The following is a 144,179-nucleotide window of genomic DNA, read 5'->3' on the forward strand; positions in this document are numbered from 1 at the left end:
TATTAAAGCAAGAATATAATGATGTCTTTACAGTAATACAAGTCCTAAAAAGCTCATTAAAGCAATGAAATGGTGAGTTGTTTGTTTTTCTTTTGATAGGATTCTTAGTCAAGGTTTCTCCTAGTCTTTTTCTTCATAAATAAGAAAATCTCATGTTTGCAACAATTTGGGGAATTGGAATGATTATGCAATATTTTTCAGGAGAAAAATTTTCCAAGGCATATTAAAAGGCTTAAACATTCTACTCCACTTGCAAGATTTTTTTCTTATGGAATGGATAGTGGAAACATATGTTTTGTTTTGTTTTCTTTTGTAAAAGATTTATTTATTTATTTATTTATTTATTTATTTGAAAGACTTAATTGCAGAGAGGCAGAGGCAAAGAGAGAGGTCTTTCATCTACTGGTTCACTCCCCAAATGGTCAATCTGAAACTAGGAGACAAAAGCTTCTTCTGGGTCTCCCATGCAGGTGCAGGCTACTGCTTTCCCAGGCCACAGCAGAGAGCTGAATTGGAAGTGGAACAGCCATAACTTGAACCATCACCCATATGGGATGCTGGTACTGCAGGAGGGGTCATTCATTATCTGCTACGCCAAAGCAACACCTCCAGAAACATGCTTTGGAAACTCTGATATAATGATCTTTATGATAGCATTTAATTAGATTAGTTATAAAAACAAGGATGCATTTTAGGATATTTGTCAATATTCCAGTTTTCGTCTTCTCAGGAACTTGATAAGATTGCATCTCTGGGCCGGCGCCGTGGCTCAATAGGCTAATCCTCCACCTAGCCGCACCGGCACACTGGGTTCTAGTCCTGGTCGGGGCGCCGGATTCTGTCCCAGTTGCCCCTCTTCCAGTCCCGCTCTCTGTTATGGCCCGGGAGTGCAGTGGAGGATGGCCCAAGTCCTTGGGCCCTGCACCCGAATGGGAGACCAGGAGAAGCACCTGGCTCCTGGCTTCGGATCAGCACAATGCGCCAGCCGCAGCGCGCCAGCCACGGGGGCCATTGGAGGGTGAACCAACGGCAAAAGGAAGACCTTTCTCTCTGTCTCTCTCTCTCTCTCTCACTGTCTACTCTGCCTGTCAAAAAATAAAAAATAAAAAATAAAAAATAAATAAATAAATAAAAAGGCCGGCGCGTGGCTCAATAGGCTAATCCTCCACCTTGCGGCACCGGCACACCGGGTTCTAGTCCCGGTCGGGGCGCCAGATTCTGTCCCAGTTGCCCCTCTTCCAGGCCAGCTCTCTGCTATGGCCCAGGAGTGCAGCGGAGGATGGCCCAAGTGCTTGGGCCCTGCACCCCATGGGAGACCAGGAAAAGCACCTGGCTCCTGGCTTCGGATCAGCACGATGCGCTGGCCACGGCGGCCATTGTTGGGTGAACCAACGGCAAAAAGGAAGACCTTTCTCTCTCTCTCTCTCTCTCACTGTCCACTCTGCCTGTCCAAAAAAAAAAAAAAAAATTGCATCTCTGACTCTCCCCAATTTTAGTGTGTCAGGGACCACCACATGGCCTGAATTCTTAAAGACCTAGATTTCTGAGACCACCATGTGGCCTGAATTCTGCTGGAGGCGTGCTTTGCCACGTTACAATGGTGAAGGGTCAAGTTACGTCGATGGCAAAGGTCATCTGACATGATGCTGAGGCATATAAGGAAATGCCATGGGCTCCAGTAAACAGCAAGTGGACTTTCTTCCCAGTTAATAATTAATCCCCTCAAGACCTCTACATGTGTGATCGTTCTCTTAATCCCAGGTTCCAAGCCAACAAGTCCTTCCTGTAAACACCCAAACTCCCCATTGTTCCCTGTTTCAGCACGTTAAACGCCTTCATTATGAAATCCTGTTTCCAAGAAACTGCAAATTTTTATGATTAATTGATCATGTCACCATTAATAATAAACACTTGGAGTAACCAGGCATCTGGTCCTCTGCTTCTGCCTCCACCATTGGCAATGGACAGAGTGTCCCCTGGCTTCCCCACAATTACAATCGTTAATCTGAGTCTGCTTCCTTAATCTATGTGACACCCTTCCTTTTTCAGGTTAACCTGGATGCAGCACTTGTTATGGTCATATGACTTTCAAGGCAGGTGTTAGGGACTGAATTGCATTCCCTCTAAACTTACATCATATTGAAGCACTAATCCCCAGGGTGACTGATTTTGGAGAATGGACTTTAAGGGAAGCAAATAAAATTGAAGGAGATCAAAAGGATGGGACCCCAATGTGACAGGATCAGTGTCAGTGAAAGAACAGAAAGTGACACAGGAGCTCTGTCTCCCTGTATGTGAGCAAAGGGAAGGACATGCCTGTGAGCAAACGGCATGGGGTCAGCCACATTCAAGCCCGAAAGCAGGACTTCACCAAAAACCAACCCTGAGGACACCTTCATTTTGGACTTCTAGACTTGAGAATTGGGGAAAGTAAATTTCTGTAATTTAAGCCACTGCTTACATGGTATTTTGTTAAAACAGATTAAGGCTGAACCCACAACAATTTTATGTGAGTGAGCAATAGAAACCTCTTGTTTGTTGTTTGAAGTCTCAAAAATCTGGGGGTGTTTTAGTTACTGTGGCACAACCTAACCTAAAACAATTAATAAACATCTATTTGTGCTTATCTGTATTTACATATATCTTCTGCAAAATCTTTACTATACAATAAGCCAAAATATATTTTGGAGACCAGCACAGTGGGTTAAGCAGCCGCCTGCAACGCTAGCATCACATAGAGGCATTGCTCCACTTTGGATCCAGCTCCCTTCAAATGAGCCTGGGAGAGCAATGGAGATGGTTCATGTTCTTGGGCCCCTGCCACCCATGTGGGAGACCCAGATGGAGTTCCAGGTTCTTGGGTTCTGCCTGCCTCAGCCCCAGCCATTGCACCCATTTAAGGAGTGAACTGGTGGATGGAAGATCTCTCACTCTCCATCTCTCCCTCACTCTCTGTAACTCTGCCTTTCAAATAAACAAATACATAAAGATTTTAAAAATAGTATATATATATGTAATAATAAAAATGAATCAATATAATTTTATTAATAATGAATAATTATTAGAAATATACCAGATTGTGATCCAATAAGGTATAAAATACAAATGATCTATATCAGAAAAACTTTCAAGTAAAACCATACTTTATTTTGTCTTCTATAGTACTTTATTTCTTACATGTGCCAATGTTTGATATACAAGCTGTGTGTTTCATATAAACTTCTGTTCACTTCTACTTCTACAGTTCCACTTCTACTAATTATTAATATTGTTTACTCTGAACAATTTTCTGTCTTATTTTTAACTTGATGATACTCAATTGTGTGTATTGGCATCCATGTTAGCATTGATTTGCTTTAATTATCCAGAAAACATATGATAATCTCCAATAAAGAAAAAAGAAACATATAAAATGTTAAGAAAATTGATTAATATTTGCATGGTCTTTTTCCATGTATTCCATTATTTTCTCTATTTAGTGCCTACTTGCCTTCAGTTATCTATAATACTTCTTAATTTTATGGTAGACAAAACACCTAATCTAAAATTTTGATTTAAAAAAAAATATATGTAAGCAATCTGCCATCTTTACATACGTCCAGAGGTATCTATATCTCTTTCCGATGCTGAAGTATGGTTTCCTATTATTTTTATAGTACATAATGCTCTATTCCATTTCATTTTAAAGGTAATTATAATTTGATATCATTAGGTAGTTGTTAGGGTCAAATAAACATAGCCAAGTCCACAGTGAATTTCAATAAATTCCAGTACTACTATTCTGTTTCCTCCTTTTCCCCTTTACCTTAAAATTACAAAAAATTACTAAGAAAAATATTTTTGCATTCAATAATTTTATCATCTGTTTAAATTAGTTAGGTTCTTTCTTTTATACACCTTATGTTTTGTCATAACCATATCTTTCAAACTGCTCTTGTCTTTTTCCTTCCCTTTCCCTTTTATTTTTAAAACAAACTCTCTCAGACACTGAACACCTCTCTCCTATATAAAGTTTGATTATATGTATTTGATAAAGTAAATAATTATCCATAGGAGTTCTGAATTCCCATTTCTGTGCACTGAATTTCTCTTTGGATATACCTAACCTAAGTATGGTGCTCTTTTAGAAAATTTTTAAAAGGTAGAGAATGGCTACTGAACAGATCTTTTAGGGTTGCTATTATGTCCTGAGTCACCATTGAAAGTGGAACTTTGCAGAGATCTGTTTAACAAGTTTATTTCATATTCCCATTACCACCACACAGATGATATTTTCTTGAATATGTTATCTCATCCATATTCAAATATAGCATCACAATGACTAGTAATTCCTGATAGAATTCATACTGAGTAGCAAAACATGAGCCATTAGCTGTATTCCAAATATATAAACACACATGCAGTAATTTTAATGATGTAAGTTATAGTAAGTGTGCATAGCAACAGAGGCCATACCCTGAACAGATGAATTTTCCTTAAAGGATGCTTATTAGTTCATTTTTCCTAATGAAGCTTTCACTTAAGCAGAAGTTCCTCCGCCGCCACCTCCTCACTTCCTTCCTGTTCTCTTTTCTAAAAGCTAAGGCTATTGTCCGCCTTTCTGAAAGGAGAGTAATTTGCTTAGATTAAAGAGAAATTCCAAATCTTTTCAATCTGTCCTGAGAGAAGACTCCATGAAGGTTTAGTGGACGTGAGAAAATGAAGTGATCCTTGAGCAATTACAGTTAATTCTAATGAATCATATAATGTTAAGGTGGAAAAGGAGTTAGAAATCATTTAGTAATTTTTATTTTATGCATAATGAAGATGAAACAATGAGAGCCTAAGAAACTTGTCAGAGATGCTTAAGCAGAAGTACTTAGGCTGGATTAAACAGTTTAGTCAGCGATTGTTTTACTTGTCCTATATTATCTAAGCAGAGGAAACTGTCCAAATGTTTTCTCGCCTCTACTTATATAGCTTTTGGAGAAGGACAGTAAGCTGTGTATAAACAGTAAGATTCAAAAATCATGTCAGGGAACATGAAGTTGGCAATATACATGACAAGAAAATGTTAGTAATTATTCAGAGATCTGGGCAGTGAAGGCTAAAAGTCAAGTGACGGGAGCTTTGTTTCAATCTAAAAAATAACTTTTGGTGTCTTTAATTAGCAGTCGTCTGGGAGACCTCTGTGAATTATGCCAAAATTTGGAGCATTTTTCTTCCTCTGTGAGGTATATCCTCTTTGGATAAATCAGCATGTTAAACCAGATAGCTTTGTTTAAGACCTACACCGAGATTTTTGTCAATTTTTAAAGCAATGTATGTAATTAATGTTCTCCTACCTCTGAAGTCATTTCTTGTTATTCGTAAATTGGAATTTAATCTTTCTAAAACACTATGTTCATTATGTCACTCCTTTACTTGTAAAAGTCAGAAGCTCCCATTGCACACAATAGAACCAGAATTTCCCCAGGCCACACCAGCCTATGGAAGCAAATGAGATCCCATTAACATTAATAACTTAAGTCTTACTGCCTTGTGCCCTCCCATGAATTTACACAGGACCTAAGCCTCTTGCAAAGCACTCACCCCACCCAAGTCTTTCTGATAGTTCCCAGAGGGAGTTTCACTCCTGCTCAAAACAAATTCAGCGTGCAGAGTATGGCTGCTTCCTAACACCAGGCCTCTCATTCTGCTACTCTTCTTTCCTCCGATCCAACAGGCAGGGTAGCTTCACACTTCCTCTTGGCACCAAGGAAAGGCAAATGCCCTCACTTCAAACCTGAGTCTACCTTCTAAGTACTAATCAAGTCTGACTCTGCTTAGCTTCCAAGATCAGAAGAGATTGGGCGCATTCAGGGTGGTATGGCTATAGACCAAACCAGAGTGTCATTCCTAAATTAGCCCCTGCCCTGGCACCTTATTCCCTGCTGGGGCCATTGCTGCTTTCAAAGACATGCCATGGCAGGGCAGGGGGCACAGCTGATGCTGATGCTCGGCGCCACCATAACTCCATTGGATGCTGCCTTTTCTGGGCAGCACCATCAATGTCCAACAGTTGCCACCTGCCCAAGGCTGTGCAGGGATCCACAGTAAAAGGAGGCACACACTGCTGACTTCTGTGGGCTGTCAACAAGACTGTCTCCTTCCCAAGGTTGTACAACGTTTTCTTTCCTTTTCAAGTATTTTGGTTGTTGCTGCTGTTGTCATTGTTTTGGATGTTAGAGCAAGGAAGGATGAGAAAAGTTTTGTTTCATAGCAGTGAAGTTCTGAGACCTGAGCCAGAAGTGGTATCCCATGGGAGCTGTATGAGAAGCAAAGCAGCCGGGACTTGAACCATGACTTGAATGCTGACATCACAATGGGTGGCTTAACCTGCTGTGCTACAACACTGGCCCCCTCCACATTAATATTTGTCTGTGTCCTCTCGAAGCTCATTCTTTTTATATATACCAAACAATTCATCTCCCTCTTTACCTTTTCCTACAAAGGTTTACATCTGCTTCTCACCATATTATCAGCATTATTATCTCACCATATTGTGAGCATTAGCTGACTCTAGAACTTACACTCCTTAAAGGGCCATGGCCTTCAGCCTTTGTGTAAATGTAGAGAAATGAGGGGCTGGTGCTGTGGTGTAGCTAATAAAACCACTCCCTGCAGTGCTGACATCCCAATGGGCACCAGTTCAAGTCCTGGCTGCTTCACTTCTGATCCAGCTCTCTGCTATGCCCCAGGAAAGCAGTAGAAGATGGGCTAAGATGGGCCTCTGCACCAACAGAAGAGACCTGGAAGAAGCTCCTGGCTCCTGGCTTTGGATCAGCTCACTTGGAGACTGAACCAGCAGATAGAAGGCCTCTCTCTTTCTCTGCCTATGCCTCTCTCTAACGCTGCCTTTCAAATAAAAATTTAAACCTTTAAAAAAAAAAAGAAATGTAGAGAAATGAAATGAAATGAACCTATCTGAGGCACCTGACCTTGCTAATGTCACGAATCCATCTATCTCCTTTTCTCCTAATGGGTTTAGGGAAAGTCTGATTAAAGTCATTTTTGGCACCCTGCTATATTAGTTTTCTTAAGTTACCATGTCACAAAGTACAATGGACTCTGTGCCTTAAGCAGCAGAAATTGATTTTCCTCCACTTTTGAAGGCTAGAATCCCAAGATCAGTGTAGTGTATCAGTTTCTTTTTTTTTTTTTTTTTTTTTTTTTTTTTGACAGGCAGAGTAGACAGTGAGACAGAGAGACAGAGAGAAAGGTCTTCCTTTTCTGTTGGTTCACCCCCCAAATGGCCGTTGCGGCCGGCGCACTATGCTAATCCAAAGCCAGGAGCCAGGTGCTTCTCCTGGTCTCCCATGTGGGTGCAGGGCCCAAGCACTTGAGCCATCCTCCACTGCACTCCCAGGCCAGAGCAGAGAGCTGGACTGGAAAAGGAGCAACCGGGACAGAATCCGGCGCCCAGACCGGGACTAGAACCCTGTGTGCTGGTGCCGCAGACAGAGGATTAGCCTATTGAGCCACGGCGCAGGCCGAGTTAGTTTCTTCTAAGACCTCTCTCCTGGCTTTTAAATGGTCATCCTCTACCTGTATCTACATACAGTCTTCTCACTGTGTCTTTGCCCGAATCTCCTTTTCTTACAAAGACACTAGTCTTATTTGATTACAGCCCACCTAATCACCTAATTTTTTTAAAGGATTTATTTTATTTATTTGAAAGAGAGAGTTACGAGAGAGGTAGAGACAGAGAGACAGAGAGGACTTCCATATGCTGGTTCACTCCCCAGATGGCTGCAATGGTCGGACTGCACTGATACGAAACCAGGAGCCAGAAGCTTCTTCCGGGTCTCCCATATGGGCACAGGTGCCCATGGACTTGGGCCATCTTCTACTGTTTTTCCAGGCCATAGCAGGGAGCTGGATCAGAAGAGAAGCTGCTGGACTAGAACCGGCAAACATATGGGATGCCAGCGCTTCAGGTTAGAGCTTTAACCTGCCACAGTGCCGGCCCCCTAATCACCTTATTTTGACCTAATAATGTTAATTTTATAGAATGTATTTGGAAATATTTTCCTCCTCTATGTTTTGCAAGAACTTGAGAATTAGTGTCAATTCTTCTTAAATTTTTTTTAGAAGTCTCCATTGTAGTTATCTGATCTTAGAATTTCTTTGTTAGTAGGTTTTTAATTACTGCTTCTATCCTTTTATTTGCTATATGTCTGTTGAGGTTTTCTATTTCTTTATGAGTCAATTTGGTTATATCTATGACTTTAAGAATTTTTCTGCTTTATCCAAATTATTAAATTTTGATATAAAATTAATATCCTTTTAATTTTATAGATCAGTAATACAATTTTACTTGGATTTTATTATTTTAGTTATTGGCATCCCTCTTGTTTTTCCTATTTTAATTTTTCTGTTTTCATCAATTTTGTTGATCTTTCAAAGAGCCAATTTTTTGTTTCATTAATTATATCAAAATCAGCTTTGAATGCTGGTATTGACATTAATGTATTTCCATCAGAAAGATAAGAACAACTCAGAAGAAACTCTTGGACATCTGTTACATAAATTAACATTTAACATTTGAAGAATATCAATTTTGCAGCAATAGAGACTTAGCCAATTACTTCAATAACTGGTCCAACCTCTGCTAGCATTTGTAAGTAGTGATTTTCTTCTCCCATTTAAGTACCCATCGTCCTCTTTACAACCATGTCAGTAGGGTAGAGGATACTTAAAAATGTTAATGAGGCTGAGATATTATAATTAGATGTAGATTGTTATTAAGGAGAGGCCTTAGACTCTTATAATATCAGGGAAATAAAAATGGTTGAATTTGGAATCTCTAGTAATTCAGCAGAAATGTTGTTGCTGTCTTGGATTCCACTCCTTTGCCAGAGGTGGATAAAACTATTACAAGTATTTACAAAACTTATAAAACACAAAGAAAAAAGAACCTAAAACATTTAAACAACGACATAAACAAGAAAACAAGCCAGCTGGTAAAGCAAAATGGAAATTGTACTAACACAGATTCTTTGGTTTCCTTCCAATAACAGTTCTAGTTTGCTGCCTTAGGTCTGTGGTTGTTGAATGCTTTCCAGCAGTCAATCTGAAATGAAGATGGACAGACAATCCAGTAAACTCACTCCCAAATTACCCCAAAAGTAAATCAAATTTGAATCAAACCACTGGAAACTGAGAGGAAAGTGAAGAGTGATGTTAAAATATGTAGTTTTCATTTCCATAACTCTATTTTCCTGATTTGCATTAGTGTAGATGTGTTGAAATTCTGAAAGAATGTGAGTTTAAATGATACATTATCCACAGAACTGTACAAGCCAAAATGCAACTGTGGAAGATGACAAAATTTTAAGTGCTCATGAAATAATCCCATTCTCCAACTTTCATTATAAAAATGCAACTAGTTTTAAGTATTGCTTATTATTGGTTACCATTTTTCAAACTTACAGAAGTTAATATTTCTAATTTGTATATATTAGGGGTGATAATCATATTATTTTCTGAAAGAAAAGCAGAGAAATATATTTTTTCTTTTGTGGTTTCTCCACAAATTTTTGCCTCCCTAATCCCTTATTATAATAGGAAAAGAAGACAAACAAAACCAAAAATTAATGTCATAGCTAAAATATAAAGACTTCAGAACTATCCCATAACAGGGGTTTTGGAGGTGAAGGAAGTTCACTGATTAAAAGTTGAAATCTATTAGCTTTATAGGAAAAATTAAGGAAGCAAAAAGTCGAAATTTGCTCAAGACCAGCTAAATTGACAGTAATATTCGGGGTAAGAATTGAATTTCAGGTCTTCCAGTGCAGAGGAGTTTCTTCTACCACCCTTACTTAATATGAACTGTCATTTATTCCCTATCCAACCTACAGCATCAATAATTAATGCTTCATTTTATTATTTTTATATATAGGTTTCTTAAGGATGTATTTTATTTGTTTGAAAGAGTTACAGAGAGACAAGGAGAGACAAGGAAAGAGAGAGAGAGAGAGGGAAAGAGAGAGAGGGAGGGAGGGAGGGAGGGAGAGAGAAAGAGAGAGAATCTTGAATCTGCTAGCTCACTTTCCAGAAGGCTACAACGTCCAAGGCTGTGCCTGGTCATAGCCAAGGTTCAGGAGACTCCTCTGGGTCTCCCAAGTAGGTGCAGGGGCCCAAACTCTTGGGCTAGCTTCCCCTGCTTTTCCCAGGAGCATTAGCAGGGAGCTGAATTGGAAGTGGAGCAGCCGGTTCTCAAACAGGTGCTATATGGTATAGCAGCATCACAGGCAGCAGCCTTACCACTATGCCACAATGCTGGCGGTATAGATTATTTTAATGGTGGTATAAATTCTATTAATAAAGTTGACTTCAACAGTCATGGTGTTTAGATCAAATTAATTAATGACAAATTAATTTTTCAAGTTTATTTCACATATTCCTTAGGATGTTTAATTATTAACCTTTCTTGTGATTTTATACTGATATAATTGATTATTTATCATTTATGTTTTACCAACTTCCAAAAATATAAAATAATATTGACATCCTGGGAAACAGATATTTGACATAGTGTTAAATAGTGACTTGGGACACACACATCCTGGTGCCTGGTCCAAGTCTCAACCCTGCTTTGGATTCCACTTTCCTGTTAATGTGCACCCTAGAAGGCAGCAAATGATGGCTGAAATTCTTTGGCTCTTCACACTCATGTAGGAGACCCAAATGGAGTTCTAGGATGCTTATTTCAGCCAGGCCAGCCCAGGCTGTTGTGGCCATTTGGGGAATGAAGCAGCAGATCTAGAATTTCTTTCAATTTCTCCCTCACTATGTCTCTGCCTTTCAAGTAAAATGAATTTAAAAAATTAAACAATATTAACAAAATTAAAAACATATATTAGAGAATGGCAAATCAATAAATTATAGGAAGCCATTAAAAATCCAAGTGGCAAAGACAAAAAGCATCTGGGAGCAATTATGCAAGAAGAAACTAATTTATCAGAGGCTAATTCAAACAAAATTTCCATTTGAGCTTTCCTAATCCAAGAGGAAATTAGAAACACGGTATTTTATAGAGCTCTCATTTGACAAAAAGATGGTGAATCTCTTTTTATTTTGTCTTGGGAAACTCAATTCTAAAACACAAACATTTGCCAAAACCAATGAAGGATACAACAACAACAAAGCAAGCTATAGACCAACATGTCTGATGAACACAGATATAAATCTTCTCAGCAAAATATTAGGCAATAGAATCTAATAGCATATCAAAAAAATTATTCAGAATGACCAAGTGAGATTCAGCCCAGGGATGTGAGGATGTTTCAACATACACAAACCTATAATCAGCATACTCTACATCAACAAAATAAAGGCTAAAACCTTTCATTTCTATAGATGCAAAAAAGGCATTTGTTAATAATCAACATTGCCTCATGGTAAAAACCTTTGAACTTATGTATAGAAGGAACAGGTATCAACAGGATAAAGGTCGTGTATAACAAGCAACAGCTAGCATCATATTGAATTAGGAGAAGCTGAAGGCTTTCTCGCTAAGATCTGGAATAAGACAATGATGCCCACTTTTATTCAACATAGTATAGAAAGCCCTATCCAGAGCCAGTAGGCCAGAGAAAGTAAGAACATTCACACTGAAGAGGAAGTGAAATTGTCACTGTTAGCAGATGACATGATCTTAGATATAGAAAATTCCAGTGTTTCCAATAAAAACTGTTAGAATTAATAAATGAATTCATAAAACTTTCAATATCAATATGCAAAACTTAGCAGCTTATCTGTGCACCAATAATGAATTATTTGAAAAAGAATTCACAAACCAATCCTGTTCACAGTAGCTACAAAAATGTAGAAAATCTAGGAATAAACTTAATTGAAGAGATGAAAGATCACTACAATGAAAATTAAAAATAAGTTTATGAACAAAATAAAAGAAGATACACAAAAATATGGAAAGACACCTGTGTTCATGGACTAGAAGAATAAATATTGCTAGAATTTTCATAATACCTAAAGTGATCTACAAATTCCATGCAATCCCTATCAAAATACAAATGACATTATTCACAGAACTAGAAAAAACTATCCTAAAATTTACATGGAAGTATAAATGACTCCACTACCCAAGCAATCTTGGACAAGAAGAACAAAACTAGAAACATTACAATACTCAATTTAAGACATATTATGATGATAATGTAATCAAAATAGCATAGTACTCGCTTAAAACAGATACATAGACCAATGTAAAAGAATATATATCCTAGAAATAAATACTTACATCTACATTCTACTGATTCTTGACAAATTAGCCATAAACATTCACTGGGAAAAGAACAATTTCTTTGACAAATGGTGCCACGAAAATGGAATATCCAATGCTGAAGATCGAAACTCAAACTCCTACCTCTCTTCTTATGTAAAAATCAACTCTAAATGATTGAAAGATCAAAATCTAGCATCTAAAACTATGAAACTACTAGAAGAAAACATAAGGGCACATTCCAAGACATTGGCATATGCCATGATTTTTTGAGTATCAGAAACATAGGCAACAAAAGCAAAACTAGATATCTGAGATTACATTAAATGAGAAAACTTCTGGACATCAAAAGTAAGATCAGCACAGTTTAGAGATAATTAGTGGAATGGGAGAAATATTTACAAACTATGTATACAACAAAAGACACATTCAGAATATATAAAGAGCTCAAAAAACCTTTACAACAAACAAATGACACAGTTACAATATGAGCAATGGCTATGAATAGACATTTCTCAAATGATGCAGTATAAATGGCCAATGAATACATGAAAAACAAGAAAGCTAGCACTAACTCTCAGAAAAATGCAAATCAAAAGCACAATGAGGTATCATCTCACTCCAGTTACAATGGTAATTACCAAAAATAAAAAGAAATCCTGTTCACTGTTAGTGAGAATGCAAGACAGTATAGTGACACTACGGGATTTCCCGCTGTAAGTCCTAAAAGTTATTGAGCCTTGCTCTCTGTCCTCTCTTTGAACGTTTTCTTCTTGGGAAAATGGTGGACATGTCATGAAGACATTCCAGCAGTCTTCTGTGGTGAGGGGCCGGGTCTACCTGCCAGTAGGCAAAAAAACCTTTTTCATTAAAAGCTGAATACTGGCAACTTTCTGTGTCTTTACAAATTTAGGTCCATTTTTATAAAACAGAGAAAATAGGTTTTTTTATAATCTTTGTATAACTCAAAATGCTCACACGATTCTTTAAAGACTTTGAAGCAATTACCATAATAAAAAAAAATAAAGTGTTTTAAAGATACCATTTTAAACCAAAAGTTTGTGTTTCCAGAATCTGCATTCTTCCAAACCTGCCATGATAAGATGAGAACACTCCCATTGTCCTGAAATTCTGGGTCAACCTCTCATGTGCATTGAGGTCAGTTCTTCATTGGGACAGACCAGGACATTTTCTCTCTCACTACTTCTAGGAAGCATTCCCTGTTCTCTCTCTCTTCCTGTCGCCCATGTTGTAGAACGCAAGCTCTTCAGCACCCTGGCTCTAGTATGGCTGCTTTCCTCCAGGTTGCTAGAGCCTTCTTAGCCTTTCCTGATGACCAGCTGATGATTGACTGCCTTTGACTCTGTGCTTGCTTTCAGCAGTTTACAAGACAAATACACACAAAGATAGTTCATTGTCAATGCATCCCTCAAGAAAGTTTCTTTTCTCTTCCAGACCAATTCTGGAGGAGACGGTTAGGCTAGCAGTTAAGACACTTCTGTCCCACACAAGAATGCCTGGGTTCCAGTCACACCGCTCTGTCCTAGACTTCCGTATCCTGACAATGCAGACAATGCAGACACATGGGTGGCAGTAACTGGGTCCCTGCCACCCATGGGAGAAACTTTTATCCAATTCCTGACTTCAGGTTTCTGCCTCAGCTCCGCCCAACCCCAGACCTGTAGGTATTGTGGAGTGAGTCAGTAGAAAAGAGAGCTGTTTCTCTCAAATAAATTTAAAGCAACCACTCCTTTCATACAGCGTCATTGCATTGTAAGGACTCAGCACCATCCATCTCTTAAACCGAAAAGCCCAGACATGTTTTTCCTTCCTCTCTAATTTAAAACTCAATTTAATATTGTCATCTATTCCTCCCAAATGTAGCAGAAATAAGAACATCCTCATAAACTAATTTAAACCAGATCATTGCTGTTGGGTACAAAAATTACCTTTCCAACTTACCTGGCCTTTTATTTCACTTTGTGAGAATTCTACTCACAACGCCTTTCAAATTATTCAGAATATTTTTTCTCCAAACAATCTCATAATCTTTCTATCCTAATTTTCAATGGATTGCACTACTCTACACAGATTAAAACATGCAAACTCGAAATCAATAAATTACCTTGACTCTCTCCAGCACCCCATCAAGATTGACTATTCAAAGAGTGGACTTTTGAATGAGACTAAGTTAAATTCAGGTACTACAGCCACAGGTAGTATAGCACAGTAGGTGCATGCCCTCACAATCTCTGTTTAATGTTTTCTGGACATGTAAATGTGCCCCAAAGCAGAGGCTGTGGGGTAGTCCTCTTTTCTGTCTATGCAGAGCAGAGCACTGTGCTCCACACACACAGAGTGGGACCCACATGGTTTGGGCAATCAGGTTCAGGCAAACTCAAATCTGAAATCAGAAATTATCAATATCTTATGGTATAATACTAAGCAAGGGAATTTTATCTCCTCTGTTGTAAAAAACTAAAGAAATCACTCATAAGGCAAATATGAGAACTCAATTTAACAAAATGCGTGGAACATGGTATGCAACTAATCTACATTATTTTCCTTAATAAATGCCTGATTTTAGTTGTCAGCAAAAAGTATTTATATAGGCCTTCTATATGATTTGATATGTAGAACGTGTCTTTTTAAGATCCAGAGACCCAAAGCTTTAAAAACCAATTCCTGAAGGTTTATCATATGAGAGAAGAAAAAGATAAGCCCTTTGTTTTCCTTAAGAATAAAATGCATTTCAGGGGCCAGCGTTGTGGTGTATTGGGTAAATCTGCAGCTTGTGATGCCAGCATCCCCTGTGGCACCAGTTCCTGTCCCGGCTGCTCCACTTCCAATCCAACTCCCTACTAATGGCCTTGGAAAAGCAGCAGAAGACGGCCAAGAGTTTGGGCCCCTGCACTCATGTAGAGACTTGGAAAGAGCTCTTTGCTCCTGGATTTGGCCTGGCCCAGCCCTGATAGTTGTGGCCATCTGGGGAGTGAATCAATGGATGGAAGATCTTTCTGTCTGTCTCTCCTTCTGTCTGTAACTCTGACTTTCAAATAAATAAATAAATAAATCTTATAAAAATGTATTTCAACTTCATTTAGTATTTTGTTCAAGGCTGTCAGTTACATATATTTATTATCTTCATTTTTACACAGACTTAAGTAATCATAGCACATCAATTTTTATTTTGCTACAGTAAGCTCAAAGACCCTATCTAGAAGCTGTGTTTGCCCCAGCATACAATATTTTACTCACTGTGCTTATTTGTGGAAGAATGATGAAAATTAAGCTGTGGAGCTATATCGAAATCAGTTCTCTAAGTTCCTTCTTAGGGTTATCTTCACTTTATATCTTTACATATTTTTATTAGCTTCACCTTTTCCATTAAGATTTATTTTTTTGAGAATTGCTAGAAGATGGTTAGAGTGATTCAAATATATGTAAATGTTGTTGTGGAAAATTTAGTAAAGGGGCTTAAAAAGACTCTTTCAAAAAGTTTTTAAATTTTAAATAAAATACTAACAGCTGCTATTTAAATAGCATTCTTGAGGTCTACATTGTAGTGCAGCCGATTAAGTCACTGCTTGATACACAAAAGGCCCATATCAGAGCTCCTAGTTCAAGGCTGGCTGCTTTGTGTCTAGTCTGGCCTCCTGATAATGTCCACCAACACATGGTGGACCACGTTTTTGGTCCCTTGTTACCCAGTTGAGAGATCTGGATGGAATTTTAGGCTCCTGGCTTCTGTCTGATCTAACCCTGATCACTGTAGCCATTTGGAGAGTGAACCAGCAAATGAAATATCTACTTCTCCTTCTCTCTGTAACTCTGCCTTTCAAATAAATAATGATAATAAATTCTTATATGATAAAGAATTAAGGAAATAAGGTTTTTAAAAGATGTATTTATTTGAATGGCAGAGTTACAGAGAGTGAGGAAGAAAGGGAGAAACAGAGAGAGAGAGAGAGAGAGATCTCCCATCTGCTGGTTCACAGCCCAGATGACCACAATGGTCAGGACTGAGCCAATCCAAAGTCAGGAGCCAGGAGCCAGATCTCTCACATGGGTGGCAGGAGTACAAGCACTTGGGCCATCTTCTGCTGCTTTCCGGAAGCCATTAATAGGGAACTGGATAGGAAGTGCAGTATGTGGAACTCCACCCAGTGCCCACATGGGATACCAGCACTGCAGGCGGCAGCTTTGCCCACTCTGCCACATGGCCATTGCAGCTGAATTTTTAAAAGTTTGATTTTAGGGTTATTCATATATGTATCAAGGAAGATAAAATATTATTATTACCCTGATGTTTTCATTATCCAGTATCAAAAACTTAACAGATAGTAAATCTGCTAGATATGGTTATAGTTATCTATTTCCAGAAAGAAAGCAAGCAAGCAAGCAAGAAAGAAAGAAAGAAAGAAACAGGGTAAGAAAAAAAGAAAGAAAGGAAGAAAGAAGAGAGACAGAGAAGATGAAGATGAAGGAGGAGGAGGAGAAGGAGAACAATTATTAGAATTGGAAGAGAATAATGAAAAACAAAAAACATAACTGAGCAGCCTAAAACAATCAACATTTCCTATCTGGGTCTCTGTTAGGAACCTAAGAGCAGCTTAGCTGGGGCCTTGGCTCCCAGTGCTTCTTGAAGTTGCAGTCAAGATGTGGGCTAGGGCTGAATGAAGTACATCCAAGGTTGGACGACGCATTTCCAAGGTATCTGTTGTGTATGGCAGTTGGCGGGCGGCCTCATTCCTCAGAGCCTGCTGGCAGGTAGGCCAGGCCCCTCACCACCGAAGACTGCTGGAATGTCTTCACGATGTGCCCACTGTTTTCCCACGGAGAAAACGTTCAAAGAGAGGACAAAGAGGAAGGTTCAATAACTTTTAGGACTTACAGCGGGAAATCCCGTAGTGTCACTTAGGCCACACTCTAGTCACTAGTTAGGAAACACAACCAGCACTCAAGGAGAGGGGATACAACCTACTTTGCTTGAATATAGGAATATCAAAGAATTTTTAAATGTGTTTTAAAATCACCTCAATACTTCATCCAATTTCTATTCAATATTCTAAATCAGTGTTCGAATTTCTCTGTTTTATTCCCCAATTTTGATTTTTACAGTTGTTTTGGTTTGTCTGAACAGAACAACCAAAAAGTACTTAACATTTTTTGAAGCAGTGTCAAATTTTCCTTTGGTCACCAAATTTGAAATATGCTGACAACCAAATATATGAGATATAAAATGGGGTTCTTTCCAAGCAGTCTCATGATGATAGTCATCCACTGCTTTGTTTCTACAAGGCTTATTGTTTTTTTCATAAGTAACACTTCCAAAGTAATACAGTAGCTTTTCCTAGGCAACCTTTGAACCTAGAATCTGTGTTACCACTTCGGTCATATTGCTAATACGCCACAGGTGTACACTCCAGGAGCAAGTGAAAAAAGAGACAGGGATATGATGATAGTTAATTGTCCATAATCTATTTATCCCAAGGAGCACTTATACATCTGTTACATATTTAGGTATGTGCTACTAGTGGTTTTTTCATGATTTTTGAGCAGGGAAACCTCTATACCTAAAGAACCATGAAAAAAGAAAATGCTATCAAGGGCCTTGAACGCAATAAGACAAAGGAAACACAGCTTTTTGTGTCTCGGAAATGAATGGCTCCATTCATTTCAACAGGGATTTTGCTTTAAATGTAGTATATTAGGTGTGGGCATAAAACACTTGACTCCCATTTCAGAATGAATTACTTTGGCAAATGCAGGTACTTAAATAGATACTTTAACAATTAATTTCTTAAATAAGCTTTAGTATTGTAACAATTTCATAATGAGTATTTTTATCTTGCAGTAAACATTTTAAAATGTTACCCTGTTCTTGCGTTAACATGTACATATACATAGATGTGTATGTACACTGAGAAAATTTTGAAGTAGCTCCTAAAATTTATCCTGTATGCTTGCTATTTTTAACTCCTATTTTGAGTAAAAATTTTTGTTGTATTTCAAAATCAATTAATTAATGATTTTGAAATATTTTGTAGGTATAATTAATCTTGCATAAATGATATTCTGAATGTTCAAAACAAAAAATTGGAAAGTTCATAGTTGACTATATCATAATCACATATGAGATATGGAAATGAAATCACATACTGAAAAATCAATGTTCAAATTAACTACCTAGAAAACAGTTTGAAATATTCTTAGTAGATAGTTGATTGTTTCTTTAGCCAGAAACATTCCCATTTTATAAATAAAATACTCAATGTTTTTTGATAATATATTTTCACTATCTACATTTTAATGCCTGACAAATAAACTGCCTCATTATTAATAACTATATGATTTTACAAGCATTTACTCTGATTTTTCCTAGCTATTCAAAGAAATGTCAGGAATATAATTAGCAGGAAATTTCAAATACTGTTCAACTTTATTTCACAGGCACAAGCACTCATACCAAGAAACGAACACAAACAAGACTCCTGTTTGCAGCTGGCCTTAAACCTTGAGAGTAGTTGACTTGGTTGTCTCGATCCAATTTCTAATGCTTACTTACTGTTAAGTTTTCTTCCTTGCTTGCTTGCTTCTCTAAATTTCCAAGCCACCAGAGGATGATTTCCTTAAGAATGTTCTCTCAGGTATGTTCAGAATATTAATTAGGCCCATCTATTCCTGTCGGTTAATAACAATGTCCATGGGTTGAATGGATGCCGTGACCTGTGAAAGAGCTATTCATACGCTTTAGTCTGTCCTAGCACATTCTTTAACAAGTGAACATAGACCTTTTGCACAGTCATCTTCAATGTTTCAACTGTGTTTCATGTTTGGTTCTTGAAACTCCAGCCATATAGCTTTTCTTCCTCTTTTGGGGAAGACTTTCTTGCACTACTCATTTAATTGCTTCTGCCTTTATGACTGTTTTACTGCCATACCTATGGGGCTTCTTACTGTATTTGCTAGTAACTGAAGGGGATTTTAAAGGAATTAAATTTATTCTGACTAAATCTTCTGGGGGATGCAAAGTCATCTCAAACAATTAGCAATAATTAAAAAGCATCTATTCAGAACGGATAAAAGGTAAATAGATTTCATTTAAATATAGTAGTTAGTTGGTATAGTTTTCCCAATTGCATGGATTTTTTTTAATCTCCTGTTGGCAAATAACTTTGAAAAGAAAGCATTGGCTTTTGTCATTTTGATTACCTTTTTACCTATAAGTGCTAGTAACAACTTGTTTTAATAACCAAATTATTTATTTGAGCTTTATGTTACAACTAATATTGGATATAATGCCTGAATAAAAGATAGGTCATTTTTTGATTTTTAATGTTAATGTGGACTGGCTGCAAGATCTGTGGTTGTTTCATTTTTGCTATTTTTTATACATTTTATTCCAATATTTATCTGCCTCAGTTAACTATTCTTTGGTACATTGAAAGTGTTAAATGTTTAACTATTTTCAAAGTCTCTTTAAATTGTTTTAAATTAAGACTTATAAATAATCAGGAAATATATTTTTTCATAAATGCAGGTACCTCCATATATATTATATATGCTATCTATGAATATGTATGTGATGCATAGCTTTTTGTTTATTTGCACATGCACATATGAGTGCCTACACACATGGATTTATACAAAAACAAACACATGTAAGTTCTTTTTATCAAGAAATGCATAGTTTAGTAGATAGGGAAACCACATATATGAGGTTGTTTGAGAAAGACACAAGGGAAGAGCCGGCGCCGTGGCTCAATAGGCTAATCCTCCACCTTGCGGCGCCGGCACACCGGGTTCTAGTCCCGGTCGGGGCGCCGGATTCTGTCCCGGTTGCCCCTCTTCCAGGCCAGCTCTCTGCTATGGCCAGGGAGTGCAGTGGAGGATGGCCCAGGTGCTTGGGCTCTGCACCCCATGGGAGACCAGGAAAAGCACATGGATCCTGGCTCCTGCCATCGGATCAGCGCGGTGCGCCGGCTGCAGCGGCGGCCATTGGAGGGTGAACCAGCGGCAAAGGAAGACCTTTCTCTCTCTCTGTCTCTCTCTCACTGTCCACTCTGCCTGTCAAAAAAAAAAAAAAAAGACACAAGGGAAGACATCTAAAATCTGAACTTGATATTTAGTGTTGTAACACCATTCTTCAGAATTTTTAATAAAAGTCCCACTTTATTTTACATATGATTAAATAACATATTTAAAAAATGCTACCCAGACTGTGAAAAAAATATGACATGGAATGAAATAGACTGGAAGAAAGAAAGAAAGAAAGAAAGAAAGAAAGAAAGAAAGATGAATAAGTGTTCAAAAATGAAAAAATATGGCATTTATTTTCACAGGCTACCCAAACTCAACCATTCCATGGTAGTCAGAAATATATATAATGATTTTTGAAACAAAAATATCACCATTAAGATCACAGTCTGGTGTAATTGGGGTTAAGCTTACAAATTTGATCTGTGTGACTTAATTTCATTCTTGTGTAACTGCCTACTTAGCCATTTTGCAAATGCATCATAAGAAACAAGAAACTAGAAACAAAACAGAAGGAATTTGTAACCATCAATAGAGCTAAAAGACAAAAACAAAACTGAAGATGGACTCACATTCTAGCGATGGTGGGTTGGTTATAGAGTCTTCATGTACTGAGAGGACTCATTGCTTGCAAGTGCAAGCATTCTCATCTTTTTGGAAACGGAGTAGATCTTACATCATGATGGACTGCTAAAAGAATAGGAAGGTGTGGATTTGGAAAGTGGTTCTGCTAACTAATGAAGGCATTTCAGCTCACCATCTGTGAATCCTTCTTTTTAGTAATGCTTACTTATTTGAGAAGCAGAGATAGACACACAGACATGAAAAGAGCTCCTATTGGCTAGTTAACACCTCAAACACTCGCAATGCAAATTATCTTCCCCTGCCCCACCCCCACCCCCACCCAACTAGCTGGGAATAAGAAACTCAATCCAGGTTCAGTAATTGCAGAAACACAATTACGTGTTGAGTCATCACCACTGCCTCCTAGGGTTCTCATTATCAGGAAGTTGGAGTCAAGAACCAGAACCGGGACTCCAACCCAGACACCACAAGTGGTTTGCAAGTATCCTAACTGGTAGCCTAACCCGTGTGATAGCTGCTAGGCCAAGCACTTGCCCTCCAAATATGAGTTTTTACAAGCAGGATAATAAAATATTCCTTCAGGAGCAGCTGTGAGGATTAAGAGATAACCTAAATGTAATAACATAATAAAATAACATTTCTAGGAAATGAAACAATAAAATTTTCTTATAATTTGTCACATGTAATACTGCTAGATAACTAAATTGTTAACTTCTAAAAACAGAATGGTGCCCTTAGCAAGACACAATGAAGCCATAATAAATAACTTTAATGAACATAAACTGCTAAATAGCATAAAAATCAAATACACAGCATTTGGACTGTATTTCAAAAGGAGATTTCTAGGGCTACCTCAACATGTAAAGTCCCTGGAATTTTTACCCTCATCCCTGAAGGCTTACATTCCTTTCCTAGTGGCATGGAAGAGGGTGGCATACCTCTAAGGGATCCCTTTCTTGTGAAGATTCCCATCCCTTACTTGACCCATTCCAGAGCTGGTCCCTGGATCCCCTAACCTTGCCAGAACTTTCCAGCTCAGCACCGTTTTATCATTCATGACAACTAGTACCCGTATTTAGTAGTTTTTTCATTCCCCCCCCCAAAAAAAAAGAAAAAGAAAGAAAGAAAAAAAAAGGAAAGAAAAACCCTTATTGTTTAGAATCAACATGTTATTATCAAATAAATAAACCTAATAGCTTAATTTTCCATGTTTTCTAAAGATATATTTATTTTATTCATTTGAAAGGCAGAGTGACAGAAACAGAGACATCTTCCATGTATTGGTTTACTCTCCTAATGGCAATAAAAGCCAGTGTGAGCCAGGCTGAAGCCAGGAGCCATAAACTCCGTCCTGGTCTCCCACCTGGGTGGCAGAGACCCACGTACCTGGCTGGTCTTCCACTGCCTTCCCAGGTACATTAGCAGGAAGATGGACCAGAAGCAGAGTAGCCAAGACTCAAATGGGCACTCTGCTACAGATGCCAGTGCGACAAAGAGCAGCTCAACTGGCTGCACAACAATCCTGGCTCCTGTTTTTATCATCTTAACAGAACAATCGTGTTTGACCGTTTGCACTAAGAGGGAAAGCATGTATCTCCCAGTGCACACTGACATTGCATAATTTTACCCGCAGATTTTGAACAGATTTAATATAGATATCTATCCAATAGACAGCCGTATGATGCCATAATTTAAAAGGAAACATTTTAATGTACTGTCACAATATATTAGAATGGGGAAAAAAGAAATTCTAAAATTGAATTATTTATTGTTTGATCATGGTAAAGAAGCATCTCACTTAGCAACACTTTAGAAAATTTTGCATATGTAATTTCATGGAGGAAACTGAAAAAAATCAAGTCATTATGCTCACAATTTTATCAGGCAGAAATTTCAAAGCATTGGGTTACAAATGAGATCCCAAATATATAAGATGACACAGAGTTATGACATTATTGCTTAACAAATTTTACCTTAACATAAATGAGGAAAAATAATTTGAAATTAAAATCAAACCTAACTATTGGACAGGTGACTTTTGAAGAATGTTTGGAAGTTAGGTATGGAGAAAGTACATTTGAGGGTATCAAATTCTATGAGTTCTGCTAGAATTTGCTTTTTGGGAATCCCTATTTTTAAAGATTCTCTCTGCTCAAAACACATATTGTCCGTAGAACCTTATCAACAGGAAAAATATGTCTCAGCATTTTTTATATGACAACTTACTGAGTTCCTTCTTTTGTTCAGATGCCTCATTTTGTTGCATTTTCTTAACAATTCTTCAAGAAACCATTATAATTCCACACTTCTTAAATGATTTGCCTATTTTCTTAAGTGACAAAAATATGAGTAATACGGATCCCACTTTAGAGGAGAAAATAGGTGTAAAGGTTTAAAGAAGGTTCCTCAGTTCATAGAATCAATATGGCAAGCTAGGTTTTCCGCTTTGATGTAAGTCTTTATTCTGTCATCTTATATCTTTATATTTGGAGACAGCCTGTTCTCATGAGATTCAAAAGCAAAAGTTATGACAAAAAATAGGCTTTCTCTGTTAATTATGAAAGAATAATAAAAATTGAAATCCACCTTGCTGTTTGTTCAATTTGTCACCTCATCTTCAGAATTATGATCTGTATTGGGCTACATCTACCTTACTGCTGTGGGATATGGGATTTCTGGCTAGGCTTCCTACAGGTTCTTCCCTCTTTGCATGAAAGAATTCAAAAGTGGAGGTATAAAGGCATACAGGAGAGCAGGATTTATTCACCAAAGTGCAAGCTCAAGAACCAAATCATGCATGAACAAACTGCCCCAAAGCCAAAAGGCCCAATATAACAACCCCTCTTCATGGAAAAATTTCCAACAGTGAAAGAAAACCTTCTGCAAAGGAAAAAGGCTCCAACTAATGAAAAACTCCTCTTCAACCCAGATCATGCCCCTGAAAAGTCTACCTATATGGCCAGAGTTTTAAGATCTTCAGAACCAACCAGGTCTTTTGACAACCACAATTAATTCTTTTGTATATTACCAAGCAACCCTGAATTTTAATTTTAAAATATAATTTACTATGGAAAAATTTTGTAAATGAACTTATTCTTCACTTAACTGATAATTCATACAGAAAAAGACCAGACTATTGAACATGAAAGCTGTATCAATCTAATGTAAACTGTCCTTGAGGTCAGGATATAGAGCCTGTGAATAATCAAGTAGAAACAGCTTGATATTTTCTTATGAAAAACAGAACCTTAATGCAGCTTATAAAAACTAATATGTGCGTACATGTACCTAACACAGACAATCCCTGACTTACAATGGTTCCAGTTATGGTTTTTTGACTTTACAATAGTGTGAATATGATATGTATTCAAAAGAAACCACACTTTGAATTTTGATCTTTTCTCAGGCTAGTGATCTGAAATTCAAAACCCTTGTAATACTGGGCAGCAGTAGTGAGCCACTGCTCCCAGTCAACCATGTAATAATTAGGGAAAGAAGGATCCCAGGCTGATGAGCATTGTGTTGGTGGAGATAGCACTTTTGTACTAGAAGCATCTGTTTATAGGCTAAGAAATTAATAACCTGATCAATATTTTATTTTTAAAGACTTATTTATTTATTCGTAAGTCAGAGTTACACAGAGAGAGAAGGAGACACACACACACAGAGAGAGCGAGAGAGAGAGAGAGAGAGAGAGAGAGAAAGGTCTTCCATCCACTGGTTCACTCCCTAGATGGCCACGATGGTTGGAGCTATGCTGAGCCAAAGTCAGGAACTAGAAGCTTCCTCTGGGTCTCCCATGCAGGTGCAGGGGCCCAAGGACTTGAGCCATCTTCTACTAATGTCCCAAGACATAGCAGAGAGCTGGATTGGAAGTGGAGCAGCTGGGACTCGAACCGGTGCTCATATGAGATGCTGGAACTGCAGGTGGCGGCTTTACCCACTACACCACAGCGCTGGCCCCAATGATCAATACTTTTAAGAGCTTCCAAACTATGAGAATCAACACTGGATTCCGATGTCTGCTAAGAGAAACTATTTTGGTAAACCCCATAAGTACATTGTAAAATTAGACTCATAAGACTCTGAAAGGCTACTATCTAGGAATAAAAGGATACTAAAGGTAGACTCTACCTTAGGAAGTATGAATACTCAGCCTCCAAACATTGAAAACCCTGAATGCAGTCAAGTTATCTAAGATTGCAAATGCCCTAATGACATTTGGAAGTAAAATTATTTATTACTATAATGTTTCACAAAATTATTGACCCTGAATAAACATTAACTGCATATTCATTGAGAAAACAAATGATTGAACCCAAGAGAAACAAGAGCAGTAGAAACACATTCATACTATAATGTCACAATAGCAGAGTAGACTGACCCAACCTATTAACATATCTATGGTATACATTTAAAAAGATAAGCAGTTACAAATGTTGAAATGCAAGGGAATCTAAAACCATAAAAAGAAGACAGATATTCTAGACATGAAAATTATAGTGAATTATATAAGAAACTTGCTGGAAATTTTACTAGTAGCTAAAACATAACTGAAGAGAGAGCTCATAAACTGGAAGAGAAATCAAAAGAGAAATCTAGAATGAAGCAATAACAGAAAGACCCACTTGGGAGACATATAATGTAGCTATAAATAAGAGTACATGCTGATACAGACACAAATAGAGAAACAGAGAGATCTAAATATAGGTAGAGAAAGAGAAGAAGAAGAAAGAGGAGTAAAGGGAGGATGAGAGAGAGAGAGAGAGACCATTAGAGGGAAGAAAGGATAGATAGAAGCAGTGTTTTAAAAGATCATTACTGTGAGGTTGAGCATTTAGCCTAGAAGTTACGATTTTGTTTGGGACATCTGCTTCCATATCCGAGTGCCCGAGTTAAAGTCCCAGCTCCACTTTCAATTCCAGTTTCTTGCTGATGTGCATACTGTGAGAAAGCAGTGATAGAACCAAGTTAGGTCCCTGTTACCTACATGAGAGACCCAGATTGTGTTCCTGGCTCCTGGCTGTGGTGCAACCCAGCCCTGGCTATTGTAGACATTTGGGGAGTGAACTGGTAGATGAAAAATCTTTCCCTGTCAGCCTCTCTGTCTGTCTGTCTCTCTGCCTCCCAAATAATAAAATGACTTTAAAATATTGTTTATTTACTTGAAAGAGCTACAGTGGGTAGGTGTTGGGAGACAAAGACATCTTCCGTCTGCTGGTTCACTCCCTAAATGGGCACAATAGCAAGGGTTGAACCAGGCCCAAATGAGGAGCCAGGGGCTTCATCCTGGTGTCCTACATTGGTGCAGGTTCCCAAATACGTGGGCCATCTTCAAAGTATTTTCACAGGCCATTAGCAGGGAGCTGAACTGGAAGTAGAGTGGCCAGGATGTTAACTGGCTCCCACAGCAGGGTTGCATTATCCATTCCACCACAAAGCCAGCCCCTAAAATGAACATTTTAAAATAGGTAATCATTGGTAATTTTCTAAATATTGACAAAACATCAAGCTATAGATACAAAAAGCCTCACAAACTACAAATGAGATCACACAGAAACATACACAAGCACTCACACACATGTATGCATACACATCTAGTCATATTAAGTATGTACTTTAAATTTTTGTTTGTTTATTTGAAAGGCACAGAGACAGAGAGATACACAGAGATTTCTCATCTGATGTCCACACCCCAAAGGCTCACAACAGCTGAAGCTGAGTTAGGGCAAAGCCAGGAGCCAGGAAATCCATCTGGGTCCTGAATTCTAAATAATATTCCACTGTATGGATTCACCACTTTTATTTCTTCATTAACTGATGGGAGATTGGATTACAGTTCATTGTTTAAAAATAAAAAAGGAAACAATGTAAAAGGACATAGGTTCAACGTGAACAAGTTTCCAATGGTCAAAAGCGGAACAATTCAAGTAGCAAAATAACTATTGGATTATAACCACAAGAATTATAAGTATTCATGAGCCTATACTGATGAAATAAGTGGTTAGATAATTACAGAGAGAAGATCAGGGGAATCTCACAGAAAATAATTCAAACAATTTTAGACACTCTCCTTTCCAGAATTTGTACCACAATTCCTACATACATCACACACACACACACACACACACACACACACATACCACAGAGAGTATTAAAGGAAGACTCTAAGAAAAAATGTTGCAAACTTTCTTTTTCAGACTGTCTATAGATATTATCCACTGTCACCATTTCTACTCAACAATTGTACCTGTAGGTCTAGCCAGTACAATAATGAAGAAAAGAAAAAAAAAAAAAAGAAGGTATTCTAACTGAAAATAAGAAATAAAACTATCATTTTTGAACACCTCAAAAATCCAACTGAATCTACAGGCAAGTTAAGAAAATTGAAAAATGGCTTAAGTCCCTTATTTAACACAAAATAAATGTAAAAATTCATTGTTTATAGAAAATCATCAACTAGAAGACTAGTTACAGCAGTGTGATTGTCAGTCATATCAAAATTATAAAATATCTCTGAATAGTCTTTGTCAAATATGTATCTGACTTCTAAGAAATAAACTATAAAGTGACTAAATTAAAGAAGATGCAAATTAGTAAACTCTTACATTTTCTTGATTTGGAGAGCTTAATATTTTAGATATGCTTGCTCTTCACAGGTTGATTAATTTATTCATTGAAATGACAATAGATTTCAATTTTTAGATGTACTTATGAACTCTTTCTACAATGTGTATGTAATTCAAAAGACCAAAAGTAAGCAATATTCTGAAAGAAAAATAAGATGGGAAGATTTGTTCTACTGGATGTCCATAATTACTGTGGAGGTACACAGTTAAGACAGTATGGAATTGATTCAAATTTGAAAAAATTGAACAACAGAGAATCCAAAATCCAGAAACAGTCTCTGGTGCATATGCACACAAATTTTACAACAAAAATTGTACTGCAATTACTAGAGAAATATGTATATTTTCTAGAATTAATGCTGGATGAATTAGATACCCATAAGCAAAAAACTAAGTTCAACCCTTGTTACACATTACATATATAATATCCATATATATTGATATTGTAGATATAAAATCTAAAGAAAAAGGGAAGAAGAATATTTCAGGAATTTATGGTAAAGAAAAATTATCAGGGCCGATGCTGTAGCGCAGCAGGTTAATGCCCAGGCCTGAAGCGCCAGCATCCCATGTGGGTGCCAGTTCGAGACCTGACTGCTCCACTTTCGATCCAGCTCTCTGCTATGGCCTGGGAAAGCAGTAGAAGACGGCCTAAGTCCTTGGGCCCCTGCACCCGCGTGGGAGACCAGGAAGAAGCTCCTGGCTCCTGGCTTCAGACTGGCGCAGTTCTCACCATTGTGGCCAACTGGGGAGTGAACCATCAGATGAAAGACCTCTGTCTCTGCCTCTCCTCTCTCTGTATAACTCTAATTTTCAAATAAATAAATAAATCTTTTAAAAATTCTGAAAAGAGGCCATAGAAAGAACTGAGTGTAAAATAATAACATTTTCAAAAGTATTCAAACAACTTTATAGTGCGTACATTTGTCAAAACTCATTGGAGCTGCACTTAAACATGTACATCTTCTTGTATGCAAATCTGATGGAATAAACTTAATTTAACAATGACCTATAACCCAATTGTCCATCAGCTAAAGGAATGAAGAAATAAAAGTGGTGTATCCACACAGTGGAATGTTATTTAGCATTCAGAAGTAGTGGCATACAGATACTTGCTACAACATGCATAAACCTTGGGTTTCTAACAGGTACTCTCTTCTATCATTCCATTGCTAAAGTGAAATAGAGCCAGTCACAAAAAAAATCAAATATTTGGTAATTTCATTTACATGAAGTGCCCAAAATAGAAAAGCCAACAGAGAGAAGTAGATTGGAGCTGCCCAGGGTTTGAGATATTGAATGAAAATGGCTGGAGTCTAATAAATGATGAGAAATTTCTTTTTATGATGTTATAAATATTCTAAAATGGATCAAGGTAACAATTGCACAAGTCTTGATATACTGAAAATATTGAATATACACTTTCAGTGGATGAAGGAAGCTATGATGGAAAATCTACAGAGAACAAAACTAGAAAGCAAATAAAATAGAAATATAAATGTTTAGAATATTTTTAAATGTTAATATTTATAAACATTACCTTTGGGTGGAAAGAATGAGAAATGCTTACAGTAATAAATTATAATAACATGACACTAATAGAGAAGTTTCCCTGTGAAACCAGTGGTTGGGAAAGTATACAAGAGTTGCTTCAAGGGGCCAGTGCCGTGGCTCAGTAGGTTAATCCTCCGTCTGCAGGGCCAGCATTTCAAATGGGCGCCAGTTCTAGTCCCGGCTGCTCCTCTTCCAATCCAGCTCTCTGCTATGGCCTGGGAAAGCAGTAGAAGATGGCCCAAGTCCTTGGGCCCCTGTACCCACATGGGAGACCTGGAAGAAGCTCCTGGCTCCCGGCTTCAGACTGGCGCAGCTCCAGCTGTTGCAGCCTTCTGGGGAGTGAACCAATGGAAGGAAGAACTTTCTCTCTGCCTCTCCCTCTCACTGTCTATAACTCTACCTCTCAAATAAATAAATAAAATCTTTAAAACAAAAAAAAAAAGAAAAAGAGTTGCTTCAAGAAAACTAGCAATGTTTTACTTCATGGTATTTACAAGGGCATTAGATTTTGAGAGCAATGCACTGATATTCTTAACACTTTTTTAATGAATATTTGTTTATTGATTGATTGGTTGATTAACATATTTTATTTATTTGAAAGACAGAGTAACTGAGAAAGAGAAAAAGATCTCATGCCCCATAAGGATGCTGGAGTTGTAGGAAGCAGCTTAACTCACTGTACCACAATTTTGGCCCTTACAGTTTGTTTTAGCATACATTTCTAAAGACATAATCCGTGAGAAATTAATAAGCTCAGAAATATCCAATATATTATTTGTTCTTTAACATAACCCTGGAAGGTAGTTATTGCTATCCTCACTTTTCTACTAATGAAACAGGCTCTGTGAAGTCAAATCACTGCCCAAGGTCAAAATTTGCTAACAGCTGGGGCCATGTTGTGGTACACCAGGTACAGTTGCTGCCTGCAACACTGGCATCCCATATGAGGGCTGGTTCATTTCCTGACTGCTCCACTTCCGATATAACTCTATACTAACATCCCTGGGAAAGCAGCAGAAGATGGCCCAAGTGCTTTGGCTGCTGCCATCCATGTGGGACACCTGGATAGATTTCCAGGCTCATGGCTTTGGCCTGGCCTATCCCTAGCTGTTGAGACCATTTCTGAAGTGAACCAGTGGATGGAAGATCTTTTTCTCTCTCTGTTTCTCCCTTTCTCACTGTAACTCCACCTTCAAAGGAATGAATAAATATTTTAAAAAAATAGGTTAATACAACAAAAGAAATTATTAGGAAATTGTTACTTTCTGGAATCTGCCTTTTTGCATGTGTGAAATTAAGCTAAAATCTGTATACAAACTAAAGGTCATGCATTAGGAATGGTGTGATGTTATTCAGGATCTAATATACATCCATAAACACAACACATGCATATGTAAATACTACATTTGCGAATAAGCTTATGTGTGCTTAGGATCCTGATGGATACACGTACATACACACATGTTTGTATTAGTTACATGTGTACATATAAATACTGTCCTTATGCCTAGGTGTACTTTGTGACCAAATAGACAAACATGCACATATATTCACACATATTTTCTTCACACATGCATATATAAATAACACCTGTGCATGTATATATATGTATATACACACATATACACTCTTTGGATTCAAAAAGGCATACATGCCACAATTTCTGTTTTCAAGAATAAATTACTATTACAAAACTGTGTGGAATATTTTGTACAGGGTAAAATTAATCTGAAAATATATCATTCGATGAGTTGTTCTCTTTTGTCTTGTTTGTTTGATTTTAAATCTGTTACTGCGACTACTTGCCATCAAATAATCACCATTTGACCTCTAAATAGAGGGGTAATTAGTAAACTGTTCATTCACACATGTGATACCATTTTGGTCTCTTTCTTTCATGTAACATGTCAAATGAAGGAGGAGAAATTTTACACTTCAATTGATCCGTGTCCCAAACACACACAAGAAAAACAAAAAGCCACAATCAATAACAGACACCAATTCCTTTCTTTCTAATTTTTATTGATTTATTTTTATGAAAAAGAGAAGAGAGAGAGAGAGATTTCATTTGCTGGATCAAATTCCTACAATAGCCAGGGCTAAGCCAGACCAAAGCCAGAAGCCAGGAACTCCGTCTGGGTCTCCTATTTGAGTTGCTGACCACAAAATGCTTGAATCATCATCTGGTAGCTCCCAAGGTGCGCATGCTGGCTGCTGGAAATGGAAACAGAGTAACCAGATCTAAACCAGGCACTCCAGTATGGGATATGGGTGTTCTAAGTAGTGATTAACCACTGCACCAAATGCCTGCCTCTGACTCAACATAAACTGTGTAAGGAAATCATACTTATTGTAAATAATAGAACAAGCTGAAATTTCAGCATGCCATATAGAAGTAGAAATAGTTAAAATTAAGATATTAACTTAATTAACACCTGGTTAAATATTAAACAGAATTATAGGGACTTTTTGAGTCACACCTAAACTTACCAACGCTTATGCCTATGAAATTCTGCTATTTTGTTGTACCTCAATTTACTGTTGGGGCTGAGAAGCATGGTTACAAGTATATTCTTATTCATGGTAATTGAGATTCCTTTTAAGTATTCCTTTAACACACCCTCCCCATTCCAAATCCCAGCAGAAGGTTTTCTAATGGATTTTAAGCTTAAGCATGATTGTCCTAATATTTGATTTTATTCATGATATTAAACTCAAAGGATTGTTTTATAATCATATGGGATATTCTCCCTAATAAATCATAATCCATGAATATGGTTGAGCTCTACTATCCTCTGATGACCTTCTAAGAAACTGTTCTGGTTTCTATTGCTACATAACAACCCACCCTAAAATTAATTCTATGAACTTGATTGGGATTTCTTATGTGGTTACAGCTGGAAGGCAGTTGGAGATGGAGTCTCAGACCGGGCTCATTATCCATGAGTGGTGTCTTCTCTCACATATCTGGAGACTCAGCTGAGAAATCTAGAATGGTAGTAGACAACCTGGCTTCTGCCACTCTACGTGTCATTTCTCCATGAGACTTGCTTCCCATACGACAGTCTTGGGATAACCAGTCTTTCTATATAGTGGCTGGCTTCCTCATATGTGCTCCTTCTATGGGAGAAAAGAAGAGGCAGTTGGGCTTCTTATGACCTGCCCTTGAATGGTCACAGTCCCTGCTACGTTCTGTTGGGTGTATTGGGCCTGTCCAGATTCACTGTAGGAGCAGACTACACAAAGTTACTAATACTGGAAGGCATGGCTTATGGGGGCAATCTTGGAGGAGGTTAAGTAGTTTTTCAGTTTCTCTCAAGTCAAGAAAACAAACACAGACCATGTATAAGACATACATACATACCTTTCTGGGGCTGGGGTTGTGGTGTAGTGGGTAAAGCTGCTACTAACTGTGACACCAGCAACCCGTATGGGCTCTGGTTCAAGTCCCAGCTATTCCACTTCTTATTCAGCTCCCTGCTAATGTGCCTGGGAGAGCAGCGGAGGATGACCCAAGTGCTTGGGCCCCTACACACATGTGGGAGACTTGGAAGAAGATCCTGACTCCTGACTTTGACCTGGCACAGCCCTGACTGTTGTGGCCATTTGGAAAGTGAACCAGTGGATGGAGGATCTCTCTCTCTCTCTTGCTTTGTCTCTCCCTCTCTCTGTGTAACTCTGCCTTTTAAATAAAATAATTTTTTAAAAAGACATACATTTTTTGCTTTGTCTCTGAATATTTGCTTAGCACTCTTCATATTTTTTAAAGATTTATTTATTTATTTGCAAGTCAGAGTTACACAGAGAGAGGAGAGGCAGAGAGAGAGAGGTCTTCCATCCAATGGTTCACTCCCCAGTTGGCCGCAATGGCCAGAGCTGTGCCGATCCGAAGCCAGGACCAGGAGCTTCCTCTGGATCCCCCACATGGGTGCAGGGGCCCAAGGACTTGGGCCATCTTCTGCTGCTTTCCCAGGCCATAGCAGAGAGCTGGATTGGAAATGGAGCAGCCGGGTCTTGAACTGGCACCCATATGGGATGCCAGCACATAAGGCTAGGGCATTAACCCACTGCACCACAACGCCGGCCCCAGACTCTTCATTTTTGAAACCTAGCTTCAACAATATCTATTCTGTACCACAAAAAAATAACTTCCACACTAGGTCCAAATAGGAGTGGTATTCAGGAGAGACCCTCATTTTTTTTGAAAGATTCATGATATCTTAATTAAAAAGTCATATGGCACTTGAGCATTTTAACATATATTTACCAAATACTACGTGCTTGAAACCACAGTAAGTGTTACAGATACACCGGTTAACAAGACTCTGCCCTCTCATCAGAGAGCTGAGGCTGAGGACAGGCAAACCAAGTAGCACTCACATTTCCATTTCCCCTTGTACAGATTCTCATATACTTATCCAGAACTCTTTTTCTCAGACCCTAATATTTTATCTGAAATCTCCTTCATTCTGAAAAGAAACTATCATTCAGGTTCCAAGAAGAGTTTAGCAAATGAAACAGTACAAATGATAAATGTTAACTGTTATTCCTTCTTCCCTTCCACTACATGATTTCAGGTGGGATTTATTAAGAGAAGATGTATTTCTTCTTCTGGGTCATGAAGAACATTTTTTTCTTTATCTGTATCCTCTAAGGAAGCCCATGGTGCAAACATATAAAATGTCAGAAATAATTAAGAAAAATGCAGGGGTGTCCAACAACCTAAAATTACACCTTTTGGTGATGTCTACTTTTCATGTCTTGGTCCCCTGACAGATATAAACTCCAACTTATCACATCCTTTAGATGGTGTCGTGTTAAATCAATGTGGATGAGCACACGGTACAGTAAAAGGGGAGGATGAAAAGAAATTCTCTTAGAAAGCAGAGGTCACGTCTTCCAGGAGGTCAATGTGTATTATGCAATCAATCCACAATGTGGAAACCTTCAGAATGGTTGCATAATAGCCTCCTAAATTTGTTTCATCATTTTTGCTAGTTTCAATCATACTTTTATCTTATTACTTTCTAACTTGCTGTTTTCTTTAAACCCCAAATTTTTTTTTAGCATCTTCCTTGGTTTTTCTCCTATCTTTCAATAGTATGTGTTTAGAATGGTATGGTAGTAAAATCATACTGAGAAAGTGGCCACCTCACAGTATGAAATGTGATAACTCACCATCCTGGCTCTCTCATTTATGAGGACCTTGTATACTTTTCTACCTCAGCTGAAATCCTTATTCTACTTGTACAAACTAATTTTAATGAAGTACACTTAAAATCAGAATTTTTAAAATTCTCCCTTCAGTCATACTAAATAGAAATGGATTATTATCACTACTCTACTCTTTATTTGAAGCACATCTACTAAAATCTTTGAACAAGAGGATAAATATCTGTAATTTCATGCTTTTACTTATTTATTAGTAGTGGTACCTACAATAAAACAAATGCATCAGTGTTAAGGAAGGCTAAATACTTTTGTTAATTACTTGCTAACAAAATTTGGAAATGTTCTTTTATTTAACATAGATGTGAAAATGAGGCACTGGTAGGGCATAAAATTTTCCCAAGTGCACCCACCAGGAAGTAGAGAAATTGGTTTTAAACCCAAGCTCGTGACATCCTATTATGGGATGTAAGGGAGAATAAGCACCATTGTCCCCACTCTTGTTTTTCTCATATATGTGGAGAAGGGTCCACCAGTATAACAGCATGGGCCCATCTCTCCTACTTTCTATCACTTACTTTCCATTATTGGAGAAGGAATGACTTACTTAGTTGACAAGTTTGCAAAGTTGAAGAAATTGAGCATAGACTTAGCTGTGTTTTTCCAAGCCTTAAATTTTAGACAGGTCAGCGCCATCCTTGGACCAACCTCAGTCCTAGATGAGTAAATATATTTAATTCCAGGGTACAATTTGCTTATATTTCATTTGCTTATAGATATAAATCACATTCTCCAGTATTACCTAAATAAAAATCAAGGACTTAAATGGCCTTGGCTTCCCATTTCTGAAAAGCTTGAACAGGAAAGAAGTTCTGATTTTCAGGTTGCTAAAGATGTCAACAACACTGAGACCTTATCTGGTCACTAACAATTCCAGTGAATGGAATCCTATTTGATTATATTTAACTCACATCGAAGATGCAGTACTGTTTGCAAATATATGTTTCTGCAAGTTCTATAACATCTTGGATATTTCAAACACACACACAAAAATCCCCTAAGTGAGAAAGTAAAAGCTATACTCTTGTGCTTAGAGGTATGTGGAGTTTTTATTAAGTTTGTAGGAAAATGAGTATTATGAAAAAAACTGTGTGTGGACTTCAAAGAATGTTTGCACCAAAATAAACGTATTTTTAGCTATACTTTTTCCTGAACGTTTTCAAGCACCCTTGTATTTCTTCTAAAAAAAGATTTATCTATTTATTTGAGAGGCAGAGTTACAGATAGAGGGAGAGAGAGAGAGAAAGAGAGAGAGAGAGATCTATACGCTGGTTCACTCCCCAAATGACCCCAACGGTTGGAACCGGGTCGATCTGAAGCCAGGAGCCAGGAGTATTTTCCAGGTCTCCCACGTGGGTGCAGGGGCCCAAGCATTTGGGCAATTTTCCATTGTTTTTCCAGGCCATCAGCAGGGAACTGGATTGGAGTGAAGCTGCCAGGAGTCACCTGCAGTGCCCATATGGGATGCTGGCGCTGCAGGCAGAAGCTTAACCTACTATGCCACAGACCCTCATCCTTTTATTTTTGCATACATAGCTAAGATGATTTACCATTCCAAAATGCTCTTAGAGGCAATGCAGAGCACAGGGTATGCTTAGTGCATGCACTTCCAAATTTCCAAAACATCTTACATTCAACTTTTCATTTGGTGATCATAAGACAATTATTTGGAATAATTATTATTTGGAATTATTTATTCCAAATAATTTAATAATTAGTTTAAACTAATAATTAGTTTAAGCTAATGCATGCTTTAAACTAGTGCATAATTAGTTTAAACTAATGCATACTTAAAATAATTTTGGGAATTTAAAATATATGTGTTTTAAATGATTTAATTGTAAAAATATTTTTGAAGGCCGATTTTCCATATTCACATATATGTGTAGAAATATTAACATTTCTATTTTATATGCATAAAATCAGTATTTTCCATATTTATTGCTTTTACTTTGTTCTTTCCTCTAAGGGGGTATCAGGAGCCCTGGAACTCTGGACATCCTAAAAGGCAGATCTAAATAAACCTCTATCTGAGTGTATAGTGAAAGGAAATGGTTGTCTTGCCAACTGGGACAAAACTAATGCTCTCAAACACCAACTTCTACTCAGGTAACCTTTTAGTTCAGCAGTTTTCAGATATACTTGGATACAAAAAGTCAGTTATCTTACTGTCAGTAGAAATTTATCAGCTGAATGACCTTTTTATCTTTTGTTCAAAAGTTGGGTTTCTCAATTTGTAATTTTACTTAGGGTACGTGGACCATATAACAAGACTTTCAATTATCACAGTTGAGCAAGTTTCAATGCCATTAAACACTTAAATCTGCAAGTCAAAGTTTGCAATATAAATTTTTTTAATGTTATCTCCTGTGTTTTACTCCAGCATGTTTATTAAATCTAGTATTGAAAACATTTCCTTGATTTCACAAATATTTGTAAATTATTTGTTAGAAGCTTATAAATTATAGAAAAATTAAAAATGAATAAAAAGTATCTAGAAATCCATCACTGATTTACCCTTTTTGCTCTTTATTCCTTTTTTCAAAAATCTGTTACTTAATAGTTAATCACTATCACAACTTGTTAGAGCAGTGTAATGTCATGTCATAATATTTTTACTCATAATATATTTGACCTATTACATTATTGTAGTATTTTTAACTAAAACTATTGTCTATATTCTTTTCATGTGTGTCTTTAATGGTATGGCATGTTGAATCAACCAGTATGTCATTTTGTATGTTGTCAAATTATTCCCTAAATTCTAGAATTTCTAGAATATAGAACAATTTCAGCAATTTGTGTTCTTTCATAGAAGAAAGATCCCTAGCATCATACTATCCTACACTGGGATTTTCCAATAGAATAATTCTCACTGGGAGCTTTTTGATATTTATCTAACTAGTGAAGTTGAATTCTTTTGTACTTATTGAATATTCATGATTTTAAAGTGAATTGTATGTACCCAGCCCTTATGTCCTTCTTTGTTGTATATGTTTGCCGTTTTCGTTTCCTTTTTTTGATTTTTTACATCAAAAGTACATTTTAATTTGGCTGAAATCAAATTAAACCTTCCCCTTGATAACTTCAACTTTGCCCTTAGAAAATCTTTCTCAAACCCAAGATTAGAAAAAATAAATTTATATTATATTTATAATTTCTTCTGAGTACTTGATTTTGCTACATTGAATTCACTATGGCATAAATGTTAGCATCCAGTTAGGGAAAAAGGCCTCCATTTGACCAATGCATTTTCAAGATTTCATTTGATACCATACCAACTTCATGAAGAACACATTACTATTCTTAGCAGAATATCAGGGACATAGAGCTACTATTCTTGCACACGCTTAAATATTTGAACAGTTGTGTGTTGAAAAGTTATAATCCATGTTCACATGTATAGACTCCAGAGCAGTTTTAATGATGTAAATTAACTTTTGACAAACATTTCTTAAAGTGTTGCTTAATCGTGCTTGATTTTAAAATCCCCCTTCAGTCAATTCCAGTATTTGTGTTATGCCACCAAGAAGCTTCCTTTTCTCTGTGTTTCAATCTCATGAAGGACTTTCCTAGTAGACACTTCTCACTGGAGACTTGAATGGACATCTCCTCTCTACTATCATCACTGATATCTTCTTTTCCTCTTCTACCAAGCATCGATCAGGTCTTTAATTTCACACAGGCTCTGGTGAGAAAAGATCTGGAGATAACTTAAAACGAATCTTTCTGAAAGTTTGGAAATAATGAAAGGGACATTCAAAATCAAGAATAATAGAACAATAATGTACAGTTCCAATCATCAAGGCACTCACATTGAATTCCAAGGAGGTAGAGGAAGCTCACCCCAACCAATAATGGGCAACTCATTCAAAAACTACCTCCACCAAAGGGCTCCAGCATTTTTGTGCTTCAGAATGAACCAAAGCAAAAATTTTAAATTTTGCCTTAATGAAATTTTTTAAAACATATGAAATTATATTTGCATTGTAAAATATAATACCATGATAGTTTTAAAGATCAGATATATATTCAATGATATGAAATGTGTTAAATATATTTAAAGTTTCAAAATCTTAAGTTTGAAATTAAGTTTGGCATTGACAATTCTATTGCCTGTGGTGCACTGGCTTTTTTTCCTCTTCTAATCCCAGGCACTTTGAACACTGTTGGAAATAATGTGTTGCAGACATGCAAAGTCCAGGAATGACACCATAAAAAACCAGTGATGAAAATGATACAGAAATGGCGTCAAGAAATCCAATCACAAAGATAAGGATCTCTTAAGGAGGTAGACCTCCATTCCAAAGAAACATATGTTTTGCCAAGAAGCATAATAAGAAGGGCTTGGAAAATGTTGTAGGACAGCTGTAAGTACACATGCAGAGGTCGCCAGGCCCTTGTGATGTCCAGGTGTCAAGCCCAAGATCCCAAAGGGTGTCCACTTCTTGCTCATTTGACTTGCCTACTCACCAAGCTTATGTTGGGGAAGGTGCTCATGCCTGCATTGCCAAGTGACTCAGGGTCTGCAAGCCAATGGCCAAGGCTCCAACCAGGCTGTGTGTATAGCTCTAATTCATGCTACAGCTTCAATTCCCACACAGCCCCAGGCTCCCAAATGTTCTCAGATGCCCTTGAACTCTCCACAGTAATGATGTCTGTCTATCAGCATGGAGCCTGAAGGACAGGTGTGATCTCTGGGCTGCTGTGTTCATGGAACTGGTAGATTCCTGTCCAGGTTGTACAAACAAAACCAAGGAGGGAAGAAAAAAAGCGTAAGTATGGAGTAAGCCCATACAAGTAAAAATGTATACACATGTACATGAAATAAATATATACAACACGTTAGCAAATATGTGTAAAGCTCAAACTCTAAGGAAGAGACATTAGAATTGGACTGCTTTTTTATAGTTTATTAACTTAATGTTTAGGATGTATACAATAAGCATGCATGTGTGGATTAATTTTATAATTAAAATACTAGAGACTTGTGCTTTTTAATTTGTTAAAAGGTCATGTAAGGAATCTATCAAGCAAGGAAATAATATTGATAATTTATTAATCAGATAAAGGTTAACAATCAGACAGATGAATGTAACATGCAAAATAGCCTCAAAAATTTGTGGAAAAATGGAACTAAAAGATACTTATTTTATTGCAAAAGAACTTTGAAGTACATCCATAACTTTTTCATTGTATATATTTTCCACAAACATTTTTATGAGAAAACAGAGCATGGATTTCAAATTTTTACACTAAAATAAACAACTTATAGTTTAATTTTTGTACACTCATTAAAATGATTTCATAAACCACTGCATAAATTATGAATAAAACATAAATTAAACACCGCTTATAATTCTCAATATGTGCTTTGAAAATGAATAGACTATAAAGGAAAATCAAGTGACTTTGATGGCCCTGGCGTTTTCCTTTTTGTTTTTACTTTCTCTTCTCCTGGAACTTACAGAAAGATGAAGAATAAATGAGGGGCCGGCGCCATGGCTCACTTGATTAAGCCTCTGCCTGCAGCGCCAGCATCCTATATGGGTGCCGGGTTCTAGTCCCGGTTGCTCCCCTTCCAGTCCAGCTCTCTGCTGTGGCCCGGGAGGGCAGTGGAGGATGGCCCAAGTGCCTGGGACCCTGCACCCACATGGGAGACCAGGGGAAGGCACCTGGCTTCTGGCTTTGGATCGGTGCAGCGCCAGCCGTAGCGGCCATTTGGGGAGTGAACCAACGGAAGGAAGACCTTTCTCTCTGTCTCTCTCACTGTCTAACCTAACTCTGCCTGTCAAATTAAAAAAAAAATGAATAAATGAAACCAAAATATTTTGAGTAGTATACTATAAACTATTTGAGACATTTGAAGACTGTAAAGTTCTGGGTAAATTCATTTTTAAACAATTGAAAATTCACTAGAAAAATTATCAACAGTTTAAAATTTAACTAATTCGGGTAAAATTTTTCTAAAATAGAAAGTTTCTGGACTTCTCAAATACAGTCTTTTGTTTTAAAGGTTTATTTATTTATTTGAAAGGATGAGCTACAGTGAAATAAAGAGGCAGAGAGGTCCTCCATCTGTGGGTTCACTCCCCAAATGGCTACAACAGCCAGGGTCAGGCCATATGAAACTAGGAGCCAGGAGCTTCTTCAGGATCCCCCAATGGTGCAGGGGGCTAAATACTTGTATCATGTTCCATTGCTTTCCAAGATGCATTAGCAGGGAACTGGATTGGAAGTAGAGCAGCCGGGACTTGAACCAGAATCCAGATAGGATGGAGACACAGCAGGCAGAGGCTATGCCACAGTGCCAGCCTCTAAAATATGGTCTTTAAAAAAAAAAAAGAATTATTTATTTGAAAGGCAGAGCTACAGAGAAGCAAAGGCAGAGAGAGAGAGAGAGAGAGAGAGAGAGAGAGACTTCCATCCATTTGGCCACAATGACGGGAGCTGTTCCCATTCAAAGCCTGGAGCCACGAGCTTCCTCCGGGTCTCCCATGCGCTACAGGGGCCCAATGACTTGGGTCATCTTCTACTGCTTCCCCAGGCCATAGCAGAGAGCTAGATAGGAAGTGGAGCAGCCAGGATGCAAACCAGTACCCATATGGGATGCTGGCACTGCAGGCGGCAGCTTTACCCGCTACACCACAGCACTGGCCCCTAAAATACAGTCTTGATAAATTAGCCTTATTATCTTTACTATACTCAAGGTAAATGAAAAAATATTTTTATATAAGGTAGTAATAAGCTGAGAATCTGAAAATATGATATTTAGATTTGTCTTTTACCTATGTCTGTAAGACAGTGATTACTATAGTAACTAAATAGTTAGGTAAACTGAGGGACAAACAGACTGATAACCTAAATACAGATCTGAAAAAAGTTATAAGTAAACTTGCGTAACAATTCCAACTCTGTGTTAACACATTAACATAGAAGAAAAAGTCAAACAACTATGGTAACCAAGATTATTCTACTGTCTCCCTTCCTGGAATCTACTAATGGCAAAAGAAATCCTGAAATTGAAAGGCTGCTATGGTTTTGAAATGTTGAAAACTATTACTCTCTACTAATACACACACTTGGTATTGGCAACTCCTGTTATAATTTCCTGTTTCTGAATTTGACTTAAAAGCTGGAGAACAAGGTTCTGGGCACTGTGAATTAAGTGAAATGAAATTATTTCAAAAGGCAAATAATCTCTGAGCAAAAGCTCCAGAGGCTTATTGTAAATAGTAGTCGAAATGAACTTTGCCTGATTGGTTTTCTTTGCAAGGGTCTTTTTAGTCTGAGTCACATTTTGTACCATGTTTCAAACAGGTGTTACTGTGGAGCTGGAGTCTGTGATATGTGGATACGTTATTACATTTTGGGGGAAAAATATTTGTGGCAGAGTTTTTAAAGAGTAGTGACCCTATAAAACAAATCTACATTTATCCTTTGAAATTTAGTAACACACATAACACAAGGTTTAGTAACACAAAGTTTGGTTCTGGAAGGAAATTAAAGCCTGTGTTTCGTTTTTGAAGTTTCCAAATTCTCTTTTGATAATCCACCATCCCAATCACACACTGCAGAGTAATAATCAGAACATCATATTGCAAAGGTACATTGCTCAGCCCTTCAATGCCCACTGTATGTCTTCAAGACTGGTTTCAATAGGATACCAAAGGAGAAAAGCAGCAAACCTACATGATCCTTGGAATTTTTAAAAACAACAATGGAAAAGACAGTAATTTATGTACTGAATACCCCTCTGTCCTATTCAGCACATTTTGTAGAGTATCTCATTTTCAAAAGCACTTTGACAGGTCACCTTTAATAAAATCAAAGCTTTTAAGGGGAAAGGACTGATGATATTGTAGCCCTGATAATCTCTTGCTACCAGATGGGCATGATGTTAGCTGCTTAACTTAGCACAGTGTTAGCTGCAAGATGCATGAGTTCCAAAATGATTCTAAGTGTTCATTTAACATGAGGCTTCCTTTGAGAAAAGGCTGCCAGTGGTGCATAATTGTGCCAAATGTGCAGTAGTTTCATAATGTGAGCTGTAATCCACTAGGAACTAAATCCTGCTATTACTCTCTTTAGGGAGACTTCTAAAATTCTACTCTTATTGTGAATAGCAACCTGGAGTAGTTAGAGGTTACTGGAAATCTCCTTAAAAAATTGCCGCACATGTGTCGAAGCTTTCTTAATGCAAGGCACATAATGTATTTATCAATTGGACCATTCCTAGGGACACAAGATGATGCTTCCAACATATCATTTCTTCTCCGATAAATGACTCCTTTATTTTATGTATTATGGCTTTAATTATAATTAAATCTAAAAATATTAAACAATTATTGCCTTCTTCAGGAATTGGAACACTGTATACTGACAAAAAATAACCTATTTCCATGGCGTTGATATACAATAAGATGTAGTTTTATTGAACTAATAGACATGTGCAGAGGCAAGACTTTCATATGACTATTTCGGTTTACCACTCACGTGTGTGTGTGTGTGTGTGTGTGTATTGCTGTAATGATGGTCACTCATCTAAAGAACAAATCCAGCAACTATTTCCCAGAGCACAGTCATATTCTGTAACTGTTCAGGCAGGAAGTGGAGAGCCTTTAAATGAAACAGAATGCTTTTACCCAAATTGAAATTTGGCCAGGACACTGGAGCTAGCGCCTCTACTCTTCCAGAAAGCGCCAGGACTCTGGCTTTACGTCCTATCTGAAAACTGACGCCTGTGGTCAATAAGTACCTTTCATTCATTTGCTGTCAGGTAACCCTGAGCTCAAGCTGCAATTTTGGGGGGGTGAAGAAAACAGTAATCTGTACAAACAGAAGATTGGTGATACCAGTATTCATTGGGGCCATTGCTTTATTATGCTGGTTTTTTTTTTAAGATTTATTTATTTATTTGAAAGTAGTCAGAGTTACAGAAAAAGGGAGAAATGGGGAGAAAGTTATCTTCCATCTACCGTATCATTCCCTAGATGGTTTCCATGGCCAGCGCTGGGCCAGGCCAGAGTCAGGAGTCAGGAGTTTCTTCCAGGTCTCCCATATGGGTAGTGGGAGCCCAAACACTTGACTCATCTTCCAGTTCTTCTCCCAGGCCATTAGCCTTGAGCTAGATTGAAAATGGAGCAGCCAGGACACAAACCAGTGCCCATATGGGATGCTGGAAACACAGGTGGCAGATTTATTCACTATTCCACAATGCCAGTCCCAGTTTTATTTTTTAAAGAGGAAAATATAGATTTTTTTTCTCAGACAAGTTATCAGTTCCCTCCCTTGTTTCAAAGACCAATAAATACATTGGCTCTAAATGACTAGGTTTGGTTCTGCATTGTGGCACACTGGGTTAAGTCTCTGTGATGCTGGTGTGCAGCCTGGCTACTCTGGTTTGGATCCAGCTTACTGCTACTGTTCCTAGGAAGGCAACAGATGATGGTCCAAGTCTTTCTCTTGTTAAAAGATACATTTATTATCTATTTATTCAGTCTTTTTGAAGCACACTAAAATTATACTGTATTTGAAAGTTTCAAAATACTGTTTTATTACATTATATATATTATAACTGGGTATTCTATCATATGTCCTTGGGTCACTGTCACCCATGCTAAAAACCAGGATTGCTTACTTGCCTCCTATCTTTGGCCTGGCCCAGACCTAGTTGTTGTAGCCATTTGGGGAGAGAACCAGTGGATGGAAGATCTCACCTACTCTCTCTCTTTGTCCCTACCCCCAGCTGTCATCACTATGCCTTTAAAACAAATAAAGAAATATTCTAAATAAATAAGTGCTCGTAATTTATCATGGAAATTAATTAACTTTCCTGTTATCTAGCTAAAATGTTTTGCATTCAGTATTTTTTCAAATATTTTTTCTAGGGATAACACATTTTCAATTTCTGCTCTTAATACAGCTTATGTAATGGCTCTAGTCCTTGGGCCCCTGCACCCACATGGGAGACTCTGGAAGAAACTACTGGCTCCTGGCTTCAGATCGGCCCATCTCCAGGTGTTGCAGCCATTTGGGGAGTGAACCAGAGAATAGAAGACCTTTCTCTCTGCCTCTCCCTCTCTCTGTCTGTAACCCTGCCTCTCAAAAAAATAAAATGAATTTTTAAAAAAGTAGAGCTTGTGTACATCATGAAATGATTAAAATATTAACAAATTTATCTTGAGGTGAGGATTGGCATAGTGGTTAAGAACTGGTTGGGATGTTTGCATCCCATGTCAGACTGTTTGAGTTCAAGTTCTTGCTCCACTCTCTGTTTCAACTTCCTACTAATGGACAGCTTGTGAGGCAGCAGATAACAGCTGAAATAGTTAGGTCCTTACTTTCACTGAGTTCTGCCTCCCTGCTTCAGGCTGGCCCAGCCCCGACTCTTGGGAGGCATTTGGGGAATGACCCAGTAAACTGGAGATCTCTGTCTCTTTCTTTCTCTCTCTCTGCCTTTCAAATAAATAAAATATATTAAAACTAAAATTTAAAAATTCTCATGAAAACACTGTAGTAATATAGATTCCAGACAATCATCTGGATTTATCAGTATTAATTGAGATAAGCTGCATGGTGGGTATCTAGTTGCAGATGGAAGAGGGTCTTCTTGCTGACAGATAGAAAAGAATTCTTTGTGAATACCCAGTTATAATATACATAATGTAATAAAACAGTATTTTGAAATTTCAAATACAGTATAATTTTAGTGTGCTTCAAAAAGACTGAATAAATAGATAATAAATGGATCTTTTAACATGAGAAAGGCTTAAAGTATTTTTAGTAGCTTTAATTATTATAATAAGATTTGGCTTTTATTAACTAAGGAAACATTAAAGGAAAAGGTAATTCTGATGTTAGTTAAAAGGAATGATAATGTAATTCAATTTACCAGTGTAATAGTTTTCAGCTTAGGTTTTATGTTTAGATATCACACAATTATCTAAGTCTCACTACTTGTGAGTAGAATTTATTTTCTCATTTATCTTTATACTCATAGAACTAATCCCAAAGTTACTCTTAAATGTACTGCTCAAGCTTTTCTATTTTCATTTGGGTCAGGAGGTCAGAACACTATTCTCATGAGGTCAGGGTCATCCTCATTAGCGTTGCTCTGTTCTGAGGCCGCCGATTACGCCTTTCGTCCAAAGAAGCCTGGGGTGCCAGGAAGGAAAGGCAGATGGATCCAGAAGAATCTATCATAGCCGTAAGTGCCCCTACTAATGGCAGGTCAGGACTGTCATTTTCATATACAAAGAATAGCATATTTTTACTCTTTAGTTTCTATATTCTTGAACTCCCTCATTGGGGAAAAAAAGTGCTTATGTCAAGAAAAAGCCAAAGTGAAGTCAGTAATTTTAATTTAAAAGGACTGCTGCCCCAATAATAAAGGAAGAGTTTTAGAGTATTTAAAGCATTGAGTTTATAAAATAATGTGTAAAATGAATTGAACTAAAGATTTTCCACAGAATGCTTAGTAACATGAAGAAATTCTCATAATTTTAACTAATTAACATTCCTAGTATGATGTTAAATTGGGTGAAACTTTTTATACATAATTCCAAAATAATATTGCATATTATATCTTTGAAGGAAACAACCCCCACAAGGCCAACATGCAAAAGGCAGCAGAACGAGGAGTAGGATGAATGGGGAAGGGGAAGAGAGAAGACAGGAGAAATCAAGAGTGACTAGGCCGGCGCCACGGCTCAATAGGCTAATCCTCCGCCTGCAGCATTGGCACACTGGGTTCTAGTCCCGGTCAGGGCGCCGGATTCTGTCCTGGTTGCCCCTCTTCCAGGCCAGCTCTCTGCTGTGGCCAGGGAGTGCAGTGGAGGATGGCCCAAGTGCTTGGGCCCTGCACCCCATGGGAGACCAGGAGAAGCACCTGGTTCCTAGCTTCTGATCAGCGCGGTGGGCTGGCCACAGCACACCGGCCGTGGTGGCCATTGGAAGGTAAACCAATGGAAAAAGGAAGACCTTCCTCTCTGTCTCTCTCTCTCACTGTCTACTCTGCCTGTAAAAAAAAAAAAAAAAAAAGTGACTGTGAATGACGTAATTTGGCACCCTGGATTCACCTATGTCAGAAGTAGGCCTCATTTACTGCTAGCATTTTAATTGCATGAGATTATAAATCTATTCTTTTGTTTTCTTAAATTGATACAAGGAACCCAAAATCTACTTACTCATACAATTGCCATTGCTTCAACACATAGGTACTTAGCTAAAAAACTAAACTATACAATACTGCAAAATTTGAAACTCATATTTTCATGCTGGAATGTTTTGAGATCACTGTTTGTCTACATTTTATAGGGAGCAAAAAAACAACTTTTTCTCTAACAAAAAGGAAAAAAGAGACTCCAATTTTTTAGGATCCTACTAGTAAACAAACTGATCAAGGATTACTCAAAAAATATCATAGAAGCATTTTATATGGTACATATCAAAAGGAGTTTAAAACTTATCTATTTACTTAGTATTGTGCTGAATATTTACTGTGTTGACAGATAAGTGCACAGTGGAGTTTCAAAGATAAATTGGGAGACCATAGGCAACACAGAGAGGAGCAAATCTATGTGCGACCAACTGGGAAAAGAGAGTCAGGGAGTGAGAAGTCTCACCGGAAGGCTGGGCTGTGACTCTCATATGCAAATGAATGATGATAGATAAGCAAATAGATAAGTAGGTAGATAGAGATGGATAGCTAGGTAGGTAAGTAAAGATAGACAGGGATATATAGGTAGATGAAAGATAGATAGTAGAGATTCATGCTCATTTCATATATAAATTTTCAAATATATCATTGTTTGCCTCCCTTGATGTTCCAGTCATGGTTATTTCTTTCCATTGCAGAAGTATTAAAAAAAAATTCTAGGAGTCTTCAATTGCTTTCACAGGCTGTTACATTCCAACATGAAGTGCCTATAAAAGCGCTTGTTTATTTCTCCTTAACTGGATATGCTAACGATGAAGAAATGCCTTAGATGAATAAGGAACAGAGAAAGGAGTTTTTGAGAGGTGAGTAGATTCTGGAGGTTTCTTGGGTCGTTCCTGGCGGATGCCTTGCAGGTTTCTTCCTTTTGCAATTGTAAATGGTACCTGGAGACAGAAGCAGCAATCCTCTGCCATGTCTGATGTGTCTGGAAATAAATATCTCTTATGTAAAGGACGGAAGAACTTGCCAACGTTACTCTGCAGATGGCCGAGCTCAGTGCTCAGAGTATCTAAATTTACCAACAAAACAGTGTGTCAATAATAGAGCCGATCTCTCTGCTGCTGTTTCACTTTGACGACATCAGGCAGCATTTTGAATCAGGCATACCGGTTCCTCCACCCTGCCTGATGAGCCCATCCAGTCTTCTCTCTCGTTCCATCCCTCCTGCTGCGTAGGTAACAGCAAATCATGATGGTATATGGGTGCCTTGCTTCTGAAACTACTGAACTGGGGCCCCAGATCTTTAAGTTACAAAGCTCTGGCTGAGCTTACACAATTGTCATTGTATGTTAAAGAAAACTTGCAGGAAAAGTGTTCTCTGGAGGATTCCTATAAAATACTGTACTTAGTTCTACTGAAAGGAAAGGTAACCCAAGCAAAAATAACAGACTATTAGAATGAGAAAAGTGGATTCTAGAAATCACAGGAGAATAAACTCATTTGGATTGTAAACTCTGCTATTTTAGTAAGTTTCATGGAAAAGTATGATAGGATTAATTTTTAAAAATTGAAATGTTAAAAGGGATGGATCTAGCGTACATGATGTTAACCAAATGAGGTGAGTGTCTTGTTAGGAACAGCTACATAACATTGCAAACACAAAATTGAGAATTAATATATATTTCCCTATTATGAAAAAGAATCATAAAATTTTAAAAATGTTTAAAATCCAGCATATATCATAAATAAAAGGGCCCACACAAGCTTCAGTAGCATCTCAGTAATTTATGTCTGATTCCAGACAATTTTCCAGGAGCATTCTCACCCACTGCACCACAGCGCTGGCCCCCAAATCTTGTGTGTGTGTGTGTGTGTGTGTGTATGTTTAACTTTTATTTAATGAATATAAATTTCCAAAGTACAGCTTATGGATTACAATGGCTTCCCCCCATAACGTCCTCCCAACTGCAACCCTCCCCTTTCCTACTCCCTCTCCCCTTCCATTCACATCAAAATTCATTTTTGATTCTCTTTATATACAGAATATCAGTTTAGCATACATTAAGTAAAGATTTCAACAGTTTGCTCCCACACAGAAACATAAAGTGAAAAATACTGTTTGAGTACTAGTTATAGCATTAAATCTCAATGTACAGCACACTAAGGGCAAAGATCCTACATGAGGAGTAAGTGCACAGTGACTCTTGTTGTTGACTTAACAAATTGACACTCTTGTTTATGGCATCAGTAATCACCCTAGGCTCTTGTCATGAGCTGCCAAGGCTATGGAAGCCCCCTGAGTTCACCAACTCTGATCATATTTAGACAAGGCCATGGTCAAAGTGGAAGTTCTTTCCTCCCTTCAGAGAAAGGTACCTCCTTCTTTGATGACCCGTTCTTTCTACTGGGATCTCACTCATGGAGATCTTTCATTTAGTTTTTTTTTTTTTTCCCCAGAGTGTCTTGGCTTTCCATGCCTGAAATACTCTCATGGGCTTTTCAGCCGGATCTGCATGCCTTAAGGGCTGATTCTGAGGGCAGAGTGCTATTTAGGACATCTGCCATTCTATGGGTCTGCTGTGTATCTCACTTCCCATGTTGGATCATTCTCTCCCTTTTTGATTCTATCAGCTAGTATTTGCAGACACTAGTCTTGTTTATGTGATCCCTTTGGTTCTTAGTCCTATCATTATGATCAATTGTGAACAGAAATTGATCACTGGGACTAGTGAGATGGCATTGGTACATGCCACCTCGATGGGATTGAATTGGAATCCCCTGGTATGTTTCTAACTCTACCGTTGAGGTAAGTCAGCTTGAGCATGTCCCAAATTGCACATCTCTTCCCTCTCTTATTCCCACTCTTATATTTAACAGCGATCACTTTTCAGTTAAGTTACAGCACTTAAGAAGAACTGTGTATTGATTACAGTGTTCAACCAAAAGTATTAAGTAGAACAAACAAAAAAAAAATACAAGAGGGATAACATATTAAGTTGCTCATCAACAGTCAGGTTGAGGACTGATCAAGTCACCGTTTCTCATAGTGTTCATTTCACTTTAACAGGTTTCCTTTTTGGTGCTCAGTTAGTTGTCACCTATCAAGGAGAACAAGTGGTATTTATCCCTTTGGGATTGGCTTATTTCATTCAGCATAATGTTTTCAAAATTCCTAAAGATATTTATTTATTTATTTGAGAGATAGAGTTACGGACAGTGAGAGGGAGAAATAGAGAGAGAGGTCTTCCATCTGTTGATTCACTCCCTAAATGGCCACAATAGCAAGAGCTGCACTGATCCGAAGCCAGGAGCCAGGAGCTTCTTCTAGATCTCCCATATGGGTGCAGGGGCCTAAGCACTTAGGCCATCTTCTACTGTCTTCCCAGGCTATAGCAGAGAGTTGGATCGGAAGTGGAGCAGCCAGGACTCAAACTGGCACCCATATGGTCTGCCGGCCCTGCAGGCAGAGGATTAACCTACTGCGCCACAGAGCTGGCCCCAAATCTCAATCTTAAATTATCATTTCTTGTAATTCCATGTCTCTCTAAGAATCTCATCAATTTATGTCTAAAGAGAGAAAATTGACATGGATAGCTCCAGGCCAGATCTGCCTTTAGGAGACCTCCACACAGGTATCTAATACCTCAGACTGCTAGGATCTTCCCCATCAGATCTAACCAGCAGTGGCTCCAGTATCCAATGTGAGGAGCCCGGGAGAGTGTTGCCTATAGCACCTTCCTCTCTCTCACACCTAAGCTGATGTCCCAGCTCAGGTAGGGAGTGAACTGCCCTTAATTCGGCCTGTGATTCTATTCAGATTTTCATTGGGTGGACTGAGGGCCACCCACATTTGGGAGAGCAATCTGCTTCACTCAGGCTACGGATCCCAGGGTGAATGGCATTCAGAAACACCCTGACAGACACATCCAGAGTAACGTTTAACCAAGGATCTGGTTCAGCGGCCTAGTCCAGGTAAGTCACAATTAACCATCATACCATCTGCAATCTAGTCATCATAAATGTCAAAGGAGTGATTTTAAAGTGCAAATCTAATCACTGACCATCTGCTAAAGTAATTTCCATGATTTGTCTGTTAAGTTTAGGAAACAGAACCAGATCCTGCTGATGGCTTGGAAGACCCTACGTTGCCCTGGCCTCTGGTTACTTTGCTGCTTCACAAATCAGCTTTCCTGGATCGCCACGTTTCAGCCTTACTGGCCATCTTTCAGGATTGAGCACTTCCGCATTCCTCTCACCTAGTCTCTGTGCCCTTGAATTCCCATTGCTTGGAATATTGCTTATGCCCAGACATCCATGGCATCTTGGGAAAGCAAATACAAAACTCAGTCACTTCCTTAAGCAAGTCTCTCCGATTTCTGCCTCCCCACTATCACCATCATCCCACAGTGTACGTAGAATATTATTTGCTAATAATAGAATTTTATTTTCATGATGAGAAGTTAACTTAGTTAATTAATTAATGCCTTTTAGTTGTTACCCATGTGTCGCTCCCCCTCTTCGTGGAGGAGTGACACTGAATCCTGCCTAGGCTTCATATCCGAGTCACGGCACCATTATGTCGCTCCCCCTCTTCGCGGAGGAACGACACAGGACCCTGCGCTGTTCTTTTGTCTGCTCGGCCCTCCCCGGGTTTGCTGCTGGTTCTTCCCGGGTTGGCTACCGTCCCTTCCACCTCCGTGGAGGGGCGGGGCCCCTGCCACTTTCCCCACTTCCGCAGGGGAGCGGCACACCGCTGGCCGGCTCTCTCGGGGGCTGCACAGGTGTTCCTTCAGATAGATGTTCCCTCGTGCATGTTGTCTCTCTCCTCGTTTATAGTCCTCTTCCACCAATCCCAACTCTGCTACCCACACGCCGAGTACGCTGCTCTCCTCCAATCAGGAGCAAGTCCTGCTGTTTATTGGTTGAACTGGAGGCAGCTGTGTAGAAGCTGTTACTCCCTTCTCAGCGCCATATTGTGGGAGAGCAGATGCATAGAATAAGTCTTAATTCCAGTAACTTAGTCTAGTCTGAGTTGCTCCCAGTTGCTCCCCACACCCATGGCACTGCCTAGTTATGTCCCCACCCCCACCCTAATACTGTTTCTCTTTGAGAACAGTGTGGTTTAAGGACAAGCTTCTTCCCAGCCACCTGATTTAACGGATGAAATCCAAGATGACCGCAAGCAAATCTCATGCTTCATTATAGTCTCATTTCATGTGAAAAAATCATTCCTACCTGAGCCATCACAGTTGACAATCAAAACGTCAACCAGCAAAAAGACCATAAAAGAACAAAAATAAAGCAACTTACAGATTCTGAGAATTACTTTGGCCCTTTCCCATATAATGCATAAATATTCTTCCACTTACTAGCATATTCCTTTCCCCTATTTCTGTTGCCTGATATCTATGACTCCTCAGGCCCCAGAAAATTGAAAAGATTTTTTTAAAGAATTATTTATTTATTTGAGAGGCAGAGTTGCAGAGAGAAACAGAGAGCTCTTCCATCTGCTGGTTTATTCCACAAATGGCCATAACAGCTGGAGCTCGGCCCACCCAAAGCTAAGACCCGAGGCCTTCTTCCAGGTCTCCTACATGGATACAGGGGCCCAAGCACTTGGGCCATCTTCTATTGCTTTCCCAGGTGCGTTAGCAGGGAGCTTAAAAGGAAGTGGAGCAGATGGGCATAGAACTCATGCATAGATGGGATCCTGGCAGTGCAAGCAGTGGCTTTACCCACTAAGCCACAATGCCAGCCCTGAAGATTGAAAGGTTGACATGTAAGTTGGATCTGGATTCTCTTTGGCTATTGAATGAAACTTGGGCCGTTGATGCTCAGCTTTGGTTTCATTATAGCCTTTTTGATATAGAATAGACAAAGGATCATATTTTTGGATCCCTCTCTACATAATGGCATCCTCCCAACAATGGAGTTATATGCTCACACAGAAGCTGTGGTTGATTGTGAACATACTTACCATTATATCATCAGCTCCTATGAAATTGCCTGGCAGATACTAACCTGTTCAATAAGCATTTGTTGAGCATTGAGTGAAGTAGGCCCTTATCTGATAGTTCCACCAAGAAGTGAGACTCTGCATTAAAAAGCAAAGTAAATAACCCAACGCCTGGGAGAACTGCTCTAGGTTCCCATTGCAGTCCTCCTCTACACCAGGTGTCTTGGATTCTGAAGCTCTTGATATCTCTGCTTGGCCTTGTTTTCTCTGTTAGATTTTAGAAGTAGTCTCTTCATATTATTTATCTTTCTCTTCACCTAAAATACCATGCCATATACTGTGTCTGCCTTCCTCTAGAATCTCTACAGCTTGAGGCTCCGGAAGATACACCACTGCCCAACTCGGATCTTAGCAGGGAGTAGGACATCTCCAGACACCCTTCCATGCCTACGAGACACATCAGAGAGATCTAACTGGAAGCAAGAGTTTCGAACTTACCCTGCTGGCTTGAATTACTATGTTTTGTGTTTCCCAGGCTGTAAATCATGCTCTAAATGCATCCTGGCTTGATTTACTATGTCTTGTGTTTCCTGGACTGTATATCATGCTCTAAATGTATCCATCTTCCCATTTGTTTCATTGTCATCAATCTAAACGAGGAGATATTGTACTCTCTACATACACTTAAAAATTAATTTAAATTTAGTTCTTGGGGCCAGCCCTGTGACATAATAAGCTAAGCTTCTGTCTGTGTTGCCAGCATTCCACATGGGAAACAGTTCATGTTCCAGCTGCTCCTCTTCCAATCCAGCTCTCTGCTCTGGCCTGGGAATGCAGTGGAAGATTCCCCAAGTCCTCGGGCCCCTGCACTTGCATGGGAGACCTGGAAGAAGCTCCAAGCTCCTGGCTTTGGATCTGTCCAGCTCCAGCCATTGCAGCCATTTGGGGAGTGAACCAACATTTGGAAGACCTTTCTCTCTGTCTCTTCCTCTCTCTGTCTGTAACTCTACCTCTCAAATGAATAAATAAATCTTTAAAAAATTTTAAACACATCACTGGAAGCTGTTATTTAGAAGTGAGAAGATCTTTCAGCATCCTTCTTTTCATATATTCTTTCATTACTTGTGTTGAGACTTGTTTTTTCTTTAGCTACTTCAGATAACTCAAATAATAAATCAGTGCTTTCCAAGAGTTAACATTAAGTTTAAAAAATTTTCCTAGGAAATTGTATACTATCAGAATTGGGCTTATTGAAAATATAATGGTCAGTGTGGTGAATAGAAAATCAGCAGGACATGGCATTTGCTCCAGAGAACTTGTACCTGTCTATAGGGAAACCTATTTAACTATGGGGAAATAGGCAGTGACTTCTTATTCTTCCAGAAATTCAGGAAAATATTTTAATGACAACTCTGCAGATTAAATTTAAGCAGCCTAGTTATTAGCCTACAGGCCATAATAAATCTTGAGCAAAAAATTTTAAACTCTGTGGGCTTAAATGGGACTAAATCAACAAAATATTTTAAGATTTCCAGGAAAACAACTACCTTTGTTTAACTCGTCATTCTAAGCAGCTATATTTGAAATTACCATGCAAATATTTATTTTGATTCCTACTTAACTATCTATAATCAATAATGAAATAAACATTTTCATTCATTTGAGTGCTTATTATGATGATGTTTCACATGAGGCTTGAACAGTATTAAGTCATTTATCTCCTTAATTATTTGAATTAGTAAAACTATCATGTCGATTTTACAGCTGAGGATACTGAGGTTCAGAATAGTTTATTATCCTCATCAAGATCACTTAGCTACTAGTGGTATCTGAAATTTGAAACAAAGTATTTGATCAGTGATTCTCAATTGGAGACAAATTGACTACATCTGAAAATATTTTTAGTGTTCACTATTTATGGAATATTTATAGTTCACTACTTAAACACTACTTGTGGAATTCATTGTTTACTATTTATGGAATACAGGTAGATGTTTCAGATTAAGTTGACCTTGAAAGTCTGGATTATAATATGAGAAGTGAAACAAAAGAGGAAAGTAGTGCCTTGTTTTACTTCAGCTGAAAACTTTCATGATCAAGAGTGTTAATTTTGGGGTTACAAAAAATTTAAGCAAGTAGGCAAATGCACAAATACAAAATCATTTAAAAATGTGGTACAACCATACTGATATCCTTATAGACCATAATAGGTTTTTATGCTCAAAGAAGCATGAATTCAGGGTCTCAAGAAATAATTCAATTTATTTTTCCTATATATTTCACAGACCTGGGAATTTGCTTAAAGATATTAGACAACAATAGTATAGTATCACTTACCATAATTTCAGTAATTACTTACCTTGTTTATTTAGCCAAAATCTGATTTTCTTAATTTGGATCTATACAAGTTAAACTTACCCATAGAGTTGTATGAAAATACAGATGTCTAGATCTCATGTCTTATTGAATCTATTTACTTCATATTTTAGGTATATTCTTTCTATATTATGTATATAATATCTAATAATTATTTTTATAAAACCATGCTCATTCATTTTTAAAATATTTAATTACTTACTTTTTAGTTTATTTGAAAAGTTGAGAAAGAGATTGAGACCACACAGACACACATAAACATACATACATGAGAAGGAGAGAGAAAGTGAGAGGGTGACAGAGACAGAGAGATCTTCCATTTGCTGGTTAATTCTGCAAATGCCTGCAACAACTGAGAATGTGTCAGGCTAAAGCCAGGAGCTCAGAGTTCTATCTGGGTCTCCCACATATATCACAAGTATCCTAGTACTTGGGCCACCATCTTCTTCCTTCCAAAGTGCATATTAGCTGGCAATGGGATTAGAAGTAGAGTAGCAAGGTCTAGAACCAGACATTCCAATATGGATTGTAGGTTTCCCAAGTTTTCACTTAACTGCACAGCCAAATGTCCACCCCTCTCATCCTTTTTTATAAATTATGTGTGATATTTACTGAATTTTTTAAAAGGAGCTTAACATTGTGCAGAGAGATAGTTTATCCTTATTTACTTTTGGAATTACTTTATCATCATATTGTTCATATTGCAGAAGCAACCAGCATTGTTGTCACTCACAGAGTTTTATTGTGAGCTATTATTAGTTTTTTCACATTTGAAAATCTTCAGTAATAAGTTAATAAGAGCTATTAAGTCTCTATCATCTATAAATAGTTTGTTTTACTCTAATGCTTATATAATGACTCTTCTATAAGCTATCAGTGTTTTTTGTTTGCTTGTTTTTGGCAAAGAAAGACTAGCATGGACATGGAAAGTCAAAACACCTTGGAAAAGGATTATACCAGATACATCACACTATTGACAACTGAAAAAACACACTAAGGTAAAGCCTTTTGATGACATCATGAAGACAAATCTAAGTCTGGGTTAAAAATAAAATAGCTTCAGAACAGTTCTAACCTAAAATCTAATGAAGTATGAAAATTTAACAGCTTATGCTTTCATTATCTGAAATGAAACATTTGAAAATAATATCTGATTTTCCATGGCCCCTTTAGAAATTCTTTAGTCTTCTAATATTTCATGGTAATTCAATAATTTTCCTAGGTTCATTAAGAATCTATTGCCATTCTACCAAAATATAATTGGAAAAAAAGTTGATTCTGCAATCAAGGCCTCACTTGGAGTATCACTGTTAAGAAGAATGCTTATTTAATCAAATATGACAAGCCAAATTTACAGAATCATGTTATCTATAAACTAATGCCTACAAAGTACTTCAAGAAAACAGCCCTGGCAAGTGGCTGTAAAATTACAGAGATGAGAAGAAAACTCATTTCTTTGTCCCAAGATGACTATGTTCTGGGGACTTGAAGAGAAGAACAAGTTCATTGAAATGTACATGTACTACAGATGAAATATAGAAGCTTTTTTAATCTTGATTTTCTATTCTTAGGACAGCAAATCAGAGATGCCTTTAAAATTAAAACCCAATAAGATTTCTCATGGGAACTTCTAGAAAGAAGTTACTCTTGTGATTGTTCAATACTGCTTGGCCCTGGGTCTTACCCTGGCTTCATATATAACAGTAGTTGGGCCAAATCTTGAGACCTTCCTTATTTTGTGATCAAGAATAATCTTTATCTGAATTTGTTAAATCACAATGGAGAGAGAAATTATAGAAAAGTTCCACATGGGGAATAAGGACTATCACATATCTTTCTAATGGAACGCCATAGCTTCTGGTGAATTAGCTGATTCTATAGGAGTGTGCACCTGTTTTGACACTGAGTAGGCTAGTTTACATCTCTGTAGAAATGGACATTAACTTCCTAAAAATTAGTAGTGTTAGAAATGAAACAATTTCTGTCTATAAATATACGACCTGTGTCTGGTAGAATGCATTTAACCAATGGCTGGCTATTGGTCAGTTTAGCAAGTTTTGCATTGATTTGTAAATTTATTTCAGTAGTACTTACTTGGCTACAAATCTGAGGTATTTTGAGTTTTCTTTGAACTGGTGTTGCTCCCCCATGAATTAATGAATTAAAATATTTGATTGCATTAGTTTTATGGCAGGCATGATTTCTCCTTTCCATTAGAAAATTATCTTGTAACACTTCCTGCTCTAGAAAGAGTAATATTTAGTCATCATTTGGAAACTGGAAACAGAAAATATATTGCTGGAGCAACATAACAACAAAGTATTTCAGTTAAGAAACTAGCTCCACAATATTCTTGTGATTATGAAATTATTACTTTTACTATTTATATAAATGTGCCAGTTTCTTATAATTTGAGTATTCATCATCACTTCTCTACAGAGAAAGCTAATAAATTTTGTTTAATACTAAGAATGTAGATATTAAAACACCATTAATAAGACTCTAGAATCTGATTATAGAGAATATTTCTTGAGTGGTTAATGAAAAAATAGTGTTAAACATGATTAATGGATAGAGAATGTAAATTAGAAAAAATAAAAGATACATGTTTAAAATGAAGGCAGGAAGGTACAAGGCCAATTGTAAATATTTGTGACAGCATAGATGTGTCCATAAATCTGAATTATATCCTGTTCTAGGAGAAAAAAAGAAAAAGTATAATAGTCCAAGAGATTTTCAATGATTTCAAGGACAGCATGTGCAATGGCATGCCAGCAATAAAGTGCTTGATATGGAGCTTGGGGCCATTTAGTGGGAAGTCCTTTGACACTGGACAATTGAACACAAGGTCTCAATTTCTAAGGTCCTTTGCCTATGTTATAAGGATGTTGAGATACTGTGTTTTCTCATGGTCATTCTTGCTGTAGTTCTGTTCTGTATTGTCATTTATGATCATACTGGTAATAGAAATTTGCATATATGCAATTCTATTTACTAAGAAATATATGGTTGAACTTCCAACATTTTAGTCCTAGGATGTATACCTGGCATAAATAAATGTCTTTAATATTTATTAATGTGTGGCATAAATAAACTAGATATATGTGCCACATTTAATTTTGTTATTATTTATTTATTTGAAAGGCAGAGTGACAGAAAGAGAGAGATCTCCATCTATTGGTTCATTCCTCAAATTCCTGCAACAGCTGAGGCTGGAACCAGAAATTCCATCGAGTTCTCTCACATGGGTGGCAGAAACTCAAGTACTTGGGCCATCATAGATTGCCTGCCTGGGTGTAGATTAGCAGCAAACTGGATTGAAAGTACAGGAGGGGTTTGATCTCAAGCATCCCAGTAAGTGATGTAGCCACCTGAACCAGTGGCTTAACCAGCTGAGCCATAATGTTCACACCTGGACCACTTTGTTCTTAACCACAGTCTTCTCTGTCTGCTCCCTTAACACTGAGTGTCTTCGTTATGAGTAAGCATAAGGGTTGGAGTTGTGGGTACAGTGAGGATGGAGGCCTGATTTCCTGCAGAAGGAAAAGACTGATTCTGTCAAGGATGAAAGTATAAAGACTAGAGGAACCCACAAGTAAGAACTTGCTACTCTACTGTTGCAGGATAAAGCTAACTACAGTGGAGTGAAAGTAAGTACTTAAATGCTCACAAAAAGGAAAAATGTGTGTTATGGAGTTGGATTCCTAACTATTTTCCTTTAGAGGGCATAGATAAAAAATATCAGCTGTCAAAATTAAATTATGTAGATTAAATTATTAAAGTTGAACAAACACAAAAGTCTAATTAACATAGAGGACAAAATATACTGTAAATATTTCTTCAGGTCATTTGCCAAGTTTCCCAGGGGGAAAAGAATCACTGTTAACAAGACATGTTGTGTGTTTTCAATTTCCCCAGGACCAAAAGGCATTGCCTTAAAAGTACTTCCAACACTATGGATGTGACTAATGAGCCACAGGAATTTTAAATTAGGTTCCTGTCTTTTAGTTAATTTTAGCACAATTTACATTTAAGGATAGATAAGAAAGTAGTCAGCTAGAGTAAGAGGACACATCATTTTGATGGCTGAGGATCTGTTTTAGAACAGTGGTAGAAAGTTTTAAACATGCTTCAGGGATTGTTTTCTAGAGATGAAGGTATGGAAAAGAAGGAAGGTGGAAAATTTAGATTCACTTGCTGTCTCTGAACCTAAGAGAATAAATTACGCATAATTCCAATTGGAAAAACAATTATTGGAAGGCCCAAACCAGGCCTATACTATGAAGTCACATGGTCATTTTGATAGGATTCCTTCTATATCAGATACACCACAGCATAAACTCTAAAGATAGCATTAAAAGAGTTATCTTGTTCTACATACATCTTTTTTTAGAGATTTTATTTATTTTATTTGACAGGTAGAGTTACAGACAGTGAGAGGGAGAGACAGAGAGAAAGGTCTTACCTCTGTTGGTTCACTCCCTAAATGGCTGCAACAGCCAGAGCTGCACAGATCTGAAGCCAGGAGCCAAGCACGTCTTCCTGGTCTCCCAGGTGGGTGCAGGGGCCCAAGGACTTGGGCCATCTTCCACTGCTTTCCCAGGCCATAGCAGAGAGCTGGACTGGAAGAGGGCAGCTGGGACTAGAACTGGCACCCATATGGGATGCTGGTACCATTAGGGGAGGATTAACCAACTGCTGCATGGCACCAGCCCGTCTACATACATCTTAAGTGAATGTGTCAAATATTGGAAGCTAAAATATGACAGACATGTTTTATATAGCAGGGATACAACGTAGAATAAGACAAAGTCCTTTCCTCTCAAGAGCTCAAAATACATTGTGTTGCAATATTATTTTATTGATGTTCTTAAAATTGGGAGCTATATAATAGTGTCATGTTTTATCAAGGTTAGAACATTCAAGATAAAAGTACTTCGTATCATAGCAATTATTTCATTTGTACATAAATTTATGCATACATTGGAGTCTGCAAGCTGAATCAATTTGGCTTTATAAAAATCCACTGCAGGGTCTCTATTTTTCCCATTTTTCACAGACAAAAAATTATCAAGAACCTCACTGACTTGTAAGTCACCAATTTTGACACAGAGTGTGTAGTATTAAGTGTCTTATTCTTTCTAAAGGAAGAATGTGATACATCACTGTGCAGACGGGGGCAGGGCGACCTAATACAGAAACACAGACATGCTAACATATCATCTATCAACAGCAGAAATTAGGATAATAAAGTCCAGTTTTAAAATGCAGTATTCATCCTGGGGATTTCCCATGTACTGACATCTACATGTGAATTTTTAATCAAATGCTCCTGTAACATTTTGATAAGATCTGAGTATTCATCCTTGTGGAATTTACATTTTCATTAGGGGAACAGGTAAAGATTATTTCGTGTTGCTTGGGACATGACTGTTGGACGGCTGACTTGGAGTTGTGCTTAAGGGTCTGAGGATAGCATGCGGTTGCAGACTACGGAAGACAGGCCATAATGAGAATTGGAAGATCAAGAAAATATTTTCAGGGAGCCAAAGATAAACTCAAGAATTCCGACTGCTTTTGTTTTTTCTTCTAAAGAGTATGTTCCCACTTTCTGAAAAATAACTAACCCTCCTTGGTGACAGGTCCTTAAGTAGACGAATTACATGGCTGAAAATGAAGTGGCCACAAAGAAATGGAAATAAAGACCTCGTGCCCTAACTAGGGAGTTGTGTCCTCAGTCAGCAAAGTTGCCTATATTGAAAACCAATGATTTTGACAGCAAAACAAAGACTGCAACAAGCTGAAACTCAGAGAACTGATATAACTGAACTTATCAAATGTAAAGAGCTATTTGTGTTCCATAAGCATTTAGTTTTCCAAATGTTTACCCTTATCCTGATTTACATTCTTCAAGGTTAACACATTAATTTGAAGACTGGCAGAGGAATAAGAGAGGCAAGTTCAGGGCAACAGTGAACTGAGCATACACATTTCTCTAGCACAGAATTTTAGCAGACTTTACTAAGTTCTTTTAAAAGTTAGTTGTGGCATAGCGGGTCAAGCTGCTGTCTGACAGCAGCATCCTATATCGGTACTGGGTCAAGTCCCAGCTGCTCCACTTCAGATCCAGCTCTCTGCTAATGGCCTAGGAGAAGAACTGGAGGATAGCCCAGGTGTTTAGAAAACTGTTGCCCTTTGACTCTTAAGCCTATCATTACGATCATATGGGAGCCGCTGATGGAGCTCCTGGCTCTCAGCTTTGGTGTGGCTCAGCACTGGCCATTGTGGCCTCCTGAGGAGTGAACCATCTGATGGAAGAACTCTTTCTCTTTCTTCGTCTCCATCTCCCTCTCTCTCTCTGACTCTGAATACAAATAAACAAATAAATCTTAAAACGAATACGTAAATAAAGATATATGAGGGTGGACATTTACAGCAGTGGAATGCCAGGCTCAAGCCCGCCCTGACTTCTTGGCTTCTCATTCTACTTCCTGCCAAGGGGCACCTTGCGAGGTGTACTTGGGCCCCTGGCACCCACGTGAAAGAACCTGTCTGCTGTGAGCATTTGGGGAATGAGACAGCAGATGGAACATCTTTATCTCTGTCTCTGCCTTTCAAATAAAATGAAAAGCAAAAACAAAAACTACCAAAAACGCTGACACACGGGAATTGACATTTTAGCCTAGCAGGTTCAAGGTTTAACACCTAGTTTAACTCCTGACTCCAACTTCCCACCACTGCAGTCCCTGGGAGACAGTGGTGGTGTAACTGTGATCCTACTATGCATAGAGGAGACCTGGATTGTGTTCCTAGCTCATGGCTTTGGCCCCAGCCCAGCTGTAGCCCAACCCCACCTCAACTCTGTCATGGTGGCATTCTGGGGGTGAAGAACATGGGAACTTTCTCTGCCTACTTCTAAAAGACAAATAAGTAAATAATTACTTAATTAAAATAGATACATTACCCTTAATGGGAGAAGATTAGAACTTTTGAGAAAAAAATCCTAAAGAAAAGCAGACGAATCCATAGCTAGAAATATCCACGTAGGAGGTCCAGGGAGGCTTCAGAATCCCCTACTGAACAAATGATCAGAAATCAAGGCAAGCAGAGTCTCAGATAATTACTTGGAAATAATCAGATGTAATTCAGCATAGCCAACCTACTTGACTCTAACTACCAATTTATAGGGCTGTTCCATAATAACTGTTAAAGAAAGGATGAGTGGGGACCGGCTCTGTGGCATAGTAGACTAACCTCCACCTGCGATGGCAACATTCCATATGGGCCCTGGTTCTTGTCCTGGCTGCTCCACTTCCAATCCAGCCTCCTGCTAATGGCTTGGGAAAATAGTAGATGGCCCAAGTGCTTATATCCCTGCACCCACATGAGAGACCCGGAAGAAACTCCTAGCACTTGGCTTCAAATCAGCTCAACTCTGGCTATTGCAGCCAATTAGGGAGTGAATCAACTGATGGAAGACCTTTCTCTCTGTCTCTCCATCCCTGTCTGTAATTCTGCTTCCCAAATAAATAAATAAAATCTTTAAAAAAGGGTGTGTGTGTGTGTGTGTGTGGGAAATAATAATTTTTAAAAGGGCATCTCTTCTTTCCAAAGAAATTTATCATGTTTGTAATGCTCCACATACTAAATATATTTTTAAATGATTTTAAAATATTGATTGGATGGTTTTCCCCAAAACTACAAAGCCAAAACTTCCCTGCTATTGTGAGACAAAATACAGACATCTACAATAAAAAAAAAAAAAAAAACTGTAAACCTTCCTACTCCAATACTATTGTCTGAATTACTTGCCTTAACTTGATGTTTATTCTTCTGTAAACTATCCTTCTAAGAACTCCTTGAGGGGTGAACCTTTGTCCTAGTAACATGGGAAGCCTGCATCTGAAAAGCTTGGCTGGGCTTGAGTCCTGGCTCCATTTCTTCTTCTTCTTCTTTTTATATATATATATATATATATATATATATATATATATATATTTGACAGATAGAGTTAGACAGTGAAAGAGAGAGACAGAGAGAAAGGTCTTCTTTCCGTTGGTTCACTCCCCAAATGGCCACTATGGCCAGCATGCTGCGCCAATCCGAGGCCAGGAGCCAGGTGCTTCCTCCTGGTCTCCCATGCGGGTGCAGGGGCCCCAGCACTTGGGCCATCCTCCACTGCCCTCCCGGGCCCCAGCAGAGAGCTGGACTGGAAGAGGAGCAACTGGGACTAGAACCTGGAGCCCATACGGGATGCCGGTGCCGCAGGTAGAGGATAACCAGGTGAGCCACGGCACTGGCCCCTCGCTGGCTCCACTTCTATTCCAGCTTCCTGCTAATGGAGACCTGGCAGACAGCAGTGATGACTCAAGTGATTAGCTTCAGCTTGTCTCCCCATAGTCATTGAGTGCGTCTGGGGAGTGAACCAGAGGATGAGAGTTCTCTCTCTCTCTCTCCCCCTCCCCACCCTGCTTCTCAAATAAATTAAATACATACATATATACATTTTTTGAATTCTAAAAAAAAAAGCCTCCACAGGACTCTTGGAGAACTATTTTCCTATACAAACAAAATCCTATACATTTTTCTGTAAATTCCATCTTTAGTGTAATCTGAGTATCCCTCTGGACACATACATAGGGCTGTAAGGAAAATGTTCATTCTGCCTAAAATATGCTCTTGCATTATCTTTGCAAGACTTTCTCAGTTCCTTCAGGTCCCAGTTTATCTCCCCATCTGTTATTTTCTAGCAAATCTCCCTGTTTTATTTTATTCTTAGTAATAGTCATTCCCTGAAATTATCTTGTTTTATTTATTTGTTTACTTATTTATTTCCCACTCCTACTGGAAAATAAATAGCAAAAGATAGACTTTTATTCAGTATTTGCTTTTATGTCAACACGCAGAATAGGGCATGAACATTGTAGGTATATGTTAAATGTTTGTTAAATGAATAATGAATAAGCTCATTCCTTTTTTATATTTGCATAGCATTTCACAGCATGAATGTACCTTAATTTATTCAACCTGTCTCCAATTAATTGACAATACAGTTAGCTGATTTATTTTTGCCACTTATATAATGCTACAATAAACAATCTTATACACATCTCCTTACATATTTGTGGTTTATTTCTTCTTGATGCATTCCCCAAACACTGAGATTACTTGGCTAACTGATGTGTCTATGTATGTACTTACAGGCCTGTGTGTGTGTGTATGTGCATATTTGTAGATAGATAAACAGACATAATTTTATAGATACTACCAAATCTGTTCCAAAGGGGTGACAGCATTTCAGACTCCTGCCAGCAGGTATGAGTTCCTAGTTCCCTATATCCTCATCAGCACTGGGCATTACACATAAAACACTCACAGACATGAATGAACACATACATTTTTTGCCAGTCTACTCAATTAAAAAATATTCTTTCACTATTTTTTTTAATTTTTATTGACTGCTACTGAAATTAAAAATATTTTTTTATATCATTCTATTTTCTCTTACCAGTGCTTCCTCTGTGATTTGCTGCCATACATCACTGCCAAATTTCATTTTGCTGCTGATGTATTTCTCAGCAACTTACCTGTCATTGCTGAATAGACTTCAAATATTGTTTCTCAATCTCAGATTCAATTGTGGTATATTTTTCCTGGCAGAAAGCTCAAATGCCTTTGTAACCAGAACTTTTTTTTTTTTTTTGACAGGCAGAGTTAGACAGTGAGAGAGAGAGAGAGAGAGAGAGAGAGAGAGAGAGAGAGAAAGGTCTTCCTTTTCCTTTGGTTCACCCCCCATACGGCGCTGCGCTGATCCAAAGCCAGGAGCCAGGTGCTTCCTCCTGGTCTCCCAAGTGGGTGCAGGGGCCCAAGCACTTGAGCCATCCTCCACTGTCCTCCCGAGCCATAGCAGAGAGCTGGACTGGAAGAGGAGCAACCGGGAAAGAATCCGGCACCCCAACTGGGACTAGAACCTGGGGTGCCGGCGCTGCTAGCAGAGGATTAGCCTAGTGAGCCACGGCGCCGGCAGCTTGTAACCAGAATTCTTAATTTTTCTTTGCAATGTTTCTTGAATTGATTCTGAAAGGTCTTCCTATGATACAGTTACACAAATATTCTTGTATTACTGATATTATGTGTATTTTATATCTTTAAACCTTCTAGACTTTATTTTTGTGAATAATGTAACAAAATGATCTTATTACTTTTCCTACAGATGGGTAGCCAAATATGCCAAATGTACTTCTGAGATGCACAATAAAATGAAAGGCCATCTTTTTTACATATTAAGTTCTAATTTATATATTTTAGATCTCTATGCAGTCCCACTAATGTATTCTTCTATTATTACTTCAATAGGTTTTGTAGGTGCCATAGGCTGGGTATTTTTGTCTCCCAAAATTCACATGTGGAAACTGATTGCCAATGTAATGCTGCTACTTGGAGGTGGGCATTTTCGGAAGGTAATTCAGACATGAGGGATAAATCTTCATCAATAAAATTGGGGTTCTTCTATAAGAGACAGGAGAGTTATGACCTCTCTCTGCCTGTGCAGCAAGAAGAACACATCTGTAAATCAGCAAGAAGGCCCCTTTAAGGAACCAGATTATCCAACACCTTCACCTTGGACTTTCAAGCCTCCAGAACTCTGAGTAATAACATTCTGTTGTTTAAACCATGCAATGCATGCTATTTTTATTTTATCAGCCAAATTAAGTAGACAGCTTTGATCACTCTAGATGTACAGTAAGGTGTTTTGTTTTGTTTTGTTTTGCTTTTTTTACAGGCAGAGTGGACAATGAGAGAGAGAGAGACAGAGAGAAAGGTCTTCCTTTGCCGTTGGTTCACCCTCCAATGGCCGCCACAGCAGGCGCACTGCGGTGGGTGCACAGCGCTGATCCGAAGGCAGGAGCCAGGTGCTTCTCCTGGTCTCCCATGTGGGTGCAGACCCAAGCACTTGGGCCATCCTCCACTGCACTCCCTGGCCACAGCAGAGAGCTGGCCTGGAAGAGGGGCAACCGGGACAGAATCCGGCACCCCGACCGGGACTAGAACCTGGTGTGCCGGTGCCGCTAGGCGGAGGATTAGCCTATTGAGCCGCGGCGCCTGCCTACAGTAACTTTTAAATCACCTTGAGTTCTTCAAAAGTCACCTTTGTTTTAAAAAATCATCAGTTTTCCACTGATGCTTTTTTTTAAAAGATTTATTTTATTTATTTGAAAGACAGAGTTACAGAGAGAGGTAGGGACAGAGAGAGAGGTCTTCCATCCACTGGTTCACTCCCCAGATGGCTGAAACAGCTGGAGCTGCGCCGATCCAAGGCAGGAGCTAGGAGCTTCTTCTGGGTCTCCCACACAGGTGCAGGCACCCAAGGACTTGGGCCATCTTGTACTGCTTTCCCGGGCCTCAGCAGAAAGCTGGATTGAAATAGGAGCAGCCGGGATGCCAGCGCCTCGGGCCAGGGCTTTAACCCACAGCACCACAGCGCTGGCCCCTCCACTGATGCTTTTAATAGAGTTAATCTTTGTTAGCAGGGATTCCGATGGACTTTAAAAAAAATATTATTTATTTATTTATTTGAGAGGTAGAGTTACTGACAGAGAGGGAGAGGCAGAAAGAGAAATCTTCCATCTGCTGTTCACTCCCCAAACTGCCACAACAACTGGAGCTGTGCCAATCTAAATCCAGGAGCCAGGAGCTTCTTCCAGGTCTCTCACACAGGTACAGGGTCCCAAGGACTTGGGCCATCTTCCATTGCTTTCCTAGGCCATCAGTAGAGAGTTGGATCGCAAGAGGATCAGTTAGGATATGAACCGGAGCCCATATGTGATGCTGGTGCTGCAGGCGGATGCTTAGCCCACTATGCCACACATGAGCTCCCCTGATAGACTTTCAAAATTAATGTATTTAGCCATTTGGGAAGATGGATATTCTCCTAATATTGAGTTGACACTGATTCATTTCCCATCATGTATGACTCCTCCTCATGGTATGAACTCTACTTCTAATTTATGCATTGATGTATCCCATACATTCCAACCAGCTGTATCTCTAGGGTAGAGGCATGTGGCACCCAGTAATCAGCATTATCTCATCACCTGCTAATGGTTAGACAGTCCTGTGACCCAAGCTGGGCAATGAACCCAAAGAGAAGGTGCTCTGTGGGTTTTTGAGACCAATTACCTACCTCCATAAAGGAGCTCCATATGTAACCCATTCTCTCTTTCTACCTTGAGCCGGTTAGGAAGTCTAGAGGCCTGATGTCTCTGGCAGTCCCTAGGAGATCCTCAATGGAAGCAGCAGAAAAGCAAAAAGCAAAATAGAGCACCAAATATAATTCAAAACTGCTTTGTAAGCCACTGGTGCTTCTTACCCTTCAACCTAAGTCAGAGTCTCCTCAAGGCTTGTTCAAACACAGATTCTGGTGGGCCTTTGGCTTAGTGTTTGAGACAACCGATAGGATGCCTGTATCCCATTTCACAGTGCCCATGTTTGATGATCTCTGTTGACTTGAAGTCCCCCCTAGCACACACCCTGGACAGCAGTGGTGACAAGTAAATTAATTTGCATTCTGCCATCAATGTGGGACCCCTGGACTGAGTTCTTAGCTCCAGGCTTCAGCCCAGTCCTATCTCAGTGCGCGCTCTCTCTCTCTCTCCCCCTCTCCTCTCTCTCAAATACATAAATAAAAATGTTCAAAATTCACACAGATTCTTGGCTGCCCCTCCAGAGAGCCTGACTCGGTAGTTCTGGGTGAATCCCGATACATATATCTCTAACAAGATCCCCGGAGGTGCTAATACTGTGCATTCACTGAGCACATTTTGAGAGGCAATACCCTGCATTGTCTCGGTGAATTTCAATCCATTTCCTCCTACTTGACTCCTTTTCCATCAATAATATTTATTTTATTCATTTTATGGAATTCTATGCTTTGTCTTTCTTAATTTATTCCTTTAGTGAATTAGAGGTTTTGTTACCCACCATGAGAATAATTGTAAGTTGCTGTTGTTGTTATTGCCTATTTCCAAAGCATATGAATATGTATTTTATACATATTTGTATATATACAGTTTTGTGACATTAGTATTCAGGCAATTTACTGAAATTAAAATGAGTAATGACTTACATTGTAATTTCTTTAGTTTTCAATATATAAAATCTGCTGCATCCAGGATTTTAGCAGAAAACAGTCAACAAACTGAATTTTTCATTGAAGGGAGTTTAATGGGCTATTTACAGAGGAGTTAACACGTTTGAAGGAATATGACTGAGATGGGAAAGCATTCAAGTGAGAGATAAGCATAATATTTTTCCTACATGCAAGCACTCTTAAAGTTTATTTCCACTAATACACTCTGAAAATTTATTTCTATAAACACACTCTGTACATTAGCAAAACAAGCAATGACTCCCAAAGAGAAAATGTAGATAATAAGATAGACTAAAAAACATAACATAAATAACTGAATATAATAATCGATAATGCTTTTAATAATGAATATTCTTATAACATGGCTAATGATATTCCACTTTATTTAAAACACAGAAGTTGTAACAGGTGAGGGAGCTGAAGAGAATGGGATAATGTTCTCATCCTATGGTAGGGAATAAATCAATATAGCTAAAATTCAAGAACAGAAGAAATTGAGTTGAAATATGTATGTTAAGATCTTAAGGAGATATAATAGGCAAAAGGAAATGGGATATAAAACTTTAACGAATCAATTTTAAAAAGTAATAAGTAATCATGATGGATCAAATAAAAAGCAGATAAGGAAAACACAGGAAACACAGGACCAGAGCAGAAGAGTGTGGGTGACATAAGCAACATAATCAGGCAAGGAAAAACTCAGGCATATTAAAATTCACAAAACAATAAATGGATTAAATTTCCCAATTCAAAGGTTTGAGAAATACTGTTATAATCTTCTATTTAAAGATAATATCTAAAAAGTAATGCTATAGTAAGTTTGAAAATGAGTTGAGGGTAAATGAGGTACCAAGAATATGCTAACCCAAAGAAAGCAGTTATATTAAGATTAGAAAAAAGAAAATTCAAAGTAAAGTACACTGAAAGTGAAAAGAGCTACAGTGGATATTGATAAGCCAGTAAGAAGATAGAGAGTCATGAAATTTTGTCTCATAGTTTTGAATCTTTTCAAACTAAAAGTTGCTGTAAATACCAGGTAAGTTCTCAATTCACTGAAAATGTCACAGGCATAGTGGGAAACTTTTACACACCCATGCCACTGAAGCAATGATTAGGTGACTAAAAATTAAGAAAGTTACAGGTCAAGTGTAACAAACCTTTCTTGCAAAGTCAGATAAGAAACATTTTAGATTTGCAGGCCGTGTTATCTCTGTCACACAGCTTAATTCTGCTGTTGTAACATGAATGCAACCATAATCAATACATAAACTAAAGGTACTGATGATGGCTGATTCTGCCTGGAACAGTAGAGTGCTAATCTCTCATAGAGAAGATTTGAATAACACGGAAGATCTATCTATAAATACATGAGACAATACAACTAGAGAGCAATTATTCCACTCCCAAAACACCACTTTCGGAGGGGGGCACTCCTGTTTCCTTGATGAAATCAGCGATTTTTCTAGTCACTCCCAGAAATTTTTTAAAAATCCTACAATTACTTTGAATGAAAATACACACTTAATTCAGTAAGCAAAATGTATAGTGCTATGCAAAAGTTGAAATTTCAAGCTTCATTTAATACTGGAGCTTCTAGCTTATCTGTTTAATCTTGATAGGAAGACGTTAATGCGAGACATAAGAGTATACTTGACTTCTGCAGTATGAGCGGCTTCAAAAAATTAATTTAAAATGCAATTTAAGAGAAAAAATTTTTGAAATCCATGAGTATGAGTGCATGAATTGTGATCCCAGTCATAATATCTGTATCACTGAATGAAGATTTTCTAAAATTGGAAATCTATAAAACCTATGGTAACATGGGTGGGATAGCAGAAAGAACACCTATGTGCTAATACTAAGATTAGCAAATTAGGATTAGTTAGTTAACTTACAGCTAATCCTAGCAAGGTTGTGAGTGGAACCCTCACTTCTAAAGAACCAATCACATAAACACAGAAAGAATCCCTTACTATACATAAGAAAAGCCCTGATACTTCTTGGGTCAAAGCCATTGTCTCTCATTGCAGAATCCTAGCTGCTCCTCCATTCTCCCAGTACTTGAAGAATAAGGCCAGACACTGCAGGTCTGGTTCTGATAATAGTGATGGTACAGCAGTCAACCCAGGGCAATGGGCTAGACTACAGCTGGGGCAAGGAGACAACCCCTAAAGATTAGAGGGATTTTTTACTACTATCCCAAAGTATGAGCGGTCCTCATTCATGGAATATTAGTATTATGAAAAAACTACATATGGTTTTAAATTTTTTGCCCCCAAATAACTTATCTTTTTATTTATTTATTTATTTGACAGGTAGAGTTACAGACAGTGAGAGAGAGAGAGAGAGAGAAAGGTCTTCCTTCTGTTGGTTCACACCCCAGATGGCTGTTAAGGCTGGAGCTACTCCTATCCGAAGCCAGGAGTCAGGTGCTTCTTCCTGGTCCCTACACGGGTGCAGGCCCCAAGCACTTGGGGCATCCTCCACTGCACTCCTGGGACACAGCAGAGAGCTGGCCTGGAAGAGGAGCAGCTGGGATGCTGGCGCCGCAGAAGTAGGATTAACCAAGTGAGCCACGGCACTGGCCCCAATAACTTACCTTTTAATGCCAGTTTTTTACAAACTTTATTAATTTTTTTGTTGTTTATTTGAGAGACAGAGGGAGAGAGAAACAGCAAGCGAGAGAGACTGAGAGTGAGCTAGAGACTGACACACAGAAGGACAGCTCCCTGGCATTAGTTCACTTTCTCTTATAATCCACTTTATTTCTCTAGTCTGGTGGCACAAGAGCATCACACAATTTATATATTGTGTGACTTACAGTCTATGAGACACGTAGCAGGCTGTTTAGGTGGTCTCATCCACAGAATACTTGAAGTGAATTTGAAACAATCCTAATCTTTCCACAGAGGTGTGGGTAATAGTCAATGTCCATCAATAATTCTTTCCAGAATTCTCTCTCTCTCTCTTTCTCTCCCCCGCCCCGCCCCTCTGTCTCTCACTTGTCCTAATTTATCTCTGGCTGAAGTCTGAGTGGGCAATTCACATGAGCTGGAGAGAGTTTATGGGACAGAATCGCAAAGTCAATTTTCAGGACTCCCTGTGCAATAAAATGGTAGAACCTATCACAGTAAATGACAATGTAGTTGATCATAATTTTTGTGGTCTTGGTCAAATCTGAGGTAACAGTTTTTCCAATATAATGCACTTCTACATAGAAATTCTTCGATACCCATGGACATTTGACATAAAAGACCATGGAATTCTTTGCACAGTGAAAATCTCAATGAACATCCCAAATCTCCCAGGCTATATTTTCAGGAAATAAATATTAGAAATAAAGTTAAATATTCGGATATTAAGAAGACTTCTCTAAATAACCCCTCAGATAACCTGGGAGATCAAATCTAAAATTAAATTCTAATTACAAATGAACAAAGTACTACTTCACTCATCATGTGAATGTGATGGAAATGCTAAGTCTAAGAAAATGTATATCCCTTAAATCATTTTTTAAGAAAAAAAAGAGAAGTAAAAATAGGAATAAAGAAGACTCGGGATGAAAAGAAAAAAGTAGGTTTGGCTGAGGCAATGTGATGTCAGGTTACACCTGCACAGTGGTTACCATAGCAACAATAGATTTTTTTTAAGGTGGACCAAAAGAATGTAACATTGGTTATATAAAGAGTTAAAAATATTATATATTTTCTAATCAAGATTATGAAGAAATATGGAGTTTCTTAAGCATCCGGGTGAATAAAATGCTAGTGATAATTATTAAATTTTGTCTTTTTAAAAATATTTCTTACTTGAAGCTATTCTACAGTAGAAAATAAAGCAAAGCAGAGCATACATTAACAATTGTATAAAATGAAATTAAATTAGTTTAAGCAAAGGGCTAAACAGATTGCTGTTAAATGAAATGGGATATCTAAAGTTAAATAATTCCATCCTAATTCACTTGGTTGTAATAAAACATTTAAGCATACACATTATGGATATAAGGTCACCCACTGTTTTGAGTCTCCCAAAAAGAAGCTCACAGCTAAGTTATAAATTAATTTAAAAGGTTTTATAAAATTGTAAATGTTTTGCTGAGCCCTTAGAAATGCTTCCAAGGGAAATTACTAAGAATGCAATAAAAATATTTTTAACAGGCTTAAGCTGACAATTTAAACTTTTCTAACATGAAAGATGATTAGTTTTCAAAACCAACTCAGCATTAAATTTTTGTAAAGATTTGAATCAATTTACAGAAATAAAATAATTCCTCAATTGTGTTATTGCTTTTCTTCTCCCAGTTTTCCTGTTAATGGAAAATTTAGAATGATTTCAGGAAAATAAAACCAACAGACAGTTCTGAGATTCATTTCAAACTGTTGTCATTGAAAGGTTTTTAATCTTGGTTATAATTCTGTCTTATTCAAGAGTTGAGAATACACAGTGGGATGCTGGTAGCTGAGGAACCAAGTGTTGAGCCGTGGCTTGGGAGCTCACTTCCCATACCTACCGTGCCTGGGATCAAGTCCTGCCACCACTTCCTATCCAGTTTCCTGCTAATACACTTAGGAGGCGGCAGATGATGGCCCAAGTATGTGAGTTTCTACCACCTGTGTGGGAGAACCAGAGAGAATTCCTGGTTCCCTGCATTTGGCTTGTCCAAACCCTGGCTGTTAGAGGCATTTGGGGATTGAACCAGTACATGGAAAATCTCTCTTTCTCTCTCCCACCCACTCTCCCCCTCCATCACTACATCTTTTAAATAAAGAAATAAATACAATTCTTTAAAAAATACAGTCAGCCTCCATTCAGGCTTTGATTACTGATTTTTATATACACTTTCAAACGTATCATTGATTAGTCTATCACTGCAATACAGATAAATGAGTCGTGTCTCGCCAAAGAATAAAAGTGTAAATATATGTTTAATTATATATAAATATAATAAATAACAATTAATAATAAATGGAGCTGTTCAGGTTCCTTCTCCTTTGCCCTCTCCCGGAACAGAGAACTCAGTTCTATTCAGATGCAGGTTGTTCAGAAAGAGTGTGTAGAATAAGAATTGAAGTGAACCTTGAAAGATGTGGCATTATTTACCAGGTGGACAGTAGGACTGTATATACACTGCACCCTTTCTCACTAACTTCATCCTCTTAAGTAAGAGAGAAAATGACTGAGTTATAGGAAGTGAGCAAACACTGTATTATGTGGAATGAATGTTTTGGTCCTATAATCTGACTTTCAGACATGACCTTTATGAGTACAGCATGACATGGGGGAATGGTTGTCACAGAGTATGTTAAGTGTTGGCTCACGTAGGTAGATTCGATGGGCATTGTATTTGTAGTTGTACAGTTGTTCAGTTATTATTATTGTAATGATCACCATACCACATCTATTGAAACTGGAAGACCATTAACAATGCTTTTAACCTTATCAAGAAAGGGTAAGTAACATACCAGTAATAGTTTCAAAAACAATGACACAAGTGGGTTGGAGGTGGAAATGAGTAGAGTTACAATAATACACCAAGTTTTTTTAAGCAAATGGAGACTGTTTGAGCATTTAATGAATAAATAATATCCACCCCAAAGTAAGTTCTAAATAATTTTTCCTATGTAAAGCTTATTCTTTTAAATTTGACACATGTCCTATTTTTTAAACAAGGATATTTAATTAAAAACTTGATTTCTAAATATGTTCTTTTAATAATTATGATGAATCCTAATATAACACTGATGCTTTTATGCTTTGTGGATTTCCCATTGTCAATTCGTTGCAGCCTTCATTCTTGGTTATTACATTGTTCAAGCTGGGTTTTGTTTGGTTATTTTCTTGCTAAAATCTGCATCATTCTTTCTCTGTTTTAAAATCAAATGACATAAAAGCATTTTTAGTCATATTGAAAAACCCTCATCAATTGCTGTTTGTTTCTCTTTGGTATGTATCTGCCTGAGTCTGGCAACCTTAGCAGATATATTATTTTCCCATGTTCTCCTATCCTGTTTCCTGCAGCATCTGATGTAAAACAGATTTTAAAGTTCATAACAGAACAGAGGTCAACATGAAAGGCTCCAGGATCCTGGCCTTTGGTTTTTGCTTCTGGTCTTTATTATTACAACAAATAATTAGTTGAACTATTATTTTCCATGTCATATAAAAACACTGGAATGAAAGATCTTTCTTTATAAACATATATTAGAAGTTTCAAGGAATTTTCAAATATGTAAGAATATGTATAAGGGAAAAACTAACACAAAATAATCAAGGTGAACTGTAACATTCTTAAATTTTTCAAACCTGGGGAACAACAGGCATCCCTGCCCATGCTCCTCTTGTCCTCTCCTGTTTTGATCCAGAATGTGTCTTCAAATTCTATTCCCTGCTGCCCATCTGGCAACACGCACTAATGAGTTCTCCTTTTTCCTTCTGTAGCCAAAGTATGTCCTTGCCAGTTTGCAAGCACACACAAATCTCACCCATTTCAAAACAATAACCCCTCTTTTCCTCTCTTAATGGTACCCAAAGCTTCCACCTCACTCTCTCATAAAAAGTAAAACTTCTTTTTTTTTTAAGATTTTATTTATTTATTTGACAGGAAGAATTACAGACAGTGAGAGAAAGACAGAGAGAAAGGTCTTCCTTCCGTTGGTTCACTCCCCAGTGTCCTCTACGGCCAGAGCTGCGCTGATCCGAAGCCAGGAGCCAGGTGCTTCCTCCTGGTCTCCCATGTGGGTGCAGGGGCCCAAGCGCTTGGGTCATCCTCCACTGCCTTCTCAGGCCACAGCAGAGAGCTGGACTGGAAGAGGAGCAACTGGGACTAGTACCCGACACCCATATGGGATGCCGGCGCTGCAGGCGGAGGATTAACTGAGCTAGGGCACCGGCCCCAAAAGTCAAACTTCTACTCTTTTCAGTCCACTCCCTCAAATTCCTCTTCCTCCTTAACCTACCCCAGTCTGCTTCTATGAACATCGTCATCTGCTAAAGCCACCAACTCCAAAGGCCATTTTTCAATGCTCCTCTGAATAGCAGTCAGCTGAGAAGAACTTAGCTTCCTTCTTGAAACATTCTCATCCTGGGCCTCAAAACCCTACTTGAAGGTAAAAAATGTTGTTCATGTTTTATCTTCCTTGCAGATCTCCCTGCACCCTCTCCTATGGCCTTCTTCTTCTCTCCCATTGTCTTTTCCCAGACTGGAGAGATCTTAAGCTCTTCTCCTTCACCATCCTTTGGAATTGAGATAAATGAATGAATTGGCGGAAAAGGGAGGAAAGCAGTAGAGGGGCCAAAGAAATGAGAGATCCTTACATCAGAAAGAATTGATATTTATGTAACAAAATATCAAGTGGAAGATAGGAAAGAAGAAAGAAGACAATGTGAACAATATAGTTTTATTCATTCTGTAGAAACTGCTTTTACTGTGAAGTGCTAAACACACTAAAATGTTTTAAGAAAGAGACTCTGTAGCAGGTGGAGCCTGAAAGAGATGGAGTAGGGAATTTTATTGACTCTTTAACGATTGACTGAATATTTAAATGTCTTCTGTGTTGTTTACACACCTGCAAGAAAGGAATGGAGATATTTTGAAAATATTCTCAGTGGCTTGATTTTTTCTTTACATTCATATATACCAGCTCTATGTGAATTACTTTTAAATGAATGTATTCAGCCCATATGACACTTCAGAATAATACAGTCAGATAGCCACTTAGTAGCTGGCATTTGCACTTAGATATGAAAACAGTATTACCAAGTCCAGAACAGAAACTCATATCTTGCATTGCACCTCTCCTCTCTCCTCCCTACAAACCAGTCTTTTACTGGGTTTCTTATCATCCTGAAAGCCACCCCTATCTATTGAGTTTTTCTACAAATTTTAGACTTATCCAAGACCAACCATTAAGAAAATAAATAGTGTAGCCCTATGCCAAGAAAAATGTCTATGGCTAAAAATAACAAAACCAACCAAAAAAGCTTAACACTGAGCAATTTATGATCTCACACAATTAGAAGTTTAAAAGGAATAGTTTCCAGGATTGCTAAATCAAAGTTACATCAATGTCACTAACACACCTGTGATTTTTGTACTTCAGCATTATCAGTGGATCCCCTTAAAAGTGAAGTTCCAAATACACTGTATTATCGCAATGAGGTTGTACCAAAATCATACAGAAAGTAATGTTTTAGGAAGATATTATGCACATGCTATCTAAAGGAAACCTTATATAGCAATATAAATTCCAAGTGTATTGCCATAGATTCTGAAACAAGGTTCTCTGGGTTTGAATCTCAGCTCTGGCAGATACTAGGTGTGTCACCTTGAGAAAATGACTTAACCCCTCTGTGCTTCCATTATCTTTGAAAATAAGCATAAACATGATACTAATACTATTTTCTAATGGGTCTGCTGTGAAGACGACATGATTTAATGCATTCATAGGGTTTAAAACAATACTTAGGGGGATTTCCAACATGGCAGAGGAACAACAGGGCAGTCTTATTTAGGCTGGATGAAATTAATAATAAAAGTGGAGAAAATACTCTCTCAGGGTAAAGCTGAAGGGGAACCTCAGTGGGAGATCCTGGGAAAGAAGTAGAAATGGCCCAAACAGGCCGGCGCCGCGACTCACTAGGCTAATCCTCCACCTAGCGGCGCCGGCACACCGGGTTCTAGTCCCGGTCGGGGCGCCGGATTCTGTCCCGGTTGCCCCTCTTCCAGGCCAGCTCTCTGCTATGGCCAGGGAGTGCAGTGGAGGATGGCCCAGGTGCTTGGGCCCTGCACCCCATGGGAGACCAGGAAAAGCACCTGGCTCCTGCCATCGGATCAGCGCGGTGCGCCGGCTGCAACGCGCCGGCCGCGGCGGCCATTGGAGGGTGAACCAATGGCAAAGGAAGACCTTTCTCTCTGTCTCTCTCTCTCACTGTCCACTCTGCCTGTCAAAAAAAAAAAAAAAAAAAGAAATGGCCCAAACTTGTGCAGAAGAGCACACATGCAGCAAAAGACTCAGCAGCTTGGATCTGGGGACTAAGGCACCTTCCCTGGAAAGCAGGTAAGATTGGACTCAACAGGCCCACGCCTTCACCTTTTTGGGTCTGACCTGGATCCCTCAGGACAGCTGGGTGACTGCTCACCCAAAGCTGGGGGAAAAAATGGTGCATCTCTTACCCAACCCCTCTCCCTGCTGCAACAGAGACTTGCAGCCAGCAGTAGGAGGGCTGGCACCATTTTTGGACACACGCAGTAACAGCTGCCCCAGCTCGTGTATGCACACCCAGCAATTATTGGGGTCGTCCTCCACCCAGAGGAGGCAACCACAGCAGTTCAAGAGCAACCAAGGGAGATGCTCTCCACCTGGCCAGCTGCACCCACTCAGCAATGGGAGGGGAGGGGAGCTATCCCTATGGAAGTAAAGTGCCACCTATGGGAAGCCCCTACCTGCCCAGCACAATTGTGAAGTGACTAGGGATGCAGTTGGTGGGTATTTTGCACGCCTGTGAACCACAGATCCTACCAAAAAGACCTGCATTCCCCACTGACATCAAACCTAATTGGGAGGACTGGACTCCATCCAGAGTGCTGGAACACATAGACAGTGGCTCTGGAAACACCTCCATCTCCTTGTAGACAGGATGGGCTAGCAGAGTGGAGTGGCCCCACTGGCCCTCCTTGACCCTGAGAGCCCTGGAAGCTGAGACTGAAAAAACATTATGACTGTGTGAGAGGAGGCAGGGTGTAGATGGGTTTCTGGGCAGTCACAGAGTGCTGCTTCATACTCTCAGAGCTACTTGGTTGCCTAGAGCAGCTCATAACAGAGGAACTGTGCTCACAGGAAACTCTGCAGATCATATGTGTGGTACATAAGGTGGTGCAGATGAGTGAACACACTGGGGACTAACACTTGGACATTCCTCAGGTTGAAGGAGAAGGGGTGGTTATACCAACAGAGGTGGCCATTGCTCTCTATCCAATTAACCAGAAGAGAGCTACCATGCCCAACTTGGGTGTTACCCTGATACTCACTCCAACCTAGAGCACTGAACAGAGAGCTCCCTGGCCACACCTACCATACACCTCTTGGTATCCACTGAAAATCTAGCTTTTCCACTAAGCCACATAGTGGCATAAATCAAAGATAAAAGACATCAGATAGAAAAAAATTCTATAAATGCCTAAAAATAAATGCAGAAATTCAAAAAACAAGAATAAGGAAGGCACTCTGAGCCCTCTAAAGGAAGACTACAACATTTGAATATTAAAATGTGAAGATGAGTAGATTGAGGAACAGCCAGAAGTGGAATTCAAAAAATTAATTGTAAGATTACTCAAAAGCAATCAGAAGCAAATCCAAGAACTAAAGAAAGTGAAATATGATATGAACGAAATTTTTTCCCAAGAAATTGAGATCTTAAAGAGAAATCAAAATGAAATACTAGAAATGAAAAAGTCAATAGATCAAATAAAAAATGCAGTGGAAAGCCTTATCAACAGAATTGGTGAGGTAGAAGAATGAATATTTAAGCTAGAAGACAAATCTCTGTAAATTTTACAATTGGAACAAAAGCAAGGAGAAATTAGAAAACTTAAAAATAGTGTTGGCAATATAAGGGATACTATCAAATGACCCAACAAGTGGGTCTCAGGAGTGGCTGAAGGTGTGGAAAGAAAGAAGGGACTAGAAGGCCTACTTAGTGAAATAATTACAGAAAGCTACCTTAATTTGCAGAAAGAAAAAAATATCCAAGTACAAGAAGCACATAGAATTCCTAACAGACATGACCAGAAAAAAATCAGAAACCCTTGCCATAGAAAACAATGGCAAGATAGACTCCAAATCTTAAGAGAAAAAATTGTCAATGCAGAATACTGTATCCTGCAAAGCTCTCATTTATAAATGAAGGTGAAATAAAGACTTCCCATAACAAACAGAAATTGAAAAAAATTGTCACCACTTGTCCAGCCTTACAAAAGAAGCTTAAGGATGTGCTATACACAGAAACACAGAAAGAAAGCCATTATCATGAAAGAATGTGAAGACAGAAATTATCCCACCAAAAGTACAAAAGAAATCCAAATCAAATGATAGGCCCAAGTAGTTAGGTATCAATAGTTACCTAGAATGTAACTGTCCTCAACTCTCCAGTTAAAGATACAGACTGGCCAAATCGATTAAATAACAAAACCTATCTATTTGCTGACTACAAGAAACACCTCACCAACAAAGATACATGTAGACTGAAAGTGAAAGAATTGAAAAAGATATTCCATGCTAAAAGGAAAAAAAAAGGACAGGTATAGCAATCCTAATATCAGGCAAAATAGACTTTGACACAAAAACTGCTTAAAGAGACAAAGAAGGACCCTATGTAATGAATAAGGGATCAATACAACAGGAAGATGTGACCATGATAAATGTATATGCACTCAACAATGGGGCACCTGGCTATCTAAAAGAACTGTTAACAGATAAAGGGTGACATTGACTCCAATACAATATTAACAGAGGACTTCAACACCCCACCTTCATTACTGGATAGATCAACCAAGCAGAAAATCAACAAAGAAACAACAGAGCTAATTGACACTATGAACCAAAAGGATCTAACTGATATCTACAGAACTTTTCACTCCACAGTGGCAGAATACACATTCTCTACAGTGCATGGAGCTTTCTCTAGGATAGACGACGTACTAGGCCATAAGCAAGTCTCAGCAAATTCAAAAATATCAAAATCACACCATGTACCTTCTCTGATCACAATGGATTGAAGCTTGAAACCAACAACTTAAGAATCTCAAAAACAATGGTTCATAAAAGAAATCAAAAGAGAAATAAAAAAAAATTCTGGAAATGAATGAAGACAACAATATGTCATATCAAAACACAGCAAAAGCAGTGTTAGGAAGGAAGTTTATAGCAGTTAGTACCTACATCGAAAAACTGGAAAGTCACCAAATAAATGAGCTATCAATGCATCTCAAAGACCTAGAAAAACAATAACAAATCAAATCCTAAAATAGTAGGAGGAAAGACATAATTAAAATTAAGGAATAAATAAACAAAAGTGATACAAAAAATGCAAAAGATTGATGAAATGAAGAGCTGATTTTCTGAAAAAAATAAACAAAATTGACACACCATTGGCCCAACAAAGCAAAAAATAGAGGGAGAAGACCCAAATCAACAAAATCAGGGATGAAAAAGGAAGTATAACAACAGAAACCACAGAAATAAAAAGATTGATCTGGAATTACTATAAAGAACTGTATGATAACAAATCAGAAAACCTAGAAGAAATGGATGGATTCCAGGACACATATAACCTATGTAAATTGAATCATGAAGACATAGAACACCTAAACAGACAAATAACCAAGATGCTGATTCAATCAACAATAAGACCCTTCCAACAAAGAAAAGCCCATGCACCGATGGCTTCACTGCTGAATTCTACCAGACATTTAAAGAAGAACTAATCCCAATTCTTCTCAAGCTATTGAAAACAATTGAAAGGGAAAGAATCTTCCCAAACTCCTTCTATGAAGCATGTATCACCTTAAATCCTAAGACAGAAAAAGATATGACAGAGAAAGAGAACTATAGACCAATATCCCCGAAAAACATAGAAAAAAATCCTGAACAAAACACTATCTGGGGCTGGTGTTGTGGCATAGCAGGTAAAGCCACTTTCCTGCAGTGCTGGAATCCCGTCTGGGCACTATTTAAAATCCCAGATAGTCCACTTCTGCTGCGGCCTGGAAAAGCAGTGGAAGAAGGCCTAAGTCCTTGGGCTCCTGCACCCAAATGGGAAGACCTAAAGGAAGCCTCTGGCTCCTGGCTTCAGATAGGCTCAGCTCTGGCTATTACAGTCATCTAGGGAGTGAAACAGCGGATGGAAGACCTCTCTCTTCTCTCTCTCTCTCTCTCTCTCTGCCTTTCCCTCTCTCTGTGTGTAACTGTGATTTTAAATAAATAAACAAGTCTTTAAAAAAAACACTAGCCAATCAAATCCAAAAACACATCAGAAAGATCATTCACTGGGACCAAGTGGGATTTATCCCTGGTATGCAGGGATGGTTTAACATGCAAAAATCAGTAAGTGTAATAAACCACACTAACAAACTTAAGACCAAAAAATATATGACTGTCTCAATAGATGCAGAGCAAGAATTTGACAAGATTGGACACCCTTTTATGATGAAAATCCTAAGCAAATTGGGTATAGATGGAACATTCCTCAACTTAATTAAAACAGTTTATAAAAAACTCACAGCCAACATCCTACTACATGGGAAAAAATGGAGGCATTCCTATTAAGATAGGAACCCGAGATGCCCACTCTCACCATTGCTATTTAATTTAGTCCTAGAAGTTTTAGGCAGCACCATCAGGCAAGAAAAAGAGATCAAAGGGAGGGGCCAATGCTGTGGTGCAGCGGGTTAAAGCCCTGGCCTGAAGTGCCAGCATCCCGAATGGGCGCCAGTTCTACTCTAGGCTGCTCCTCTTCTGATCCAGCTCTCTGCTATGGCCTGGGAAATCAGTAGAAGATGGCCCAATTCCTTGGGCCCCTGCACCTATGTGGGAGGCCTGGAAGAAGTTCCTGGCACTGGCTTCAGATCGGCACAGCTCTTCCCCTTGTGGCCATCTGTGGAGTGGACCAGTGGATGGAAGACCTTTCTCTCTCTTTCTACCTCTTTCTGTAACTCTGTCTTTCAAATAAATAAAAATAAATCTTTAGAAAAAGAGAGATCAAAGGGTTACAAATGAGGAGGAAGACGTCAAACTATCCATATTTGCAGATGACATGATTTCTATATATAGAGAACCCAAAAGAATCCATGAAGAGACTATTGGAACTCATTGGAGTTGGGTAAAGTATCAGGATTATATAAAATCAACAAACAAAAATCAATAGCCTTTGGATATACAGACAATGCCACAGCAGAGAAAGATCTTACTAAGATCAATTCCATTCATGATAGCTATAAAAAACTTAAATACCTTGGAATAAATTTTACCAAGGATGTCAAAGACCTCTATGATGAAAATTACAAAATATTAAAAAAAATAGAAGAAGACATTAATAAGTGGAAAAATCTTCCACATTTGTGCATTGGAAGAATCAATATCTTCAAAATGTCCACACTACTGAAAGCAATTCATAGATTCAATGTGATACCAATCAAAATGCCAACAACATTCTTCTCAGATACAGAAAAAATGATGGTAACATTCATAGGGAAACACAAGAATAGCTAAAGCAATCTTAAACAATAAAAAAGCTGGAGGAAGCGTAATACCAGACCTCAAGAAATACTACAGGGCAGTTATAATTGAAAAAAAATGTGGTGCTGACACAAAAATAGACGTGTAGATCAATGGAAAACAATAGAAACTCCAGAAATTAATTCACAGATCTACAACCAACTTATTTTTGACAAAGTAGCAAAAATCATGTCCTGGAGCAAAGACAGTCCCTTCAACAAATGGTACTGGGAAAAGTGGATCTCTGCTAGCAGAAGTATGTAACAAGACCTTACACCTTACACAAAAATCCACTCAAAATGGATCTGAGATCTAAACATATGATATGATACTATCAAATTACTAGAGAACATTGGGGAAACTCTGCAATACATTGGTATAGGTAAGACTTCTTCAAAAAGACCCCAGAAGCATAGTAAATCAAAGCCAAAGATTACAAGTGAGATTACATCAAACTGAGAAGCTTCTGCACTGCAAAAGAAATACCTAGCAAAGTGAAGAAGCAACCAACAGAATGGAGAATATATTTGCAAACGATAAAACTGACAAAGGATTAACTTCCAGAATATATAAAGAGCTCAAGAAACTAAACAACCACAAAACAAACCACCTAATCAAAAAATAAGCAAAGGACTTGAACAGACTTTTTTATGTTAAGAAAAGTTGGTGGTTTATTTATTTATTTTTAGAATTTTATTTATTTATTTGAGAGTTGGAGTTACAGACAGTGAGAGGGATAGACAGAGACAGGTCTTCCATCCCCTGGTTCACTCTCTAAATGTCCACACAGTTAGAGCTGAGCTGATCTGAAGCCAGAAGCAAAAGCTTCTTATGGATTTCCCATGCAGGTATGTGGGCCCAAGTGTTTGGGCCATCTTCCACTGCTCTCCCAGGCCATAATAGAGAGTTTGTATCAGAAGAGGAGCAGCTAGGACTGGAACCAGGGTGCATATGGGATACTGGCACTGCAAATCAGAGGATTAACCTACTGCACCACACGGCCTCCACTGACATTTTTCAAGAGACAAAATTCAAATGGCCACAGACATGAAAAAATGTTCAGGATCAGTTGCCATCAGGAAAATGCAAATCAAAACCACAATGAGATTTCGCCTCCCCCACATTAGAATGGCTGTCATACAGAATTCAACAAATAACAAATGCTGGCAAGGATGTGGAAAAAAGGGTACCTTAATCCACTGTTGGTGAGAATGTAAACTGGTACAGCCACTATGGAAGATAGTATGGAGATATCTCAGAAAAATGAATATAGGCCTACTGTAAGACCCAGCTATCCCACTGCTGGGAATTTATCCAAAGGAAATGAAATCAGCATATGAAAGAGTGATCTGTATCCCCATGTTCACCTCAGCGCTATTTAAAATAGCTAATAAATGGAATCAACCCAGATGTCCATCAACTGAAGACTGGATAAAGAAATTATGGCATATATACACTATGGAATACTACACAATGGTAAAAAATAAAATCCCATCATTTGCAAGGAAATAGATGCATCTGGAAACCAATATACTTAGTGAAATAAGTCAGTTCCAAAAAGACAAATACCATATTGTCTCTCTGATCTGTGGTGACTAATAGAATACCTAAAATATAATCTATAAAACAAAACTGACACTATGAGATGTGGTGATTTTGAATAGCCCTTGCCATTACTGTCAAGGAACAATATTTTTGTTTGTTGTTTGTTTTTGTTTTTTTCTTCATACTTATCTATGAACTCTCTACTTAGTGTAGGGTAAATCTTATGAGTATAAAAATTAACTGAAATTGATCTCTATAAAAATAAGAATGGGAAAGGAAGAGGAAGGAGGAACAAAGGCAGGAGTATGGGTGGAAGGGAGATGGGGTGAAGAATTATCACCGTCCCAAATCTGTATATATTAAATGCATGAAGTATATTACTTAAACAGAATTAAAAAAACTTAGAAATTAATGTATTATGTGATTAAAAGTCATAAACATCAAATAAGAATGAAAGTGGACTTATTAACAACAATATTAAAATATACTCAGAAGATATAAAAATAATGAAATTATTTGCTTATAATCAAAGCTTTATAATAGCTGTGAAACAAATTATGAGACTTAAACATTATACAACTATTTCTACCTGCAAATTGCATGATTGTTTACATACAACTCTAGAGATTATATATGTACTATTCGTATCAAGAAACTAATTCATGTCTCAAAGAAGCTTTGGAAATAATATCTAAATCACTTCTTTGAAAAGCTGCTGCCTGCAATGCCAACATCCCACAGTGGATCTCCAAGTTCCAGTTGTTCCAATTCTGATCCAGCTCCCTGTTAATGCATCTAGTAAGGCAGTGGATCATGGCCCAAGTACGTGGACCCTGCCTTCCATATGGGGAACCTGGATAGAGTTCCAGGCTCCTAGCTTCATCACAGCCATTTAGGAGGAAAAGATATTTTTCTCTCTGTCTTCCCTGCACTTCCTCCACTCTGCCTTTCAGATAAATGAAATAAATCTATAAAAAACATTGTAAAACATTAAGAAGGTCTAACAAAAATGAAAATTTTGACTAGAATTGGTAGCAACAGAATTGTACTCACTTGTGGTGGTAATGTAAAATAGCATGGCTACTTTGGAGAATGTTGAAGTTGACCAAGCAGTTCTTCTTTACATTTGCTCTAGAAACATTCTCATATGGGATCACACAGAGACACTGAAGACAGTATTTTTAAAATACATGCATTTTTGTTTATTCATACATTAAAATATTATGAACATCTAAATATGTTATCCAGAGATAAAAGATGGATACCAGCAATCATAATTTTGAACATAGAAGCAAAATGTAGGAATGATACTTAGGATTCTCTATTTTAATTTTATTCCATGATTTTCATATCTTTTATACTAATTGTAGAAAAACATGCATGAGAATTAAAAGCATCACATTAAATATAATGTTTATATCTGGAGAAGGAGGAAGCTTGATAGAGTAATCCATTATATATGCAATATTTTATTCCTTATATTACTTTGAATAACAGATTTAAAATATTATATTTTTAATATTTAAATATTAGAAATTGGTTGTAAGATGATACATAGCACTTTGTTGTCATTTTATTGTCATTTTCTATATATTTATCACATTTCATAGGAAAAATGAATTAAGTAAGAATGCTTTGGTTACTTAAAATGTGATTTTATTCAACAATGGTAGTCACTGTGCACCTACTCCCCATGTAGGATCTCTGTCCTTAATGTGTTGTACTGTGTGAATTAATGGTAAAACCATTAATTAATTAATGTGTTGTACTGTGTGAATTAATGGTAAAACCATTACTCAAACAGTACTTTATACTTTGTGTATCTGTGTGGGTGCAAACTGTGGAAATCTTTACTTAGTATATACCAAGTTGATCTTCTGTATATAAAGATAAATGAAAATGAATCTTGATACAGAATGGATGGCAGAGAGAGTAGGAGATGGGATGGTTGCAGGTGGGAGGGAGGTTATGGGGGGAAAAGCTGCTATTATCCAAAAGTTACACTTTCAAAATTTATATTTATTAAATAAAAATTTTAAAAAAAGAGACATCAGCTGGAATGCCTGCATCTCATATCTGAGTCCCAGGTTCTAATCCCAGCTCTACTCCTAAATAAATAAATAAATAAATAAATTTTTAAGATATGATTTTATTATTTGGAGTTACATCACAAGTATGAAGTAATTATTAATTTTTTCCAAGACCACAAGCAAATAGGTACATGAAACCAGTGCATATTATGTACATAATTTTTAAGACTAAAATTAAATGTAATAAATGTTTAAAATACTACTCTTTAGAAACTCATTTGTGCAAACCTATTCATTCATTTCTTCTTTTTAAGAAAACTATAAAAGTAAGGAATTACAAAACAGTGACGCAGGGCTGGCAACCCATATGGGAGCTGGCATGAGCCTCAGCTGCTCCACTTCTGATCCAGCTCTCTGTCATGGCCTGGGAGAGCAGTAGAAGATGGTCCAAGTCCTTGGGCCCCTACATCAGCATGAGAGACCTGGAAGAAGCTCCTGGCTCCCGGCTTCAGATCAGCCCAGCTCTGGCCATTGTGGCCATTTGAGGAGTGAGTTGGCAGATGTGTCTATCTGTGTGACTACCTCTGCCTCTCTGTAAATCTGCCTTTCAAATAAATAAATAAATCTTAAAAGAAAATGACACTTATAAGAAAAGAGTGTATAGAAAAATAACAAATTGTTGGAAAGTGGGTAGTTTGTGGAGTGTTTACGAATTTTCCAGTGTAAAGCCAAACACAACCCAGAATACATGTATTTGCAGCTATTCACAATAATGGAACAGAAGACCTGCTAGAACTCCAGTGGGCGATCAGGCTCAAAAATATCTGGTACCAAAGAAAGGAGAAGTCAAATGCAGGAAAGTCTGTATGCTGAAAAACCTCTCCCCGTTGAGAACCAGACGCTCATTCAAAGGAGAGAAAGTTCATGCTATTTATTGATTTATTATATAATTTTATTTGAAAGGAAGATGCACACACACACACACAAAGAGACAGAGACAGAGAAAAACAGAGACAGGATCTCCCATCTGCAGATTCATTACTGAAATGCCTGTAGGCCGGCACCATGGCTCACTAGGCTAATCCTCCACCTAGCGGCGCCGGCACACCGGGTTCTAGTCCCGGTCAGGGTGCCGGATTCTGTCCCAGTTGCCCCTCTTCCAGGCCAGCCCTCTGCTGTGGCCAGGGAGTGCAGTGGAGGATGGCCCAGGTGCTTGGGCCCTGCACCCCATGGGGAGACCAGGAAAAGCACCTGGCTCCTGGCTCCTGCCATCGGATCAGTGTGGTGCGCCGGCCGCAGCGCGCCGGCCGCGGCGGCCATTGGAGGGTGAACCAACGGCAAAAGGAAGACCTTTCTCTCTGTCTCCCTCTCTCTCACTATCCACTCTGCCTGTAAAAAAAAAAAAAAAAAAAAAAAAAAAAAAAAAAAAGAAATGCCTGTAACAGCCAGGGTGGTGCCAGGTAGAAGCCAGGAGCCAGGAACTCAATCCGTGTTGCCCACTTTGGTGGAGGAGACCCAACTTCCCGAACTATCACTTCTTGCCTCCCAGGTGCACATTAGCAGGAAGCTGGAATGGGGAGCAAAGCCAGAACTCAAATCAGGCACTCCAATACGAGATGCAGTTATCACAACCGCATCTCAACCACTGTACCGGTGCTCTCCCCAGTGCAGGGTTTTTTGTAAAAGAAGTGAATATACATCTGAGGTGAACAAAGAGATTTAGGAGTCAAATAGCATAATTACTGGATCTCAGTCTGCTCATCCAGATGAAAATCTTACCAGCTGCACTCTTAACCCTGTACTCAACATATTCTTACTTAGATCTTCTTTTGCTTTGCAATTAAATATAAATCACAACAAAGGATCAGCTGTCATTTAAAGGAAAGTTTGCAACATGAAAGAAGCAAAGCAAGATGAATAGATAAGATAGGCAAAAAGTAAAGATGCAACTCAGAGCAAATAGTGTGCTAACTGGTATCCTCAACATTTCAGATCATTTACAACCACAAAGGAAGACCAGCTGCTATGAAAAGGTAATGTAAAATTAGAAAGTTCTTGGATATTTAAAGTATGATTTCAGGGCTGGTGCTGTGGTGAAGCGGGTTAATCCTCCACCTGCAGCGCCTGCATCCTCTATGGGCGCCGGTTCTAGTACCAGCTGCTCCTCTTCCAATTCAGCTCTCTGCTATGGCCTGGGAAAGCAGTAGAAGATGGCCCAAATCCTTAGGCCCCTGCACCCGTGTGGGAGACCAGAAGAAGCACCTGGCTCCTGGTTTTGGATCAGCACAGCTCCGGCCATTGCAGCCATTTGGGGAGTGAACCAGCAGACTGAAGACCTTTCTCTCTGTCTCCCTCTCATTGTTTGTAACTCTACCTCTCAAATAAATAAATAAAATATTTTTTAAAAAAGTATGATTTCAAAACCTGTGTCTGAAGGGTTAGAAAATGAATTAGAGGGGCCAGCGCTGTGGTGCAGTGGGTTAATGTTCTGGCCTGAAGTATCGGCATCCCATATGGGCGCTGGGTCTAGTCCCAGATGCTCTTCTTCCCATCCAGCTCTCTGCTATGGCCTGGGATAGCAGTAGAAGATGGCCCAAGTCTTTGGGCCCCTGTACTCATGTGGGAGACCTGGAAGAAGCTCCTGGCTCCTGGCTTCAGATCAGCGCATCTCCGGCTGTTGCGGCCATCTGGAAAGTGAACCAGCGGATGGAAGACCTCTCTCTCTGTCTCTACCTCTCTCTATAGCTGCCATTTAAACAAATTAAAAAAAGAAAGAAAATGAATTAGAAGCATTGTCTCAAAATGTAGATGCCAATTACAATGTAGCAGTGAAAAAAAACTCAAATGATCATAAGACTCAAAATCTAAAAAGAAAAGAGAAAAAATAGCGGTTGGGTATTGATGGTGGTGATACCAAGGGCGCTAGTAGACGTCCAATGTTCTAATCAGACTCATGGCTTCAGCCTTACTCAATACTGACCACTGTGGACATTTGGGGATCAAACTTGAAGATGGAAGATCTCTCTCTTTCATGCTGTCTCTCCCTTCCCCCTGTAACTCTGCCTTTCAAATAAATAAAATATATCTCAAAAAAAGCCACATAGTTATAAAACTTTTTTAAAAGTCTATGATCCTTAGTGAGTGAAAGAGTGTGATAATATGCATGGAATTATATGTATAAGGTCCAGTTGGAGGGACTACTTAAAACTACCTTAGAATTTATCATAGACTTTTTTGGCTTTCATCTATTCAGAAACATTCCTCTCTCTTTCTACGAATGCATCCTTTCTCATTGCAATAGCGAATAACAATTTTTCTTTACCACAACCAATTGGTTCATTGAAGATCCATTTACAATACAATACAGTGAGCAGGTGACCCTGGCTTAGCCATATTATAGTGAATGGTCACTGTACTTGGTCTAAAACTATGGTATTTTATTTGAGCCAAGATAATTAGAACCTTTAATACCATTATATGTATATTTCTATTTAAGCCAGGAGGAAAATCAATCTTCCCTCTGATCTTTTGAAACATGCTATGACTTCATGTATATTCTCCACTTCTATGATATGGAGGAAGTTTTCTTAATAGCTGTTCTTTTTAATTTTTTGACTAATACACAAAATTGCAATATTTTATTTTTAATTAATGTGTAAAAACTCCATATTCTACATTCACTCTGCTTTGCAGTGCAATGCCAGGATTATTTTCTCCTATCTAACAATAACTTAGTATCCAGTAATTGACCTTCCTCCAAACCTCCTTCTCCAGGAGTCTCTGCAGCTTCTAGCAACCACCATTATACTTTCAATTTCTATGAAAAAAACTAATCAACTTGTAAAAATTCCACCTATAAGTGATATCAAGAACAAATTCTTTTGTGCCTAGCTTATTTCACTTAGCATAATAAGCCATTCTTTTTAATTATTTGAAATCATATTGTACAATATCAAAAATTTTGAGCAATCTGTAGAGTATATTCACTCTTATTCTATGCTGTAACCATATCTATGTCTGCCTTCTATAGCTGTAAAATTTATGAATATACTGGGCAGGGAGACATGAGAGGAGGGGAAGGAATGAGAGAGGCAGAGAAGCAACAAGAAATAACAGTGAACTTGAAGACTTTAAAATACTATGTTTATTTAAAGTAACTAATAGAGAGGCCACCACTATGGCATAGCAGTTTAAGCTGTTGCTTGCGACCTCAGCTTCCCATATGGGAGCATAGATTCCAGTCCAGTCTGCTCCACTTACAATCCAACTCCTTGCTAATGTTCCTGGAACAGCACAGGGAGATTGCCCAAGTATTTTGGTCACTGCCATGCATGAGGGTGACCCATTTGGAGTTCCATGCTCCTCACTTCTACCTTGTTCAACCCTAGCCATTGCAGCCATTTGGGGAATGAACCAGTGGGTGGAAGATATACTCCCTATCTCTGTCTCTCCCTCTGTCTCTGTCATGCTGCCTTTCAAATAAATAATTATAAAAAAATGTTAAAATGTAGAAGATAATTTTCCGTGAACATGTTTCTCACAAACCATCTATTTTATGCCTACCTCAATTAACATGCAACATTTCAAAGATATTCTGACATAAAAAATTGGACTAGAATAAGGAATTATTAATTTTATTTTTAATTAATTACTTGAGAAGCTGACAGAAAAAGAGAGAGAGACAGAGACAGAGAGTGAGACACAGGGAGAAGGAGAATTCCCATACACTAGTTCATTCCTCAAATGCCCACAATGATTGGGGTTGGAACAAGGCTAAAGCAAGAAATCTGGAGCTTCATCCAGGTCTCCCATGTGAGTGGCAGGAATCCGGTCACTTAAACCATCATTCCTGCCTCTCTGTACCAGTGGGACGCTGGAGGCAGGAATCTAACCCAGGAGCTCCAATCCGGAATGCAGGGATTGTAACTGATAAACAGAACACTCAATCCTAATTTTATATTAAATCTGATATTGACCATTGGAATGAATAATATTGCTTGAATCATACTTTAGAATCTATTTAATCATCTGATACGAATTATCATAGTCCCTGTGGATTTAAAAAAACTGAATTCTGTTTGACATTTCAGTAGTCTTATCAGGACCATAACGATGCAAAGAAGTTGAAGATTTTCTTGTGTATCTTTTCAACTTCCTTGTTAATCTTCCTCTCTAACAATGTGAATTTCCCTTTCCTATCTTCAACCAGGCTTAGAAAGATTTCAGTACTAAAGTTTTTGTCCACTTCCATGCCCAGTTGCTATGCCTCTAGTCCATGGCTACAATGAGCTTCTCATTTATGTTCTATCCCAACCAATGAATATTACTAGACAGAATCCTTAAAATTCAAGCATCTCCTTTTCATCTGCTCTGTTTACTCAGTTTTACAATGCTTTTTTTGGCATGTAGGATGTCTGCCTCCATTAGATTTTAGCAGAAATAATGGGCTTACACACACAGCAGAGTCATAGAATGACAAATGCCCTAAACATCACTCTGGCCTCAGAATCAGTCCTTAAGGCATTCAGATCTGGCTAAAAAGCCTACAAGAGCATTTCAGGCTTGGAAAGCCAAGACACTGTGGCAAAAAAAAGGCCTACATGAAAGATCTCTGTGAGTGAGATCCCAGTGGAAAGAAGGGACCATTAAAGAAGGAGGTACCTTTCTCTGAAGGAAGGAAAGAACTTCTACTTTGCTTATGGCCCTGTCTAAATAATGACTGAGTTTGTAGACTCAAAAGACTTCCATAGCCTTGGCAGCTCATGACAAGAGCCATGTCAATTATTAAATCAACAACAGGAGTCACTGTGCACTTGCTCTACATGTAGGACCTCTGTCCTTCATGAGACATACTATGAGAATTAATGGTAAAACTTGTCTTCCCACATTACTTTATACTTTATGTGTCTGTATGGGTGCAAACTGTTGAAATCTTTATTTAGGATAGAGTTGATCTTCTGTATATAAAGATAATTAAAAATGAATCTTAATGAAGAATGGAATGGGAGAGGGAGTAGGGGTGGGATGGCGGGTATGGGAGGAAGAACTGCTATATTCCATAAGCTATACCTATAAAATTTATATTTATTAAATAAAACCTTTAAAAAACATGGGCTTACAGTTGTCACTCTTTATCTTAGTAGGAATGTCCTACTATGATTAGTAGGAATTGGTTTCAAAGAATGGGACTTGGGATCCTACCACGGGGAGACTTCAGGCTCAGTAGGGTAACATTTGGGGGAACATGGAAAAAAGGAATAGTTTAGTTTATCTAAGGTCTGTCTAACTGTAATGAAACGTGAGTTTTTACTCAATGACAAATCATCGTGAAACTTAAAACCTTTGACTGAGCGTTTCATTAACATCCCAGCCTATTAACTTTTCCATCATTTTTATTGTCACTTTATTAGCTAGGATTGGAATGTATTGTGGACTTCTCTCCCCTGTTACAGGGGGTGGGGCAGGGAGCAGGCAAGGGTGTCTAAGCGACCAAGGGAGAGAAGGGAGTGGTGGTTCCGGCAGGCAGGACTGAGCTCCAGGACTCTTCTGTAACTGGAGGGTGAGTATGCCTGCAGGTACTAAAGACCGTAGCTTTCTCAAAGTTCTTCCCTCATGGCTTGCTTAGCTTTTACTTTCATTTTGTATTAAACAAAAAGTCATTTGAGGGCTATTTAATGCTCTGGTTTGTGTTTTTCAATACCAGATAAAAGTTAAACAGATGAACCATTTGGGGGGTAAGGATTGGGAAATCCACGGCTGCTAAAATGCTTTAAAGTTCCAAAATGGTTTTGTTTTTTTTAAACCCATTTTCCATGTTCCAGCAGCTGTGGGTTTTCCCAGGGCTCCCCCTGTGGCTCAAAAGGGAGCTGCTTAATGCTTAACAGATGAGCCAATTGAGTTTTTAAATGCAAAATTAAACTTAAAGTGCACAAAGAGCACTGGGGAATCGACAGCCAAGAATAGACTGGAGGAAAACAGTGAGCCCCCAGCACTGGGCTGTGGGGAGACACAGGCTCTTCTGCAACCAGCAGCCACAGAGAGGGTGGGACAGTCACACTGATTCTCAAATCATCCCTCTTCAAGTCCGCAATTATACTCCGTATTGCAAAAGTTTTTTTCTTAACTACTGATGGATTAACGTGCATATCTATTTTTCTTTAATAATGTATATTTTAAAAAGAAATAGATACAAGGACTTGTGTGCCTTGGTCTCCATCAGGATTGCTTTCTTAGTGATGATGAGAGAATTGGGTACCCTCAGCATTTTTATTCCTTCAGGTCTCTAGTGCCTGCCTTGCTTCCTGCAACCCATACAATCTCAGCAAATCCAAGTTCTCAGAACACTCTGCTTTGAACAAGATGAGTCAGGACCACTGTGAATTTTGGATGGGGCATGGTTTGCCCAGTCACTTGATAAACTGCTTCATAATTCATCTAAATATTTGGAAATAAGACAGTATTAAAAATTAGATTTATAAGAAAAGTTTTTGTTGACTTTATTAAAAGTCTTCTCAAAACAAATCATTCGGACACTTCTAAAACAGAATCTCCATTTAATTGTTTTAAGTACTTTTAAGAGACTTCCAATATCATCAAAACTAAAGTGTCATAATTATATTTTATTGAAGATGATAAAATAATTGTTAGCTTTCAGTTGGCAGAAATCTAGGGGACAATCCAATGATTTCAACACGTTTTTCATAGTAATATGGATGGGCATTCCAGAATGTAATACAGCCCAGCAAGGCTCATCAGTCTCATACTGTCTCTCTGACTCTGGGCAATACAGATGGCAAATTTCTTAGCATTTAATGGAGAAATACCCCTTGTTGCCTATTGCATTTTAATTGTATTTGAGAAATACTTAGGGTACTATGAAAAAGTAAATGGAAATCACATTATAAGATTTCTATCGCTCAGATCTTGCATTTATACTAGGCTTTTAAGTTTGGGGGAAAAATGAAGACTTTTTAGTAGCTTGGTTTTGAATATATGGAGAGTAACCAAAAGTGTTATTAACAGGCCTGCAGAAATTTCCCATTAACATCCCAAGAACAGGATGGTAGAAAACTTCAAGTTCACATTTGATACATCCCTTAAGTCCAGCAAATGAAGTTACAAGGTTAAATAAGGTTAAACACTGCACATGTATATACACATATTTGTATCTGTATGTATACACACAGATAACAGTTTTTTTTAAATTGTATATTCAATTACAAATTGCATTCTTCAGTCATTTTTAATTCTTTCCAATTCTCTATGTAAATTCTATTTTAAGAGTTGAGAATGATTACTCCCACTCCTCTCTTCCCCCAAAGAACACAACAACAAAGCAACCCTCTGAAAAACATCAGTGAGCAAACTGTAACTCAAATAGTTATCATTGAGATGTTTTTCTCCATATTTATTCTGATACTTGTGAACTCTTGTTTAATGAAACAGTTATTTTCTTTAATCATTTAAATTTAAAGTGTTGGTTGCTAAATGGCAACTTCTAAAAAATAGGTTGCAGATGAATATACCTACTCTGCATTTGTAACTGTGTGTTCAGAGATTTGTACCTCCTAGGTAATGGAATCCACTTGAGTCACTAACTAGCGCCAGCATTGACAGTTTGCCTGAAGGAAAGATACTGATGAGGTTGTGCTTCTGTGAAAGCAATCATATGGTTAATTGCTTTACTGTGAACCTAGCCATTGTGATTAAAGCCTAGGACTTACATGTAGGTAGAGCAGAGCTTCCATGCTTCAAGGCACTCCTTGGCATATCTAGTACTCTCCAGGCCTTGAGAAAATGTGCTGAAACACCAGCATATTTCCCTGAGGATTTTCTGTGTTTGGAGATCATTCAATCATTAGACCATATTCAAACAAAAACTGGGTTAATTTGAATATGTAATCGTTGGATCACATATTCATATATATATATATATATAACTTCTTTGAAAGGGTGATCATCAGAATGCAGATTTAAATAAACAAGAACATAGTCAAAATTTGACATATTACGTACTTGACTCTGATGTGAATCTGTGCTCACTCCCAAAGGGTTTGATACCTGTCATCTACTAATGCCTGCGTACTGCTACTGGTGTGGTTCATGGACATAAATTAAAAAGGCAATTTGCTCTCTTTTTGGATACAATGCTGTGGCTTATCTTTTGATAACCAAATTTAGTAATTTCTCATGAAATTTGGTTAGCAATATTTATATTTATCGGTAAACACAAATAAACATGTAATTACTCAGAAGTGTGTGTGTATATATAAATGTATACATACACATAGATTAAATAAGATACATAAAAAGTTCAAAACTTTTATTTAATCTTTTTTCTTCCTTTGTAAAATTACATAGAACTAAAATGTTCATCCCTTTTTTTCCCTTTCAGTGAAATGTTGGTTCAGAGTTCATTCACCTTTTACAAAGAGATTCTAAATTTTAATTAAGTAGGGAACTATATATTTTTTTTAATTACCTAACACACTTTTGGTGTTTTCAAAAGTGGAGGCTTGACATGCATTGTTGTATAAAAAAGCAGCTATCCATATTTCGGTTATTCAAACCCAACACCATTTTGGCCAGATTTTTAATATACTCAAGGGAGGTCACAAGGATAATTGATGATGGGTTCAAATTACTTGTATCTTATTTATTTTAAAATCTATCCCAGAATCTTTTATTACATTTAGGGCAATAATATCACTCTGTCAATTACAGGAGCAATGAATTTTATTAATTTCACTATATTTATTGCTCCTCCACAACCTCATAAAACTGACCTAAGTATATAAAGCTTCTTAGAAACCCATCTTCCTTAGACATACATAGTTAATAAGATTTACTATTTCAAGAAATATTAACCAAAAAAGCGATCATGTTATGGCATATTCCTCATCATTTTGCATTGTTTGCCAAACAGTTGCCTTCATTTTCAGGGTGGGTCTGTGAATGTTAATAGCAGATGCATCACGTGCAGAAGCAGAGAGCATGCAAACCATGTTTGGCACATTCGTCCTTTGCCGGGAATAGCATTACACAAAGCACACTGCACCGATTGCTTCATTTCAAAAAGGGAATCTTTCCTCTCTCTTTTAGACTTACTTGACTTGAGATCTCATATTACTGTAAAAAATTTGCCCATAAAAAGGTTAAATAAGAAAACTGAATGAGAAGCAACAAACATAACCTGCATTCCCCAATGCAAAAATCAAATATGCAAATAGGAAAATGGGGGGACTCTGCTACTCTTTCCCTATTACAACTGATTAAATTGTCACTGCTGGAGATTACATGGAGTTTTATTCCCTTTACAGCCATATTCAATTGGACAGACAGAAAAATATATTGTCACAGACGAGACCCACCACCTGGGTACACTGTGCTTCCAGTTGCCTGCAGAGGTCTTGTCCCAAACTTTGCAGCTACCCCCTTTAAAAAAGAAAAGTAGTAGAGGTCATCATTAATGACAGACTGGATGGTGCCTAAAGTCCTTGCCAACCCGGAGATTCCAGTAAAATAAAACACCTCCTCCCACTTCCAGATAATAGCCCACGATTCACTTCTCATGTAACAAAACCTTTACCAGCTCACACCCTTTTTATATCCTAAAAACATTTCATTCCTTTGGCATCAGACTTTGATTTAAAAATTGTCTATCATCTATCTATTTATCTATATCATCTGTCATCTATTTGTCATCCATCATAAATGTATCATCTATGTTTCTCAGCTCTTCCTGTGTCTGCACTTTATTTCCTAGCTGATTGGTGAATTAATTTCCTGCTTATCAGTTTTCACACAGAACCTCCCTCCTGCTACACACACATCCTTTCGCCCAGTTGTCCTTTCAAGGTGAATATATTCGGTTTTTGTTAGAATAGGATATAAAAACAGAAGGATTACCTTTGCCTCTGTTATGCCTTGCCGCGGTTCTGAAATGTCTGCCTGGGTGAAATAGAAGTTAGTGCTCAGTGACGATGTCGCCTGTCTGTGTCACTCTGCACTGCGGGCTGAGCAGGGAGCTGCCTCCAGCTGCAGAACAGGGGCCTCAATGTTAAGGACGCACAGAACTAGTTTGTTAATGAGATTTTTTTTTTCCATTGCAAAGAAATGTAACCACAAGCACAGGGTATTTAACAATTAAAGAGGTTATAGGGTTATGTCTCTGAATTGCAGCTATTAGCAAAAATAAATAAATAATAATAACAAAAACAGTGATGCTTCATGCAATGACAAGGAAATAGGAGCAAATCTATTTGCCTTAAGATTTGTAGTAGACATGCATGTGCTACTTTGCTACAGCAGAGAAGGAATTGATCCCCAAAGAATGTCTAGGTGGTTTAATGTATGGCTGGAAATATTTTCATTTATGTTATCAGGAAAATTAAACTAAAGGATCTTTTTCTAGAAAAGATCACTATTTTATTCATTGATGCAACTGCATCTGAAAAATGCTTCCTCTCTGGTTGGGTGGTTGAGTAAACAATGAAATTCCTCATTTCTGTCATCCAGATGGGGAAATTTATAGTGCAGTCAAGCAGTTTCTCCATGCTAAAATCCCAACTTCCTTGCATTTGGTAACACAGACACATATATCATGCTTAAACATGGCATTCTGCTTCAACTTTGGTATTTTAAAAATCATTCCTTTCTAATATCATGCAAGCCCTTTCCTCAATTCAGGTATCTTTTTGCTGTCAGAATTAAAAGCGGAGTCATGTGTGTTCTACTGGTTGGAGGAAATGTGTGCTTCAATCCTTTAGACCCTGTTGTGTTTGCTTTTTTTTTCTGTCTTTCCCATGTTTGTTTTCCTTTTGTCTTCTCAAGACTTCCCAGGGTTTTTGTTTTATCATATTGTTCTCTTTGCATTTTTCAACTGCTCTTTGACAAAAGTTCTACATTTAATCTAATTTTCTTCTTTTGTTTAATTTCCCCCTTGTTTCTTATTATTGTTTTTTTGTTTTGTTTTGTTTTCCCTCCTCTTTACTGGAGTATTACATTTTCTTTTGAACACGCAGTTCCCAAAGCCAGAATAGTACTGCATGGACAATCCACTCAGTTGAATTCTCTTGTGTATTCGTATTTTGCTTTCTGACTTTTATTGACTTTCCCAGTGCTGGCTATTTTTAATTATTTTTTCATCTATTATATTTCCTTTTTAGTTACTATTAGCCTTCTTTCTCATTCTCCCCTTTGATGTCTTGATTTCCTAGGTACCCAGTCATAACTAAACTGACCCCCACTTATTCAACACTCAGAGTAATCGCTATGTTCAATGTATCGTGTATATGTCCTTGAACTCTCCCTACAACTCTGCAAGTCGGCATTCTCATCATCATTTCAGATAAGGAAATACAGCAGCCCGATGATTAGGTGTTACCTTTAGGCCTCACAGTAACTGGGATAGGAAAGATTTGTTCCTAGAGTTATCTGGCACCTTCTTCCAGTGAAGCCAAAATCAAAATTTTCATATTTTGGTTGTGTCACATATAAGGAGAAAATATGCTCACTCATTTAAACTTCACAAATATGAACTCCTTCCATTACTTGTATGCATTTGTACCCAAAATTATTAAATAGATATTGCTCCTTATCACTTCATATTAACAGCTTTATCAACTTTAGTTTTATTTGCACCTTAAAAAAACCTTTAAAGTCAATATTTCCAACAAAATCTCTAACTAAAAATACATTTGGTTTTACTTTGTATGTATATCAATCTACTATGATTCCAAATGTGGATAAGCCCCGCCAGTAAGTCCCTCTAGTATAACAACAAGAAATGGCAACTCCAGAAGCATGAAGAGACTGTGTTGTCGACAAACTCCATAGCATTTTATCAGCCTTTCCATTAATAACATCAGTGATCAAATATGTTTTTACAGTAGTCAAATTAGTGGATCAGACATCTAATCCTGCTCTGCTTGCAGCTGCTGTTCTTCATCTTTCCCTCCACATACTATAGTTTCTTTTTGGGAAAATAAGAAAATTATGGGTTCCCTTGTATTCCTCATTCAGCTTTAGAAAGCTTCATACTTCTTACTATGACAATGACTTGCAGGTGTCATTCTCTAAACAGATCACTTTGCAAGCTTCATAAACTCACTCTTTGTACATTACTACCTTCTCCATCTTATTCTTGCAATGATATTCTATCTAGTCATCTAAACATATATACGGACATCCATAAATACCCAAACATATTTACCATCAAGAAGCAGGCAACTATCTGATATTTTATGAGACGTCTCTAAAATTGTTGCAGCTATTGTCATGAAAAAGTTCTATTTTTAGGCTTTGGACAAGAGTTTTACAATATTCTCTTTGATGGATTGTAGTCCTGAAAGCTGTTCATATAATAAATGGCAATTAATGCTTCTACCCAGAAGTCTCCTAAGGAATAGTGAAAGAACAAACTTAGCACCTAGCAGGCCTGAAATAGCTGGAGAGTTTTGACCACAAGGGTAGGATAGCAGTAATGAAGTGGTTAGGTAAAAAGACTAGAGGGGAAGACTTGATTTCAAATTTCAGCTCTATAATTTGCTACCTTTGTGACTTGAAACTAAAACTGCTTCTTTGCATGATGGAGGTAATATTGCATACCTCAAAGATCTGTTGGGAAACTTTAATCAGTAAATAAATATAATGCCTTCAGGACAGAATTTGGCATCGAGTCAGTTCAGTGTAAGAGACAGCTGTCTCCGTCATCATCCTTATCACTAACTATCATCCTTACAGTAACCAGAAATTGATTTCCCCTTCTTTAGCTTCTCTCGGCACTATGTACTGGACCAAAGTCTTTTATACAGTTTACGAGCAGCATTTGAGGTCCTAGTATTTTCTTCCATTATTATTGTTGTTCTTCCCAAATTACTGCAATTTCATTATATACAACCCACGTAACAACTTTAAGGTCAAAATCAGATGTGTACTGAACAAAGCACATGTGAAGCAGCTCTTCAGCATACACTTGTAAAGTAGTGGGAATTTATGTCTATTGAGAAATCTTTAAAAGTACAAACCACTTAACAGTCCTGTTGCTATAACAAATTTTACCGGAATTTCATTTTCTTAACAAAAATTTCCAGGGTTAAACTTTATGCCTGGCATGTATAAAATGTTCAGTGAATTACTTTAGTAAGTAGCTGAACTAAACCCATTTATCTTAACTTGCTTCACCCAAGACAGTTGTCATGCATCTATCCATTCAGTAAGCACTTATTTTGTCTACAGTGTGACAGTGACTGCCCTCAAAGTAAGCTACACAAGGGCAAAAGCCATTTCTTTCATATATCCATATTGATTTATAGCTATATCTAATTTATATCTATATCTACATATATCTTCAAGACTTTGCAAAGTGCCTAGAATACAATAGGCGCCAAAGAAATATAACTGTATAAATCAGTTAAATTCTACTTTTATATTGATAGCCTTTCAGAGAGAGAGAGAGAAAGAGAAAGATGGGGAGAGAAAGGAACAGTCTGGAAAATTGCATGATTAAAAACAAAAGTTGCAAAGAATGCAATGGTAATAAGACCGACCTTTCACAATTACCCATCAGGCTAAGAATATATAGATCCTTGAAATTTGCTTCAAGGGTTTATTACTGTGAATCAGTATGTCAGAATTTTCCTAACAGTTCTCCAAATTAACAGTTCATCCTTGAAATTAAAAAAAAAAGGGGGGGAAGGAGATTTTAAAATAGTGAGGGTTATAATCAACAGTAATAAATATAAAACCTTTCAATTATATGAAGTTTGGCAACTACAATTTTTGGGAGAAGGGAGGTCCAACTATACCTATTTTATTGGGAGTTCTTCTCTAAGATTGAAGTAGTATACTAGGTTGAAAATTATAGAATAATTGCTTAGGGATTTGATAAATTATCAACATAATTTGTATAAATGAAGAAAAAGTTTCAGTGACCAACCAAATTTACCTGTTCTCTGATGTCTAACAAAATAAACCATTTCACTGCTATATCACAAGACCAATTAATATAAATGCTACATGAATAATTCCATGAATAGCTATATTTCAAATTATCTGTAAGACATTCAAAAACACTAACCAAAAGCATCAAATATGCAATAAAATATTCAACATGTTGTCTTTATTGTTTTCTATTAAAAAAGTTTCAAAATAATAGATACTTCAGTTATTTAGCATAATGTACTTCTATTCAATTAAGCCCCTAAATCCAGATTAAGACCAGAGTTGGTTCCAATGAGCATGTTTTTTTTTTTTTTTTCCTTTCCCAGCCATTCATATTGAATTTTAAATTCATGTTAGCAACTGCCTCTACAATACAAGGAGGAAAAGGAGGGAGTAGGGCTAGAGGTGGCGCTGAAAAAGTTTCTGAATGAAAGCTGGCAGTTTAATCTTGGAAGATGAGACTTTTGGAGCGTTCTTCTACCTAAACATCACACAGATTTGTATGCAAATAACAATTTGGAAGCATTTTTTTAATCCATAATTGGAAAATTGCAACTAACAAGTAACGATTCGAACAATTGAAAAGAGAAAGTGATGATCAATTCTACAGTAAAATTTTCCATCTGGAAGGGAAAGACAGAGATTTGGGGGATGGTGTATTTATAACATTGCTATATGAGAGGAATAAGGGGAATTATGTTAATTTCATTGAAAGTTAGCACTTTGGGACAGGCCACAATTACACATTCATTCTACACTCTATTAGTTTCATGCTGCTCTTTAGCTAGGCAGCATAAATATTCTTGAGAAATGAATTTATCTGTTTATTCTTCTATACCCATAACAGTGAAGGGTGACTCTGGTGGAACCAGGATCAAGGCTTTAACTTGAATGAGTGTAAGCATGTGTAATTATTTCTTTCAGATTTATAACAACATTCTTGCTGTTAACAAATATAAATGTAACATTTACTAGGAAATAAGAGACTGCAGACGGAAATAAACAAACCAGGATGTAGTTCATCTAAGTAAACACTGAGGTTGTAAACCTTCAAACTCAAATATCAAGAGCCCTGCAAATTAATGCTACACACAATAGACCCTTTGGAAGCTAACTTAATCCACCCCCCTGAATCTACATGAGGGCCATGCATAACAATGCAGGAGCTGGGTTTCCATTAAGAGTTTCCTCCGCAGGCTGTCAGCTGTTTGAAGAAATAACAATTTCCTAGGCATGAAAGCTTTTTCAGAAGGTTCCCACTGATGTGTAATAAAAGTGACTTTCCTTTTTTTTTTTCCTGCTTCTTTCTCTGCCCCCCACTCTTCAGATGTAACTTTGTGGGGAGGAAAGGGCTGGACTAAGGCCATAGGCCCCCTACTAGTTTACCTTTCGTGGATTATCAGTGCAGGTGTTAATATAATTGAAGGTGTGGTAGCAGATACAGCCCCCTAATAGCTTTTCCTATATGGAGATTACCTAGGTAGAGAAAGCCAGAGTACCTGAAGAATAGGCAAGTGAGTACCTTATTAACATATCACCATTCAGCGGCAGCTGCGTATCTGGAAGAAGAAGAAGAAGGGAAAAAAAACCTTTAAAGAGCCTATTCATCTATGTTAATGGGCCCATTGCACAGTACATTGTGTGAGAAATTAAGTCTCTGGCTGTGAACTTCCTGTGCTGTGCAAGCTGCCTTGACTCTTTTCTATTGCTTCAGTGTTATTATCTCCTCCTGGAAATAAAAACAATCATGTTCTCACATTTGAGAAGCCAAAACATTCCTAGATAACAAACAGGAGATGCTGGGTGAAAGTTTCTTTTGTCTCCCTTATTAAGTGAAAAAATATGTTTTGAAATTAAAGCAATCCCCAAATTTACATCAGAGCACATCAAATTATCTGGGCTGCCCCATGAATAACAAAGATTTTTTTCTCTCTCATAAAATACTCAATTTAAATGACTTTCCTACTTATTGTTGCTTTTTTTACTATTAATTTTTATAGACAATATATGTTAATTTATTCAAATTAAACATAATTTTTTTAAATGTACAACTGGCAAAAGAACTGCTTTCCTCCTGTAAGATAGGTATAATAGACACTTAAGAAAGAATGCTATTTGTTCTCAGTAAATAATTTCAATTTCAGTAGAAGTCTGGCAAGTACTTAAAAAATGAAAATGGAAAACACAATGAAAATTAAAGAAAGTCCCCACTTAGTTAAAAGTCCGAGATGTTTGCTTCTGTATTTTTTTTTTCTTGACTCTTACAGAACCACCATATGAACCTATGTACATTTGGCTTAGAATCAAATCCTCTTCAGATTAATAGAACACGTTACCATCATTTTGTATTAATATTACATCATCATCATCATCATCTCTAACTTCTTCATCATAAAAGGACTGATGATCAATAACAATTGATTACAACTCAATTAACAGAGAATCTCCCAGCACAATTCAAAGAATCTAGTTTCCCACAGACTTAAAGCATTTTCAAGTTAACTCAATATATTTTACTATTTAACAGGTTTAATGAGAATGGGAGACAATAAAAAGAATATCCTAATTCAATTTGCTACATTGCTTTGCTGATATACATTCTGTCTTCATTGGTAGCTATTGTCCAGAGAAAAATATAATTACATAAGACATTATAAGTCTTTATCTTTGAAACATGGCAAGCAAAACCAATGGGGAAACATGAGGTTGGATACATCCAAAATATATATGTACATCATAAAGTTCATAAGGGTATTCTTGGAGAATTAAAGACTTTAGATAATTCATTGGGTTTGTTTGCTTCCTGAAAAAAGAGTTGGTAAAAGTAGGAAAAAGTTAAATTGATCCTTTTGTGAATGACATTATGGTAAGGATGTCCCTTTATTTTGTAAGTAAAATCAGCATTAGTTATCTGAAATAACATGCATAGTCAAGCTTTGTTTCAGACAGATGGTTAAATTTTCTAGACTACTACTTATTAGTACTTCTGGCTTATTTATTTATTTATATTTATTTACTTATTTGAAACATTGGAAGAGATGAATCTGTTTGCTTTGGAGTCAGTTGCTTTAGTACCTGTGTAATATCAATAAATGTTATACTTTTGCAAACCCTGAAAGTAATTTTGGAGCCGGCGCTGTGGCACAGTAGATTAATCACCTGCCTCCAGTGCCCGCATCCAATTTGGGCGCCAGTTCTAGTCCCGGCTGCTCCTCTTTGATCCAGCTCTCTGCTGTGGCCTGGAAAGCAGAGGAAGATGGTCCAAGCACTTGGGCCCCTGCACCTGCATGGGAGACCCAGAAGCTCCTGGTTCCGGGCTTCCAATCAGCCCAGCTCTGGCCATTGCAGCCATTTGGAGAATGAACCAGCAGATGGAAGACCTTTCTCTCTGTCTCTCCCTCTCATTGTCTGTAATTCTACCTCTCAAATAAATAAATAAAATCTTAAAAAAATGTTTCTAACTTTCTACTGGCTTCTTAAAAAACTTAAATTTTTAGGCTATTGGAGGAATAGAAATGAACTATTCTTTGCTTAACTAGTTTATATTTCACATTCCTTTCTAAAGACTACTAAATAGACAGGGTTTTCTGGATCTAGTTTTTCTTTCCCAGATTTTGTTATTTTACCCTCTGTTTACATGGGTTCCTTACAAACCCCCACCTTCCCCCCTGCCCCAGACGACGTATCTTCTAGTTTTTTGGGTTAACAATTTATGGTCATCATATCTTGATGAAGGTACTGAAATACAAAGCGGTGAAAACTTGTGTTTTCTATAGCGAGGGAGCTGTTGATATTTCAGAAATCATGGAGGCTCGTAATTTAAAGAGTTAAAAACCAAAACTGAGTTGTCCCTGAAAATAATTCAGATTAACGGTCATTCCCAGTCCTGCTAACAGGAAACAAGTCTATGCTCCAGGTAATCAGGGTGACATTGTTGCCAGCACAAAAGTGACATCAGAACTTATCTTCATTGGCATCAGAAATGCCAGCCATATCACCTCTGACTGCATGGCCCCATGTCTATTAACCTTATTGATTTGGAGTCCTGCTGGGGCCTCCCTGGAAAACTACTCCCTGCTGAAAGGCTGAAGTGGATCAATCCTAAACCATGAACAAAAACTCAATAAAACAACACAGTAAGGACCTTTAACCATTAAGTATTCCTTAAAGTAAATCAAATTAAGGACCTTGCCATAATGAAGTTCTTTAAGATTTGGAGATGTCAATTGATTCTAAGTCCTCAAAAGTAAACTATGGCCTAGAAGGGACATCAGGCTGTTACAAGAGACACCTTTTATCTGTTGTGAAGTAATTAGGTGGATATAATAAGGAGTGCTGCATTTGTGTATTCAAGATGATGGTCCTGTGGAAATAAGTGATTTTAAGTCAAACTTGAACATGTTGCCATTATTTTCATAACAAAATTGAACTTTATGTAGATTTACCACAGAAAATATCCCATGGGGGAAGAAAAATGTTTTTCTCACTAGCTTCTAAAATAAACTTATCTTACTTAGTTGGTTTCTGTAACATGCCACTGAATTTTCTAACATTTTTAGTTAATGTCTAACCCTTTTCAAATTCACAGTTAACAAAGATGAGAACTGGAAAGGTTCTGAGTTCCGTATTTCTCTACAAAGGCAGAAATAATCTACATACATAACGGGACTGCAGCAAACCCATTCATATTTAAATGTAACTGAATTCTTTAGGATTTCAATTCTCATCTTTCCAAATTTCATATTCTTTGGGTTTTGTTTATGCACTTAGCCCTGATTTAGGCTTCAAGAAAAATCTCATCCCCTGAAAACTGAACAATGACTTCATTATTAGGAAAATTCTGAGGAACTTATCAATGCTCATCTTTAAATCATAGGTGACAAACTCACAATTAAATATGCATATGAATAAATAGTACTTAACGTATTTACTTTTTATATCATATATGTGTACATATATTGCATATGTACATAAATACTTATTTACTCTTGAATGTTTCTACTTTGTTATAATTATTTCCTAAAATAAGTAGTTGTTTTAAAATTATTCATCCAATGTTGCAAGTGCATACACGTACAATTTTAAACAAAACACATTCGCAGTTAAGCATGCAGACACAGCTTCTATTTTTTTGGCTAGCTCACATTTTTGTTTTCTAAAATACTTTGTAAGATATTTTATAAAATGTAGCATTGGAGGTTTTTTTTCATTAATAGAAAATACACATTATATTGCCTTGTTTGTTGAAAAAAGAGCCAATCAGTTATTATGTGAAAAATAATACTGTGCACCTAGAATGAAAATTCATGTGTGCTTGCTAAAATGGTATTTATATATGGTCAATAAGTCATAATAGCTATGTGAAAAACTCACATAGAATATATCACATATTATCTCTATTTAGCACCTCTGGGCAAGAAAATTGTAAAGGAAAAAAAAATCAAAATTACTGTTTTGCCTTATTGACAGCTCTCTGAGGAATACACTGGAATGAGTTCCGTCTGCCCAACTAATTGATAATTATTTAATTAGCAATTTATAATGACAATGGGATTTTACCCCCACTGGTCCATCTCTTCCTTAAGACCAAAGTAGAAAACCTTGTGCGTTTTTGCACAAACTTCTGGGAGTTCGCACTGGCCAAAGTGTGCCTCCCTGAGATTTGCAAAGTTAAACTCTAAAGAGTAGAGTGTGCCACCACCTCCTTTAAATCGCAGCATTTCCTCTTCCCATTACCGAGGGATGACTGGCATTTGAACAATGTGTGTGGGTGTACAGCCTTGTTGTGTCGCTGTGGACAGTTCTAACAGCGGCTTCATTAGTTCTTTTTACAACAAAAGATAGGGTTTTTCCCCCTGCCTTTCTCTTTCTTCCCGTTAGTTGGCATGCGGGTTGGATTTTCCTGGGACCCCCTGCTTGACTTTTTTTATTCCAGAAGTTCTTTAGAATGGCGCAGCTATTCGAACACTAGGAATTGTAACTGATCGACTGTTTGCAGAGGAACTCATGAAAGTTCTCTTTGTTCTCCCTCCTTTAACCAGGTTTGCCAGCCCCTCCCTCCCACCAACCAAAAAGGAAAAGGAAATCCACTTTTAATTATACATTGATGGAAATCACAGTGTAAAAAAAGGCTCATTCACTGTAGAATGCCCATTTTATACTTTATTACAACAAAAAGAGGTGCTTGTATCAGAACAGCAATTCTCAATCCTGAGCAAAAGCTAAGTTAAAATGTATCTTTCTCTATAACATCACTGTTCAATTTAGTTTCCCAATCTAGACCAACTAACTGAAGAATTGTTGAGTAAAAAACTGAGTAGCAGATAAAAAAAATATATATACACATATATATGTATGTAATCATACTTATATACATGTGTAATCATATATATATAATATATATATAATCATGTGTAATCTATTAACCATACATACAGGGTTTTGTGTAGATAAAAAGAGTAAGATTGAGAGATTGAATCTGTACATAAATTTCTAAAAACATTTTACTTATTACTTTTATTTTTCCCTTTATCAGATTGCTCTAGCATTGCTGGATTTTCTTTTTTCAATTTTCACTTATTTATTTGAGAGTCAGAGAGAGAGAGAGAGAAATAGACAGAGAGCTCTCATTCACTGATTTGCTACCAAATGCCCACAATGACTGGGGCTGGGCCAGGCCCATCCCACTAAAAGCATTTTTTAAAAGGCTAGTTATCTGATTAAAGGTTTTTAACAATTTGTTCTTACAACTTCCATGCAAAAAAAAAAAAAAAAAAAACAAAAAACAAAAAACCCAAATGGGTGGTAATCAAACAAGGCGATGGAACTGTGAGATCTAGTGGGGTATAAAGAGGGAAAAGGTATATTTTGTTGATCAGTAGATAATAAGAAAATCTCAATATTCTTTCTAGGAATGAAATAAAGGAGGTAAAAATAAAGGATCAAAGATAGTCATAATCTTGAAATAGAGTTACAACTTCCATTGCTGCCTTTTTAGTTTTTTACTTCTAAGGCATAAACTCATTGTCTTGACATTAGGAACTGTTTTATTTTTTCCTTTTAATGATTTGTTCATGTAAGAAAAAGAGGTAGTAATGGCCTAAAATCTTCACGCCAGAGGACCAAGTCTGAGCTACAGTGGTGCCGTCTGCCAACACTTTACACTCAGGCGCATCATCACTAAGTTCCACCACGTCTGCGTGAGGCAGGCAGACAATTCACTGCTTACAGGCAAAGGACCCAAAGCTAGAGAGAATAACTAAATTTGCCAGGTCCATAAAGCAAACAAAGTTAGAAAGAGTACTTCAATAATAAAAGACTTGGTAAAGAAACTAGACATTTCATGAATTATTTTGGGGGTTAGCTATTTAAGTGAAGGTCTGGAAGTGGAGAGTAGAGAATCAATATGCAATCAACAGCAGGTTTATATGAGAACAAGCAAGACTTTGCAGGAGCATTTGAGAAACTGAGTTCATCTCACAGTCTAGTTGTACAATGACTGGAGACCTTGAGGAGTGCCTGTGGAAACTACCCTATCTTGAGAAAACCTTGCATCCATAGGGGAGAGGAAATAATAACTTTTTCTTATCCATCTTCAAGGTCATGGTTGGCTGCTCTACAACTAATGACAGATTAACAAGAGAAAACCGTGACAAATTTATTTAGCAAAGTTTTATGTGACTCAGGAATCTTCAGGGAGACTCAAAAATCCAGGGAAAGCTACAGTTCAGTTTTATTCTTAGATTGAAAGAAAAATGGATAATGTAGAAATCTGAGTAGATAAGAAAAGCATGTAACAGTAATAAAGTAGCACAGGGCTGAGAGGCACCCAGAATGGTCTGTCTATTCAGATTCTTTCTTGGCCTCAGCGTGGAGGATAGGACACCTCTGGAATGAAGATTTTATGACCTACTTTCTGGCAAGGTGGATCAGAAAATTCTTTTATAGCCAGCTTCACAGGGACAGGCAAGGGAATGTCAAAGTGATTTTCTTGCTTTTGTGGTTTTCTCAATTACCAAGGTGTCATATTTTGGGGTGCCATGTGATAGGCCCTATCATTTCTTTACTCTCACAGCCAAGTTTGTATTGGTGGGCTTAGGACTGTAGTGGGTCAGTAGGGACAGGAGTCATAAATGCAACTGGATATAGAGTAGTAATAATTTGGAGTCTAACGGGGTTCTGTCCCCCACCTTATCTGATTGCTATGACCTTCTAACAGTAATGGTTTCCTCACGCCTACTTTCCAAATCTTACAAAAGCCCTTGCTGGACAACTCTAACTCAGAAACATGCAAAGCAAGGGATTCTGGAAAATATAATATCCAACTTTAAAGAGGAGTGGGAGTACCAAGTTGACAATGCTCACCTTGGTCTAAGGCCACAAAGCTAGGAAGTAGCAGATCCAAAACTAGATGAGGTCACCAACTCTGAGAACAAGGCTGTTTCCATTCTATTAGGCTACGTTGAGTTGTCAGTACCAATGAGAGGCTTTGCAGTGATGAGGGCAAGGCATTCATCTAGATGGTGAGTTGTAAGTAGCAGACATCCAACTCAAAACAGCTTAAACCAAAAAGGGAATTTATTGTCAAACAGGAATAATTGTCATACAGAAATGTATTGCTTAATTGAAATATTCAGACTTCAAGAATAACTAGATCCTAGGATTCTAGTGATATTGTCAGAACTCAATTTTTTTGTTTCCCCCTCCATTTTCTGCATTCCTTTAAATTGGCTTATTCTTTTCTTCTGCAAATGATAAAGCAGAAAGATTGAAACAATTTTAGATTCCGAAGGTATAAGTTATTCTTCAGAAGACACAGTTTGATGCCTATATTCTATAACCTCAATTCTAAAAGGAAGGAATGGAATTGGGAAATAAGAATTTCCAAATATTCTTAGCAAAATATTATAATTTAATATCATAGGCCTAGCTCAGATCACATACCCACTAATGGATCAATAGAGGTCAAGAAACAGAAAAATAAGTACTACATAAATACAAAGCAATAGTTCAAAAACTTTTTGAAAAAATATAACAAAAACTAACTATATTTTGGTGCAAAAATTTTTCTGAAATGCAAGCATAGTTTTTCCATAGCATGCATTTTCCACAAACTTTTTGAAGACTTTTTGTATGCATGGATTTCAAAAGTTTGCAACAAAATAAAGTTATCTTTTATTTTGATTTCCCATGAACTATTTGACATACCCCATCTGTGATATCCAAGAATTAGAACTTACAGAATTAAAGTAGAAATGTGGTTGCCAGAGGCTAGGAGTAAGGTGGAGATGAGGAGTGTGATTCTATAAAAGGGTATAAATTTCCAATTAGATAAGAAAGATGAATTTTTGAGCTCTGTTGAACAGCAGATTGACCCTAGTTAACAACAATGATGCACTATATATTTTAAAATTGTTAAAAGCACAGATTTTAAATTTCCTCACTACAGAAATTGTACATGAAATAATAAATATGTCAACTAGCTTGATATAATCACCCCATAATGTGTATATACATATAACAAAATCTCATAAATCCATAAAATTACTATGTGCTATTTAAAAAATTAAAAATTACAAAATCATTGAGTGCAAGGGATGATTGTTTATGAGTTAGCTTCATGTTTCTTTCTGGAATCAGACAGAAGAGAATGCTATCCAGACTTGAGTGGGAGAAAGGGAGTGGCTTTCATAAGCTTAAGAACAGAGAATAGATAACCAATGACCACGATACTGTTTAAAGTTCCTTTTTCATTCGACTTTGTTATTAAATAAAGCAAGCGAAGAAGTGTTAAGTTGATCAACATTAGGAATATAAACATTCGTAAAGCAAAACTGCAATGGAACAATTATTTTGACCATATTTTAGAGGTGTCCAGTGCTATTCTGGGAAATAAAGAGGATATAAAAGTTTAATGTATCATCTCTATCTCCCATCACAATATTCATATTGTCATTGAGGAGAGAAACATACACATGATAATGGGCAGGCAATTGAAGACAGAATGTAACTAATGGCTACTTAAAGAGAAATGGGTCAAAAAGAATACCAGCCCATTAAGAATAGACTTCATAAGTATACCGCAGCTCGCAAAAGAATGGACTTTGGCCAGTTTTCATAGATTCCTAGAAAGAAGGGAAGATACTCTACACTGGAGAAAGAAAGTGGATGTGGACATAGAGACAGAACAAATGTTGCTTTTTAGAACTCTTCAACTCAGGAGGTCAGCTTAAAACATATAGATGATTGGGAAGACTATATCTTTTGGTTGAGAAGGAATTCAATTTATTTTCAAAATTTTTGGATTGACATAAAATTACTCAGGGTACTGGTTTGTAATATAGACCTGTCATGATTCATCATACAAAGGAGCTGCTGTTAATTTTCAAAGCAATGTCTAGGGCCTACATAAATAAAATCTAAGTTCTCTGTTTTACAAGATCTTTGTAAATTGACTCAATGTTGAAAGCCATTAGAAAACCATGAACAGGGATTGGCCTTGTGGCATAGCATATTAAGTTGCCACCTGCAATGTCAGCTTTCCATATAAGTGGTGGCTTAGGTCCTAGCTGCTCCATTTCTGATCTAGTTCCCTGCTAATGTGCCTGAGTTGGGAGTGGACGATGCCCCAATTGCTTGCGACCATGCCACAGGTGTGGGAGACCGGGATGGAATTTCTGGCTCTTGGCTTCAGCTTACCCCAAACCTAACTATTGTGCTCATTTGGGAATGGGCCAAGGGAGGAAGATTTCAGTATATGTCTCCTTTCCACCCTCCCACCCATCTGTGTGTGTGTGTGTGTGTGTGTGTATGTCTGTATCTATCTCTTTCTCTTTCTCTGTCACTTTGCCTTTCAAATAAATAATCTAAATGTTTTTATTTATTTGACAGGTAGAGATATAGATAGTGAGAGAGAGAGAGAGAGAGAGAGAGAGAGAGAGAAAGGTCTTCCTTCCATTGGTTCACCCCTCAAATGGCCGCTATGGCCGGCGCTGCGATCTGAAGCCAGGAGCCAGGTACTTCTTCCTGGTCTCCCATGTGGGTGCAGGGGCCCAAGCACTTGGGCCATCCACCACTGCCCTCCTGGGCCATAGCAGAGAGCTGGACTGGAAGAGGAGCAACCGGGACTAGAACCTGGTGCCCATATGGGTTGTCAGGACCGCAGGCGGAGGATTAACCAAGTGAGCCATGGCACCAGCCCCTAAAATAAATCTTTTTAAAAAAACCAAGTAGGAGACCGTAAGACAGTAAGCAGAGTAAATAGGAACATGGTTGGCTGGCTCATTCTATCTCCCACCATAAGTTTTATCTTAACTTTTTCACAGGAAAATATATATAAGATGGAGAAAAGTTCAGGATGTTCTTAAATATTCAGCAGATCAGCCATCAATAAAAGTGTCACTTCTCACACTAAGGTAAAAACTGTCTATGCAACTTTGCGTCTTAGGATGCCTTGTTATGACATGAAAATCACAACTCTCAAACTTGTAACAGAAAGGACATCTTTTTTTTTTTTTTTTGTGAATGAACCACTGCCCCATCCCAGCCCTGATTTGACAGATCTCTCCTTAGTTTAAAAAAAAAAATCAGAAGATTCGTTCTCTGCTTCCCCTAAATTTAGTTTTTAAACTCTGTTTTAATTTTAGCTGGTCTACAGAAAAGAACACATAAATATATGTGCATGTATTCTTTATATAAATAACTTCCAACTTTATGATCTGAACCAACAACAATCCATAGTTATAAGCAACATTTGCATTCTTAAAGTAAAATTGGAATTAATGTTAATGAGTTATGTGTTCTTAACGATGAAGTTAAAAGAAGCAGGGATGTCTCCCAAATCCTCTGTGCAATGCAGTTAGTCTCGAACTTTGGAAACAGAGGTAGATAGTCACATTTTCTAAATATCTAAAGGTAAAGATGTATAATGGAGGAGAGTGCAAGATGGCTGAATAAGGAAAAGAGGAACTGCTTTAGGAGGCGAAATAGCAGGGAACAAATGGAGGAACTGCATTCCCAGAGGAGAGTTGCAGAGAAATCAGCAGTGGAAATTCCAAGGAAGGAAGAGGACACTGCGGATCAGGGTGGAAGGTGTGAATACGTAGCAACCAGCACAGACACAACACATGATCCCTGAAGCCAAGAGAAGGAAGATATGTCAGCTTTGGAGAGCAAGGTGAGAGCAGCTGCAGCAGCTGGTGCCACTTGGTGATATTGCCAGAGGGAGAGCCTTGCAGACCAAATTATCTTTGAGTCTTCCCCAGAACCCCAAGGGGGCAGAGTACCCACCTAACCCAGTGAAAAAAAAAGCACATTCATTTCTGTCCATCACCCAAAAAGGATGCCTGGCAACTGGCAAGAGAAGGCACCATTTTGACGCAGGAAGTGGCTATGGAGCTCTTGTGTGCGTGTGTGATCTGGGGATTTTACCTGCTGATTTTGCGATTGGCTGGGAGGGTTGAAAAGGGACTGGGCACTCACATAGGACTGTGAGGCACCCCAGCTTCTCAGCATATCACGGGCTCCAGGGCTCAAAACACCAAGGCAGACCACACATTGTCAGTTGGCTCTGAGAACATCTCTTCTCTCTATGTGGACGGGACAGGGTAGGGAGGCAAAGTGGATCCTCTGTACCCTGTGACTGTGGGAACCTCATGTGCCAAGACTGCGAGAACTCTGTGATTTCACAAGAGGATGCAAGATGTGGCTAGCCTCTGGCAGTCACAATGTCTGGTGACAGAGACTCAGAGCTACCTGATTGCCTGGTGTGGGTCCCTGCAAAGGGACCGTGTTCACACTGAGAATGGCACAGATGCTGTGTGCCAGGCATACAGCAGTGCAGATGAGTGTTATTCACACTGTGGGCTAATGCTGGGCATGCATCACCTTGGAAGAGAGGTGAGGGTTTGACTATGTCAACAGAGGTGATGATATGCTCCCCCCTGCTAACAATAGAAGAGATCTACCATGCCCAAATTGGGTGTCACCAGGATACTCAGCCCACCCTGGAGTACTAACCAAAGCTCCCTGGGCACACACCCAGCACACACCTCTGGATATTCACTGAAAGGGCAGACACTTCATTAAGTCACAGATGTATAGTTCAAAGATAAAAGCCATCAGAGGAGAAAACCAACAAGTATTTCCACAAATGCCTAAAAATAGATGCAGAAATTTAAAAAACAAGAATAAGGAAGACAACATGACTGCCCCAAAGGAATACAGAGACACTTTAATATTAGAATGTGAAGATGAACAGATTGATGAAATGCCTGAAAAGGAATTCAACAGATTGATCATCGGATTACTTAGAAGAAATGAGAAGCAAATTAATGAGTTAAAGAAATCCATACATGGCATCAAGGAAAAGTTTTCCCATGAAATTGAGATTTTCAGGAGAAATCAAACTGAAATATTAGAAATGAAGGATTCAGTATGTCAAATAAAAAAACAGTGGAAAGCCTTAACAACAGACTTGGTGAGGCAGAAGAAAGAATATCTGAGCTAGAAGACAAATCTTTGAAAATAACTCAGGCCAAAAAAATTGAAAAAATTAAAAGCAATGTTCAATATTTATGGAATGTTATCAAAAGACCCAACATAAAAGTTTTATAATTTCCTGAAGGAGTGGAAAGAGAATGGATTGGAAGGTCTCTTCAGTGAAATAATCACAGAAAACTTCTCTAATTTAGAGATAGAAAGGGACGTCTGTATGTGAGACACATAGAACTGCTAACAGCCATGACCAGAAAAGACATTCACCACAACACATTATAGTCAAACTTTCAACAGTGAAACATAAAGAAAATATTCTAAATATACATGAGAGAAATACCAGATTGCTTTCGGAGGATATCCAATTAGACTCACAACTGATTTCTGTAGGTTTAAGGCAGAAATATAGCCCAAAACTTTTTTAAAAAAATTATTTATTTATATGAAAGTCAGAATTTCAGAGAGAGAAGGAGAGATAGAGAGAAAGAGGAAGTGATCTTCCATCTGTTGGTCATTCCCTCAAATGGCCACAAGGACTGGGTTTGGCTGAAGCCAGGAGGAAGGAATTTCTCCCACATCTTCCACATTGGTACAGGGGCCCAGACACTTAGGTCATCCTCTGCTACTTTACCAGGAAAATTAGCAGGGATCTGGATTGGAATTGGAGCAGCCAGGATTCAAACCAGGGTAATTATGTGATGCTAGGGCTGTAGGCCATGGCTTTAATCTGCTGAGGCACAGAGCCAGCCTCATAGTTCAAGTCTTCTAACAAAAAAACAGCTAACGAAGAATATGTACCTCGCAAAGCTTTTATATATGAATGAAGGTGAAACACAGATCTTCCATAACAAATAAAAATTTAAAGAATTAGTCACCACATGTCCAGCCTTTCAAATGATGCTTAAAGATGTGCTACACACAGAAACACAGAAATATAGTCATCACTAAGAAAAAATGTGAAGGCAAAAATCCCCCAGTAAAAGTACAAAGAAAATCCAAATCAAACAATAGGAATATTTATGGAAAAATGGCAGGGCCAAGCCATTACTCATCAATAACAACCTTGAATGTAAATGGTCTAAATTTCATAATTAAAAAAATACAAACTGGATAAATAGATTAGAAAACAAGACCCATCTATTTGCTGCCTGCAAGAAACATACCTCACCAACAAAGATACAGACAGATTGATAGTGAAAGGACGGAAAAAGCTATTTCATGCTAACATGCACACACAAAAAAATCAGGTATAGACATCCTAAAATCAGACACAGCAGACTTTAATGCAAAGCATTTAAAAGAGAAAATGAATGGCATTATGTAATGATAAAGGGATCAATTCAACAGGAGGATTTGAAAATTAGAAATGTATATTCACCCAATGCCAAAGGCCCTTGTTATTTAAAACAAATGTTAATGGATCTTAAGGGAGCCATAGACTCCAATACAATTGTAATGGGAGACTTCAAAACCCTACTTTCATCAATGGACAGATAAATTCGACAGAAAATCAACAAAGAAACAGCAGAGCTAACCAGCACTATGGACCAAATGGACCTAATGCTATTACAGAACCTTTCATCCCACTGTTACTAAATACATATCCTTTTCATCAGCATGGAACTTTCTCTAGGATAAACCATACGCTAGGTCAATAAAGCGAGTATCAGCAAATACAAACCATTGAAATCATACCATCTATTTTTTCTGAACACAATGAAATGAAGCTGGAAATTAACAACTCAAGAATCTCTAGAAAATATCCAAACACATGGAAACCGAACAACACGGTCCTCAATGAACAGTGATTCATAAAAGAAATCAAAAGGGAAATAAAAAAATTTTTGGAAATGAATGAAGATCACCGTACAACATATGAAAACTTATAGGATACAGCAAAGACAGCATTAAGAGGGAAGTTTATAGCAATAGGTACCTACATCAATAAATTGGAAAGCCATCAATGAGTTATCAATGCATCTCAAGGACATAAAGAAAAAAAAGAAACCCAAATGAGTAGAAAGAAAGAAAGAAATTAAAATTGGAAAAGAGAGGCTGGCACTGTGGCATAATGGGTTAAGCTGTTGCCTACAGTGCAGGCATCCCATTTGGGTGCTGGGTCAAGTCCTGGCTGCTCCACTTCCCATCCAGCACACTGCTATGGCCTGAGAAAGCAATGGAATATGGTCCAAGTCCTTGGGCCCCTGTACTTACATGGAAGACCCAGAAGAAGGTCCTGGCTCTTGGCTTCAGATTGGCCCCACTCTATCCATTGGGGCCCATTTGGGGAGTGAACCAATGGATGGGAGACTTTCTCTCTCTATCTGCCTTGGCAGATAACTGTAACTGCCTTCAAATAAATAAATAAATCTTTTAAAAATGGAGAAGAAATAACCAAAATTGAAACAAAAAAATCAGAGAAATGAAGAGCTAGTTTTTTGAAAAATATAAACAAAATTGATACACCATTGGCCCAACTAACCAGAAAAAAAGAGAGTAGAACCAAATTAATATAATCAGAGATGAAAAACGAGATGTTACAATGGATATCACAGAAATAAAAAGAATCATCAGGAATTAGTACAAACAGACAACAAATAGGAAAATTTAGAAAAAAACGGATAGATTCTTGGACGAATATAATCTACCAATATTGAGTCATGAAGATCTAAACAGACCAATAAACAAGATGGAAAGTGAATCAGTAATAAAGATCCTCTCAACAAATAAAAGCCCTGGACTGAATTTTTTCACTTCTGAGTTATACCAGGCACTTAAAGAGGAACTGATTCCAATTCTTCTTAAGCTATTTAAAGCAATTGAAATAAAGGAAATCATCCCAAACTCCTTCCATGAGTCCAGCATCACCTTAATTCCAAAACCAGAAAAACATACAATTAAAGAGGACAATAGCTCAATATCCCTGATGAACATAGATGCAAAAATCCTCAACAAAATACTAGCTAACTGAATCAAACCACACATCAGAAAGATCATTCACCCAGACCAGGTAGGATTTATCCCTGTTATACAGGGATGGTTTAAGATATGCTGATCAACAAATGTGATACATCACATTAACAAACTGATGAGTAAAAACCATATGATTATCTCAATAGATGCAGAGAAAGCATTTGATAAAATACAACATTCTTTTATTATCAAATCCTTAAGCAAATTGGGTATGGAAGGAACATTCCTCAACACAAGGTAATTTATGACAAATCCACAGCCAGCATCTTATTGAATGGGAAAAAGTCGTAAGCATTCCCACTAAGACCTGGAACCAGATGAAGATGTCCACTCTCACCAATGATATTCAATACAGCCCTAGAAGTTTTAGCTGGAGCCATTAAGCAAGAAAAAGCAATCGAAGGAATACAAATTGGAAAGGAAGAAGTCAAATTACCCATCTCTACAGATGACATGAGTCTATATATAAGGAAACCAAAAGACTCTACTAAGAGACTTTTAGAACTTTTAAAAGAGTTTGGTAAAGTAACAGAATATAAAATTAACATACAAAAATCAATAGCCTTTAGTAAAGAGTTTGCCACAGCTGAGAATGAACTTCTAAGATCAGTCTCATTCACAATAGCTACCAAAAAATTAAATATCTTGGAATACATTTAACCAAGGAGGGGAAAGATCACTATGATGAAAATTACAAAATGTTAAAGAAAGACATAGAAAAAGACACAAAAAAAGGAAAAATCATCCATGTTGTTGGATTGGAAGAACTAATATCATGTAAATGTCCATACTACTGAAAGAAACTTACAGATTCAATGCAATCCCAATCCAAAGAGCAGCAAGAGGCTGAGAAATACAATTCTTATTCTAGGCAATCTCATTCCTGGCATTTTCTTAATGAGGATTAAGGTATATGGGCACCACTTTGAGTTCCCATTGCTGCACTTCTGATCCAGCTCTCTGCTAATGTGCCTGGAAATGCAGCAGAGGATGGTCCAAGTCCTTGGGTCCCCACAGCCACGTGGGAGACCTGGAAGAAGCTCCTGGCTCCTGGCTTCAGCCTGGCCCAGTCCTAGTCATTGTGGCCATTTGGAGGGTGAACCAGCAGATGCAAGACCTGTCTCTCTCTGCCTCTACCTCTCTTTGTAACACTGCTTTTCAAATAAATAAGAATAAATCTTTAAAAAAATTGCATTTTATATGTGTGGGCTCAAGTTGTGTTAAGTACATACCTGAACCCTCTATTCTGAGGTGAAGTCATTATTTCCAAGAGTGAGAAGAGGCATTCTACCCTAATCTGCTGCAGACCAAACGATTGTTTTGTTTTTACTGGTGTTGGTTTTACCTTTGCATTAACATCCCATTTACTAGCAATGATTTGAGTCTCGTTAAACATTTATGAGATAGGTAATACTTCAATTATACAGAAGAGTAAATTATAAAAATGAAAATATAATAACAGTTGCTATTTATTGAGAATTTATTTTGTACCAACTACTGTGCTATATTTTATACACATATCCATTTTACCATAAATCCCTGAGATAAAACTGTCATCTCCATTGTATGATAAGAAAATTAAACAAAATTAGAAATGACTGACATAAGAATTTATGTACACTGAGTTTATCCATGGCTATCTCCTTCCTTTAAAGCACTCAGTGTGAAGACAACACACATGGGGCCAGCATTGTGACATAGCAGGTGGCTGCTCCACTTCCAATCCAGCTCCTTGCTAATCCACCTGGGAAAGCACAGAGGATGGTGCCAGTGTTTGTGTCCCTGCCACCCACATAGGAGACCCAGAAGAAGATCCTGGCTCCTGGCTTTTGCCTGGTTCAGCCCTGGCTGTTGTGGCCTTCTGGGGAGTGAACCAGCGTATGGAAGATCTTTCTGTCTCTCCATCTCTCTCTCTCTCTCTCTCTCTCTGTATCTCTGACTTTAAAATCAAATATTTTTTTTTAAAAAAAAGAAGAGCTTATATACACATATACCATTTCAATTACTTTCTCCTGAAAGTACCTAATAACAAATGTGTAAATGCTTTCCTTCCAGTTGCAGTGGAAGGTGCAATCAAATTGTCCTCTGGACCCCATCTCTGTTAGCCTAAGCACAGACTTTCATTCTGCAACTAGGTACATCTACATAGCTTCCTGGATCTTCCTACCAGAGACACAGATTCTTGTCCTCATTTCTCTCTATCTAACAGTTTAGTTTCTATTCTTTTTTAAAGTAAAACTGCTCAAAGGAGTTTTGTGAATTTAGATTATCCTTGTCTTCACTTTTGATTTTTCCAACTGGGCTTCTGTCTCCTCCACTCCATGGAATGGCTCCAGGCAAGATCATCAATGGTGTGTATCTTGTCAAATAGAATGATAGCATCTTAACCTATCTCTTAAGGTATTCCATAAAGCTGAATCTTTCCTTTCTATAATGACTTTATCTCTTAAATTCCATGATATTTTAATGGATTTATTTAGCTAAAATAAATAGTTACTTAGCAGAACTATACAATGCCCTCCTACCAGAAAAAAATAAAAGGTCTTCATGAGGAACACAGAAATTACTATTGTCAATAAATGGTTAAAATATATTGTGCATCAGGTATTGCTACATGCTATGAAAAAATGAAGCAGGAAAGAGAAAGAAGGAGAGGTGTGAGGGAGATTGCCCTTTTAGACAGATATTCAGAGATGATTTCCTGGCAAGGTGATGGCTGAACCAAGAACCTGAAGCAGCTCACGGGGAAGACACGCTCCAGGCAGAGAAGGCAGCCAGTGCAGAGCCCTGAAGTGTGCAAGGGCCAGCTGTGTTTCGGGAATCCTGAAGAGGCCAGTGTGGCACAAGCAAAATGAGTAAGGAAAACCAAAGAGATGAGATCAGAGAAATGTAGTACAAACTGCCCAAGGCCCCAGGGACATGGAAAGGGTTGACTTTCAACCCAGATGAGATGAGAACCCACAGCAGGGTGCAGACCAGAGGAGTAACATCTGAATTCCTTACAGGATCTCTTGCCTTCCGATACAAGAGAGTTGGACCCAGGGAAGCTATTCTAGCAGTTCAGGCAACAGATGGAGGAAGCCTGGACAAGGCTAGAAGCAATGGACATATTGAGAACTGGTGGCAGACTGGTCTTACTTTGAAAAGAGAAGCATCATCTAATTTGTCAATATTAAACTTCCCATTTTTTATTTTGCCTCACTGGCTTCTTCTCAGTCTCCTTTACTGGTATATTTTGTATTCAGCCTCTAAAGTTCCATATATTCAAGTCTCAATGTTGCTTCATATTGTTTTCCATCCACATTCCCTTTCTGAATGATCTCATTATGTTCAACGGTTTTAAATATTACCTACCTGACAATCACTACCTTAGAGCCCCAGAATTTGAAATTTCTTCTGAAATCCAAATTCTCATATTTAAACAATTGATTTACATAGCATGAATGCATACAAAACTAACGTATTCCAAAGGCGATTGCTTCCCTGTATCCCTAATCAGTCCTTGGACATTCTTTCCCATATGAGTAATACATTTGATTACTCAGACAAAAATAATGAGTTTAAAATAATCTGTTTTCACTCTGGCCTCAGAATCAGCCCTATAGGCATTCAGATCTGACTAAAAAGCCCATGAGAGTTTCGCAGGCATGGAAAGTCAAGACACTGTGGCAAAAAAACAAAAAAACAAAAAAAACAAAAAACAAAAAACAAACAAAACAACAACAACACCTAAATGAAAGATCTCTGTGAGTGAGATCCCAGTGAAAAAAACAGGCCACCAAAGAAAGAGGTACCTTTCTCTGAAGGGAGGAAAGAACTTCCACTTTAATTATGACCTTGTCTAAATAAGGTCGAACTTTATGAACTCAAGAGGCTTCCATAACCTTGGCAGCTCATGACAAGAGCCTAGGGTGATTACTGACATCATAAATAAGAGTGTCAATTGTTAAATCAACAACAGGAGTCACTGTGCACCTGCTCCCCATGTAGGACCTCTGTCCTTAATGTGTTGTACTATTCGAATTAATGGTAAAACTACTACTCAAACAGTACTCTATACTTTGTGTGTCTGTGTGGGTGCAGTCTGTTGAAATTTTTACTTATATAAACTAAGTTGATCTTCTGTATGTAAAGATAATTGAGAATGAATCTTGATGAAGAATGGGATGGGAGAAGGAGTGGGAGATGGGATGGTTGCTGATGGGAAAGAGGTTATGGGGGGAAAGTCACTATAATTCAGAAGTTGTACTTTGGAAATTTATATTTATTAAATGAAAGTTAAAAAAATAATCTGTTTTTAAAATATTTATTTTATTTGAAAGGCAGAGTTAGAGAGAGGCTGAGGGAGAGAGAGAGAGAGAGAGACAGAGAGAAAGGTTTTCTACCTGCTAGTTCACTCCCCAGATGGCCTCAATGGCCAGAGCTGTGCCAATCCAAAGCCAGGAGCCAGGAATTTCTTCTGGGTCTCCCACTTGGGTGCAGGGGCCCAAGGACTTGGGTCACCTTGTACTGCTTTCCCCGGCCATAGCAGAGAGCTGGATCAGGAGTGGAGCAGCTGAGACTTGAACTGGCACCCATATGGGATGCCGGCACTGCAGCCAATGGCTTTACTCACTATGCCAAAGTGCCGGCCCTGATACATTCACATGTCTTCAACTCTGAGGAAAATTGTACAGCTGAACTTCTTTCCAGGCTTATTCTTATTTACTGCAAACTACAGTCACACATTCTGGAAAAATTTGGCAACTGTCAAGACTTATAGATTCTGTGACTATTTTTGTGCAGTCAAAAAAGAACTGGCACATTTACTGTTGGAGAGCGGTAGGAATCCCTCTCACGCTGTGTCCTTGTCTCACGCTCCTCTGTGGGCTTCTGTAGCTGATCCATTTAATACAAAATGAAAATAGTTTATTCGGGCTGGCGCCGAGGCTTACTAGGCTAATCTACCACCTACGGCGCCGGCACCCTGGGTTCTATTCTCAGTTGGGGCGCCGGATTCTGTCCCGGTTGCCCCTCTTCCAATCCAGCTCTCTGCTGTGGCCCGGGAGTACAGTGGAGGATGGCCCAAGTGCTTGGGCCCTGCACCCGCATGGGAGACCAGGAGAAGCACCTGGCTCCTGGCTTCAGATCAGCGTGGTGCGCCGGCCACAGGGCGCCAGCCGCGGCGGCCATTGGAGGGTGAACCAACAGTAAAGGAAGACCTTTTTCTCTGTCTCTCTCTCTCACACTGTCCACTCTGCCTGTCCAAAAAAAAAAAAAAATAGTTTACTCCTCTTTCCTTCTGTTAATGATTACTGGTTTTCAATCTATCTTGCCACTGACATGATCACTTTCTTTTGAATAATTTTTTGCATCACAATCTTTTACAAGATCTACAAAAGCTCATTCAAATACATATTATTTGAAAACTATGCATAGATTTCAGATACTTTCATACCAAAATAAGGTCATCTTTTAATTCCAGTGTTTGACAAACTTTTTGAAGTCCCCTCATGTTTGAACTCTCCCATTAATACAGAACAATAGTTCCAACATTGCTACATTATCATTTATGAACACTATTTTATGAAAGTACTCTTTAAGAATAGAGATTAGTGAGCATGTTTTTGGACCCCTGTACCTATGTGGAAAACCCAGAAGAAGCTCCTGGAACCTGGCTTCGGATTAGCCCAGCTCCGGCCGTTGCGGCCAATTGGGGAGTGAACCAGTGAATGGAAAACTTCTCTCTCTCTCTCTGCCTCTGCCTCTCTCTCTGTGTCTGTAACTCCGTCTCTCAAATAAATAAATAAAATCTTAAAAAAAAAAAGAATATAAGGTGGCTTCTAATTTCCTGATAAAACTCTGATAGAAATGAGTATTGTTTTATATTTTAAACTTTACACAAATAGTAACCTTCTGTATCTATACTTCTTCAATTTTTTAATAAAATATGTATTTTAGATTAATCCATGTCAATTCATATGTTTTAGCTCATTCATTTTAATTGATATATAACATACTGATGCTTTATTTATTAGAATTTTTATTACATGACAAATAAATCCTATTAGGAAACAGTTATTTGACTTCCAAAGTTTCGTTATCATCAATATTCTTGAATGAAAATCCTTTGTCTTTCCTGACTACTAGATACTTTCTCTGAGGTCTACACAAGAGTAGCATTGATCCTTCCAATTGGGTGAGAATTTCCTCTACTCTCAATGCTCATTAAAGCCTCGTGCTGTCAAATTTTAAATTTTTGTTAGTATCATTGTTTTATAATATGGTGTTACTCTAATTTGAATTCTTAAAATTCCTAGGTAATAAAAGCATAAATGAAGCTCCTTTGGTGTCATGTAAGTCATAAATTCTGCTTAAATGAATGCTTTTGTGTCAAAAGCTATTTTACAGTTAGAGATCATGGGGACATGAAAATAAGCCAGCTATTGAATATTATGCCATATAGCACATGAAATAGGAATTCTTTGTTTAAGGATGATTTCCTGTTACTTGACAATGAATGGCTTGAGGACTGGATTCATATTTTTATTTATAAACCCTTTGACCTAAACTTCCAGTTAAAGTTGGAGGAATACAAACATTTGAATTCCTTCCCTTCTGTAAACCAGCTAAACATCGCAAAGAATAAAATGAACTGTAAACTGCTCCAACAATCTAGGAAATAGCTACCAATTACAACTATTGAAATTTGAAGTACAGTTCAATTTGAAGGAGGATGCAAAAAAAGGAAAAAATGTCTATAGGTAAGAGTGCAATGTTCAGGATTCTCTTACAATAAAGCGCCCCAACTTGGTATGCTAGGATATAGTCGAGTGTTTTCTGAAGTTTCTCTGAATCCAGGAAACATCAAAAGGAGGAGGTGAAGGAGAAACTGCAGTGAAGTGCCACTCGTACAAGATGAAAGTAATCTATTTCTCAGGGTAAGAGGGGAGGGCAATTTGCTGGAAAGGTACCAGTCATAGGCAGCTGAAAATAAATAAGTGGATGTGAAACTTTCATGCAACATAGGTGACACTGGAGATTCCTCAGTGAGCCTCACAAATATTCTACTGTCTCTGGGAAGCAGCTCAGGCATATTCTCAAGACAAGGCCAAAGAGCATTTGCCATAGCGGCTCAGATGCCACTTGGGATGCTCACAGCCCACGTTGGAGTCTCTCCATTCTTTTCCTTTCTCCACGTCCGTGCCAGCTTTCTGCTAATGTGCACTGTGGGAGGCAGCAGATGATGCATGGTTCAGGTACGTGAATCCTTTCCACAAACATTGAGACCCAGATGGAGTTTGGGCTTCTAGCTTCCACTTGATCTCCATCTTCAGGTGTTGGGGGCATTTGGGGAGTCAATCAGCCGATGGAAGATCTCTCTCTCTCTCTCTCTCTCTCTCTCTCTCTCTCTTTGTCTTTCAAATAAAAATAAATGGAATTTATAAAAAGTTCTAAGACACCACATCTGGAATATATTTGCCTGATTCTCCTGTTCAAACACCTCCTCACTTCTGTGTTTTTGCTAAAGTAATATGCATGATGGAATTGCCACAGTAGATGATAACTAGTAACTAGAAGAAAATAGGCTTGGAGCTACGTAAAAGAATAAACTAAAAACAAGAGCAGAGGGGAGAAAGGGGAAAAAAGAAGTAAAAAGAAAATTTATATACACAGGCAGGAAAAATATTTATATCAAAATAATTATGCTAAGGGACAGGATGGTTAACATAGTATTTGGTACATAGTATGTAATTGACAATTGTGTATACATCAGTACACACAGCATACATGTACTTGTGCCAGTCAGTGTGTTCGATGCTGGGTATGCAGTGAAGATAAGTCCCTACCTACAAGAAATTACAGTTCAGTGGTGGAAGCATATTAAAAACCACATACACACACATCGCATCTATGGCAAGTGCTGTGTGTAAGGGAGATGTGAGTGACTTTAACACAGGAATTTAACATGGTCAAAAATAGCAAGAATGGATTTTCTCGGGAAGGGTCTTTTAAATTGAAAGCTGAACAATGAACAAGAAATAACTAAAAGAGAGCAAACATGTTTCCAGGAGAGAGATGGCATGTGCTAAGGTCCTAAGATAGGCAGAAGCCTGGTAGATACCAGAAGTTGACAAGAGACTATTAGGACTGGAGTGACAAGAGAAGGAGGGTATGTGGTATGCAGTGAGGCAGGAAGAAGGCAGATTCGCTGTTCTGTTCACTTAGACTTTCTCTATCAGAGTTTTTACTTTTCTTTTTTCTCAAATAACTAATGTTTTCTTGAAAAAATTTAAAGGATTTAAATATGGGGAGGATTATCTATGGGAAACAATAGCTCAATTGTGGGGGAGGGAATATGCTGTGAAATACTTGTTAAATGGATGGGATTAATCATGATATGTTCTCCACAGAAATTTTAGTAGTAATTAAAAATGAAAAAAAAAACCAGCCTAAATGTACAATAAGAATTTGTTTAAATGAACCTTAATACTTATATACAGTGTCATATTTTGAGGTTGTTTGAAATGATAATACTTAGAAGTATTATCTATTAGTCTTAAGTCTGTCCTCAATATAGTAAGTGAATGTTACAATAAAATTTACAGCCTGTTCCCAGCTGGGACTGGCACTGTTTCTAAAACAAAATATAACCACCTATATGGCATAAAGTATTGGCAAAATGCAGATCTAAATGGGAGGAAAGAATAAATTTGGCAGCTATCAGGTTAATTTGTGGTTTCTTAAAAAAGATAACATAAACCAAAATAATAATCTATGCAGCTCTGATGTACTATCTGATTCACTTAGGAAGTTTTATTTTCATTGCTGCACAGAAAAATAAAGCAACACAGGAAATTAAGAATCATCAATACAAAGAATTCATTGACTGAATAAATAAATGTGCAATTTTGTTGTGAGATAATTTCCTCCATAAAATGGTCCTGCTTTAGCTTCCTCAGAAGAAAGAGAAAAAGGAGAATGCAATGGCTTCAGAATAAATAAATAATGGAAGAATTTCAAAACAGAATGAGGCTTTGCTTTGAACTACCCAATCTTCTTGGGGCTGCAAATTGTGCAGGAACAGGGAATAGTTTTTCTCATGAGTTTTCTTCCAATCAGGAAGAAAATATAACATGAGCCTTTCTCATGGATTTCAACATACCTAATCATACACTTGGTGGCAAGAGAAGAAGGATATGAAAAATTCATAAAGAATTTATGTACATAGTATGCTCAGCTCAATTTTCATCATGTAAAATTCCTGAAATAAAAATCATTTATTTTGATGTAATAATTCACATTACAATTCATAGTGTATACATGAAACAAACAAATCAATGTTTGAATTATTCTGTTATGTCATTTTGTTTAGAGCTTTTCAATATAGTAAAGTTTTCTAGTAGTTTTTTCAATAGAGGATTGTTTTTCATTTATCTTTTTTTCTGTGTCTTCATGTTTCATAATATATTTCAGAGAGCCAAAATGTGTTATTATTGTCATAACAGACTCTCTTTACGTAAAGGTAAACTTTGATATGAATCCAAACTTTTAGTTTAGAATTTGACTAGGGCAACATCACATGTAAGATAATATAGTGAAGTGTGGAGTGTTGTAAGTTTTGTTTTGTAAATGTAGCAGGCGTGGGTTTGAACCACAGCTTTACCACTTATAAGCAATGTGATGTTAGAAATTTACTTAACTTCGCAATTATACTTCAGATAATGTTAATATCCTGCATAAATCTTCAAAGATCCTCAAACCACAGAAAATAAAATGCAAACATAAAATTGCCTGTGAGTTTCTCATGACTTCATGGTTGTGCATCTCCATGTCCCTGCCCTTCTCATTTCTCATCAATATTGTTTACTTTGCCTTGAGCCTGATGCTTCCCCCTTTCCAATGACCATTCAGTTTTAATCCATCCATGTCAAATTTTATATTGGTTCCTAAATATGCATTTAATTTGCAAATAACATGAAGATGACACCATGTGTATATGGACCCTGCACACATGGTTAAAAGTTATGAGTTATAACCTTTAACAGTTCCAAAAAGCATCTTGTGAACAATGAGGAGTGTGTATTCAATGTTCTTTATTTTCAATATCATCAGCTTCATTTCTCAGATTTTTCACTCTTGAGGTTAATGACAAAATTTTGTCTTTGACTTGGAATAATAAAAATATCAGTGGTGATAATTTACTATGCAACAGTTTAACTCTATTAATTGGCAGAAAAGCGGTTAGAAATACACATTTTTTAAAAAACATTTTAAAGCTTTTTGGGTTTTATATATTATTGTCCTCTGCTATATTGAGTAGTTCATCAATCAATCAATGATTGAAATAAAAGTAGGTGTATACTTTACAACCATGAAGGAAAAACAAACAGATATCCAGATATAGCAAAACTAACATTGCAGAACCCCTAAGCCAATGCCAATAATTGCCTATCTGTAAACCTCTTATTATTTCTGTTTTAGATTGTTAGATTTCTATAACAAAATACTTAGACTAAGTAATTTATAAGTAAAAGAATGTATTTCTTATAGTTACAGAAACTGTGGAAGCTATGGTTAAGGCACTGGCAGATTTGGTGTCCAGTAAGGGCTCACTTTCTGCTTCGAAGATGATGGTTTCTTGTTGCATCCTCACATAATGGAAGGAACAAACACTGTGTCCTCACATGGCAGAAGGGGCAAGGCTGCTCCCTTCCATCTCTTTTATAAGGGCACTAATCCCATTTGTGAAGAGGGAGCCCTCATGACTTAATCGTTTCACAAAAGGCCCCATCTCTTAACACCACCACAATGGGGATTAGGTTTCAACATGAATTTTAGAGAGACACATTGAGATCTTAGCAGTATGAGTGAAAAATAGATCAGTACTTTTTTAAACTTTTGAAAATCTTGCTTCCTACTATATACATGTGAAATCATCTCTAGATGATACAATTGGCAGCTTGATTTGAACAAAACAAAAGACCTATCACAATCAATTCCTTCTGGCAACTTCAGTATTTATTGATTTTGTATTTTTTTTTTTTTTTTGGCAGGCAGAGTGGACAGTGAGAGAGAGAGAGAGAGAGAGAAAGGTCTTCCTTTACCATTGGTTCACCCTCCAATGGCCACTGCGGCTGGCGCACTGCGCTGATCCAAAGCCAGGAGCCAGGTGCTTCTCCTGGTTTCCCATGCAGGTGCAGGGCCCAAGCACTTGGGCCATCCTCCACTGCACTCCCGGGCCATAGCAGAGAGCTGGCCTGGAAGAGGAGCAACCGGGACAGAATCCGGTGCCCCGACCGGGACTAGAACCCGGTGTGCCGGCGCCACAGGTGGAGGATTAGCCTATTGCGCTGTGGTGCCGGCCTTGATTTTGTAGTTTGTATCATATGTGATTTATAAAATTACTTATTGATTTTATTGTTGTGTAAACTCTAGAAGGATGAGGAATTTATACCTTGCTATCATATAGAAAACTACATTTCTCACAAACAGTTGTGGGACACTACACTGAAGAGGAGTGAACACTTGCAGAGTAAGCAGAACACTTGTTCACTAAGTAGGTGATCACATTTTGCATTCTAGTTTTATTGCAATTAGTCATGGGGTTTGCAGATGTCAGTCCCCCGTCCATAGACTGAACTCTTAATATGGGGAAGATAGGGTCCACAGATGCATTCTTGGAATGTCAAAGAAAAAATATAATTTCATATTTTCAAATTATTATTTAGATATTTTAATTTTGTATATATTTTGTGTGTATGTTTTATAAACAGTATCCCATATTAGTATATGGATACACCTTGGAGTGTCTGTTCCAAATGTTTTTATGGATAAAAATATGTAATCTTTAAATTTTGAAGACAACCACTCAGAATTTCACTCATTTTTACATGGACGAAGTCAGTGACCATTAGGTTCTACTTCACGGGGTCCTACAGGGTCTTTGAGAGCAGCTGGGATAGAAAATCCTGGGAAATGGGAAGTTTAGGGGAATCCAGTCCCTAGGATTTGCCCTCCCAGCTCCTTTCTAAATGTCTTTTATTCATTCAATCTTGGAGTCATATTTCTTTATAAGTCTAAGTTCATATACTGAAGCAAGAAGCTTGAAGAACACTTGACTAAATCATATCTGGGGTCTTAAGATCTAAGTTTCTTTGATGATCTAGGTTCTTTGCCACCTTCTATTCTGTGGTAAAGTAGAAACAACCATTATACAAATACTTAGCATATTCTCATGGGAGACGTTTGTGTTACAGACTCCAGGTTCATTATGTAATTAGTAAAATGAGGCATGTATATGAGAAGGTAACCAAAAATGTATGTGCAGCTTGAGCGGAGGATACAATGTGTAACAATGGGTGAGCAGATTAGGAACAGACACCTCCAGGTAGAATCATAGTGAGAGGTGTATTTTAACGAGTCCCTCAGGTCATCTCATGTGAGGTCCCACCCCCCCCAATGCCATATTTCAATGAAACTCTTACCTTTAATCCTTACACTAATATATAGTTGTTCTATGTGTCTTGATTTTACAGTTGGCTAATGCAGCTGATTGCCTTGAGTTTTGTTTAGAATAAAAAGGCTTTTGATATTGTACTTTTAAAGTATTGGGCAACCTATCCCCTAATTTCGCGGGTGTTCTTGATGGGAATTAGGTGTAGACCCAGTTGTCTCATAAATAAAGAGACGCATGTCATCCTAATCAATTTCATTGCTTGCTGTCACATTCTTAGAAAGTTAATACAATTGCATCAACCTCTTCGTTTCTCTCTTTTCTATCCATTTCATTCAAATTAACCCAACCATTTTGTTAAATGTAAAAGAAAATAACGTGTGCTTTTAAATTTGGTCAAGATTTTTCTCTTTGCCATGAATTATAAACTAACAAGAAAGAGAAAAAATAAACCAATAGTATGATGATTGCTGGAGGCAATTCTGAATCATTTGCAAAATCTGTTAATCTGTTGAAGATTACAGTCAGCACACTTCTGTTCAGAGTATGCCTTTTCACACTGATCATGCTGGAAAATTAAGTGATAGGGAGCTATGGATGCATTTGTAACTGGACATGGTTCCCCATAGCAATGAACCTAGCTTTGTCCTCAAATGAAGAGTTGGGAGAAAACCCATTCCACCTGTCTGTGTCCACCTCAGGAAACAGTTTCCTGACCATCTTGATAGGGAAGCTTTTGCAACTAGTTTTGACTAGTTTCTTATTTTCCTCAGGTAATCTCCACTTATTATGCCCACTGTTTCCCTTTATCTCCGAGACATTTGAACCACAAAGTCCAATGGTTAATGGAGAAATTTTCCTATAAAACAAAATGTCTTTCTTTATATATGAATATTTATGTATGATGCATCTGTACTCTCAATCAGTCTAAAGGTCTAAAAGTTGCTGTGAAATTTAGGTGCTCTGAAAAAAGAGACAGCGGGAGAAATAACGCTTTATTATTGCTCCTCTTTAATATGTGAATATAAGCAGAGCCCTTGGTATGTGTGTAAGTATGGGCCGAGGGCCCACAAGTCCCTAATATTTAGACTTTTGATATTAAATGCTGATAATAAATAAACATTTAAAATATTGTGACATATTTGTGCATCTTAAATATGTAGTATTTGGTTCTTACACTTTGACTCAGAAATTGTATCTCGGGGCCAGCACTGTGGCGTAGCAGGTAAGGGCGCCGCCTGCAGTGCCTGCATCCCATATGGGTGCTGGTTTGAGTGCCAGGTGCTCCACTTCCCATCCAGCTCTCTGCTATGGGTTGGGAAAGCAGTAGAAGATGGCCCAAGCCCTTGGGCCCCTGCATCATGTGGGAGACCTGGAAGAAGCTCCTGGTTCCTGGCTTCAGATTGGTGCAGCTCCAGCATTTGCCACCAACTGGGGAGTGAACCAGGGGATGGAAGACCTCTCTCTCTCACTCTCTCTCTGCTTCTCCTTCTCTCCCTGTGTAACTCTGACTTTCAAATAAATAGGTAAATCTTAAAAAAAAAAAAAAAAAGAAATTGTATCGCTCCCAAAGTTTACAAAGCCATGGAAAGATCATTGTTGTACTGTTTTTTTCATCCCTTCTTTCCTCTAAGTGGCCTTAGTTCAAAGAGATTTTTAAGAGACCAAGTAGGGAAGCAGAAAAGGAGTTAGAGGAAGAGTTGGCATCACTGATGACAACAGCCCTAACTTAACTCAACATCCTGTTGGCTCTCATTTCTCATTCTCTCTCTCTCTCTCTCTCTCTCTCTCTCTTTCTCTATCTCTTCTTTCTTTCTTTCTCTTTGTTTCTTCCTCTTTTAAGAATTTTTATTTATTTGAAAAGCAGAGTAGCATAGAGAAAAGGAGAGACAGAAAGAGATCTTCCAACTTCTAGTTCACTCCCCAAATGCCTGCAATGGCCAGAACCGGAACAGGACTTGACCAGGCCAAAGCCAGGAACTGGAAGCTTCTTGTGGGTCTCCCATGTGGGTGTAGGGGACCAAGCACTTGGGCTGTCTTCTGTTGCTTTCCTAGACACATTAGCAGGGAGCTGCACTGGAAGTAAAGCAGTTGGGACTCAAACTGGTGCCCATATGGGATGCCAGCATCACAGGCAGCAGCTTAACCTGCTATGCTACAATGCTGGCCCCCAGTGGCTTTCGATTCTTAGAAAGGATGTAGCTTCTGCTCATGTACACAGTGTATTAGTTTCTAAATGCCATTACATTCTTCTTTAACAAAGGTTCATTTACTATTTTAATCTACTTGAAAGGTAGATAAAGAATATCTTCCATGCTCTGGTTCATTCTCCCAAATGGCTGCAACAGCCAGGATTGGGCCAGATCAAAGCCAGGACCTAGAAACTCCTTCAGGTCTCCAGTGTGGGTCTCATTGACACAGGTACTGCTGTCTCCCAGGCTGCATTAGCAGGAAGCTGGATTGGGAGCAGAGACTCTGGGACTGGAATTCGCACCACAATACGAGATGTGGGTGTCTCAAGCAGCAGCTTAACTTGCAAACACCTGCCCCATTATACTCTTTGAATAGGGAAAGCAATAAATGCCTCTTATCTCAGAATATCCAGATCTCTGTCAACAATATGCTATAGAAAACCGGCTTTGAAACATGAATTGAAAACCCTGAAACTAGCCATGTTTCTTTAATTTACTTGGAAATATTGGCAAGCTACTTACAGCTCTGCAGTATCTTATCTACAAAATCAACAAAAGAAGACATATTTAATCTGTGACATTTTCAGCACCGCCTAACTACCTAACAAGTTTGCTTTAAAGAAATAGTGACAAATTCCACAGAGAAAATCTTTTCCTAAAACAAGGCAGTGACAGTTGAAACTTAAAAAAAAAGAGTTAAAAAGAATACAAATGACCATGATACTATATGTAAAAGTAAACATTTTCTCAAACCAGAAAGAGGTCATAAAATGCAATACGATAATCAAGACTCTAGTAGGGCTTGCTGGGTTCAAGGTCAGAAGAAGAAAGACTTGGGCCTGTGTTGGTCACTGGGGGAAAAGACGACAATTTGGAGTGAGGGAGCACATTAAGCAGGGGGGTGGAGTCAGGCTCACTGTTCATGGCAAAGAACCTAGTGCAACCCTCCGGACTTCAAAGGAAGCTGAAAATGTCTCCTATCCCAAATTTTGGTTTGTGAGGAGCTACAAATTCAAGGATGCAGAGGAAACAGGCATATCCTCCGACCAGGAGCTCACCAAATGCCCTGTGGAATCAGAGACACCTTGAAACCTGGTTCTAGATTGAGGCCCAGTGAGCTGAGTAGAGGCAGATATAAAACCTGCAAGGGCAGAGAAAACAGGTCAACACGCAATCTTAGGGAGAGAAACAAATATAAGCATCCTACAACATAAAACTAATCTGCCAAATGCTAAAGCAAATGAAAAAATTGAATGCTAAGATGGATGAAAGAAACTAAATTATTGGAATGGGGATTCATTCCAGGCAAATTCAGGTCTGATAGAATAGTAGGTAAAAGCTTTAAATTTTATGGGGCAGGTACTGTGGTACAATGGATTGAGCCACTGCTTGGACACCCACATCCTATGTGGGTGCCTGTTCAGACCTTGCTACTCTGCTTTCAATCCAACTTCTTGCTAATGTGCCTCAGGGGGCGTCAGATGATGGCTCAAGTGCTTGATCTCCAGCTACCCACAAGAAAAATCAGGATGGAGTTCCTGGTTCTTGTCATTCCTAGCTATTGTGGGCATTTGGGGAGCAAACAAATGAATCAAAGATCTCTCTCTCTCTCTCTCTTCTCTCCTGACTCTGCCTTTCAAATAAATAAATAAATACACATTTCAAAAAATTTTAAAGTGTAAGTAAGCACTGTGTGTCAAATATCACATTGTATCCCATAAAAATGTACAATTAATATTAGTAAATAAAGACAAACATCTACCCTCTTATACTTTCAAAGAAAAGAAAGTTTGACTTCCATCCTTTAATAAGAATGAGTTTATGAAACAAAAAGTCAAAAGTAATAAAAAAGGAAGATAAACATAAGCTTAAAATATTAGACACAAAAAGCATAATAATTAAAATGAAATATAATGTAATACAATGGGATAAACTTAAGGCTGGATATGGTTAGAAAAGAAGTTAGTAAACAAATATGGTATTATAATGTTAAAAACAGAAAGATGTGAAGAGCAGTTTTTTTAAGTTTTATTTATTTACTTATTTTAAAGTTAGAATTACAGAGAGAGAGAGAGAGAGATGGCAATCTTCCATCTGTTGGTTCATACTCCAAATGGCCACAACAGCTGGAGCTGGGCCAGGCCAAAGCCAGGAGCCCAGAACTTCTTCAAGATCTCCCACATGAGTGCAGGGGCCCAAATACTTGGGCCATCCTCTGCTGGTTTCCCAGGTGCATTAGCAGGAAGCTGGATCAGAAGCAGAGCACCCTAATGGGATATTGGCACTGCAGGCAGTGGCTTAACCTGCTGCACTACAGTGCCAGCCTCATGAAGAGCACTCAAGAAACATCACATATCGAGTGGAAATGGCTCAACACTGATCCAAAAAGAGTTACAAAATCATACTATAGAGAGTGGTAAAAAAATTCCTTATTTAGAGAGATAATTACAGATGACTTGCCAGAATTAAAATTGCACTCCAAATATATGCAGAATAAGGAAAAATAAATTCACATGTTGACACATTATAGTCATACTTATAGATCATCAGCTATAAACAGATCATCTAAAAATGGCCACTATATATATATGTATATATATACATACATAAATTACATACATATATATATGTAAAATGGCATATAAACTAACAGCAATAATTCTTTGCCAGAATTATTTGGCATCAATTCAGGGCAGAATTTATTAAAATTATATATATATATATTTTAAAAGATTTATCTATTTATTTGACAGCCAGAGTTACACAGAGAGAGGAGAGGCAGAGAGAGAGAAAGGTCTTCCATCTGATGGTTCACTCCTATTTGGCCGAAACAGCTGGAGCTGTGCCAATTCGAAGCCAGGAGCCAGGAGTGTCCTCCAGGTCTCCCACATGGGTGCAAGGGCCCAAGGACTTGGGCCATCCTCCACTGCTTTCTCAGGCCACAACAGAGAGCTGGAGAGGAAGTGGAGAGCTGGGTCTCGAACCAGAGCCCATATGGGATGTCGGCATTTCAGGCCAGGGTGTTAACCCACTGCACCACAACGCCGGCCCCTAAAATGATATCATCAATGATAGAAGGAATATATCAAATCAGAATTTTATTCCCAAATTGTCCTTTAAGTGTAAAAGCAAAGATGATATTTGCTAACATATAAGGCTATAAAAAGCAGACCCATCCACAAGTCATCACTCAATATTAAATAATAATTATGATGTAATTATTAAAGGATGTACTTTTGGTAAAATGAAAGTAGACATAGGTGAAATATGTTAAATATATGAAATTATGGTATATATGAATAAGTGTGAAAGCTATTTAATATTAACTATTTAAACATTAATCCTTTTTTACTTAACAAAGAGAAAGAAACTGTTATGCTTAGCAATAGCAAATAATATGGGGTAAAAGTTAATCAATGGGAATATAATGAATGTGAAAAGTGTTATGTGGTTAGAAGTATAGAAAAATATTGAATATAGATATGTGTGTATGCTAAAAAACTAAAGATCATCTCTAAAAGAATATAAAAACCCGTAGCTTCCAAACCAGTTAGAAAAAGACAAAAAAAGTATGACATTAAATATTTAATTCTTATATTTTTATATATTTAAGAAATGGTGACAATAACACAAATAAAGTGTAAGAATAACTCCAAATCTGTCAGTAATCATATTAAAATTACATGGATAAAACTTATATTACAGAGATTATCAGCTTGTAAAGAAAAGAAATAAAGTAAAATATATGGCCTGCCTACAAGGAACATTCCCTAAGCAAAACCATACAGAATAAAGGGAATAAAGTGAAGAAAACATATATATATTAAATTATTAATCACCAAGTAGTGTGATAATATTAGTATCAGTCAAATATATTTTAACTAAAAGACCATTAAAGAAATAAAAATTACATATTAATAAAAAGAAAAACAATAATCACGAATTTATTTGACTTTAATAACACAGCTTCAAAATATATAAAGCAATAATTGACAGAGGTGCCAAGAAAAATGCACTATTATATATTCATGGTGGATTATATTTACACACCTTATCAGACACTGATAGATCAACCGAATTAGAGGGATTTGGAGGCTCAGAGAGGGGATTGCCAACATGGGCCATTGTAGTAATCCCTTAACCCTAATTGGCTTTCTCCCTCCACTCTTGACCTCTTATAGCAATAGTACATTTTTTAACTTTCTAGTTCTATACCATATTTATGGAACTGAGAGATACAGTGCTCCTCATTGTACCGGGTTTTTTTTCCTTGTATTTAATCTTTAAGAATTTTTAAAACTATCATTTTGTTTACCAAACAAAAAGCATTAGGTAGAACTACAATGAGTTCCCATATACCCCTCACCCATTTCCCCTATTAACATTTCATATCGGTATCTTAATCCCAAATAAGGAACCACACCCAGCTTCTCTAGTTTTTTTTTTTTTTTTTTTTAATCCAAAATTCCTTTTATCCCTCTCACCCCTTCCAGCCTCTGGTGATCAATATCTTGAGTTCGGATTGAGATTTTTGTTCCTTTAAAATATGATTGGTCATTAAATTTTCCCTTTCAGGCTTAAAATCGGCCTTTCAAATTCCCAAAATTAAACATCTTGCTATAAACTTTGAGGAATGCATTAAATTTGCAATTAATTTGTGAAGATTGATATTGTGAATCTTTCTATCCAGGAAACGAGTGTACTTCTCCATTTATTCAGGTCGACATAAATGCCCTCAGCAAAGTTATATAATTGTCTTCATATAATTATTGTGCTGTCTAGGAGAAGAATATTAGATGGAAAAAAGTGCTAGTAGTTAAAGATTTGATATGGCAATTTGCTCTAATTAGTTAGTTTGACTAATAATGCTCTAAGTCACAGTTCATCTAGCTTTTCCAGTTAGCTGCATTGTGAAGTTATCTTATCCTTATGACTGTCAGTATCTCATTCATTTTTTTTTTTTAAATATTAAAGAAATACTGATTTAGGACATAATTCACACTCTCTCTGAACCCTGAATTGTGAAGAAAACTAAAATGTGGTCTCTACCCATAAAAGGTGCACAAATTCAAGCTTGAGTAAGGAAAAAGAAGATGGAAACAGATTCCAAAAGTAAGAAACCATAAGAAAAAGATACCCAAGGAAGGAAAGAAAAAAGAAACAGAAGAAACCGCAGACTGTCTATCAGAGACCTACTAATTCCTCCCAGACCTTTGATCCACTGACATCAGCACAATGTAATTTACAATTCACTAATGGATACACAAAAATTTAAACATAAAAATAAAATAATTATATTAGCAAATACACACTTTAAAATATTGTGATTAAATGAGAACAAACTTCAAATCTCATTTTTAAACTAAAGAACACCATCAGCTCTTACCTCCAGATCTTGCCTTCTGTTGAGTCACTTTAATTGTTTATTTTTCCTTAATAGAGTTGAATATTTTGTGGTTAATTCATTGGCCTACATTTTAATTTTTAAATATCTTCCAGGTATCTGGTTTACTGGAAGGAATATAATCCATCCTAAAATGAAACTATTTGTTGACATTTTTAAACAATGTATTGCTAAGATTCTGCCAAGGACTTTGAAAAATAAAATTCTGCAAAGAGCAGCTTGAAGTAGATGAACAAAAATAATTTATGTTACCCAAAAGGACATTTCTAATTTAATAGCTAGGATAAACTAATTGAAAATCTAAAATTATACTGCTTTCCTGTAGTGTGCAAAAAGGGATTATAACATGAAAAAAATTTCTTAACTCCGAATACACCATACATTTCTGACTCATAGTTCTACTGTCATCTCTTGCGATCAGGTGATATTTAGGTCTGTGTTAATGGATTAGGGTCCATTGATGTCAGCTGGAGAATATGAGTCACTCCTGCTGATCGTTGTGTGCTCCTGTCAACACTGCCTTCTCTGCTAGCAAAGTTTGATTCTACTGAAGTCTGTCCCAAATAATCATCTGTATAAACAGTGATCCGTGGTTTTCAACTTGAAGAATATTTCCTAAGCAGCTGAACTAACTCTTTTATTTAACTTTTACTTAAGAGCTGTGCTACAGGCTGTGACTCTTGTGAAAAAATAAAATTTTGTTTTAGAATGAAATGCATTGATGGTTTATTTGATCAGATTGGGAGTGTTCATCACATGGTAGCCATTAGTGCCAAAGATGCCCCACTACACTGAGAGAGTTTGAACAGGATCCTTTGACATGGTTTAGGGAAGATAAATCATAGTAACAATTTGCTTATTTTTTAACAAAAGTTTATTGAATTTGTGCGAGCAGTTGTTTTTCAATGAAGTGAGATTTCTGTTCTGATGGAGGTCCTACTCTAGAAATCAATAAATATATGAGAAAATACTTAGCAGCCAAAGGACTTCAGTTCTACAAAAGAAGCAAGGAGTGGGTAGATATTGGATTCCGAAAGGCCTCCCGGAGACAAGGGCATCTCATTGAAACTCAGAGTCAGTGGAAGAACACCTCTCCAGAACTGTACCCGTGAAGACTGTTGGGAGTGAGGGAGGAAGCACAAAATCTCAAGAGAGAGGCAGACAGGAGCCGGAACGTGCACTGTTTGCAGTTCATTTTCTACCGTTTACAGACTGTTTCTAATTTCAAAGGATCCCTGTTATAATCAGAACATGCAAACACTTAAACACGCAGATTATTTCTTCACACCCACTCCCCATTTTTATGTTTCATAAAAATATTCATGACAGAGCCTCCCAAGTAAAAGCAACTAACGTTCATTCATGACCTAGTTTCTTTTTTAATTTTTTTAAAAGATTTATTTGAAAGGCAGAGAGAGAGAGAGTGAGTGAGAGAAAAAGAATTATATCTTCCATGTGTTATTTCACTCCCCAAATGGCCACATGGCCAAGGCTGCCCAGGCCGGAAACAGGTACCAGGAGCTTCTTCTAGGCCTCCACACAGGGACAGGATTCCTAACACTTGGACCATTTCCGCTGCTTTTCCCAGGCCAGTGGGAGGGAGGTAGATTGGAAATGGAGCAGCTAGGACTTGAACTGGAGCTCATATGGGATGCCGGCATCACAGGTGGCAGCTTTACCCTCTATGCCACAATGCCAGGTCCTTTACCTTCTTTTTCTAAATTGAAAAATTATTTAATTATTTGAAAAATCAGAGGGGAGGAATGAGAGAGAGAGAGAGAGAGAGAGAGAGAGAGAGAGAGAGAAAGCTCTCATCCACTGTTTACTCCCCCGGATTTCTACCACAGCCTAGACTGGGCCTTAGTCAAAACTGGGAACCATGAATTCAGCTCAGGTCTACCATACATATGTCAGGAGCACAATTACTTGAGCCATCACTGCAGCTTCCCTGGGTTTACATCAACAGAAAACTGTAATCAAGAGCTGGGTTTTGAATGCATGTACCTCTATCCAGGATGTGGGTGTCTTAACCAGCTTCTTAACTGCTAGGTTAAGCACCCACCCCAAATTTCCTTTAATTCTAAAACTTCCACCAAGACTTTTCTGCATTCATTGTCTAAATAGACTAAAAATGCCTTGCATGAGCAATAAACTGAACTGACATGCAGCTTTTTGATACATGGTTGTTACAATCAGTGAAACTGATGAAAAAAATTTAAACTCAGAACATTTTGCTATGTTGTTATTTGGAGACTGGTCATTCAACTTCTCCCTCATTACCATGTAATTTATTTTTCTGGAATTTCAAGTTTTTATTGCTTACAGTTTAAAACTGACAGCATAAAACATGACAAATTCGTTTCAAAAACCCCACATTGGGTTTTATGATGCATAGGCACACTTCTGTGAAGAAAAAGTCATTATTCAAAATTCTCAGTTTTCTCCAAGAAACTTCATTTTGACTCCTAACTTTGAAAAAGCTGATTTTAAGAGTCAAAGAACTTAAAATTATGTTGAATTTTAAAGTGTATTGTTTTAATTTTGCTTTAGTGGATAACAAAAGTTTTAAAATTTATAAATCAAAATGGCTCTATAAATGGTACAACATAAACAAAGTATAATAGTTACTATTTTGTGACTGCTACACTGTAGGACAAAAATGCCAGTGAATGAGAATTACAATTATCCCTTCCTAGATATGAGGCGACAGATTTGGAAAAGTAGTATGCTCAAATAACATGGTCATTTCACAGTGTTATCCTTTTAATGTGACAATCACCTCAAAATTCCTTCCCTTCAACCTCCACTGTCTCTCTCCAATAAAAATTCCTTACCTCTGGTGTTACAATCCAGGCCCCAATGTTGTTTCTCTGTGTTTTTGTTTGTTTGTTTGTTTGTTTGTTTTACAGGCAGAGTTCGACAGTGAGAGAGATAGACAGAGAGAGAGAGAGAAAGGTCTTCCTTTTTCCGTTGGTTCACCCTCCAAATGACAGCTACAGCCGGTGTGCTGCGCCCATCTGAAGCCAAGAGCCAGGTGCTTCCTCCTGGTCTCCCATGAGGGTGCAGGGCTCAAGCACTTGGGCCATCCTCCACTGCCCTCCTGGGCCACAGCAGAGAACTAGACTGGAAGAGAAGCAACCGGGACAGAACCGGCACCCCGACCGGGACTAGAACCCTGGGTGCCGGTGCCACAGGTGGAGGATTAGCCAAGCGAGCTGCGGTGCCGGCTGTTTCTCTGTGTTTCATTTCTTTCTGTTTTAAAAAAATGTATTTGTGACTATTTGGGATAAAAATTTAAAATTATGATTTAAGGTCCTATCTATATTTTAATACATAAATAGCCAATAGAAGTCTTTAGTATATTATAACATTGCAAGGAATCTTCTATTCAGTAAAATAGTACAACCTTGGAAAACTGCAAAACATATTGATTTGATTTACTTAATTGCCTATATATTTGCTTAGAAAAGAGCCTAATAAAATTAATATAAATCACATACTGATACATTTTTTGTTTTTAGTGAAGGAACTCTTTAAAATATACACATATCTTTTTCAAGGGTTGCATGAAAATACTTTTCCAAAACTAAACATGTTAAGCAAAACTTTCAAAAATGAAAACACACTAAATATCTGCCACAAGATTGGGGAAGCATTGATTTTATTGGGGGAGGGGAGATGGAATCGCTAGTGCTCACCATGATTTAAAGATTGTTACTCTCCCAAATACATAATCACTGGAAAGTTGACTCAATTACTCCTTCAATAACGAATCACATTTTGACTGATCTTGTTTTAGGCAGAGTGAATAAAGTATGACAAACAAAGCAAACATGATTATTGGTTGTGTTAGTAAGATATTTACGGAAACAATAGAAATCTCTGATATCATAAGCAGAAAAGATTTAACAATTGGCTTAGTGGCTTACAACATTAGCAATAAGTCTGGAGGACTGGATTCTAATGTAGAGCTCATAAAAAAAAAATCAAGCCATAGACAGTTCTCACCAGGGGTTTGTGCAAGGCGAAAACGTGGGGAGTGAGGTTAGCCCGGAATGACTGAGATCTACATTCATCCTTGTAGCTGTGAATTGGAGGCAAAAAGACACTGGTGATTTCCTCACCCCTACTTTCAACTTCTCTAAAAAGATGACTGCAGTCCAGGAAACATCTTTGCTTCTGAACACCCAACAAGGTGGACACTGGACACTCAGGCATTGCTGCAGAAAAATCCATGTCTCCATTGCTGTGTTAGACAGCAGGAAATGCCCCACGCAGCAGAAAAATGGACTCCACCACAGGTTTAATTTCACAAGAGTATATTCATACATGGAACATGATGTACACAGAAAAGCTTCCGCACAAAGAAGCCTGTTAATTTTCTACCCTTACAACACAGATAGGCAACTCATGGGTCCAACTATAGATGTGCATTGCCAGCTGTCCTTAGCCAGTAGGCTCCCTTCATGAGAAGTTACAGTTGGGGTAAAGGATGCATAAAGGCTTATAAGGTCTATGAGTGGAGAGTTACAGACAGAGAGAATAAGTTCAAAGGCTCTGCGATCTATGAATGAGTAGGGTATTCAAGGAATTCAGTGAAAGCCAGTGTGGCTGGAGAGCAAGCATACAAGTGGATCAGACAGGAGGCAAAGGCCAGGCCCTGTGGGCCCTGCGAGTTCTGTTAGGAATTTTGCCATCATGTCAAAGTTCAGTGTGCATTCTTCTGAAGGAGTTTAAGCAAGTGTAGTGACATGATCCAATTCATGTTTCTAAAAGATCGCATTGGCCTCTGTGTGAGGAACAGATAGGAAAGGAGCAAAAGTAAAAGTGGGGAGATCAGTTAGAAGGCTAATGCTGAGGGTCAGGCAAGTGACAAGGATTTAAGGTACTTGTAAGATAGCTAATTGGAGGTATCACATGAACAGTAGGAGTTAAAATTTGGCAGCTTAGTTGAGGTCTGGATAGGAGGTTAATGCTAATCAAAGGGGACTAACAGATGGCATTGAGAACCATGAAAGTAAATGAGATCAGGTAGGAAGGAGAAAGAAGATGACCTGGAGCTAACCACTGAGGCGAGTCTACATTTAGAACTTGTCAGTCATGAATCCTGACAGTCAAGCTTTTTCAAAACTTTGTAGGCTTTTATCTGTTGATTCAGAAAGTTCTGCATGCCAACAAATCACACACAAGTCTTTTTGAGATAATTTTCAGTTCTATGTGCCTTTGCTTGATTAACTAACTCTCTGTAGTTTCTCTTTTTTGAAAGGGTTTCCTTGAGATTTTCTGGGCTTCTGTGAAGATGTTGCTACTGATTGGATATTTGTCTAGATGTTTAAACCAAATAATTATTTTTTTAATTTTGACAGGCAGAGTTAGACAGTGAAAGAGAGACAGAGAGAAAGGTCTTCCTTCCATTGGTTCACCCCCCAAATGGCCGCCACAGCTGGTGCTGCGCCAGGAGCCAGGTGCTTCCTCCTGGTCTCCCATGTGGGTGCAGGGTCCAAGCACTTGGGCCATCCTCTACTGCCCTCCCGGGCCACAGCAGAGAGTTGCACTGGTACAGGAGCAACCAGGACTAGAACCCGGTGCCCATATGGGATGCTGGCGCCACAGGTGGAGGATTAAACCAGCCCATTTTTTCCTTCGATTCATCTTTCTCATAACACCAAATGAGCACAGCCAAAAATCACAAGCTGGACTGTCCATGGCCTGTTTCCCTACCTCTTTTCCTAGAATTACAGTTCATGCAGTGTGTTAGTCGCCTCTCAAGAGTCCACATGTGACACTCTTTTTAACCCCTGACATGGTAGAGAAGAGACATCACTTCTACAATCATTTCATTGGCTGGTGTAAGTCACAGTTAGTCCAACTGCAAGGAAGCCAGGAAAATACTGGGGAACAGACGGCACATCATGAATAGCCATCCCGACCTTTTGTATAAATCTTATACCTTTGTATAAATCTTCCATTTATACAAACCAACAAAATCAAATGTTGTGGGCACAACTGCATCTCCCTTAATGCTAATTTTCAAATTATTAGGTTCTAATTAGTATTTCTTATGTTTGTGTCCTGCCATCCTCTTTTATCCCTTGAAAAATGGGGATGACCTATGACCTGTGAGCCGGAAACCCAGCTCCACATTCTTGAATCTTTTGTTTTTTTCAGAGTAAACCTAAAAGTGGACAAGGATGATAAGCATAACTTAGTTTTAAAGAGGATAAAGAAAAAGATGGCAAAAATGTTCTCTAACTGGACAAAATTTCTTTCCCTGAAAGGAAACAGTAAACTATTTCATATTTCTTCTCTGTTGCCTGAGTGGTTGATTACTGTTCCCTTTTTCCTTCATTTTCTCTCCCAGTGCTTCCCCCATCATTTGATTCTGTTTTTAGTTATCTATCTTCTTTTGGCCAATGAGATACTAGTAGGTGTGACTTGAGCCAAAGCTTGAAAGCTGCTTGTGAGATTATGTGTAAACTCTTGTATAGGCCTGGTATTGCGGCATAATGGGTAAAGCGGTTGCCATAATGGGCGTTGATTCAAGTCCCAGCTGCTCTACTTCCGATCCTGCTCCCTGCCAATGCATCTGAGAAGGCAGTAGGAAGTGACCCAATTCTTTGGCCCTCTACATCCATGAAAGAGACCCAGAAGAATATATTGGCTCCTGGCTTCAGACGAGCCTATTTCCAGCTGTTGTAGCCCTTTGGGAAGTGAAGCAGTAGATGGAAGATTTCTCTGTCTCTCAGTCTCTCTCTCTCTGTAACTTTTTCAAATAAATAAAAATCTTAAAAATCAGCCTGCACGGCGGCTCACTAGGCTAATCCTCCACCTGCGGCGCCGGCACCATGGGTTCTAGTTCCGGTCAGGGCGCCGGATTCTGTCCCGGTGGCCCCTCTTCCAGGCCAGCTCTCTGCTGTGGCCAGGGAGTGCAGTGGAGGATGGCCCAAG

At 37.9% G+C, this 144,179-nt stretch overlaps 1 long non-coding RNA gene across 7 annotated transcripts; it reads right to left on the reverse strand.

Moving 5' to 3' along the window:
• Window positions 1–36,153: 36,153 nt before the first annotated feature.
• Window positions 36,154–96,874, reverse strand: LOC127482869 (uncharacterized). Of its 7 annotated transcripts, none has more exons than XR_016232710.1 (5): window positions 96,698–96,874; window positions 96,163–96,223; window positions 94,513–94,622; window positions 38,776–39,032; window positions 36,154–37,990 (listed from the first exon to the last, which is right to left on the reverse strand). It is a non-coding gene; the product is annotated as an uncharacterized LOC127482869 (long non-coding RNA). The 7 variants fall into 7 exon arrangements; XR_016232708.1 differs by having other exon boundaries at window positions 96,160–96,223; window positions 96,698–96,872; XR_016232711.1 differs by lacking the exons at window positions 36,154–37,990; window positions 38,776–39,032 and adding an exon at window positions 74,600–75,509 and having other exon boundaries at window positions 96,698–96,852.
• Between the last annotated feature and the right edge of the window lie 47,305 nt (window positions 96,875–144,179).

This window comes from Oryctolagus cuniculus, chromosome 4, assembly GCF_051225735.1.
Source record: "Oryctolagus cuniculus isolate XC-2025 breed Fujian yellow rabbit chromosome 4, ASM5122573v1, whole genome shotgun sequence".
In the NCBI taxonomy this organism is placed as follows: domain Eukaryota; kingdom Metazoa; phylum Chordata; class Mammalia; order Lagomorpha; family Leporidae; genus Oryctolagus; species Oryctolagus cuniculus.